The 144,179-nt window shown below is 39.7% G+C and overlaps 1 protein-coding gene across 2 annotated transcripts; it reads right to left on the minus strand.

The window, feature by feature from the left end:
• Nucleotides 1–971: 971 nt before the first annotated feature.
• Nucleotides 972–105,683, minus strand: SLC25A13 (solute carrier family 25 member 13). 2 transcript variants are annotated; one of them, XM_075049629.1, is made up of 19 exons: nucleotides 105,595–105,670; nucleotides 103,188–103,273; nucleotides 80,812–80,865; nucleotides 76,060–76,202; nucleotides 69,385–69,500; nucleotides 53,550–53,689; nucleotides 46,718–46,864; nucleotides 45,041–45,179; nucleotides 44,115–44,208; nucleotides 43,860–43,944; nucleotides 41,582–41,666; nucleotides 40,971–41,129; nucleotides 34,022–34,074; nucleotides 31,945–32,025; nucleotides 19,455–19,595; nucleotides 7,134–7,272; nucleotides 3,255–3,413; nucleotides 3,084–3,174; nucleotides 972–2,189 (listed from the first exon to the last, which is right to left on the minus strand). In XM_075049629.1, exons 4-19 carry the CDS (start codon nucleotides 76,167–76,169, stop codon nucleotides 2,000–2,002), a joined length of 1,929 nt encoding a protein of 642 aa, XP_074905730.1. In that variant the 5' UTR covers nucleotides 76,170–76,202; nucleotides 80,812–80,865; nucleotides 103,188–103,273; nucleotides 105,595–105,670; the 3' UTR covers nucleotides 972–1,999. The 2 variants fall into 2 exon arrangements, with proteins under 2 accessions (XP_074905730.1, XP_074905719.1); XM_075049618.1 differs by lacking the exon at nucleotides 103,188–103,273 and having other exon boundaries at nucleotides 105,595–105,683.
• Between the last annotated feature and the right edge of the window lie 38,496 nt (nucleotides 105,684–144,179).

The raw sequence follows: 144,179 nt of genomic DNA on the forward strand, positions 1-144,179 counted from the left end.
CCTTCACAAGGTACGTCAGGCAAAAGTGAGGGATGAAGTGTAAAACCAGCTCCTAAATAGCCTAAAATCTCAAGTGTCAAGCACAGGCAGCTCCCGGTGAGAAAGTTTAACTTTTATGACAAGCCTTAACCAAAAATCCTGACAGTTAATTTTGCAGTAATACAAGGGGCAGGGTTTTTTTCCCCCATTGCTGAAACGAAGGAGCTGTCATTTGGAGAGACTTGGATATACAGGGTTGAGAGGGAGCAGCCGGCGGCTGTCAGAGCACAGTGCAGAGCCTCTGCACACTGGTTTAGCCAGACTCCAAGATGCAGCTGCAGGTAGATGTCATCTTCTCCCCTCGCTTTCACGTGTGTGAGTACTGCAGATGCTACTCCTGCCATGACTCCATTTCACCAGTAAATTCAAAATGCAAATTAGTCCAAGAGAAAAATTTTCACAATGACCCAAACAAATACAACAGAGTGATTTCCATTTCAGTATTTCCATAAGTTATAGTACAACAATGTGATACTGCATGCCTAACCCCTTTGTCTGCAATGATAATGCATCTATGCGTTCCCTCAGTTTATAGTCAACATTGAAGGCACGCACCTCAAGAAGACAAGCAAGACCAAATTCTTCCTGGTCTTAAGAGGCATCACAGGAGACATCCAACAGTACCTTCAACTGACTAGGTAGTCAGACTGTTCATAACACATTAACCTCCCCGTAAAAGTAAAGGTCAAAATATCAAAGCTTACTCCAATCCTGGTTTTTGACTGAGGAAAAATTTCTTTTTTTCAGTGACATCTACACCAACAGATGTCTTTTCTACACAGGGGAATTCATATAATTTATTCTCAAGCTGCAGGTGTTTTTATAGCTTGCATGTCCAAATATTAACTTTATCTTAACCTAACTTTATAACTGAAGTTGAACAAGACATTTGATGTACTACACTATTTCCGTAACAGAATACCATGTGTGCATCTGTTTGAAAGGTTTATTTCTATCTTCATAAATACATAATTTTCTAAACACTGTGCAAGGCACCAAAAAATTAAGTAAAATCTTTTCTTTTAGAGTATTTTAATCTCTTTTGACTCAATGAAGTAAATAAGAATCTGAAACCACCTATTTGCCAATTACAAGCCAGCAGTTAAGGCAGGTACCATTGATACAGTGCATGAATTTTCTATTGCAGTTATTTAAACAAGCAGCGTTTTACTATAGAAGTGCATATACAAACTGAATTTCAAACACCAGCAACCCAAGATAGGCACCTAGTTATGAAATTTCCTTGTACGTGTAGTAGAATGCCAAAAGTTCTTCCATAAAGTGCAAAGACTATGGACAATAACACTTTCTTTTGAGCATTTTGATACCAGTAACATAATACAACGGCTAAACATTTATAAATGTGGTTTCCATTACAAAAACATGTTCCACATAAAAGCTTCATAATACAATCCAGAAACAGAACTTGTGCGTGTACATATTTAAAAAGTTGAAGCTGTACTGGCATACTTAGGTACCGGGTATATATTTGCTGACCTCTACAGACACGCACTAAGTTTATAACCAATTTACATGTACAGTCAAAATCATTCCGCTTTGAGCACCGTGATATCTACGGAGTTTTTCCATTTGAGTGACGATGTGCAACATCCGCCCTGGTGATCTGCAACTGAGCATTGCCTGTAAGATGATCTGGTTCACAGCTCTCACCCAGCCCTCCCCAATAAACAGAACCTAAAATTAGTGTCTTCCCAACACAAGCGCATGTCAGATGTGGACAAATACATTCATGGTCCCAAACTTAAAACAACTGGTAAGAATTTCACAGTGATCTGGTTAAGGAAGCACAAAGACAAATGATTACATTTAGGATGAAAATTGCCTTAAAACTCAAATGAAGCTAAACTGTTATATGATGAGAAGCTAAAGGAACAAAGTAATAACCAATTAGAAAAGTGGCTCTTTCCCAACTAATAACAAAAAACCTACAGCAATAAACTTAGGGTCCTACTGCTGCAGCAGCCTTTGAGGTAGGTGGCGATGGCTTAAACCGAGGTAGGTAAAGTCCAAACTTGTTTTCAATCCCTGCAAAAGTGGCAACTGCCAATTTATAACCACCTACATGGTCAGGGTTAGGAGCAGGGAGTGTGATCCTAGATTTAGGAACTGGCTCTGATCCAGCTGGTTTTCTGCAAAATAATAAAAATAATAAATTAATTTCCATAGAGTAAGACCAGTATTCACAAAAATCCCCTCCATAAAGTAAGCTGAATGAGACACCTGAGTGTACCTCCCAGCAAGTAACTAAATTAAATGCTACAATGTAATGAGAAATACCCTGTTTTAAAACCTTCCAGAACAGTTAGGAGCCTTCATACTGATTGAGTATGGTCAAATCCAGATAAAATTTGTAGTGTATGAATCAAAACTGAAGCGTCAGGGAGCCTGGGTTTGTAAGTCTCTGCTACAGTGCATAACCAATCCAGGAACCTAGCAGAGTTTAAGTAATTTTTGTGGTGGCTTTCAAACTACTGTCCCCAAAGCTTCGTAAATGGTCTGCAGCTGCTCCTGGGATCACATTAAACAGCAACATACACATGCATCTGTATCATCAACAAAGACAGAAGGCAGAGCTGAAGCTCCAACAAATAGGTTTTGGACTTGGTGACACCTATAGACTCTTTTGGATGTCAAATGCCCTGCCTGATCAGGGGCACAGCTCCTCCACCAAACTAATGAGGACTAATGTAGAGTGTATCCTGACCTGGCAGCCATCACATTTCCCCTGCAGTTATATCCCCAGCCCATTATTTAGCCTCTCACTGTCTCTGTTTACACTAACACAGGTCCCCAGCTTGAAACGGTGATATAAAATGTGGTAATGTCTTGCTGTGAAACAGGTACTGGAATATCATCCTAACCTCCACCAGTGTGGTGTGGCTTAAGTAATATTTACAAAGCCTTTGCAACGTGTCCTCCATAATAGCAAGACCCTGACTCTGACATATCGAGGAGCACCAAGACCCACAGAGAACCAAGTGCAGCTTCAGGGTCCCAGGCAGATTCCGATACCACATACTTACACTCCTCCGAAGTCCACGTAAAACCATCTCTGCAGCAGCTCATAAGTTACGAGAGTTACACCAAACTGAGGAGAAGATCGAAATACACGAGCTTGAAAGAAAAGAAAAGAGTTCCTAAGTGACAAAAACCACAATTAGAAATCACTCAGTAATCAAAGCTCTTTTACACACCTCCTGCTCCTTTCCACAGAGCCTTCGGACCTTCCTCTCGAAGGATCTTTGCAAAACAGTCTACAACGCCGCTGTAGGTGGTCTGTCCTGCCCGGGCTGCCACCTGTAGCCTTGTTTTGATGACATCCGCAGGGGTCACCAAAGAGGCTGCAGGCATACCTACACAACACAAAATGCATCTGGTGGGTATCACCGACTTGTCACATATGCTACATACCTCATCTACCCAGGGGTAACTGTGCCTTTTGTCCTTCTAACACGAGAATTCAGCCATGTTTGATTTAAGTAGAAGCTAGAAAGGAGAACAAGCAACAAGAGGCAGCCGTTGTGGATGTGGCTTCACCCAGAGAGAGCTTCTCCTAGAGGAACAACCATACCACGTGCTTCCCACCAAGCTGGGAGGCACGGGCTGGATTTTTCAGCACTAACCAGAAACTTGCATAGTTAACAAGCACAAAGTTTTTGGAGGTGAGGTCGATCTTTCCCTTTCCTTTTCATGCCTCTCTCTGGTTCCTGGCATTCTGGTTGCACACTGCGCTAGAATAATCTGTACACGGCACTCCCCCCCCCGCAGCAGTGGTACGGAGAACCAGATAATGCCATGCACGCTCAGCAAGGCATGAGAGCTAACGTTTAAAAAAAGGGTCATTCTTCTCATTAGGCATGGCAGACTGCTCAGCTGCAAAGCCACAGCTGACATTCTCAGCAGAACACTTGGAGGAAGATTTAAATTTACCCTAGCAGATAATCAACTGAAAGCAAAAAATACCAAATTACCAATGAGTGGTATTTCTAAAATCATTTCTATCCGAACTGGGGCTGCCCATGTTTAGAATTTAAAAAAAAAAAAAAAAGCCCCCAAAAAGCACCGAGACTGTACCCAGAAGACACTGTCTCTTATGGTTTTATTACTTTTCCATTCTGCATCTGTTCCAAACCAACTTGGTCAGATGTAGATGCATAAATCTCCTTTGCTTTTTTTTTTTAGGCTTAATAATTCTGTAACAACTTTTGTCCAAACCAGCATGGTCTGGCTTCAAGCACCACAGCACCCTTCCTGCAGACTGCTCTGAGAGATATAAGCGTGTGCGTATCACCAAAATAAGAACTCCTCCTCCTCTCTCGGACCCCCCAAAATAACACACATGCTGAACTTGCACAGTGGTCAGTCTGGCAGGCAAGTACTAAAACCCGGTAAAGATTTCTGAACTCCAGAAATGTTGAAATTCCTCTTTGCTTAGCCTTACCCACACCAGGATATTGGTTGAGTCTTCAATTTAAAGCCGGACATTTGTCCTTCAAAAGCCAACCAGTGTTTTCAAGGAAAACCAAAGGACAGACTTAGAAACAATTCTGCTTACTACCCATTGACTTCCATCTCCTTATTCCTCATTCCTTATTACTGAGGATATTTTGCAGTTAAAGATGTTTTAGTCCTGTTTTTAGGAGCTATGTGTACAGGACAAAAGACTTCACAGGCAAAAATTTACAGGTCGCTGCTGTGAGGAGCTTACAATCAAAATGAGACAAATGACACAGCAGGAGCTGACAATAAAAAAGAGGAGCGAGGGGAGGAGAAGGAAGCCAGTGGAGGCAAATAAGCAGATGGAGCAAATTAAGGAGAGATCCTGTAGCTGATATTGGAATCATCTCCTCAGAAAATGCTGTGGCACAACAGGTCGAGGCATCTGGTGAGCAGTGAAAACCAGAAGCAGATCAAGCTAGATGACATGCATGTTGCACGTGTCCCTAACAACAACAAAATGGAAGAAACTATACCCAGCACAAGCAACGCCCACTGGCAAAGGACGCCGGTGTGCAGCTGAGCACGGCCAGCTTGAACATCCCAGCACCACGGGCTATGGAAAGGCGGAGTCTCCCACATCCAGCTGGAGCTCATGCACATGTCTGAAGTCTGATGACCAGGTGAGATCCTCAGCCAGAGCAGAGACATCAGCCCAGAGACCAAGCCAGCGTTTCAGAGGTGGCGGGGGTTTTGTTTTGTCTTCTCCTTGACTTTCTCACTGCAAACCAGAGCGGATGCATATGCCCCCACCATGCTTTACTTATACCCAATAAAAGAAATGCCTTGTTTTTGTAAACAGTACGATGAGTGTTGTATCTTTAACACCGTGATTTGCTCATGAGAGTTAACCTAGGATGGGATTCACAGGAAGCACTGGATAAAATTCACATTATAGCTCGTTTGGTAAGCCATATCAGCAACAATAAAGACTGCTTCTGTGCCTGAACTTCAAAGGGACGGTTATCTCAGTCTGCAATCACCTGACAATGGCTAGAAAGAGAAAAATAGGAAAATCTAAGAAATGACTTGGCTTAAAAATGCCAGCTTATGTTTCAAGTCTGTAAATACGATCTAAAGTTCAAAAATTGTTTTGTTCCATTAAAATGGGTGAGAAATAAGCTGACTGTAAGCTCCTGTTGGGGGGCTTGGAGGCTGGCTCTGGTTTGGGGTGGGGGAGGGGAGAGGACAAGGGTGTTTTAAGCACCAGTCATTTGAACACAGCTGGTTTTCCTAGTGCCAGGTCAATTCCTTTGGACTAGAAGCTACTGAATACAGAGCTATATGCTTCAACAAGACAAACTACTTGATCTTAGCTATATCCTATGCCCAGACACTGGCTATAAAAGATCCCTGCTCCTCAAGAGACACAGCCCCATGTATAATCCTGACCAAGAACAGTTTCCCCAGGGAGAAGAAAGCTTAAAATGAGAAAACATAGCTAAAGCACCTATCTGTAATGGATTCATGCCACTCCATCATTTTTCTCACCTGACAGGTCACAGCAGCCTGTCAGGGGCCACGCTGGAGGAAGAACTTGGCTGCAGCTCAGAGAAACCAAGCAGCCTCCAATGAACACGATGGAAATACCTGCTGATGTGAGCCCTCCTGCTTGCTACACACTCCTCCAAAGGTCCTGTTGCACAAATTTCCAAGCCCATTTGCTTCCTGAAGGGAAGTGGATGTAGCAGGACTCTCAAGCTGCCCTCTCCAGGAGGCAGCTACCAAAAGGTGGTCCCCTTTGGGCAGAGAAGCTGGGTGCTGTGCCAGGGACCAGCTACGCAGCAGACGCAAGGGCAAGCTGAGGCTACAAAACGTGTCTCTGTCTTTTCCCTTAGGCTCTGGCGCACTCAAGTTAAACGCATCCGCGACAAGTTAAGCCTGATTTGGCTCTCCTTTCCGCCATGTTACAGACTGAAACAAGCAAGTGCTCAAGATCACAGTCAGCACCTCTGTTGTATTTGGGTATGCTAGGAATCAGCAACCTATGGCACGGCAGAAATGTTTTCAAATTTTTCTGTTTTGTTTAATATAAGAAAACCGATAAGGGTAAAATCCTCATGAAACCAAGTAACTGCATGGGATACTGTGGGTAGCAAGTAACTCTCGTCATTTTGTCACATTTTATGTCAATGTGTTTGGACAGCTGTACTGCTAGCATGGCTTTTGGACTCCATACCAAAACTCAAGATTCCTTTGATCGTAAAGAATTTCACGAATGCCATGATTTTATTTATAAATCATTTCAACAAAACTTTACCAGTCAGTCAGACACAGCCAAAACCAGCACAGTAGCTTCACAAGGAATGATGATATATGTTAACAAAACATCAGCACTTAAATCTTCCCCTTTCTTTTGCCTCCTGAAATTATCATTATACCAGGAACTTAGAGTATCTTTTTTTTTAACTTCAACTCACTCTACAGCATGGTAGCGTTCTGTTATTTGGGCATAAGATTGTAAAATACACTATAGTTGCATATAGTTCTTCTGAGCTTTTCAAAGTTCTCACTGCTGTAACTATTGTGCTGCAGGTGCAATATAGTGCCATGGAAAAAGAAATTTGGGCACTTACCAGCTATTGATCCAGCCAAGAGCAGATTTCCAGGGCTGACCCTCCCATCTTCATTTGCAAATGAAGCTTTCAAGTGAGCGTAACAGGGGAAGTAAATGGCAGAGAATGGGATGTCACGCAAAAAACATGCCTTAGCACCCTGTGTTGAAAAAGAGAACAAGTTTTGAGAATGAGCAAATTTAACATGATGAACTATGAACATCAGAGAGCAGAGCAACATTTTATTTTTTCGTTTTGTTGCAAAGGGCTTATAGAAAAAGCCATTTCTCCTCTCAGAAATTTGAGATACACATGTATTTCACCCTGCTGAGGAGTCTCTGTGTATTGTTTCTTGGTTCAGTAATTTCTGTCATTGTATTTATCTTGTCTACTTGTTGTTCCTCACTCCGTGGTACTGTAGTTATTTGCTGGTAATAGAGAAAATGTGATGTGTTGGAGTAAACTCTGATAACACCTTTGCAGAATTTTAAATAGTTGACATTGTAGCCATGCACCTGCAGTGGGAATTTAGGATGTGTCTGCAGAAGATTGAGCCACAGGACAGGTCTGTCCCCTCTCATTCCCACTTACAATAAATACTTCAGGGAAAATAGTGCCCAGTCCATACATCTATGCAGACATTGCAATTGATAATCCAACACAAATCGAGGGAAAGTGGGAAAGAAAGAGAGTAGGGCCATAACACTAACTCTTTTGCAGAACAGTAGCAGGATGATTTACTTGTGACTTTTCAAGTACAGGTGATCTGGGACACAGTTTGTTTCAAGTAAGTTTCAGCTCTTACTGTTAAATTTGCCTTGCTATCAATTTTGTAAGTGGTACAAACAGCCAACGAAGTTACCAGCAATATAGCCAGCTTCAAACCTAAGAGGATGGCAAACAGGCAAAGAAAGTTTTAGGGTAGCAGCAGGCAATCAACTGTTTTTCAAGCAGGGGGGAAAGCAAAAAAGCCACTAGGGGAGGCAACCAAAATAAAATATCAAATAATATCCATGTTCCAAAAGCAAAAGGGATTTGCAATCTGCCTTTCCTCAATATGGAGATCCAGAGGACACCAGAGCCTGAACACTCCAGGGCTGAGACCAGCAGGAAGGTACAAACCAGAGGTGGCTTTGGAAAATGGGCAAAACCTTCCAAGCTTGAGAAAGAAATGGTTTGCGGATGAGCGTAAGCCTCTTCTCTTTGAAGCGAGGGTGGAGTTGTGGTGAAACTGCTTGAGGTTCATCCACGAGCCCTCACGGGGTGCCCTTGTTACTGTACTTCTCTTGTGTACAGTGCTACCAGGGCATGGCTCAGTGCCAGACATTTCACAGGGGACATGCTAATATCCACAGAATTTAATTAAATCTAATGATACGCCTGGACATATCTGTAAGCTTAGCTTGTACTATAATAGCAGTTAAAATACAGTGCTTATCCAAGTTGGATGCTGGTTATCAAGCAAAGACACAAGAGCTGCAAGGTGTCAGAAAAACTGAAGTCACCTTTCAGCAAGGCAAGGCAGGGGTGGGCGAGCAGGATGTGTGACAGGAAAACTACGTCCTGGGAACCAGTTCACAGATGCTAATAAATGCAGTTTGCAGTCAGAGAATGCCTCTGAGAAAATAAAGATTTATCTAAAAACAGACATCAGATCTTCTAGTCAGACTTTCTGTGTGTCATAGACTCAGTTACCGAGCACGGTGAGCACAATCACGCTCTGCTCCAACCCCAGCTGCTTTCCACCACACTTTCTCAGCTTATTTCTTGACGTTTTCAGACTGAGAACTGACTGCTTCCCCTGACGGTCCGTTCGGAGGTTAATGACTCCTGCTGTTAAGACCCTTTGCCTTGCTGCTCAGCTGGATTTGTCTGATTTATGCTGCCAGTTGCTGGTTCTCGTTATGCCTTTCTAGATACACTAAGGAAAATGCCATAAAGGAACTTGAAGTACTGCTGTTGCAGCCACTCTGCTGTTCACCCACGCTGAACGGGGTTGTCAGCCACAGAAAAAAGCGATGCTGGGCTGGATTCTCCTCTCAAAATTACCTGCAAAGCACATACACTTTACTTTGAGGGCACGGAGAAGGTGAATCTTCTGTATTCACCAGAGACACAAGAATTCTGGTCTGTCATGCACAACAGAAGCCCGTTTTACAGTTCACCTTTAATCTTCACATAAAAAGAAAAGACTGTGGTTTTACCAAATTCTGTATGGAAAATCAACTTTTTAATGATCAAATGTCTGCACTGTATTTACCTCACAGAAAAATTATGAAACTCACTAACAGAACATTCACAGACAGACACAGTTTCTTCAAAGATTTATTTTTAGAGCATGCTTTTCCTCAGAGCAAATCTCCTTGCTGCTTTTGCCCTCAGGGCACATTACTTTTATTTTCTTTGCAATGCTGTCATTAAACACTGCACACATTTTTTCCTCCACATTTTTTTCATACTCTGAAATATCTTGACATAGTTAAAATAACTTACGGAAATCAATAAACTCTAAATGTGAGCAACTCTTAACTCAACCTGAGCTGCTAATATTCCTCTCCCTTCATTAAAAGGCTCTTTTTCATGCGGCAGAAATGGCATATTGTTAATATCATTAATAATACACATTCAGGCACACAGAGAGCGAGGGATGTCCGTCAACTTAGTTGGCTCAGTGTAAACAAAACCTGGATCAAAACTTGGATCCACTTTAATAATAACCCAGCTTGGCTCCAGTCCAGCATCGCTACAGTCTAAAGTTTCCCCCCATCGTTCCGTTTAAAGTCTGGGAAAGTATGTTTAAAAGCAGGCCTCATTTAACTTCAAGTTAATCATCCGCAACCAGCCTAGGCCAATTAGGAAGGCTTAGGGAGATTGGCCACAGTATCTTGAAAAGCAAAAGAAACATTTATTTTACTTCTCGCACCTTTTTGATGTGGACAACGTGCTGAAAGCCAAAAGGAGTTTTAATCAATCCCCAGAAAGCTGTAAGGATCATCCGCCCGAGTTTATTCTGGCAGCCAAGGTGCAGATCTGCCAGGCATGAAATTGTTGGGAGATCCTACACACCATGACATGCGCCTGCCTCACACAACAGCCAGCTGGCTCCCATCTTCAGTCTCTTTAATAACCTTAAAGCTCTTAATCTGGGATAGCATCTCACTGAATAAACCAATGGAGGCAAAAAAACCCTGATTGTCAAAGATTCGGATAAATAAGCCCAAGTCAGCGCTGGGGCAGGTTCTTTAGCATGCTAATTCCTGCTTATACCAGCTCTACCTGCAAATAAGGCTCTAAACAAACTATTTCTACTACAAGGGGAGGGTAATTATACTGACAAAGGCACCTCTGTGTCGGGTTGGGCAGAAGGAGCCGGCAGGTCTGGGAGACGCAGGCTTAACCTAGTCTCCTGCAGTGAATGCACATTGTCTAGTGCAGGGGGAAAAATGCCAGACTGGGGGGACCTAGCAGCATTCAAGACAACAGTGGTGCACCTTGTCTGAGAGGGTTATTTAATGCTTCTGGCACCTGTACTTACAGCCACCCCCTCTTTTTCTCCTTTACAGGTTTAGAATTTATTTGGCATGTATAATTGTTATTTTGATCCTATAGCTACAAACAATAGGCAGCATGTCATTTCTTGATCATTTTGCATTCTTCTTGGGTTTTACTACAGACTTAACCCTTTGGAATCGGAGGCCTAACAGCACCTAGCAGGTTTCATAACAGTCAGTCAAGTATTACTGGCATTTGCGTTCAAGGGCTGTAATTTTTTCTACTGTAAAATGACATTGCCTTAGAAGCTGCTATACGTTTTTACTCACATCTACTTATACCAACCAAAATATGAAACTGATTTAGCACATCGGGTTAGAGGAATAAAGTGCTGATTTCAAATGCTGTGCCAGCCATTCAGATTCAGTTTGCAGACAAAAATTATAGCACTTCTTAGTTGGAAGGGCTTTTTTTTGTTGTTGTTATTTTCAAAGAAAATTTCTGAAGAGCAGGTTCTCACGTATGAGAACACAGTCACAAACAGGCACGGTGGATGCAAATTAAGGTAACTCAAAACTTTTACTACTCTGTTTCGTATGTTTATCATCCTGCTGTAAACTCACAACTTCAAGCAGTGAAATACCTCAGCTGTTATCAAAGCAACCAGGTGGGAGCTTGGTACACATCCTGTCACCTGAGATTACACTTTCCAGGTCAACACACCAGAAGCCCATTTATAAAGTTGTCAAAAAAAAGTGAAGAGACTTTTGAAAGCTTTTCTGACTAGTTTTGGAAATGTAAACTGTGTTGGCGGTATCAGCCAAAGCACAAATCTGAGCTAAATACCTTTGAGTAATTGTAATCATAAACATCACCACAACCAAAGTACCCTTTCCTTGAAGAATCATTTATTACCGTATTATTTGCCATCTTCTTGGGATAACAGAATAACTTTGTTGTGCAAAATTATGGAGTGGCATTGTCTTTTATGCTGTAAAACACTATTCAGAATGTTTATTTATAAAAAGGGTAATATTTTATTAAACATTTTATGGCAGATATTACATCGATGTAAGTTTCTATAATGTACAAAATAAGTAGGTGTACTTACAATGTGTATTTACATGAGCACTTGAAGTATTTTGAAACCAAGAGAATATAAATTCAACTGACTTTAATGGGACTTTATGCTTATTACTGTATAAGACAGGCAGAAGATGGAAAATATATTAGCTAATCTTGTATGATAACTTCAATATTCAACTGTGACCAGAAATTAAATAAAATCTATTAAAAATATTGTAAACCAGAAATGTATCCTTTCCAATTTCTGCCAACACAAATGACATATTGTGTTAGGTTAAATGATATTTTTTCTGACTGGGATATGTTGTCTCTATATTTTTAAGAATAGCTGTCATCTACAGAACATCTGTAGATAAAGAAGAATTTACTAGTCGTAAGCTTCCATGCCCTGGTGCTTTCACAGCAACGATTACTGGCAGAAAGAAGACAAACAGAGGAAACAAATTCATAGAATGATAGAATTGTTTAGGTTGGAAAAGACCTTTAAGATCATCCAGTCCAACCACTAACCTAGCACTGCCAAGCCCACCACTAAACCATGTCCCCAAGCATCACATCTACAAGACTTTTAAATACCTCCAAGGATGGTGGCTCAACCACTTCCCTGGGCAGCCTGTTCCAATGCTTGACAACCCTTTTGGTGAAGAAATTTTTCCTAATATCCAATCTAAACCTCCCCTGGCGCAACTTGGGGCCATTTCTCCTCATCCTATCACTACTTACTTGACAGGAGAGACCAGCACCCACCTCACTACAACCTCCTTTCAGGTAGTTGTAGAGAGCGATAAGGTCTCCCCTCAGCCTCCTTTTCTCCAGACTAAACAGCCCCAGCTCCCTCAGCCGCTCCTCAGAGGACTTGTGCTCCAGGCCCCTCACCAACTTGGTTGCCCTTCTCTGGACACGCTCCAGCACCTCAATGTCTGTCTTGTAGTGAGGGGCCCAAAACTGAACACAGCACTCGAGGTGCGGCCTCACCAGTGCTGACTACAGGGTGACGATCCCTTCCCTAGTTCTGCTGGCCACACTATATCTGAAACAAGCCAGGATGCTATTGCAAAAATCCTTCTGCAAAAGTACTGTTATGTGCCTCCCCAAAGGAGCAGCTGGGTTTTGAGAAATACAATGTTTTAGAATACTTATTTACACAAGTAGTTCAGAATTTTAGACAAAGGCAGAAAAAAAAAAATTGCTTTCTATCTTTAAAGAACTATGGGGGTTCAAGCCAGCAGTTAGCCTAACAAACTGTATGAATCAAATCTTTTTATTGCTGGAATAACATGCATTTTATTTCTAAGCTGCATATCATTACAGATTTGCTAGTATCTGAACACCCAGTGAAGGCGCAGTGAGTCTGGGAGGAATATCTGACTTTAAATGGTTGTACTTACTATGATGGACAATTAGTTGAACTGAAAAACCCTGTCTGTTTTTCCAGATCTACTGGTCTTTAGTTCTTTGGTGGGGAATAAAGAGAAGGAGAGGAAACCTAAATTATCTGACCTGGACCTCTATGCACTGTGATAGCAATTTTCCCCCAAATAAAAACTTAGAGGTACAAAGGTACACCAAGATAATATTGATCTTCAAGGACAGTCTCCTCAAAGCACTAGGATGGTCCATTCTGCTGTGCAGAAGGTTGAGAAACCATGTCAGAAGGCCAGCATGGATGAACGGGGAGCTCCTGACTGAGCTCAAATGCAGAAAGTAAAAAGGAAGCAGAGGTGGGTATGGGCTATCCAGGAGAAATACAGAACCACTGCTTGGGCATGCAGCAATTGAGTCAGGAAAGCCAAGGGTCAGTTGGAGTTGGATCTAGTAAAGGATGTGAAGGGGGAGTAAAAAGGGCTTCTGTAAGCACAGCAACAGCAAAAGGACAACTAAATAAATTGTGAGGCTGTTGCTCAATGTGGGCTGGAAGTTTAGTGACAAAGTACACGGAAAAGGCAGAGAAATTACTTTAACTTTGCTTTTTACTAGTAAAATCTGCCCTCAGGCCTCTCAGCTCCATGAGCTTACCAGAAAAGTCTGCAGGAGGACAGCATTACCTACAGACAGAGCACTTAAGCCATCTGCACATATACAATCAGTGAGACCCAAAGACATACCTCTAACAGTGCCAAGATGGCTGGCTGATGTCGTTGTGAGGCTGTTACCACCTTCAAAAGGTCAAGTCAGTACAGCAGATTCTGATGACTGGAAAAAGACAAACATCACACCTATCTTGAAGAAGAGCAAGAAGGAAGATCTGGGAAACTACAAGCTGTTTGGGCACACCTCTGTCCCTGGGAGGTTTATGGAACAAATGTTCCTGGAAGCCATTTCCAAGCACATGAAGGGTAAGAGAAAGATTGGGAACAACCAATATGGATTTACCACATCACAGCTGACCAACCTGTTTGCCAGACCTGTGGATGAGGGGACAGCAATGGATGTTGTACACCTTGACAATGAGCAAGGCTTTTGAGATGGTCTGCCATAGTATGTTCATAGCTAAATCAGTGGAACATGAGCTGCACTCTCAGCAGATTAGTGGATGATACTAAATTGGGGGAGTAGCTAGTATGCTACAGGGCAAGGCTGCTATTAAGAGAGACCTTCACAGGATGGAGAAATAGGCTGACAAGAATATCATTAAGTTCAAATCAGCAAATGCAAAGTCCTGCACCTGGACTGGAATAGCCCTATGCAGCAGTACAGGCTGAGGCCAAGTGGCCAGAAAGCAGCTTTGGAGAAAAAATCTGGAGGGTACTGGTCACCAACTTGAGTATGGGTCAGCAATGTCTCCCTGCAGTGAAGACAGCCAGCCACACTTTGGGCTGTAGTAGCAAGGGTGCAAGGGACGTGATTATTCCCCTCCGTTCACCACTGGTGAGACCACATCTGGAGACCTGTGTCCAGTTCTGGTCTCTCCAGTACAAGACAGACATTGCCACACTGGAGTGAGTCCAGTGCAGGGCCATAATGCCAGCTGGGTAGCACATGGTAGATGAGGAGAGGCTGAGGGAACTCAGTGTGCTCAACTCAGAGAAGAGCAGTCTGAGCTCTAAGGGGGAAACCTTCCTGCTCTCTTCAACTACTTGGAGGGTGCAGGGAAGACAACTCTTCTCAGAGGTGCACAGTAGGATTAGAGGCAATAGACAAGCTGGAACATGGCCAATTCCAATTAGGCATTAGAAAAAGGGCAAGGGGTTTTTGGGTTTGTTTGTTTAAGTAGAGCACCATGTTAACAGGCCAATGAATGACCCAAAAGAACATTAATCTCACTAATATAGAGGGGCATCAAAACTACATAATGCAGCTTCTCGGTAATCCTCAAATGGCTATTCATTTGGACTAGAATGCTGGGATAATTATGATCATAATCAATACAAGATTCACTCAGCTGGATGCAAAAAGGGTTTACATAGCATTCCCTTTGTTGTTTTTTTGACACGAGACATAAGATTTATTTGTCTGTGCCTCTGTTTTCTCTGTTAATGCAAGACAGAAACACCGAAATTACCTGTATCAGGGGTGTGGAGGCATTTTATTTTAAAATCCACACAAAGTGCTTCATAGGTAGAAATTAATACAAAATACAAGAATTCAAACAACAAGCAGTAGATCTTGTTAAGACATGCAGGAATTTGCCTCATGAAGCTAAGACCGATATATGTAATTCTTTGCATCTTCTGGCTACAGTTATAATTAATGAAAGTACATTCTTCCTCGCTGACTACTGTATGGGACTCTTACAGATTTTGACCTGAATTCAGCATAAAAGATTCACAGGAACTAAGCAGAGCATGCCGGACTGATCTATGGTGGTAAGAACAGCTTTCAAGATGATTTATTTCTGAACTGGGAAAAGAGAATTTTCACTGCAGTCCTTGCAACACGGTAAACGAAACAGCACCAAAGCAGAGCGAGAGAACCAGAAAAGCCAGTGTGCAGCAGACTGGATGACCAGTCCTGATTTAAGAGGATTGCAACTTACCAACATAGAAGTAAACTCACATTGATGAGCAATGGAAACACTTCAGCTCTACTACGAGCTTGCAGACTGACTGGTAATGTTCTCATTCATGGCAAAAAAAACCCACTTAAAAATATCCATACTCCTATTTTGAAAAATTATCATTATGGTAATATTAATTTCAAGTTAACATCATGTCTTCTGCGCTCCATCTTCCTATTAAATATGTGATACCACTCCATTTATTCTATGTCTATACCAAGACTATTTTCTCCGCTGCTGGCAGTACAGACAAAGCATTAATCTTTGCTCTCCATGGATTTTACCAGCCAACTGTTAGGTTGAAGGAATCCCTTTTCTTCCCATCTCAAAGCAAGACTGTTAAGGAAATTCTGTAAGCAACAGAGGACCCTGTCCCTCTGTACAGCTTCTCATACTATCCCCCCCCTACCTGGCCTCATCTAGACAATGGCCATCTTCACCTTTTCCAGGGACACAGCTCTACAAGCACTTGACATCCATTAATCCAGACATCAGAAGTTAATTATTTGAGTGGTCAGTGGTGGAAACTGCTGTAGAAGACTGCAGTCAACCCTTCTTAGAGCAGTTTTACAAGAATTTCTAACAAGTCAAGTGGAAAAGGAGGAACATTATGGTCTTGAACCAAAATTGATGGAGTAGTTAATTTTTGTTCATTTTGCTTTCTTTTGGCCACAGAAGAAAAATAAAAAAACCCAGCAGAACATAAATTCAGGCTATACCAAACAGAAAAAAAAATAAAACCAAAATATTTTGTTATCAACTATGAAATGAAAAATTACATTTGAAGTTGGATTGTTATACAATTTTTTTAAAGAAAACTTAGGAATAATAATAAAAAAAAAAGACATCCATTTATTTCAAATGAAAATTCCTGAAATGGAAAGTCTAGAATTTTACTTTCAACACTTGCAAAAGAAATGACTAACTGATTAACTAAATCATGGCTAAGATAGACCAGTGTTTAAACAGCTGGAATACTTAGATGAAGGCCCATTAAGCCTACAAACAAACTCCAAGATTCACAAATAAAACTGTTTTCTAAAACAAGTATCTATTCTTGTTCTTCTGTAGCATTATGTATGGAGTCTTACTTAGATCTACTAAAATTAGTACATTCAGGGCTTGAGATACAAGCCTTGTGTCTTGAGACACAAAAGATAAAACAAAGCTAAAACAAAGAATTAAGATGCAAATGAAAGAGTTGTTCATGTTAGACTGAACAGCATGGAAAGTACTGAGATAGACATAAAATCCTCATTACTGTTTTATAGTTTTAAAGCTAATTTGACTCATTAAGAGTAAAGTATTCCAAATGTACCAAGACATTTCAATTTTGATTAGTAGAACATTTATTATTATTTGATGTTCGCTTGGTCATTACGCTCACCAAATTAATTTACTAGAAGCACCACCAAAGAAGGGAGCACCTACCAAATCTAGTCTCATCTGAAATTCATTTTAGACCATTGGTCTCTGGGTAGTATTTACTGAGGCTGCTGACTTTGATGCAATGAATTGTTAATCCCTGCCTGGCCTCACCAGCACTGCCAGCTTCAGCTCAAGCATTCAGGAGAGGACTACTTTTGCCCCTAACACTGCTGTTCTACAAGCACCTCAGGGCAGTATAAAACTCCTCTGATACAGACTGATGGGTTCGACGTGCCATGAAGCCATTCCTCCCTTCGCCCGGGTACAACCATCCTGAGGAGCTACAAAGTGAGCTGGTCTGGGTTCACGATAAACTAAGCCATAAGGAGGAGGAAGCTTCAGTTTTAATGAGTTTCCTGTTCCAGATCATTATGTGGCTGCACGAACACTCTTGCTGGCATATGGGAGAGGGGGCAGATAGGATTTCCTTTTGGTTTTTGGCTACAGTGCCAAAGTGTTTGGTGGACAACAGCACAAACCTGCCCAATGACAGAGCTAGCTGTGACTAAGGGTGCACTTGGACACAAGCCTTCTGACATGGCCTGCGTTCCGTTGGGTCAATGACTGTGATTGCCAGGTTAAATTCTCTAGTTTTGTCAAATCAGTCAAGTTTTTGTAGGCAATGAATCTAAATTGGACATACAAAAGGACATGAACACAAGGAATGTGGTGGAGGGGTGAAGAGCAACAGAAACAGAGACAACATAAGAGTTAAAACCCTTCTGTGGAGGTAAATGGACTTAATGAATGAACCAATGAAACTGTGTAGCTTGTGATTAAATAACTGCCTGTTTCAACACAACATAGTGCTGTAACCAGCTCCTGTTCAGGTGTATTCCTTACAAATATTCACCAAGTATCTACTCTAAAAACCAGAAATACTTCATAACACGACCCAAGACATTAATGCCATTTAATAATGGAAAAATGCAGCAAATTCTGCTCAGCCACCAAGAGCAGGTATTCAGGAAAAGAAAAAAATCTAAAAAATGCTAACTTCCGTAAACTAGTTCAATCACTCTTTCATTTTATTTTTACTAGTTCAAGTAAAAGTCAATAGCTGCCCTCCACTCCTGCACAGCCTCAGGGATGCAGACTGTTTACCATATCCGTGTTTTCAGTTGTAAATGTTGACCTGATCAACACCATAATGCCATTTACTAGGAGTTTACACAATAGCATCAGCTTCAGTAAAACACCTAAAAAATTAGCAAGTCAATTTAAAGGGAAAAACAACTCCCCATTAAATCCTATTCAGGTCTGCAACTTCTCTCCAGGCCAAAACATACATACATCTACTCCCGGGCAGGCTTCCTCTTTGTAATGTTAACAGAACAATTTAAAAGTATTGGATGCTTAAAAGTGGAGATGGAATTCAAGTATTGTGGAGGAGGGGGATGGGGCTCATTTGGTGGTTTTTGAAGCATCTTCAATTTACAGTTATGCTGCTGTAAATAAGAAACAGAGGAGTACTGCCTGCTGCACTGGAAATACTGGGACAAATGGGTAGTGTGAAAGTTTTCTCCCAAGAAGTAAGCTGCAGAATCTGAAGAAACACCGCACGGTGCTCTTAAGTGTATGGCACTCATTACAGCTTTTGTTTCAATACTGTGTGCAATGGCTATCTCGAGACCTTTCATACCCCCCCATATCTAGTCTCCTTCATCTAAAAGTAGAAGGCAGTATGTTAATCCTTTTAAATTATTTGCAGCATACATCCTATTAGATTCGACACAAGATGTTTCTAATCCTGCGACAGTCTCACATTAAACCTAACTTTATTTCTACATATTTACATATCCACGTGAAGACAGTAATGTAGAAAGCAGAACTGTAGTTTGTAGTATACACTCATAAAAGCAGCTTTTCCTGGTATTATTTGTGGCAACGTTCTTCTAAAGTAGCAAGGGGAAGCTTGCTTTAGGAGTTTATTTTTATGCTGGGCTCCCAGTGTCTGTATTTCTTCACTATTATTGTGCTGCAATTAATTCCCATCATGAAATTAACAATGACATCTGGGAAAGTTGCTGAATCAAACACAGAAGAGCAAAAGCACAACTCCAAAACTGTAAGCTCTAGATCATGAAGCAGATGATAATGTTTACTTTTACACCAGGCAGAACATCAGGAATCACAAACTAATCCTCGATGAACAATACTTACACCTGCTGAAGTGAGAAAAGAAATCTTAGTAAGATCTACATGATGTACAGGAAGAATTTTTCAAAAAGTACAATTATGTCCACCTATGAAAGTTTGTGAGAACAATGAAATGGTCTTTTGATTTGAAATATTAATAATTGGATTTTAATTCATGTATATATAAAAAAACCCCATACCTTGTAGAGACCAAAGAAGCCTAAGTCCCGTAATACAGTGAGGGCACTAACTCGTGGACCAGTAGTAATTTCTCCAGCCACCTGTAATCGAATCTTAACAATTTCCAGTGGATTGGTAAAGATCACTTGAGAACCTCCAGCCTGAAATTAAAAGTGGAAGACAATACATTAACCTGCTACATTATTTGCAGCACACGTCCTGCTACATTCAAGAGAAGACATTTTTAATCCTGCTGCAGTTGGTTAATCTATCAGCAGACAAGAGTTTTAGTATTAGTTAATAAACTGCAGCTCACAAGGTAGGAAATCTACACCCCCCCCCCACCTCCCAGATGAGTGGTCAGGAAAAACAGAGAGGAAACAGGTCAGCCACTGCTGGACACTGCATTACATCAGACAGACACCAGCTCAATTCTTGCTGCGAGAATACATTCACCAACATCAAGTTATACAATACTGACAAGCCAAGAACACTGTAAAGCAAGTAATAAAGTCAAAGGAAGAATTAGTAATTAAGTAAAGAAACTGAGATGTGCATGCCACTACACAGAAAGTGAAAACATACTGTTGAAGAGTAAAAGTCTGGCAGAAGCTTTTTCAATTTTGGCATGAGTTCATAAAACAAAGAACACATGGATTCCAAAGACCAGAACTACAGATATATTGTGCTTTTTTAAAACCCCACGGAACTACCAGTTTCACTGCCATTAAATGCTGTTTGATTCAAGAGTCTGAGCTCCACATCGTTATTTGTGCACCAGGTAATAAAGAAAAGAAGGTCTACAGACTGAAGGATTCTATTAATAAAGAACCGCTAAATGTTTTTAACATGTCAGTCTCCATTTGTTGGGAAGACATCACTCAACTGATTTTGAAAGTTAGATTTAAAACACAACAGTGGCAAGCATTTCAGATTCCCTGCTAGTTCTTGTAAAGTTCATCTCATTCGCAATATGTAACGTAGGGAGGGCATAACCCTTCTGCTACACTGACAGATCTCAAGTTAAAAATTTGAAACAAGAAAAAAAGGTAACATGAAGGTTACCTAAGTGTATTCAAAAAATACTCACTTAAACTCCATCTGGCCAAAATTCAACAGTGTCATTCTAACTTATGTTAATTTCTTAATTACATGGCCCAACAGCTATGCCATTCTCTAGGTTCTGAAATCACACAAACTATGCAAAGGGCAACCCTCACCCACCCCACAAAAAACAACTGTTTTTTTTCTGGAAGGCTATGACTAAAATGAAATAAGCTGCATTTAAATGTGCTTGCATCTAGCCATGTCTAGTATGTAAACACTATGTGCACATCTTTTTTAAATTATCTAAATGTTAAAAGAATTAATCATAGCTCAGATTAACTATCATTCAAAATAAAAAATATGCACAGTAATATGGTTTAAATAATGTGCTGAAGAAATGGCAAATCGCACGAACAACTATTCTTGTCTACCACTTAGACTGAGCATACACAGTGTGGTTACAAATTAAAGTCTTTACATAACCCCCAAAATATCCCAAATGTTTCCTATTTTGACCAGAAAAAGCATGCTCTTGTGTAACTCAACTGGTTTTGACTTTCAAATTGGCATAATTTAATTTAACTGCTTTTACCAAACCAGAATCCTGGTACATATAAAACTGCTATTCTTGTTGCCATCAGAAATTAACTGATAAATTATTTGGCACATATGCTGACTTCAGTTTTGCAGTTAAACTGAAACATATTAAGTAAGCAAGCATTCATAACAAAAAAAATTTTTCTTTTACTTGTCTACTCATCTTGCAAAGTCTCAAAATAAAAAAAAAAATCCTGGAAAAGTCCTTATGGTGAATTACAGATTCCTTCATAATAAACATTTGGGTCTACGTATTACAAATACTAAGCGTTCCCACATGCCATCACACATATTTTCTTCTTAAAATGATAAAATCCCAATTGCAGGTGATAAAGTTTATTTGCAAGTGATACTGTTCATTTGTAAGTTTTCTATACCACAGCCCTCCTCTAAAACACACTACTTAAAAACTCATACCAACTGATCTGTTAGCACAAATAAACTACTTTCCCTCAGTATGATATTCTCGCAGTTCATTGTGCCATGACTCCGTGGGAAGTGTTCCTTTAATTTTCACTACAGGAAAACCATATTAAAATTTAAAAGATGACAAAAATTAAGTTTATTATTATTAATGCACCAAAACACTGAGCAATTTAAAAAAATATATAAAAGTGTTTATAAGTGAATGCTGTATTTAAAGAAAGGGAAGAGAAACAGGTATCTGATTTTGAAGGAGAATAAAGGCAAATAATTTCTGAATTCAAATAAAAGTGAAATACTTTAGATTCTAGCACATATAAATGTTTATGTTTGCATGTCCAACCTGGCTGCGTCGACACTCGCAGCATTAGATGTTTGTGGCTGTGAGTAAATCACACAACATTTCCTCTGCTTCGGCTTGCTATTTGAAAAATGGGGATCCTATTATTTACCCACCTCATACAATCAAGCTCGCTGCATTCAAATTTTTAAAGCACCGAGACCTGCATGCACCAGGTGCTACTAAAAAGACTACCAGTTCTGCTGCCCACAAAGCAGGTCTGAAGAAAGACATCGGAAATTTCCAGTGAAGTCTTTCCACAAAACTGTCCAGGTACTAGCCCAGAACTCCCTGAACAACCTTTGTCATCCTCTGAATTTGATCAAAGATACACTCCAAAAATCAAATGGTGAATAACTGAAAGTGATGAGCCAGACAATACCTGACAGAGGGTGTCGGTAGGAGGGTTTCTACCACCTGCCTGCTTTGTGATGGAGAGGAAGGCTGGTTTATCAGCCTGTGCAGAGGCAGTTCTAGCAGTAACAAGTACAGTTGCCTGGTGGGGAGCTTTTATCACTGTTATTTAACCATCTGCGCTGGTAACTGCAGCTCCTTACTCTCCAAATGCGGGGGGGGGGGGGGGGGGGGGGGGGGCAAACTGGAGATGGCTACTATATTTTCTAATGAAATGATTTCTTGCTTGTCTAGTACTGGTAACTCCTATTGTGTTATTCATCATCATAGTATGCAAGTGTCTCATAAATATTAATGGTATTTCCTCCCAGTGCTCCTGTGAGGAAAGTACAATGACTCCAGTTTTACAAGAAGGGGATTTGAGGTAAAGAGGTTAATTGTATGCCCAGTGTGTGCGTCCCCCTAGCTCAAACATGTAAGAGTCTCCAGATATCCTGATCTCCAAATCAGTAGCTTGAATCACAATAGCATGGCTCCTGTCTTCTGAGTTTTTGCACAGTGAATGCAATGAAAGAAATCTCATCAACCTATTGTTTTCCAGTCTCTTCAAGGTGCTTGTATATACTGTTATAGAAAAAACAGACAAAACATCATCAGCAAATTGTATCACCCTGCTCATTCATTCTGTTTGGCCAAAAGTTGAAGAACATTGCCTTCTTGTTTGCTAACTTTTGCAGTTGAAAGTGTATCTCATTTTAAAATTTTGAAATATGCTCCCAGAGGTCAGAATTTGAAAACTACTTTTTTGGCCAGAATAAACACAGTTGAAGCTCAGGTCACTCAAGCTTAATGGTTTCTTCACCAAGTGTCACAAAAATCAACTTCTTCAACCATTTAATATAGATACTTCCCAGCAACACCAATTTTTCCATACTGAAGTTACAAACTTGAATACCCTTAACTCTGAATTCCTTATCAACTCTTCCAATCATTTTTTAAAGAAACAAATGATCTGACTGTAAAAGCAAATCTATTACTTTTTAGTTATTATCATGTGATTAAAATAAAAACTGCAATTTTGAGTTATTTATAGGAGTAGATTCCTAGAGGTACTGCATGGATAATTATCTGTAAGGGCCCACAAAGGGCCATATTATTCTGAAAGAATTTAACATTTGACCTAATCACAAGCATTTATGGTCTCGTTCGATGTAAAGCAAGAAAATAAAAGGGAAATACCTCTGTCATCCAAGAACTCCTCATACACACATAGCTAGAAATCTGCACCTCTGTAAAACATTCAATGTGCTTTAACACACGGAGAGCTAGCTAAGCATCCACACACAAGTGAATTTTTAAAAACAAGCTGGTTTTTTGTTTTTTTTTTTTTTCATTTTTGCAGTTCTTCAACTCTGCACTGGTATGATATCACCCAGCACCTCTCGATGGCAGTATAGCCTTGTACAGTAATACAGTACTGTCTATCACATGTGTCCTTCTACTTTCCTACTTTACTGAATGGAAGGGAGAAGTAGAAATAGTTGAGGTAATTTTTTTTTTGTCCATGAGGCAATAAAACCCACTCTGTAGCGAAAAAAAATTAGTTTAATAACAAACGCTTAACAACACTCCAGTTTAAGAAGGCAGAATGTTTTCTACTTCTTCACATGTTCAAATCTCTTTGTAATAAAATTTACTGGAAAATAAACAGATTTTCACCCCCCTCACTACACTAAGACAAGAAATTCCTGTTCTTTTTAATGTAACTGCATTTTGTGCCCTTATGAGATTAGATAAGAAATGAGCACACCAGACCCAAATCTCCTAGGGCTTTCACATCTCAATTTGAAAGCTTCAGTGTAGGTTCTGAAGAGAATACAGGTTGCAATTCAGGAAGAAAATTCTGTGGTTTCCATCTCAGAAGAAAGTACCAGATTCTTTTCCTTTCATCTCTACTGACCATGAACTGTTCTTGTGCCTCTAATTAACCTTATTACCTACTTTAAATCATAGCCTTTTTCCTGTTCTCAGCTAAGAGCATTTAGGGTCAGCCTAGATCTTTCTTCTGCATCCCATGCAACTTGTCACCTATCACCTTTCAAGGTTTCATAGATGAAGAAAGCACTACTACTGCTATTAGAGCATTAATATTTCCCAACAATATCTACCCAGGGATATCAATTATGGCAAGTAATGGCAACCATTAAAATATATAAGCAACATATTATATACTTATCCAAAATCAACCTGTGTAAAAGAAATCATCTACAATGTCTTGGTTACTCGTTCAGTTTACAAAAAGACAAGCAGGTGCAAGTTCCAAAATTTTTAGTCAACTGTTTATCACTTTCAGTCATACTGAATATTGTACACTGTCCCAGGCCCTTTCTCCTTGCCAGGTGCCAGATGCACCTTGTTATCTTGTGCATTTGCTATCATCCATTAATCCTAATGAAAGCCAAGGTTCCTGAAGTGCTGAGCGTTGTACAGACACAAAATAAAGACTGTTCCCCATCATAAAAAAATATCTAAATTAAAAATGCACTCAAGGGATGCAAGAATGGAAGAATTACCATCCTCATTGTATAATAAAGGGCAACTAAGGCATAGAACTATTCAATGATTTACCACAAAAATCACATACTAACTCTATGACAGAACAAGGCTTAGAAGCCAGATTTATGGAGTGCCACTGCAGTGCTTCAAACTACCTCTAAAAGCCTTGGTGTCTGTATGGCAAAAGATCCCAAGAGCATCAGATGAATTATGTTGGGCTGCTGCAACAGTGATTTCACTATGGACTTGCCTGTTACCAGAAGAGCTACCGAGTAACAGACATCTGTCCAAAGTGACTGTTTTTCTTATAGATTTCAAAGGTGACAACCTTAATTACGTGGCACTGTATGTCAAGGGCAAAGCATACTGGGTTCTCAAAAGCTTGGTTCTATGTTACCTTTTTTTCTGATAAAGCCAGGCTTCAAAAATCCAGACAAGCCATTTCATGCTATTTTGTGTCCTCTCATCTGTGGTCCTATCTATACAGGATTCTGATAATGCTCTTTAGCAACGGGAGTTCATATAGTAAATACCTTTTCTTCAGATCGTGAGGAGATTTCCTGAGCCCTCAATCATCTGCTTTTCACTACCCTGACCACAGAAACAGCTTTCATGCTGCTCAGGCAGAACTGTGTTTTTCTCCAGTTAATCCTTCTTGTCTTCCGAGGACAGCTTTCTCTTGGTCTGGGTAAGGTTTTACTTTGGGCAGCTCAAACAGTGAATATTGCTAGAATCACAGTCTTGTTAACGTCCAAGTGTACATAAAACGTAAAGCAAGCTCCTTCAAACGCTCACGTAAAAGTGCTCATAAATAGAATTGCAATTAGTCCGAACAGAAGTACATTCCTGCTACTGCTTCAGACAGACTTCCAAGACTTGGATACAAGTTGTGATGATTCTCCTACAGTTGTATATTAATGACCTGGCTAAACAGAAACAAACAGGAGTATGGTTTGTTTATAAGCACTGACCAAGTCTGCAGTGGGAAAAAAATTAAAATTGTGGATTTGATATTTTCCACGTTATAGGTAATTCAGTTCTCAGAAGCCTAGCCAAAAAAAAAAAATCAAAGTGGAGCCTACTTGATTGCCATTATAAAAGCAATTAAGTTACAGACCTGTCAAATATGTTAACATTTGGCTCTGTCTGCTCTAGTTGTCTATTTTGACTAGTTGTAGAATCATTTAATGATTTACAGACCTTTCAAGTCTTAAAGCATGGTAGCTGTATTAAAACTGTGACCCATTATTTCTTGGTCACATCATAAATTACCATGACATCATAAATATCTTCCTTTTTCTCATAGAAAGCTAGATTTTAATTCCTGAATTGAGTTTGAGGCTTTGTTTTGGGGGTTTTTTTGGAACCTGCACTTATAAACACTATAATACTTTACTGCCAGTAGAAAAAGGAGTAATAGGAGAAAGGGATGTGTAATAAAATATAATTGTCAAAACAAATACATGCTTTAAACTGTAATGTATGTTCATATAAAATTTTGCAGTCATTATTTTTAATATAATAGGAAAAAAGAATACATTTCAAATGGAAATAATATTAAGTATGCTTGTTGGAAAAAAACGGGCTTTTTAAGAGTTCAGAACTGTTCGGTTCTACAATCAGAAACATATCAACCTAAACCTATGCATCCCTTCTTGTTCTACAGTTTGAAAAATTCCCTCTCTCTCGCTCTTTTTTTTAGGGGAGAAGGGAAATGAAAAGGAAGAGGAGAGGGGAAGCAAAATAGAAAAACACCTCTAATTTATTATGGGAAAATACCTCTGGAAAAAAAATAAAATTACATTAGCCAATCCAAAAGGAAAATTCAAACCAGAGTGAAATCATGTTCTGCATAACTCCTTACTGCTTTCAGGAAAGGCCAGTTTAAACAGGTATGACTGTGTGAAAATTTGAGCAAACTACTTTTAAAACATCCAAACCTGCAAGGAAATGTGGGGTGAGGTCAAAGATAAGCAGGAACTGGACACCAGGCACTTCCCCACCCTTTGGTACAATCTCTTGGAAGGGTTATCATGTTACTGTATGTTGCCTTCCCAAACTTCATTACAAGGCTTAAATCTAAGATCAGATGAAAATTAATCGGAGACAATTAAAACAGAGCAGTGTTCAAATACAACAGGTTTGCAAATGTGAAGTTAAATTGAAGTCCAGATCTAGCTGCATTTTTTTGTACCAAAAGTTTACAATTAGTTTAAATTATTTTCAGTATGCTGAAAATAACTCCAATTACAGTGGTTCAGAAGAGAAAACTACACTTTAAAAATACCTAATTAATTATAGTATATTCTTTTACATTATATTAATTATATTAAATAGACTTTAACTGTAATTAATTTATTTAACAACATAAATTTTATGTAAAAATAAATTCGCTTTTAATTTAATCAAGGAAAAAAAAAATTATCAGGAGCTTCTGAACTTTTCCTTAAACAAGAAATGTGAATGTTGGGCTTTTACACATGCAGGTAGAACTCCCCTTGAAAGTAATGCCTGACTACAAGGAGAACAGACCTTCGAGAACAAATCTATTAAGAGTTCAAGAGATGTACGCCATTTGCTTTCAAAGCTAATATGAGCAATCATCAAGAAGACCATGATTGCTTAACTATCTCAATAAACTATACCAAAACTTTTCTATGTGATAGCAGTTGTTCTTTTTTCAGATATACATGCAGAGATTCCCCGCCCCCCCCCCCCCCCCGGAATACATAATGCTCAGTTTCACTCTACCCATAGCTCAGCCTTCTTTGTCAAACAGAATAGAATTTTATGAGATTTAGGTTTCTGAATAATGAAAGCAATAATGACACCTTCAGTCTCCTTTAGCCTACAACTTAGAAATGTCTAAATTTTTGCAAGTAAGAGATCTAAGAAGTGTGGGAATTGCAGTCCGTACACCCTCTACCTCCACTGCATTGCCACAGAGAAAATGCAGCTCAGATGTGGACTTATCTTTATTACTCTCTGAAACATAAAATACATGTTGTAAGTAGCTTTATAAAACTATTTGTACTGGATCACTTATTCAGCACAACTCAATTGGAATTTCACATCATATTCCTTTATAAGAATTAATTCTGGACAGGATTTTGCACTTTCTAGATGAACTCCATCTTAACCGTATCTAATTTTTACGTTCCATAGCAGAGTTGAGGTTGTCCAAGCAGGTCCAATATGTTTTAACTTTATTACGATTACTATAAAGTCTCCAGAAATATGCCTAAAATTGTACTGACAACTTAAATAAAAGCAGATCTGTATGGGGTCTGTAATTGTACTGTGCTACATGATTTAAACTGGCTAATAGTGAGCACACACTGAGCAGCTGCGAAGGAAAAGACTGTGTGTGGAAAAGGAAAGAGGAGGGAGAGCAGAAGCAAAGGTTAATAAAGCAAAATGCTTTTTTCTTGCTGAAAATTAAGCCTCCGATTTACCTATATAATTGTATTACTATATGCAGACAAGGCAACATATATTATACAACTATTTCTTTTTAGTCATGCTATACTTCTGTTTTTCTTAATATTTTTGTGTGTGTTTTATGATTACTCTTTATTTTGCATCTTTGCATCTCCTTCCTGGTTACTTCCAGACACACAACGTAAATTTTTCAGTTAAACGTGGAACTGCTTTATTTAAGGAACTAAACGAAATAACTGTCTCACCTAAAAGCTTAGTGTTAAAGAAACACCTCAAAACCACCAAAATAATATTTATGCCACTTTTACAAACAAAATTTTCAATTGGTTAATATAACTAAAAAAAATAACAACAGTGCTGTATCAAAAAATCAGGTTACTTTTAACAGAAGCTTTTAAGTGAATTAAGTTTAAAAGAAGCAAGCAGCTAAACTGGTATGACTAGTGATTATTTTTTATTTAAAATATAAAATAAATTGAAAGACCATAGAAAAAAAAAAAAACTTACAGAAACTTCAAGATTATTGCCACTGTAAAATAAAAAGATTTCAATTTGTACTTACAGCTTACCCAAGATCATCCCTTTATTAAAGAATCCCTGAAGGTAAGTTACAGCATTAGCAGAAATCAAACCTAGTATATTTGTACACTTTTTCCTTCAAGGAGGTTATGTCAGATTTGTGGTTTAGATGCTCAGCAGATCCTAGCTCTACGGTATCATTACAATATGTCTTGGAACCAAAGCTTTTTACTAGTCTAATAATGATAAAGGCTATATAGGATTCATATGAGAAATGAGAGTCCTAAATGAACAGCAGAGACCAGAGTTGATGGTGGGTGTCAGGCATTGTGCAAATCTGGAAGTTACATATATGTAATTTTTATGGGTAACAAACAACATAGTCAGTAGGAAAATTTCTTACAAACAAAGGAGATGGAAATTTTGAGTTAGTAATTTACATAACAACCTTCCTTAAGATTCCGTATAAAAATATAAAGGTTATACTTTTAATTATGTTCTTGGGGGTCTCAACAAAAAAAATAATCTCAACCAACCTATCACTTTCATCTTCACATAATAAAAAGCTATGAAACAGGCTGTTAACTGAACTAAGTGCCACGAGGTCATGAAGTAAAAGATCTTTCTATTTTCTCCTTTTCTTCTTTTTTTTTTTTTTCCAGGAGAGAAAACAGTTTACAAAACAGAAAAAGACTTGTTCAATGAAACAATCAGCTTTAGTTACAAGTGCAAAAGTCAGCCATGTGTACTAATTCTCAGTAATTATGATGCAAAGTGAACTCCTCGGGGGACTTAAAAGTCAACGCCTGGCAATGGTTGGGCAAACAGCGGAGTGGAGCTACTCAGGTGATACTGACCCCTTCAAAGCCCTTTGTGTTACTGAACAACCCAAACCATCCAAGTATCTGCTCGGTCCTCCAGTTCTAAGGTATTAATGCTATACTGTACTCACAAGGCTGGTATTTATAACATTAAAATGTAGTATGCATCCCAGCACACAGCCCTTCCATAAGCAATGAATACACTCCAAGGAAACAGAACCACTGAGGAAGGAAAATTTAACATCTGTGTTTGTAACACAATCACAGCTGAGAATTAGATACTCAGAGCAGAAAGGTGATAGGGCAGGTGTCTTTTATGAAATTCATCTTAGTTGGCTGCCCCTTTTTAGACTCTTAACACATCATGCGCTCCTGTCTTCTTGCCTCCCACATAAGCGATTACTACATTGTGAAATGAGGTAAAAATCCAAGACTGAAAATTTTCAAAAGCATTCAACAGTGTCCTTCCTCTTTCCACAGTGAAATCGCAGGTTTCACGTTTGCTTAAACAGGGACAGAAAGTTAGGCCAATACAACACTGAAATCTATAGGAAAAAGCCTGTCTTTGGCATCTCGTATTTTATGCATGTGTTTATACCATGAGAGAAAAATTCACCCCAAAAAACTAGGCACCACTTGTAACGATAGTCTCTGTTGCTAGTCTGAATTGGGTTTAAAATTACAAAAAAAAAAAAACCCCAAAGACCACCTGCAGAAAAGACAAGTTGCAACCCATCTACCTGGCACCAGACTATGCCCTTAAGTGGAGCACTCCAGTTAAAAGAAAACTCAAGGCATTCTGCCACCACACGTCTACTGCTACAACTTTATGCAGCATCTCATTGTTAATATATATTTCAAATACCAAATAGGACAAGCCAACATTTACAGCACATTTAAAATACGTCTCAAACCACCTATCTCTTAAAGCAGATCCTTAGTTTACAATGAACTACTGGCAAAAAGCTTGCTGCAGCATTCTCATGAATGACAGCTCTCTGTAAAGAGTGCTTTTTGTACTGCATTAAAAAATTCACAGCAGTCTGTAAAAATAAAAACCCTAGATCAAATGACATTTTAAATGAAAATTTTGCTGAATTCTCTATGGCTGCTATGTTCATAAGACGTTTTATTAGTGTAAGGGGCAAATACTTTTTACTCTGCAAGCACTTTATTGCATTTTTCCTTCATTTACAGCATGCTTTTTATTTAGAGCTTTAGAGACCCACATTCTTCTCTCCCTCCCCTTCTTTTTTTCTCCCCCGAATGCTCCTAAAGTTACAGAACAAGGGGATCCTACCTGGCAGTCTACAACAGGTCAGTGATCAAACAGAAGGAGCAGTCAGACACCAGCCAAATCCTGCCCCATCTCCTGAGAATTATAGAAAGCCAGAGCTTCTCAGTCTGCAATACAACCTAGCCATTGCACCCTGAGGCTCAGATAATCATAGTACGCTCTCTGCAAGCACATACAGCACAAATCTCTGCACCTACTGAGGTTAAGACACAAGCATTTGTTTTTAAGTTGCTGCTCACTGTAGTTTTTGACACAGGTAGAAGCTGCTTGAAAATGTGACCTCATCTGTCTTATGACAGCTGAAACAAAGATAGATTGAAAATATATCAACATTGCTCTGCCCCGGTGATCAAAGCCAGTTTAAATAAACAGTGTTCTTTATCTGTAAAGTGTGCTGGTCTTTGAACAACTATTCATTTTACCTAAAGTATTTACATTTGCTTGAACAAAATCAATACACCAGATAAAGTAAGCCATGATATGAACAGACAGAACTAGATCAAACCGTGAAGTATTATCATTTACCCAGTAATATGCCAGTTGTTCATTAAGATACTACTTTGTGCAAGCAAAACACTCTTAAAAACTTAGTGGGTTTTAAATACAGCCTACATTCAGGAATGCATTATGTACTGAGTTAACATTACACAGCCTACGTCTGCTATGAACTCAAAGAAGCATGAGTAGTTTTTGCCATTTCAAAAAGCCAGTATCACTGTAAAAAGTGAAAATTAGTGGGTGCAATAACACATCGGAAAGAAGTGACGTGGCAGAGTGGGTGCCACAAAGTAGTAACTCATTATTAAGTTCTGGAAAGGTTAGCATGAATCCTCTTTAGGCTATAAGCTACAGCCAACATGAATAAAGACAGATTCTTTATTAAGGAAACAAACTCTAAGCTGTGAGAATTATACAGCGCAGTTAAAAGACACGATGCACAGAAACATTTACCCTTTCATCAAGAACGGCTGGCCTATCTAGGAAAGAATTGAGATGCTCTAGTAGAGTCTGCTCTTGAACTGGATCTGTGGTTAAACAGAAGTCTTAGTCCACACAGTTAATCTTACACACCGCACTTTCATGAATCTCATATGAAGGAAATTAAAGATACTTACACAGCCACCAGCAAGAATTTCTGCAGCCAGTGGGACAGAGCCATCTTTAGTCATAAACTTATCTCTCACAAAATCATTAACCTTAAAAAACAAACATTTAGGAAAGCTGATAAATTAAAAAAGGTTGGAGAAAACATCAGCTGCAAATTCTGTGCAACTGAAAACGCAAATATATCCATGAAGCTACCAAACTAACAGATAACAAACAAATCTTAGATTTTTTATGAAATATTGTAAAGCTATGTTCTTCTTTCTAACAAAGATTTGCAGCACAATTCAAATATTTATTACTGAAAAAAGATAACAATCACTAACTAAATAATAAAGTCATTCTCTGAAAATTAATGATAAATTCACTTAAGATTTTAGAAATGCTCACTACATTTAAAAATTTAAATATAATTTCAAATTAATATCAGAATGTTCAATAATAAGTTTTAACACAATAGTAACGCAATTAATAGCATTAAGTACTTCCTTTTTAAAAAATGCATACTACAAGCTTTGGTGAATACTAGCTTACCATTGAATAACCAATACATTATGATTGGGTTATAATAAGAAATTCTTCAGTGCCTTAAAATCATTCAAGAAATAACAAAATTACAGAAGCAAAACATTTAAGAAAAAAAAATTCATGCAAACAAGTTCCTTTCTTACCAACACTACACTGCATGCTCATATTATCTCCTGTTGCACTGGAATTAAACATATAGGAACCACAAAAGCCCTCCAAATCCAATAAATAATTACCCATTTTTGCTAAGAAGTGAAACCAAAGGCCTGTGCTACTTACAAACAAGCAGATGAGCTGAACAAGTTGAATAAGCTTGTTACATTTTGGAGCGAGTCCAAAAACAAGTTTTCAGTAAGATTCTTAAAATGTACATATATATATCTGCAAGTGACTTGTGAACATTACAAATGGCATCCAAGTCAGATATAAACAGTTGCTTTGTGCTGTTTGTAATTAAGTTTGTATCAAGCAAAAATCAGAGAATGATAGAATTGTTTAGGTTGGAAAAGACCTTTAAGATCATCCAGTCCAACCACTAACCTAGCACTGCCAAGCCCACCACTAAACCATGTCCCCAAGCATCACATCTACAAGACTTTTAAATACCTCCAAGGATGGTGGCTCAACCACTTCCCTGGGCAGCCTGTTCCAATGCTTGACAACCCCTTCGGTGAAGAAATTTTTCCTAATATCCAATCTAAACCTCCCCTGGCGCAACTTGGGGCCATTTCTCCTCATCCTATCACTACTTACTTGACAGGAGAGACCAGCACCCACCTCACTACAACCCCCCTTCAGGTAGTTGTAGAGAGTGATAAGGTCTCCCCTCAGCCTCTTCTCCAGGCTAGACAACCCCAGCTCCCTCAGCCGCTCCTCAGAGGACTTGTGCTCCAGGCCCCTCACCAACCTGGTTGCCCTTCTCTGGACACGCTCCAGCACCTCCATGTCTTTCCTGTAGTGAGGGGCCCAAAACTGAACACAGCACTCGAGGTGCAGCCTCACCAGTGCCCAGTACAGGGGAACACTCACCTCCCTGCTCCTGCTGGCCACACTATTTCTGATACAGGCCAGGATGCCGTTGGCCTTCTTGGCCACCTGGGCACACTGCTGGCTCATATTCAGCCAGCTGTCAACCAACACCCCCAGGTCCTTTTCCACCAGGCAGCTTTCCAGCCGCTCTTCCCCAAGCCTGTAGCACTGTATGGGGTTGCTGTGACCCAAGTGCAGGACCCGGCACTTGGCCTTGTTGAACTTCATACAATTGGCCTTGTCCCATCAATCCAGCCTGTCCAGATCCCTCTGCAGAGACTTCCTACCCTTGAGCAGATCAACACTCCCACCCAACTTGGTGTCATCCGCAAACTTACTGAGGGTGCACTTGATTCCCTCGTCCAGATCGTTGATAAAGATACTAAACAGAACTGACCCCAATACTGAGCCCTGGGGAACACTCTGCATTGCTGCTGACACATTAAGGATAAAAATCCTTAATGTGCTAATTGTAATTAGATGGACTTTACAATGTGGAGAAATGTGAAAACAATCCATTTGCAAACTTACAGTAAGTTTTATGGCCTTCTCTGGTGCTACTCCTAATAGCTGTGGTAACAGACCTGTAACATGGAAATAGAGAATTCATTGCACCAAGTAACTTGGTATTAACTAAACAAATCAACCAATATATATAGAGATCACCATCTAGAAATGGGCAATTTTTACAGCAATTCTGTGTTCTTATATTTAATGAGAATACTTAAACATTTCATTTTGAGGACAAACTTTGTGCTACCACTTCAAGTGCTATGACTGTCTATACCTGTTTGTTTCTTTAGCTTTTTTCAACGTGATATTAGCTCACTTTAACACTAATCCAGATTTGCCAACTACGTTTCAGTACTCTGTCCTAAACTAACATTTTCTGCATCTTCACACAAAAATTAAGACTATCTAATTAATTGTGTGAGATACATGACGCATCCACTTAAAAAATCATGAGAGCAGTACCTTTTTCTGGCAAAACCAATGACATTAGATAGCAGGACCCAAGAGGATAGGAATCAAAATAATGCAAAATATTCAAACATGCATGATTACATTCCTGACCTCTTTGCACAGCCAACGCACCAGTTCTTAAAACAAAGGAAGTTATGCTGCTTTCTTCCCAGGTATGGAATTTCCTAATTTATTTTGCTAGATGTGATACACTAGAGAACTGGAAGTGGGAATCTCTGACTGCTGGCTTCACTTGCCTGAAGTGAACGGTCGATATTTTGTAAACTTTTGGATGACACAACCTAAAAATATGCCAAGCTTACCAACTAAGCCTGGGGCTAGAACGGTGTTGCCAGCATTCATCAGCATAACAAAATTAGGACACTATTCAGAAATGTGAGAAAAATCACCCTGGCTACAGTTTCTGGTGCAGACCCCCTTTGTTTCAGTAGCTCAGGCAGCAACTTTGGATACTTTCTACAAAGCCTGACATTTTCACCTCTCCATGGTTTTATTTTCTGGGGAAAAAGACAACAATTAAGGTTCCGCATCTAAGAGCTAACTTGCCAAAAAGCATTTCCCAAAGAGCTAAACATCAGAATAACAAAGAGAAAGATGTATGTGCACTGGATTAGTGTATTTTTCCATCCTGCTACCATCCATCGGCTTTACTGGTTACTACTGATGCTCTTAATAAGGAAATGACATTGGAGAATAGCACCATTTGGGGTAGCAGGAGGGCCAGCCATATTTATATACTAATGCCTTTAAAATTTTGCACCTGTATTAGCATTTTTGTTTTTCAAGTGTCAAAAAAAGTAATTGCATATATATTTGACGTACATACACACCTAACATTTACCCAAAACAATTATGTTGAATTATGATCATATGGCTGAATATTCAAACAAAGAATACGATAACGCTAAGTTCATATGCAGTTGCTCAAAAGAAGAGATTCTGCAGAGTAAGATAAATTTCAAAATTTGAATTTCTTAAACAGTTTTAGTTGCACGGGTGACTTGAATCCAGACTTCAATGAAAAACCATTGAGACAGTCAGAATTGTGTAATTAAATACTACATTTTCTACAGCACTATGAAGAAAACACAAGGATATACAATGAATAGGATTTTTTTCAGTTTTAGCCTTATACAGACAAAATTATCTTTATAACTGCTATGATATTCACATCTTGCTATAGGACGTGTGGCTTTGCATAGACATTATGGCTAATGAACTTTCTATCTTCGGAGATTAAAAAACATTCCATTTACTTTACAAGCACAGTACCTGATCCTAAATCTAATCCAGTAGAATTAGAGCAGGTCTGTAAGCAGATATGTAATTCCAAAAGAACCTGGAGATCACTAATTTTAAAATCACATATACATATATTACTACACCTAAGCTAAATATAACATGACTTTGAAGTTATATCATATCATATGAACTACAGAAAAAGACATTCTAAAATATCAAGGTATAAAATTATAAAAATAGTCCAGTTGGGAGATGTGTATGAACCTCCAGTTTTAGAAGCAACATAAGCAGGACAAATCAAATTCATTTTCACTAGACTGATCTGAAGATGGCCTTTTTACCATTTTTCAGCTCCTAAGACTTTGCATTTGTAAAGGCACTTGTAAAAATGGAGAAAAACATGTTTATCTTGGCACAAGTGGGTTTTTTTTCCATCTGGTCCATTCCTTTTGCACTCAAATCTGAATGGGACTGTTACAACTCAAAACTTTCCATAAAACTTCAATATAAAAGAGAAAGATTAAAAAGAACAGGTAGAAGTTATCAAAAAAAAAAAAAAATCCCACCAACAAAAAAAACCCAAAGACCTAACTGAACAGCCAAAAACCCAGGGCATTATTTTCTTTTTGTCTCTCTACTTCACACACAATTTTAGAGTATAAAAGTGCTTTTTAAGTTTAATTACAGATAATGCCATGCATGTTTACTGCAAGATAGCATACAGTATTCTAAAAAAGGCAGCATTAATTTTAATACTATATTTTATAGCCTTGCCAGATACCACCTCGGCCTTAGGAAGGTAGAGGGACTCTTCATTTCCTCTCATACCTATGTAATAAAGCTATCTGTAAGTAGTACCTATGCATTCTATATGTTATGACCATCAAAACTAAATTCTCTTTTCTTTACTGTTTTGATGAGAGCCCTGAAACACTGTTGAAAGATTTCTGAACGTGATAAAGATGGTAAGTTTTGGAAGAAAGCAAGCACATCAAGGGACACATATGAAGATGTCATTTTTCTGTTGGGGTTATCCTGACCCGCTGGGAATTTTTCAGTGTTACTATGCATTAGCAGATCAGCAACATGACACATACACAGATGTAGGACAGTCTTAGAAATGTCTGACAGCGTCTTAAAAATGTATGCCTCTTATAACATCAGAGAATAACTTTTTGCACATAGGCAGCCTACTAGTATAGTATGTAGCAAACATTACTCAACACATTTTTATATATCCAAGGCTTTTTAGTAGCAATTACCATGTACCACTTCATATCTGACACACTGTCGTAGTAGGACTCTATGGGCAGGTGAAGGTATATGCGAGAGAAAGCACCAAGAGCTACAGTCAGTTTGCGACATCATACAGGTTACTTTTTGAAAGCTGTCTTAAATACATTGTGAATATACATGCAATAGCTCGTCCAGCCCAGCTGTAGTGATGGCATCCAGTAAAAGAAAAAAAAAAAATCTTACTTGGCCAAAGTATTTTTTCAGACATCTAAAAGTGAAACTTCAGTTTCCCACTGTGTAATGGATGTGACTTTCCCTTCATAGTAGAAAAAAACACTGGCTGAAGGAGTTGTTGCTCCGTCTAGGTAAAATATTTGAAATCATTTGGACATCTGACAGAAAGGCAGTACAGAATACTGCCAATTTTTTCTATTACAGGATTCACACAAGAAATCGGACAATTAATCACCAGTTGCCATTCAAGCAGAGCTCCCTCAGACTAGAAATGGGGCGTTTCTTGAAGATTTTGTGCTTCGACAGAACTTTGGGTAGGAGTAGGCTTGTACTTGCATTCTAAAAAAATTGTACTTCAATGCATACTTCTGGAGGAAAGCTTCTGCCATGGTCTTGTATCATTAGCATGGGAGTCCAACAGTAATAATGAAGCTGGATGATGAATGAATGATTAAAATCTAAGATTAGAGGGCATCTGGAGTCACTACAGTGCTAGAAGCACCATCAGAAGAAATAAAACTAACAAGTTCCTTAACAGTTAATGATCACTGATGACAGAGTCTTCTGCAGCATTTCCTGTCTTTTTCATCCTCTAGGAGAAGCAGCATTAACAGCATGGCTACTGAACATTTTCATGAGCTACATATTATCTCTGGTACTTAAATTTCCCATAAAATTTCTATCAAGTATAGGTGAAATAACCTCTACTAAATGCACTCCTTAAGACTGTGAAACATTCTGTGACTCATCAGGTGGACTTCTAATTAAAATAATCTTAAGAAATATAGGTGACCTTATCTGTTGGAAAAGATGTTGACAAATTGCAGCTTCCAAAATTTTCTTATATTTGCAAATACATAAATACCTGTGAGTTTCTAAATATGTATTTCAGGGATAAATGTAGTCACAACAGTAAATTATAGGTACATGAGATGAGTATTCTTTTCAGCCATGCTGAGAAAGCAACAGATGAAAAATGTATCTCAGATGTACAGTCTTAAAAAGCCCGAATCTAACAACACAGCATTCAAATAATGCATATTATTAAGATTCTACAGAGGTTTGTATCATGTTTGGAGGGTTTTTTTGAATCAAAGTATCTTCTCAGTGAAAATACTGATTATCCTTAGAATCAAATTGACATTAAACAAAATTTAGTGCTCTCTTTATATCCACAAGATGGTGTAATTTATCCTTATCTGAGATGGTGGTTTAGAATATGGTGGTTTTGCCCTTTTCAAGTTTGGAATAAAATAATGATACAAAAAAGAAAAATCAGTTCACTTTATTGGATGGAAATATGTGCCTTGTATTAAAAATACCATCTGAAATGGCTGAGTTCAGAGTAAGGTTTATAATTCCTGTTTGCTTTCTTGCAGTGCGTCATGACAAAGAGACCACTGCTCCAAATGCTTCCATTATAATTTTTTTAAAAGGTTTTGCATCACTATTCAGCTAAGCAGGAGAAGTCTACCAATGACTACTCCCTCCTCCTCTGGGGAAAACACCCCGCATTTACTGAACTCTGAATGCACCACAGTGTAAGAAAGAATTCCACTTACTGATGAACAGCAAAAAGTAATGTACTCTAGTTTGTCTTACCCAGTGTAGTATTTAAGACCAGAACAAGTTGATTCTTGTTATAAGTTTACTGCATTAAATTGGGTCAATATACTAAACTATAAAACGTTAATTTCAAATTTTCTTGTCCTCTCAAGCTTACCCAGAAACCTTCATTCTGCACTCAGTTGCTCAACTTTCTCCATCATCATCTCCTTAGACAGCAAGCAACAGTCCAAATTTACAGAACTGCACAGAGGAAGCTCCACATTTTCAAGGAGTTTTCTCTATTTGACTCTTTAAAAAAAGAAGTTAAATCAGGGTGCCCTTTAAGTAGAGGATCTGTAGAAATGCAGGTCTCAATTTGCCTCTGAAATGATGGTGTTCTTTGCCATCACATGATTTCTACTATATAATCCAGAATCAAGATTATTGCCCTGGGTTTAGAAGTTCAGCTCCACCAAATTGTCTGAGATTTCACTATTCAGTACTCCTTGGAAGACTGGAAAGTAGTGAAGGGGATGGAGAACAGAAGGACAAGCTATACTGATGAAGGTTCCTGAAGTTCCCCAATTTGGCAATGAAAAAATCACTCCAAAACCACGACAAGCAAATAGAGTTAATATGCATTTATGACATTACTGAGGGGTTTTTTTCCCCAGATGAAAAAATCACTGTGCTTCAGAGTTTCATTAAGACAGAAGCAGATAATACTGGAATTCTGCATATTTATTCTTTCAGGATCCTGGAAGGAAGAGACATATATTTGCAGGGAATACATTTTGTTCTTTAGCCAATAACTGGGACTTCTTATGATTCTGATTACTATAAATACTTACGAAATAGAAACCATGTCAATACTCTTTATTAAATTATTAGGCCTACTCAAAAAAATTGCCTCAAACAGTCAATAATAACAGTCTCTTCCCATCTCCAATTGTGCTGAAATAATTACAAAGTCTGTATATTGCAGAGGAGCTACTTAGCCAACATCCAGTAACTCAGGTCGTATGTTAAAGAGTGCACATTATCACACCACTTAGTTTTAATGTAGTTTCACACATCTTCTTATAAACTGTTACTTTTTTTTCAGGTGCATATAGCTTTCCCAGATCATAACAGTAATTTACTGAAATCCTCCATTCTTCATTCCTGACTCAACTGCTTTTAGCGATTAGTTTCTGTCATTACAATATTCTTATTTTCAAAAGTTAACAAAAGTTTCTAAGCAAGTCAGCTAAAGATGAAATAAGTAATGCAAGTTTCAAATCCTCCCCAATGACTACGGCAGAGGGGGATAACAGATCTCAATAATTGGGATACCAGAAATATAATTTGCTTTATCTTTATGACAGAGAACTGCAGTCTCATGCAGTAGTTTATGATTCTTTGACTACTTCTGCGTTACCTGAACTTACACCATTGATGCCAGAACTGGGACAAGGACAAAATAAAAAAGTGCCACCATCTAACTCCAGGCACTTACCTAAAATACCCAAAGTGAGGATGATTTACATCCTAAACAGAGCAAATGAGCTTTTGGAGCTTTCTCCATTGACTACAAAGGGAGCTTGGAACAGCTAACTTCATAACTTGCATGTGTTGATTACATATATAAAGCTAAGCGGCTTGAAACCCAGCTAACCTCTCTGGCTGACTCAACAATCACAAACTAAGGAGAGGCATACATAAAACCTGATAAAGATGACTATTCCCAATGATTAGTGAAGCACATGCAACTGGTTCAGAGAGACCTTTTTGTCACAAAAGATATCACAAGAAGAGATCTGGTTAATAACAAGGTACCACATTTACTCTATGTTTTTATGTTTTTAAACAGAAAGAAAACAGATAAGAAAGAACACAAACAAAAAACCAAAACCAGATGATCTAACTTCTTATCAAACAGGACAAAACATTCTTGGTATTAAGGACTGCTAAGGAAATAAAAACTTGACTAACAGTATACTTTTGCTGTAGGAAATTGCTATTGTTGCCCTATTGCAGGTGAGGAAGGAAGGGACAGAGAGTTCCTAGAATGTTCTCATTACAGTGAGGTTTTAATTATCAAGAAGTTTGCAAACACTTCATCTATAACAGAGTAGAAGCAAAAGCACAAACCAGGCAAAAATTGAAGTCTCAACAAAAAAGGCTTAAAAATCCAGAGGTCTACTGAACTTTTATTAGTATCTTATCATTAGTATATACCACCTTTTAAACTTACCTCTATAAAGCCCAAAGAAACCTTCGTAACGTAGCACTTTCTTGAAGCAATCAAAGCTGTTTTTATACATAAGTTCTCCCACAAAAGAGCCTGTAGAGCGCTGGTTTTGCATTCGAGTTTTTACCAAATCAATTGGGTAGACTGCAGTGGCTCCAACAGCTGCAAATAAAAATCAAGCTATAAGAAAACATGATTTTGCATTTGCCGTGTTTGACTGCCACGGTCATCTTCCACATTTACATCTCAAGTATCACTTGTATCTTTTTTCCTCCACTATATATTCTGGATACATTAAACTACCTCCTAGTTTTAACCAAAAGCACTTCCTGGCCCTACATCACTATTATCTGATTCTTCTGAAACTGGTTTGGTCACAAATGAAATAGCAACACCATCTGCAAACTCCAATGGCTCGTAAATTCCAAAACTCTTGTAGACCAGATGACCCTCTCCCCTTCAAACTTATAGACATCCCATCCCTTAGACACGGCTCCAAGGGAAAGACTGAGAAGCCTTCCACACTTAAATGAAAGGCAGAAAGGGAAGAAGGGCAGGAGAAGAAAAAACCCAAACAGTGAAGATGAATATTCTTTTGCTCAGCCATGACTAACCTCCAGCAACCGAACCAAGGGCAAATCTGTATGCCGATTCTGCAATCTGGATGAGAATAGGTCGAGACACATCACCTGAAGCTTTCTGTTGAGACAGGATTTAAAAGGAACGACAAGAAAAATAATCAGAACATCGTATTTCATGAGAGAACATCTCATGATCAGACAGAGATAAATATACAGATACCTGGAAAAAATCCCACAATAAACTGGAGATTTTGTTTTCAATTATTATTTCTTTTCCACTGATTTCTAAGTGCCGTATAATGTAGCCTCTTCAGATTGGAATAGCAAAGAAAGACTGATACTACAACAAAATTATACAACTCCAAAATCAATGGTCTAAACGTGCATATGAGAGCACACATATTGCATCGCAAGTCATTAATTTTCTACAGCTAAAAGCAACTCCAGTTTGGAATTTCATTCTACTGTTGCCAAAACCAGGTATACCTGTTACTTCTCAGGCCATCAACTATGCAAGCATTGTTCATACATATTAGCCAAAGGAAAATAAGGTTTCATAAAGCAAAACTTAATTTTGCTCACAGTCTATGAGTGCTAGATTCAACCCAATGAAAAGTAAATTGCAGAAGTGCTCCAGATTTAAAATTTTTATCTAATGAAAGAAAAGAATTAGGAAAACAGAAGTTCTGCAGGGGCATTAAGCCTTCCATACTTACTATCACTTTTTGTAATACTTTTTTTTTTAGGATACTACAAGTAAAAGTACAAAATAAAAATATGGATATATTTTTTCCTGAAAACGTGTTCAAGTTTTAGCTAATGTTCCAGTGTGCATGGAGTTGGCCAGAAAATAAATTGAAGTTATCAATATAGCTGAAAATCTTTTCAGTCTTAGCATCAAGCAGCTGACATTAAAGAGGAATTGAATGGAAAAATGAAAAGGTAGGACACATGCAGAAGAAATTGTAAGATTTAAGCAGGTTCATATATCCTAGCCTCTTAAAACAGCATAAATCATGCTAGCAAAGACAGTGGCCCCAAAGCAAAAATTGAAGAAGCTGCTACTTTCAGCACCTCATTTTTGGCTACATTTTACTGCCACCTATTGTAACTTACGTTACTTGATATTCAGTCCAATGCAAATGCTTTTAACTCCTTTAGAAGTCTTCTAGGAATAGATGGTGAGCTTTTGGGAGCCAACTCATTTGAATTCATCCCAGCATAGTCAACATTTAGTCACTGCTCAAACAAACATAAAACCGCCACCCTAGATACTGTCTTGGAGTGGTGGTGGGGGTGTTCACATGTAGGGGAGGGAGGAGAAGAAGAAAGAGAAGCGAGAGATGCATGTGTACACACACACACACACACAGACACACACACAGAGGCCTGGCTTATGGCCTGGTAGTCCTAAAAATGTAGCCTGCATCAACTCATTGTGGTCAAACTGGCGTCTCCGCACAGACCCAGAGCAGGAAAAAAAAAACCAGCAAAAAAACCCTTAGTCTCACAAGACACAAAGTTAAGACTGCCTCAAAATAGAGACAGAGAAAGAGAGAAACAGAAACAGAGGGTTAGTTTTAAATCTATTTGTACAGAAACTCGTGTCAATGAAAATATAAGATATGCTAAAATAATATGAAAACTAAAAGGTCAACAGGTTTGACATTTGAACAACATTCCTTTTTTTTTTTTTTTTTTTTGCCTCAAAGACAACAGAAGTTCATTTGCTGTTATACCATCGAAAGCCTTTAGTTTTTGGAAATGCAGAGAATATTAATGCTTTTACTGAAACTGTAATGGTAGACTACACAATCTCTCCTATTTTGATATTCAGCAGAGCTTAAGGCAAAGTAGAGAACACTCTGAAGCCAGGAACTTGCGTGTGTGTTCAGAACAAGGGCTGCCATTTAATAGGCTAGATGCTGAATTTGCTATCCATATTCGAAGCAGGAAGTCTTCTTTCCTCATTAAAAAGAACAGAGAGCAACAGAATCACAAAACATAAACACCTTAATTAGGTATACACCTAATATTTACTGAATGGCTGGGTGACACTCATATACATTTTATCTTTCCAAAGTAAATTGCATTTAACCTGTCCAAATGCAGCCCAAGAGAAAGGGGCGCAGAGAAGAGATGGAGAGTACGTGACACAGGTTAAAAATAAATTCTAACAAGAAGGTATTCCTCACAGATATTACAGAACACAAGAAAAAAGCAACGTAGCCGACAACACAGAAGGAGGTTGGCTATCTATTCACCTGGCACTGGAAACAGATAATAGCATCATACTGGCTTCTGTTCTTACCTGCCTCTGAGCCTCAGCCAGGTTGTAAGGCAACGTCCCTTCCTCCAGAGGAGCAATTCTTTCAATATCAGCTAACGTCATGCGTCTGAGGAAATTAATTCAGCTTAGCATTTGCTTAGAGATGGTTTTCAAATCACAAGAAGTTACTTGCATGTGACCACTACTACACAATCCTGTTCCCCAACACCACCTCCCACTCCTTCCAAGGAGAGAGGAGGAAAGGAAAGAGAGGAGGACAGATAATTCTCCACTTACCCCCGTGGCTCATATAGATCTGCTAACTGAAACAAGATGTCAACTTCCATGGGTGTAACCTGACCAAATTTCTGAGCTGCCAGAACAAACTCCTCTGCAGCAGAATAAAAATACAGAAAAGAAAAACTAATCAAACTAGAACAAATAATCCAGAGCACCCCAGAGCTGCTTTACATTTTAGTATTAAGTAGAAGATGCTGGTGGGGGAGGGAGCAGGGGAACAAAAGTGACCCACCACAAAAGTGTTTCTGCCACTATGTAAATGTATGTTTTAAATAGTCTATCCTTCATGCAAGTAAGTACAACTCTCTGGTCTTAAAGCTTAGCACTATCAGCAGGATTTAGGATATCTGACATACGGTATCAATCAGTTGCCAGTCAGAGGGAAAAAAAATAAAATAAAAAGCAAACAGAAAAAAAACTCAGGAGTCAAGAGATGTGGAACTTTTCATGCATAGTCCCAGTAGGCCACATTAATGAAACTTTGGCATTGCACAGGGAATTCTCTATAAAAGTGGTTAGATATAGCAGATAACATCTTGTTCCAAGCTTGTAGATCAGCTTACTGTGTCGCCAATACAAGTTTATGGAATTCTTCAACTACCCTTGAAGGTCACTTTAATAGGCTGCCAATTTGGCAGGAGTCCTAGGAAGTTTTTTAAACTTTTAAATATCTTTACATACTTTCCTCACCCTGCCCCCACCACCAGTTTACTAGGACCTTTTTCTGATTGAAACAAAATGAAAAACCTGGAGGGTGGACTCCAACAGGAGTGTACAAAACTGAGTGGCGTACCAAGGAATGCTAACGAGGCAGGCTTTCTCCCCCTCCCATTGATTTAAAAGCATACAGATGAGGTCTTTCCCTCCACCCGCCCCAACCAAACACCCAAGGAAACTTCCAGACTGCAAACATTTCTACCAACCCTTAGTGACTTCCACATCTTTTCTATTTCCAGCCAGAGTACTGTAGATCTTTCTAATGAGCTCCATGTTGTTAAGGAGAGAATTAAATCCATTAAAATAGGAAAAGCTGACCTGATGGGAAGTGGTACCTCCAGCAGCCTAGAGTAGAGACAGTAAAAGAAGAAAAGAGTAAGGACACTGTTACAAGACTAAGAAAAATCTTGAAATGAAGGTTTTCAAACAATGTTATTTTACAAGAGCGACAGTAGCACAGGCTTGCTTTTTAAAAAAACATGCAAAATAAAGAAAACTATGAAAGATTCTTATGTTACTGAAACTAATCACGACCAGAATGTAAAACTCTCCCCACCCTACAAACCTAAACAAATACATATGCAGGATTATAGCAACATAACCAGTAGTAATTTACAAAGTTCAAGTTTCAGTACTGCTTCACTTGGAAATGTTTCATAAGTTGGCTTATTTCTAGTAATGAGGAAATCTCCTTCTACATGTAAAGTATATTACTATACAGAAAATTTCAACAAAATCAAAACATATTCTGAAAAAGGTCAACTGAAACATTTAAATTCACAGGCATTTCAAGTCATGGAAAACCAGCAGTAAGCTCTCAGGCTTGTATCAGGCAAACAAAATGGGAACAATAAGGTTCAAACAGTTATTCATTCTCAAATGAGAACCGAGCCTAAAACTTTATTTTAAAGTGGTGTTGGGTCTGCACACAGAAAAATTATTGAATCAATTCCCTATTTAAAGGATAAGATTGGTGATCAAGCAAATTTCTGAAAACAATGCATATGCTTGCCAAAATTTAATTGATCTTGAGGAAGAATCAAAAATCTTATGTTTTATGAAAGAGTATATGCCCCAAGAAAGCTGGTAACAAGACTGGGGAGAGAATCAAGGGAGAAAGTATCAGATCTCATTGTCAGTCCCTAAGTCTTCTGGCTATGCTTTTTGCTGTATGCTTCTTCCAATATTCTGTCCAGAGTTTGCAGTTCTCATCACTTCACACACACCCTGGAATTCTCCCTTGCAAGTCAAAGCAGAACAGATTTCTTTAAACATGGATATGGCCAGACTTTGGATTACTTGGAAGGTGCTGTTACAAGTTCCCAAGATTAGAAACTGGTCAAAACCAAATGTAATTTTTTTTTTCTTCAGTGAAATTGCAGAATTGTAATATTTAATTTGGTTTATGCACTTCACACTGAAAAAAGTGTATACTCAAGTGTAACAACTATCAGTTAATATATATTGAACATCCTTGGGTGATTCCAGTTCATTCACTGTCCCAGGTACTTGGAAATTACACTCAGGAGCTTAGACCTGACATTACAAAACAAGTCCTTTGAGGATGACTTCCTAAGTGGGATGCTTTGACACAGTCTACTGTGATGGAATGACTGGAAATAGTCAGGCAAACTCTACATTTGTAGGCCATTACTAAGGTCCATATACCTGCTTTGCCTTTTGTCTCAGGAGACCAGGAACATTGAGGATACATATTCTGCAATGAGGGTTAACTTTCATATGTGTAGATAACAACTGCTAGACTTAAAAACATGCATCCATAAGCTGGACTACATGCCACATATAGTGGTTGAGGTACATAAAAAAGGAATCCCACATCTGTATCCCAGGTCTTTGCCAGTTGGGATACCAGAACTACTCACAGCTACTAGACACTCTTCTACAAATGGTGTCAGCATGTGTGGCCGGATAGTGACCATAATGTCCCTGAAGTCCATAGCTGTGACTCTTCCGGCCTGAGCATTGTCTCTCTGCACAAAAGCTTGTTTTGCATGTTCTAACTGTATCTCCTGAAAACACATTAAAAAAAAAAAAGTTAGGTTCAAAATCATCACCTTAATAGTTAGATTTTATATAATGCAATCCTACAAGATATCTTGTATTTAACAAAACACGACAACGTGCAATCTAATTTTCCTTGGATATTGGATGTGTAACTTTCAGGCTTTTCTATCAGTGACATATACGGTCTCTATCATTGAGCTCAATATCTAGGACAACCATCATGACTTCTCTGCTGTCTGGACATTAGGTCATGCAATTCATTTAACTGAGAAATGGAGGACACGTATCAACACACCAGTGCAGGTAATCTCCCACTCATGGAGATTAAAGTGTTCCATGATGTGCATTATCCAGTTTATTGCATGTGTCACAGCAGGTCAAAATACTTTCTGTAAAAGCGTTTGCTACTCATTGAACAAGGATAATGCAATCATCAGAGATCTCCACGTAGACATCCACTAATCTTGAAAGCATTCCCTCAAAAAGCATCCTCATTTAAAACAAAGTTATTTGTCTACAAAAGACACCAGCAGTTTAGTTAGAACTCTTTGTATCACAACTGATTAAAGATCAATTCTCAGTATTTCAGCAGTAGTAACAGGCAGAGATCAATCACAAGCATTATCTGATGCAACTACCTGATAATCTCATTTTGTGATTCAAATGTACCCCTGAGAGAAGAGGGGAGAAAAAAGGCATTTTATTTCTCAAAACTGTATCTTTTCTTACTGTGACCTTCACCCTTTCTTCATGAATTACTGTTAGACTACTTTTTTTTTTTTTCATTTAAAAGGAATGATCTTGCACAGATAGTAACTTGATAACACATATGAACTTTTTGTCCAGTTCTACAGGTTTGCCAAAACCAGAAAGACCTTTTGGTGATGTAGTTAAGGCTTCCCAATCTGTATTTCTTTGCTGAATGGAGGAAAAAAATTATCAATGCCATGTCCTCCCTTTAAATAAGGCTTATAAAAACTTATTCCCTAAAAATACAGTGCTTAGTCTGAATACATATTCATAATCACTTATTCAGAAAATGGAATCAGAGCAAAAGTATGTCAGCAATACTAAGCAAGTCTTGCAGTGGATCTCGGCACTATCTTATTATTTTCATTATATTTGCAAATATATGCCTTAAAAGTCATACTAAGCCAAGACTCAGGCTAGTCAAGAATCACCAGCACGATGTATTCACAGTGAATATGATCTCCTGTAAGTTGATATTTATCTCACAGCAGTATTCAAGGGAATAGAGAATGAAGGGCGAAAGGCAAATTCAGTCGGTGTAGCATCAGACCTGCCAGAGTCCTGCAGCTGCCACCCCTACTTCAGCTCATTCAGCTCACACCACAACCACCGACGCACGCTGCCACCCAAACCATGCTTGTCCTTTCATTTCAGCCTCCAGACATCTCCAATTTCAGTCCTAATTTCTAATTAAAACACTGCACCCTGACCTGAAAGGTATGATGAAAATCTCCTAATATATTAGGCAGAAAGAGGAAAGGCATGGGGACGAAAGGACTGATCAATGTTTCAACACTGTTTCACTCTCAGAATTATTCGGAAATTTCTGCTTTTGATGAGAAACACTTGTGGGGGTTATAATTTGAAGTGTTACAATTTCAGTTCTGTCACGTTTCCTTTACATTATAGCCCCCTATGTGGAGGTGTTACAATTCAGCAATAATATTCACTCTGGCTGGATGCAGCCATGTAAGCTCTTGCTTCACTACAATTGTGACTATAATTTCAACAGGAATTTGGAAGCAAGCAATTTCGGGAGATTTACGGTGGGAGGAGCACAAGAACACAAAAAAATTTCGTCAGCTTGAGGCAGGCAGCTACTCGGGAAGCAGAGAGCTCTGAGGAGAAGTTGGGTATAATAACTCTTCTATCCCTAAATACACCTGGCAGGTAGAAACATATGAACAAATGAACAAAAATGTTTGTCATTAAGTGGCAGCATCACCAAAGAAAAAATAAATTGAATTTTGCAGCAGGATTACATGGGAAACTGTGAATGTTGCTTTCTTCTCCTCCTCTTGTTCAATTTGTTTTAACCACTGAAATTGCTGGCAGTGTTGTGCTGGCAGAATCCAGCACTATAACGCAGTAAAAAACCTGGACACCACTTAGAGAAGTCCAATCTCTTACCACCTGTGTACACCTATCAGCAAATTTGGAGGTACGTATACCACTGGTTGGACCTTGGCTGACAGTGACATCTCAGCCACAGAAGCAAAGCAGGGCTCATGTTCCAGAGAGGTACGTTAAGTGCATGTTTCTTGTCATCACCCAGCTAATTGCAAAAGGGCTGTTAGTACTACAGTTGAGTACAAGCCAAATCACCCCATCCTATCCTTGCTAACACGATTCCTTGCAATCTTCTTGGTACCTGTGGAACCCACTAGACAGAAGAATTATCCCACCTGGTTAAACACATGGTCAAGGACTCAGTTCTGACATTTGCCCATGTTCTTGTCAGCTACAAAAGAGCCACTTAGCTGTAGACAGACAGCAAGACAAAACTCTGAATAGGATGATGTCAGTCTCCTGGAGCTCCCTATTTGCACCTCCTCCTTAGTTCACAAATGAAATGGTTTAAGCATACTGCAAATAGATAGAGAAGATTCATCCCACCTTCTCAGAAAGGTAGGATCTTTTTAGGCTACGGTTATTTTGAGCTGTGCTATGCATTTTCCAGTTGCACTGAGCAGAAAAAAAGAACGGGGACCTTCAGCCATATGACATACCCAAACCATGACCATGGCAGTGACACAGCATACAAGAACATGCAGACCATTACATGATAACACACTTAGTCTCAAAACTAAATTTCACCTATAAAGTCTGGCACAAAAAAACCCCAGACAGATATCACTTCTTTAATCACTGTACATTGCATAACAACGTAATAAACTCCTTAAAGTGTTTAATGCAAAAGAAAGGCTACCTACTCCCTCGGTCTCCAAGCCTGAAAGTTGAGACATCTCACAGCATGACTAACTACATTTCAAAATGAGGCTCAGTAGCTACCAGCAATTTATCAGGGCAATCTTTATGAGACGTTTATAACATTGCTTATGCTGTGTATATGCAGCTAAGATAAAAAATACCACCTTAAAAATAAACTGAAAAACAATAAAACAAAGTTGTAGTGTTTAGAGATGCTATCTGACTTGCAATATTTTTTATTGTTTCACCTATTTCAGTCCAACATTGTTTACCTAGACAAATGAAGGTTGGAAGAAATACAATCCTCATTGCTTTGCAATACAAATCATACATTCTAAAGAATCTTCTCTGACTAGACTTTCTGTAATCTTAGATATACTTAGAAAACAAGCTTCTCCCTTGATGCTGGAAGTCCAGAATTCCCCCAGGTACTATAGGACTTTGTGAAAAATTAATTTGCACATCATGGCAGGCATGCTGGCACCAGAATTTTCATGAAATTATTTCCTATCTAGAGATTTTTACCTCAGCTTTCACTTACAGCTCATTAAAGGCTTCTTTACTTTCCACTTAGAGATTTATGTTTGGGTTCCATCCCAATGGATCTACAAGTCATCAGATACAGCACAATCCTTTCCACTGGAGTAGATCCCAGGGTTCAATTATAAAGAGTACTACTTCATCAGCTAATATGCTGGGCACAAATAAATTCCCAGACAATGTGGAAATGGATTTACCAGGCCCACATGTAAGCCTATGTTAAAATTCATCCTGCGGAATAGATTTTACGTGCTGAGAAAGGGGCCAGTGTTGCTCTTCGTGAAGCAGACTTGCCACTTAGGTGATGATGGAACATGACCATATCCAAACATATAGATGTGATGGATATATAGTGGAGATATACAAGCTAATTTTAAGCTAGCAAAATGAGAAGCAGGGTAAAACAACACACCTTGAGCTCTGGGTTGATGCAAATAGATTGTTAACTGTATTAGAGTCAAACAGTTTGGAGGCTATACTTTTGGGAATCTCTGTTACTGTAGACAAAAAAAGTGCTGGCAGGATGTAAATATTCAGAATCCCATATAAACTCTTCTTACGTAACGTCAGAGCGATCCACCTTGTGCGCGGATCAAATATAATAATGTTATTTTCCACATATCTTCAGCTTTGCCAGAAGTGATGATTACCCCAAATGCTGCGACAGATAATGAATATGTAAAAATTTTATGTGGCATAATAGGACCCAGCGTGAATGAATTTGAATCTAGCTGGATTATTTCATTAAAAGTTGCAAATTGCATTGTACTTACAAAGCAGTACCTGAAGCGCCTTACAGAACCATCTGGTCCATGTTAAGTGCAATGTAAAGAGCATTCACACATCAGGAATGCAGAAAGGTAATTTGGTATCCACTGTGGTCTCCTGCTGTCTTAGGTCCAAGGTCTAGACATCAGACCAAGGAGATTGACTCATGCACAGGCAGAATGTCAGAAGGAAAGGCTGACTACCACAGGTTACAGAGCTTAAAGGAAGATTTCTATGCCTGTGAACATTAACTCTCCAATTTGTGCTGAGAGTTGTGTGTCCAAACTTCAGTATCTGTAATACAATGCTGCAAAGCAAGAATCACCTGGGAAACCTAGGCATTTCAAAGATTTACAGTTCTAGAAAGTGGGTAGGCAGATGTAGCCAATTACTGTGACTGACTGAGCATCCTAACAAACTGTACTGATAGCAGACAGCTTCGGCAGAATCTTAGGACAATTAATTTATTTGAAAGTCCTTGCAAATATGCTGAGAGCATCTTTATTAGCAGCCTTAGAACTCTTCCTGAATGCATCTCAACTCTCTAGAGGACACCCAGAATCATCATCCTTTGTCTCCAGGTTTATGCTTTTCCTCCCTCTTTTTGTCCTATATGGTTCATCACCAAAAGGGCTGCCTGGCTCATGAGGACCACTGATGCGTTCCAACACAACCTTTTACTCTGCACTGCAACTAGTTAGGATCCACTTTTGCAGTGGCACTGGTTAAAAAAAAAAAAAAAAAAAAAAAAAAAAAAGGCAGGGGCAAGACATACCAAAACCAAATACAATTCTCCCCAGAATATGATCACATCCAAGGAAAGTCCTTTCAGACAAGGAAAGAGGAACACCCCTTCACAGGATGAGAAAGCCTAGTAGTTAGGACTCATCTCCAAAGTTAGAAAACTGCTGCCTCAGCTCTTGCTTTTCCTAATTCAAAGAAAAAACATGAAAGAACCCAAAGACACAAAGAAAGAACTCAACTCTTCCAAATACCCAGCCATGAGGTTACAGGCTCTTTTAGGTCTGTGGCTCTAACCTCTCTCACCGCTACTCCCCTTTTTTGGGGGAAAAAAGTATCCTTTTTCTCATTCTGGGTTTTTCTTCAGGTTGTACTCAGATCTCTAAACAAACAGACGCATCAGGCAAACAGGACTGGTACTCTGTTAAGACTGTGATTTTAATACACCAAAATCAGGATACATATCCAGGTCTTACTCTGTACTTGGAAGGAGGTAATAGAACACCAGAACATGTAGCCAGGGGTGTTTTTTCCTAATAAAGTAACACATTTGCTTTTTTATCTAAAAGAGGTTCTAGTTCACTATTCCATCACAAAACTGGTCTATGCCTTAGCTACTTAGGAGTTACAATAGTCAATACAAAACCTAAGGGAATACAATTTAATCATGTCATACCTGACGTCCTCTTCATACAAAGTTAATTAGGCTCTGTTCTACAAAGTCAATTTGAAACATTTGTCTCAATAGCATTATCTTAATTATTCCTCATCAAAATGATACCACCTCCTACTGTGAACTAACATACTTGTGTAAACAAGAAAAAAAGAAACCTTGCAGTCTTGAAGCAGGTTCCCATTTTAAAACTCTCTAGTGTAAATACTAATACAGGCATTAAGTATTCAGAAGGAATACAAATAAGAAACTCACGTGTTTCACCACTTCAAGGATCACTTTTCCTACTGAAGACTATTTTTAACAGTACTGCTGAAATACAGATAATCTGTTTACATTTTATTAGCACAATATTTTACTTTCTGTAACAAAGTACCCCGAAGTATGAATAGCCAAGAATTCCTTGCAAAAGAAAGGTAGTATTTTATTCTCCATCTACCACAAGCAAAGCTAAATAGCCTTTCCCTATCTGAGATACTCTTAATTCAAAAAAGGTCAAAAGTAAAGAAGTGTGTGGAAAGGGCTTGCAGCAAAACATCTTTATTGGATATCAGCACTGGATTAAATACACGTTTGGTAAACATGCTGTTTACAGACAGAAGTACTTCTCAATACCAGTCTGGCAACTAGGTCCAAAATGTTCAATACTGTTATTTAATGTTCTTTGACTCATGGATTTAAATATACAGGAGATTTTCAGACTTAGAGGTCTAGGTTTTTAATTTCATGTCTCTGTCTACACAACAGTGTAGAAAAAAAAAATCAGCTTCTGCACACAAGTGCCAAAAACAAAAGAAAAAAAAAAAAGCTAGCCTGAATCAGCAATTTTACCATAAGCATATACTATATATCAACACACTATTAAAGTCCAGCACTCTGACTGTAAAAGCCTATACTTGGTCTATCTTTCAACTTTCCTACCAGCATGGGATTTGGCAAGTTTTCAAATACTTTGATTTTTGTATCCTTCTTATTAGTCTTGACAAACTGTATTGTATTAGACCCACCAGTAAAAACTGGGTGAACTCCGCGTATGTTAGGTGTCTTTTTCTATCCTTTCCAAAATGCAGCTGTACAAACTCTGAATTCCAGTTAAAAGGAATGTGCTGATGAATCGTGGTCTGGCCAAAAACTTGCTTAGCATCCTCTGGGAAGAAAAGAAAAATGTTCATTTAATAATAAAATAAAATAACAATAGAGACAAGCATGTAAACAAATATGATATTTTCTAACAGGAAAGCAATACTGTTCATATAAATTAGTAACATATTGTAAAGCAAACCTAATTTTTCCATTTACCAAAATTATCATAAAGTTTTGAATACCCTCACAAACAGTTTCTGAACAATCTTGCTATTTGTGAAGTTTTATACTCACCGCAATTGATTAGAAGAGACCCAACTAGATATTCAAGTTTCAAAGTCAAGCAAGAAAAGATTAAAATTAAAAGACAATTTATAAAAAGATGACTAGAACTAACCAATTTTCAGCATAATCTTTTCAAGCTGCTAACAATGAAAGTTTTGTGTCACTATAATTCAGGCTTCTGTATTATTCCCAGAGTTCTCCACATTCAAACAAATCAACTACAAAAATACCAGTACTTCAAGATCCACTTTTCTGTAGTTACCTTACAGAAGCAGTGACATCCAGGACAGGGGATGGGGGGTACATGGCAGGCAGGTACACAAACTTCTCCCCACCTCCAGCACTAAGCAGACTTTAACCCTAGACCTCTGCTACCAGGATGGGGGCAGCACGACAAATTTGTTTGATCACACTGAAATGCAAGCTTTGTAGTTTAGTTCAGTTTAGGAGTCATAACCAGGCAACAGTTTATCCAGGCTTGGCGGACTTTTTGGTAATACATGGCATTTCTGGTGAAGAAACAACTATTTGAAATACAGCAAGTTGTACAATCAGTAAGATGGACCATACACTGCTGGAACTGGGCTGTACATATTTGAACTAATGGCAAGAGCAACAAGATCTGAGGAAGTACCTGTCTCACACGACGGTGCCCACTTCAGTGTGACAGTCTGTCTCAGCCAAAAATATAGGGCAAAGATATCTTCCGACAAACAAGCTCAAGACCAGAGGTTCCCAACTGCTACACACCTTTCTAATTGCCGTACAACTCCTCCAGCAACGTCAGCAAAGAGCCAGCTCCTGTCTCCTGCTAGCTCCTGCAGGCACAGAGAGCTGGTTCCCAGGAGACACTCCCTACCCACAGGCAGGGCCAGGAGCTGGCCTCCTGCTCCCTTCACGCTTTGTAGAAGAAAGAGCAAAGCGCAGGAGCCCAAACCCTGAGCTCCTGTCTGTCTCTGCGAGCAGCAGAGCTGGGAGCCAGTTCCCAAGCGTGGCTGGTGCCTGGGGTCAAGGAAATCAGCACAGCTTTGTGCCTGCTTGTGTGCAGAACAAGCTGGGAGCCACCCCGCCTGGGAGCCGCCTTCCAGCTCATCCCAGCACCACAAGCAAAGGTGGGAGCCGGCTCCCTGCGGCCACGAGGTCCTGCCTCCTGCGCAGTTGAGTTCTGGCTTCTGGTTCAGCCCATGCCAGCCAGGCACAGTGGCTCTGCTGACCCAGGGAAACCCAGCCAGGGTGGAATTCCCACTTTTAGGCAAGGAGGCAGGAGAAAGTGAGAGCAGGGTGGCATGGCTGAGAGCCAGGAACATGTCAGGAAGCAACCAAGTGAATGAAGGATAAAGACATAGGAAAAAATGGTCCCAAGGATGTAAAAGGGGCAGGCGTCCTGCTGCAAGGACCCGAAAGCACTGCAGTTGGCGTTACCCAGAAGGCAGCTTGTTCTAAAGCAAGGGGGTTTCACAGCGAGCAGAGATGATACTGCAGACCTCTTCCCATCCCTCAACACAGTCAGTAGTTTCATCTTTAAAAACACACCACCCACTGATCCCAGGGAATCCGTGGTGAAAGAGCAAGTTGGGTTTAACTTACAAACAGGAAGACTGACCTCAGCTAACCTCAAATTCTTAAAATTCAGAACTTCAAGTCCTAATGTCCTATGAGAATTTTCTGCAAGCAATGTCAGTGCCCCCAGGACATCATTGTTCATTCATGTCTTCAAGCTCCACCACAGCCAGCTTGGATCTTGTCTGCCAGCATTCTCCAGGAGCAAAATTCTGCTCTCAAGGCAACGGGAGGGAAAGCCAATTGGTTCAGGGTGAGGTCCTGTCCCTCTATTGAAAGTCTTTTATTTAGGATGCTTCCTACTGACACAACTTGAGGCACCTTGTTGCCACATGTTATTGGAGATCACCTTTCTAAAGTTCCCCACTTTCTGCCAGACTTCCTTCGAAGAAGGCAACCAGCATGAAGAAGACGGCCTGTATTGTCTGCAAACAAGAGGAAATGAAGGCTGTCTCTTCCTGGTAGCGACCACTGTGCTTTTCCAGAGGAATGAAGATATTCACAGAACAGCTCCAGTATGTGTCTCTCACACAGAAATCAGGTGCTCATCTGCTTCCTCCTTCCCTCTCACCCCACCTCCTGAATTTCCCCAGAGCAAAACACTGATACTGTTTGGAAGAGATTAGGAACAAGTCACCATTTACCAAAAACTATGCTTGGTTGCACTCCAGATTTGTCTTTGTCAGAGAAAAAAGGTGCTTTCTTACTTGATTTGAGGTAAGAAATAGGAAAAACTTAGCTAGTATAAAAGCAGTCTCAAATTCCTTTTGATGGGGCCAGGCTCCTCACAATCTTTACTTCAGCTTGTTAACATATGAAAGTTACAGAGTGTCCTCTGATTATGCCACCAATTTTATTTTAATTCATTATCATACATTAGCCATCTTGAAGTAACAATGCACTTTGCTTCCCCAACTCTGTGCCCTGTAAACCCTCCTTAGTTGGGGCCCAAAAGAAAAATTCCAGCTGAAGAAAATCAAACATCGAGAAGTGAAAAGAAAAGTAATTTCAGACTAAATACAATGTTTAATTATTGGCATTATAAGGAACCCACAGCAATGGAACTTAAAACCTTATCAAGCCACCTAGGAATATAGCAAGGTCTATATCCAGGGCATTTGCATTCCCTTGTCTATTTTAGAGATTAAAGGCTACACGCATGCCTCAGAAGTTCATCTAAGTACAAATATCCCTCTGCACAGTCCAAGCAGGAGATGCACACTTAATTTTTGCTATGACTTGGAAAACACAGACTGCTGCATTAGTGTAGGTACTTAGTACAATAGTAAGAGAACTCCCTACACTCCTTGATCTTTTCAAAGTCATACTGTATATTGACTGGGCAACTAATACAAAATGCTTTTTTGACAGAGTGCATGTTGGATTATATAGTGCAGGCAGCTGACTGCAAGATTGCCTACTGTGCTTCTACTGATTCTTTGATCAGTATCCTGTTTAACACTGCCTTTTTACACATACCCTGTATTTCCTTTTTGCAACTATTTATGGTTCACGAACTCCTATATATGCTCAGTGGACAGTGTTTTTCCTCTTTCCTCACTAGCTCTCATCACCCCATTCATCTACAATGTCACTGACTCAAGTCTCATCTGTAGTCAGATTGCCTGATTCAGACATTAAAGACCGTTCATACTCCATGAACAAATCTTACATGTTTTAGCCTGTGATTTAACCATCAAAATGTATCCAATTATGTGCTAGAACTCACTCCAAGTTATTGTTCAGTTCTAACAGTATCATCTCCTAATCATCTAAGTCCAGTATTAAAATAAAAAATGGACAATTTTAAAATGTAGTTTTGCCTTAAACCTGCAGCTGAAGTTCCACGGCTACCCACAAGCTGCTGAACTAAACACAGTAAAACATAGAGGAGCAGCAATGTCCTTCAGTAGCCAGGAGTTATTTTGGTTGTTTAGACCTTTTTTTAAAGGAACCTGTTTCACAGAGTTGCAGAATAATTTGTGATGGAAAGGACATCTGGATGTCATCTGGTCCAACCTCCTGCCAAAGAAAGTCCAACGAGGTCAGGTTGCCCTGGGCCATGGCCAGCTGAGGTTTGAGTATCTCCAACGATGGAGATTCCACAACCTCTCTGGGCAACTGTGGTTTGATCCTAAACCAATATTTAATCAAAATATCTGATAAACAGAAGCTTTAAATCCATACTAAAACACTATTTAATTGTTTTAGTTTTAAAAAAAGCGAAATGTTCATTCTCCAGTGTCTGGAGCCGTAAGAGCACAAGATCTAAAGCTAACAAAAGATACAACCATTTCTGTGTTTGCATTGTTTGAACCAGGAGCTGTTGGAAAGAAAAACGAACAACAGGTTGAAGATTTTAAACATTCACTTTTAGAAATCCATGCTGTTGTGTCAATCTTTAAAAAAATTAAACTTCAAAACTCAATTTTAAAATAAATTGCAAAATTCTAAAACAAATAATTGTTTGTCCCTAAGCTTCCTCTAATTAAAAAATAGGTACCTTGTCATTGGTTTCTGATCACTGTTCAAAAAAGTTGTTCTATTCTCCCTCCAGGTGAACTGCCTGCTGGTTTACAGTAGGGTCTTTGGTCCTTTGAGTCCTGGGGACTTTCTTCTCTCCAGTGTACTGATGTCTATGCTTAAATGTTACTGTACAAACAAGTATACTGCATTCACATTTCCATGCTGTGATTAAGAATTATAATAGAAATAAAGCATGCTTTGGAATAACTACAGGCACTCTTGACACAACAAAGACTACCAATATTCCCCAAGTGAAAACTGTGTATTTGGAAATTTGAAATTTTAAAAGGAAAAAACCTGAAAGTCATTCTCCCACTATATTTTACATTTAAGAAAAGTCACTTGACAGAACAAGCTACTAAAATCTTTACAGGGTACAGGCCATAAATATCTGATGTACTAAATCTGAAATTATTTTAAACTATTTATTTGTGCAAGTACATAAGTTTTTCATGCAGTGTCATCAAGTCCAATAAAGTTAATACTATCTCAATGTATAGCTAGAAAAAGATTTTATGATCATCTACAAAAAAACCACTGTCCTTACAAAATAGCTGCAACATTTTTGCAGAAAAGCTATCATCATTGGCTCTATTTTATACAAGTTATATGTTCTATAGATTTTATATATGTTATACCTTTACATAATTAAGCAATTTGTGCATGGTATAGAAAAACTGTACCAAAACCCTAGGCCTTGAGAAAAAATGAGATTACCCTCATGATATTGGTAATAGCAACCTCTGTAAAGAACACAGGCTACCTTCTGCGAAGAGGAAAACAAAAGACAAACTTGAAAAGACATAAATTATCATAAGTTAACAAGAGTTCCACATGCACCAATAACCTTTTCAAACCCTTCTGGCAGTAACTGCTTCTATATTCATCACACTTAAGGCCCTGAAGAGGAACATATGAGCATTATAGCTATGACTTGGATTAAACGAAGTAAAATTAATGCAAAGAGTGTGGAATAGATATTTTAGTATAAAGAGATAAGTTTTTTTAAACCTGAATATGCAAATCCCCATCATTCTGCTCAGACAAAAGGTGATACCTTTATAAAATCATGTTTTGTTAATGGTTAAGCACTACTGTTCATGCATTTGGAAACAGTTTCCTTTAAATGGCTGTAATAAAAAAGTGCTTTTTTTCTCCCAAGGTAATTTAAAATAAATCCTACACAGAAGAAAAAGCAAAGAAGGAAGTCCAGCTGGTCAAATTAAACTTTTGATGAGAGTAGCTGTTTCAACATCGTGACTAGGAAACCCCAGCACATTGCCAACTGCCAAGCAAGACCTGACCTAAAGCTCAGTGGAGATGAGAACAGAACGATTTCCACAGGCTTTAGTCCTCACTGATCATTTGAAACAACTCCACATCTTCCATAAGCTTCATGACCCTGAGTGTACCACCAGGTTCTGCAACCTCTTCCCCATGACCCACCCACAAGCATGAGGAATCAGGGTCCAGGCAAAGTGCTGCAGGAGGAGGAGCTTGGAGAAGCCTCATCTGACATCCTTGATCCTCCCTGGTAAGCCATACTGTAGGGACACCTGCACCTTGGTAACCCCAACCCCCTGACCTGACTTCCCAGGCTTCCCTTGGACCTGCCTCATCCCTGTGGACTTGTCTGGCTGACCCTGGTCACTGTCACCAGACCTGCTCTTCTGTCCTTGCTCAGGTAGCGTGGGACTGCACCCCTCGTCAGTGAGATCTGTGCCCATGCCCTGGCCCCTTGGCACGCTTGCTCGGCTGTAGACTCACCTGTCTGGTGGAGCAGCTGGCCCTTGCTGCTCCTGGCCACAGAAGTAGTACAATAAACTTGTGCAAAAGCATACGTGTACAGAGACATGTGCATACATACATGTCAAAAATACTCAAGTAATAATATTCTGTATTATCTTGTTTTACTGGAATTGTTGGGGTTTATCCAAGGTTTGGGTTGGCTTTTTTTCTTTGGGTTTTTTGTTTGTTGTTTTTTTTATTTACTGTTGTGAGCTTCAAACACACAGCTAGTTAAAAGTTTATTTCCATCCTTCTACGGTCTGGCACTAAGTGTCCTGTAATGATGACTTTTTAGTTTGGAAAACATATGCCAACATCACATCTACTCAGCTAAGATGTGGAATGATGGGCAGTCCAAGCACTTGGCTGGGTTGTCCATTCATCCCCATTCACCCAGAAGAGGTACAACGCTCTGGAAGTACAAGCACTACAATCATCATCTTCATCTCGCTGCTGCTTTGTCAAGGAAACGAGCTGAAACAGTTTTATAGTGGCCATGCTGTAAATTAAGTAACACATCAGAATAACTTGATTACTAAGGACTGCAAAGAAAAGGTACTCATCCCTCCAACTTCCCTCAACAAAGCAGTAAGAACAGGAAGGGCTGTTACAGCCACCTTCTTCCTCAGGTTAGAAGCCCTGAAATAATACACTAATGCTGTACTTTCACTGCCTCTTAATTCCTCGCAAAACGTGGACCACAATCTATTCTGCAATTCTGAATGAATAAAAAAATTAAATTAGGTTCTTTCCTTCTTAAAATATTACAATATTACAAGGAAGGTATCTGGTAGAACACTCAAACTGAAGCTGGCACAATAGAAACAGAGCACATAAGCTGAAGATAATGGGATTGCATTACATGACTCAAGAAGGGGGGCAGGGGGGTGATTTGAAAAAAGATAGTAGCTCAGGTCAGTGCAATTTATCTGTGCTCTATCATGTGGTACTGCTACTGTTTTAAAACAGATTCATTCAAAAGAGTGCAAAACTCTCCATTAGTGCACCCAATCTATTTAGACTAAGATGAGTTTCATCCGCACCTGAAAAATAAGGCTGCACATATACACTTGCATATAAACACCTAAAAAGCAAAGAATTTACTTCTTTTGATAATCTTCTGTGTGTGCATGCATGTGTAAGTGGTAGCTTATTTTTTTTCAGGCCTAGTTACTCCAAATTCAGAGAAAATCCCCAAAGACAAAATTAAACTCAAATAATAAAAATGGTCATTTTAACCAATTTAACTATGTTGAGCTAGTCCAGCTGTGGACTAGTGCTGAATTGTAATGCACAAGCAGGGGTTTCTGCTACTTAACATAAGCCAGTGTTGGTTGCGTGTAACCAAAGCTGTCATATCAAATTCAATGCCCTCGTTTCCATGTGGGTAAGTGAAATCATCATCTGGACTCATTTCTGTTACCCCTATCATGGAGATGTTAAAAACACAGGACTTTCAGAATCCAGACTGACTCAACACCCTTTTTTATAACTAGCAGGGGCTGATTTCACTGTAATTGTCCAGGAATACAAATTTACTTCAGAATTCACATGATTGTTTCCCACAGCAGTTTAATATACCAACAAAAGTGATAAAAGCAAACTCCTGGCTCGAAGAAATTATCCTAAACTTTACACTTTACTCTCCAGCACAGACTTGAGAGCTCTATTTCTTTAACAGCTATTTTGCTTAGATAGATGGTATTAAAAAAAAAATAAAAAAATCACTTTCTTGCAAAGCATTAACATACATTTTCCCCCACTTAAATACTTCAATTTCAAATGCACCACAAAATGTACTCCCACAACAGTACTGTATTAGTATAAAACTATTTTAGTTCAATTAAAATGTCTAACTATCTACCCCCAAACCTACCTAAACTGTAATTTTCACTTTGAGCACTTCCAACATGTTCTCAGTTTTGTTTTCTTTTATCAGCTTATCAAATCAGGTCCTGCATTCCAAATGTTGGAAAAAAATAGTCATTAACTGCTAGGTAACAGCAGATTTTCCAATTTAGAAAACTAAATTACACACACTGCAAAAGTATGTGTATTTTGCTATCTGAAATTTCATATTAAAATTTGTAACAGCAAAATCTTTCCTAGCTCTTAGGGCCTGCTGAAGTTTTTACCTTCTAATCTGTAATTCCAGGACAATTTGAAAAAGGAATGGGGGAAAAAAAATAAAAATCAAGCTTAAAGTGGTACACTGCTGCTGCCACAGTTTAAATATATTCTGGTGTGGAAGCTTCTGGTTCCTCCCCAAATGCTGCCTAGTAATCATGTTGGGCTTTTTTTTCGCAACAGGATATACAGCTGTATGAAAGATGGCTAACCCTCAGCTTACTGTTAACCAAAGAGTGACCTCATATAGTTGAAATTTACTCTCAAATTGGCTTTTTCCCCACCTTTTCCACAACTATTTCTTTCTTTTTAACTAGCATGAAGTAGCAGCAGAAAGCACAGTATTTTAGCCATCTGAGCATGTAGTATCCTTGAATTATGCCACCAACTGGAAGTGCTTTCTGTTACCTCTATCTTTTAAAATTGGAGCCATTATAGTCAATCATGCAAATCTACAGTTAGCCTTCAATAAAAAGTGGATTTTTGACCCACTGAACTGGGACTTCTAAGCAGTTCTTCCGATCTCTGACAAGATACCATACAACACATACATGCCAATCTGATACTGGTGTGCATCTACGTTCAGTTGTTCAGAAAACACTGCTCATAAGTCATTAAAACAGGTCCAAAAATCAGGGTGGGTCTTTTTGTAGTGCAAATTGATCATTTAAAGAAGTGCAATAAAGCTCCACATATAGCAAAAAATGGATGCATTCACAACGTTTTTTCACCTCCAGGTAACATACTAACATCTGGAGCACATCAACGGAAAGCAAAAGCTTATAATATTTGTTGGGCTGCCCTCATAAAATGAATTGGTTGACTCGGCACATCTCCAGGCAGAAAAGAGACTGTACTGCGACAGCCCCAGCGGAGTGCCAGCACCCTCAGAAGCAGTCACAGCAGGGCAAAGAAGCAGGAGGCTGGAGTCTCTCACTAAAAGTGTCTGCTTCCATTCAGATGTGAACCACATCCATTTTGTGGTTGGAAGAAGCAACAAAGATCATATAGCACCTGTTGTACCCAGAGGTGAGATTAAGACCAGCATTGCTAACAAAATGTCTTTCAGATGTTGTAAGTAGGCTTTTAAAGATGACAATGACCAAAAAATCCCCCAAAAGCCCCCAGCAAACCATAAAGTCCAGTATGAACCCTAACAAAAAAGTTCAGCATGCATTCCCTTTTAGGAGAGAGGCACTAGCTACTGAACAAAATTCATTTGGTTGTAACTTAATTGCCCTATCCAAACTTTTCAACAGGGAAAGAGCAGTCTTACAGGTTAATTTTACGTTAATGAAAACATTATCACAGCAAACATGCTTGTGCCTTTATGATTTTTCCCAGTCAAAAGATCCATGATAAGCTTCAAGTTTCACCCCTCTGCTGAAAATGTTCTCGCTTTTTATCCTCTTACCTTCCCCTGCTCTGGCTGTTCATGCTCTTGTCACGTCTAAAAACTATGAATTCACTTCCTCATGACATATCCATACACTGTCCAATTCAGCTTGGCCCTGATTTTTGACTGAGATACCTAAGCACTTCTATTACCTCTGCTAAACATTGCAAATACCCAAATAAAAGCAAGCTCTTTCCAAGAGTACCATCAGTCTCAGCAGTTAAGACTCTGGATCCAAGCTTGTCTGCTTCTTCTGTCCTCCTTGGATGTAAGGGAAAATAACATGAATTTATACACGAAATATTACATAATTGACTTACAGAAAAGGTGTTCAACATTTTTCCAAGATGCAATCCCTTAAAAATATTTCTACTTGAGCTGTGAATATCCATAATTTCAGCTTACTGGCAAGAGCCTTACATTTCTTTATTACCTTTCCTGGCCTCATTAGAAGTGAGCAACAAACTGCCAGAGCCCAAAGACCACAGGTTTGGAAAGCACTAGGCCCCATGAGAGCATAAAGACTAAATTTACCCCTTTTGCCCTGAAGAAGAAGAATAAAAAAACCAGATCAATTCCACCAAGGTAAACAGCACAACCTGGCTAACTAAAATAAAATGCCACTTCTATTTTCTCCATAGAAGATAGTCGGGGGGTGATGCACATGACATGCGTGGAAAGGCTGATGCAATGGGGTTTTGTCAGCCTGGAGAAAGGTGGGCTAAAGGACGACCTCACCGATGTCTGCAGCTACCCAATGGGAGGGTGAAGGGAAGACAGAGACACAGTGGAAGGACAAGAGGCAAGCTGGAACATGGGCAATCCCAACTAGGCATCAGGAAGTTATTTTTTACTGTAACAGTGGTCAAACACTGGAAGATGCTTGCTCACAGAGGGTGCAGAGTCTCCATCCTCAGAGATATTTAAAACCCTGACAGATGTTGCCCCCAGAGCAACCCAGTCTTGATGGCCCTGCAAGGGTTTGAACCAGATGGCTGCCACAGTCCCTTCCAACCTAAACCGTTCGATAATTCTGTGATCATTCCTTGGGTTTTGGTAATGAGCAAGAGAGATGCTCGGCTATCAGCCTGATGTTTGTCAATAGGCAACTTTGATTTAAAAAAAAAAAAAAAAAAAAAAAAAGACAAAACAAAACCAACAACACAGAACAAACTGAAACACCAAATTTCAGTTCTGGATGATTTAGAAAACTCAATTGTATTTTCCAGACCAAATGAAACACAACTGTGTAAAAGAATGGAGTTTCTCCTAATATTTAAAATGACAGATTCACTTTGTGACTAAATAGCCTTTGTTTTACTTAAGATGCCTTCATGTAAGTCTGCCTGGTTACATGACATTTTAGTTAAAAGAAAAAACAAAACAAGAAAATCCTGTAAAGTCAACATATGTCTAGAAACAAAATTCTCCAAAAACAGTATCAAGAAGATTTCAAAAATTGTTTTGAAGAAAATATCCTCTTTTTACATCCTCTTTTAATTAAAACTGGCCATTATTTGTGCAAAATCCAGTCCAAACAACAAAAAAAATCAGAGACTAAACAAATTTTGCATTTGTAAAGTTGCCGTTGGGATCATCATATCTAGGCAACTGTCATTTATAAACCAACAAATGTTTCACTGTGTAGGTGTAAACTAACACATCACTAGCTACAAATGGCTTCTAACCAGTTTGAACCAGCAATGGAAATTTCACTGAGAAATACTGAATATTGCAATTTATCAAGTGATCAAAGCTTATAGCCCCAGCAATTTATTTTAGTAGTTCAGATTTAGCTTTTCCTTACTTTACATGGTATTGAGTGTACCAGGCTTGGCATCACTAAGCTAGGTGTTGTGCAAGAAAAATAAAAGAATTACACATCCCGTAAGAAGAGCCAAGTCATACCAAGCAATTACAGGGCAAAGAATAAAATAAATAAGCCTCTGTAACAAAAGCAAGAGCTAGCTCACACAGTCTGAACCTAATCCTTCAGTCAGGAAAGCAATTGTGAGACTCCTGTAATAATTCTTTGCATATTGAAAAAGTATCAGAACGTTATCATAGAGGAAAAATTCTGAAGCTTATCACAATAGCTGTATAGCTATTTAAACCTCTGTTAAGAGCTATGTGTTTTTAGAAAGTTTACAAGCAAGTATTCAGGCAATTCAAGTATCAGATAAGCAAATAGGAGTGCTTAGTAAGATGTATCCTTAATTAATGTGTTTACCTAAGAACTGTACTGATATAATGTACTGAATTAATAACAGAAGCAGACACCCACAATAGCTGCTGTCTACATGTAAATAAAGTTTTGTCTTGAGACAAAAGCAGATTACATTCCTCAATTCTGCAGCTGTTATGCTAAACAAACAACAATTTGGGGTTTAGGATCCCCATTCCCTTTGCGTTTTTGCTGGGTTTTGGGGGGGTTGGTTTGCTTTTTATTTTTTTTTTTTAATTAAAGGACTGACTTGTTTTACAGCATACTCGTATTTCTCAAAGCAGCATAACACAGCATCCATTTTGAAACAGCTTCAGGTTGAATTAGAAGACCTTTAAAAAATACCCCCAAAACCAGAAAAACACACACTATACCACAGCGACATTTCATTAAGTACAAGAGCCAGAATTTCTGTCTGGTGGGAAATTCTACTTTAAAACAAATCAGAATGAAAATCTTCAAAGCCAGGTTCAACATCGGTTGGCAGCACAGACTTGGGCAATCACATGTCTTTTTGTGCCTTTCCTTTCTCTGTCAGCAAAACCAACATGGATAACACTTATTTTGCCCTTCGCTAGGGCTGTGAGAACCAGTATAAGAAAAGGAAAATTCTAGACCCTGGATATCACCACTGTTATTTATTCACAGCTCAGAACTGTTAGCTCCCATCATTTCATTTATCCATCTGAAATTAGAGATGAAGGTTAAGATGACTTAGTTTTTAAACACTGACATTTTTACTCAACCATCTTGCCTTTTTTTAAATGCCATCTAGTAAAGAATTTCAAAGGGCTCTGCTTCTTTAATGAGGCATTAAAATACAGTCATACGACAAAAAAGCAACTCTACTAAGTCTCTTAAACCCCTGGACTTACATTATCAGCTTTTATGTGCCTGTCAACACTCAACAGTAAGAAGCAATGGTTTGCTCTTTGCCTCGAATTTAAAAGCCAGCTAAACTTCCTCCCACTTTCCTGCTGAGAGCTTTAACTCCTTGCAAACTGTCAAAGCTTTGACACTTCAGCAGCAGATAAATCTACGACATGATGCAACAGCCAGGTGTAGTCTCAATCAGCCACTGGCCACTAATTTACTAGTGGCCATTTCATTCACCTCACAAAGCAATAAACTAGAAATACTTCCCACCCACCCCCACGTACCCACACCACTTGCGGATCAGCCCTTTTAAAGACATGCTAGCTCTGTCAAAGAACCAGGTACAGTTAACTTGTAACTTGGAAGAAACATTTTAAATTGTGGAGATGTCAATACATGGCTAAAATGCAAAGGCATTTCCAACCCAGAAGCTGAAGTAAGAGTGCAGCATTTTTCAAGAAAAGTAAGTGTGAAGTATTAAATACTGGAAATCCTTTACCCAGAACATTTCTCTAAATATCCACAGCCTGGATGTAGCATTCAGTGTAAAAGCTCATTGACACAAAGACCATTATTAATTTGTTTTACAAAGGTGCCAAGCTAAGTGCACCTGCGGAAGAATAAGATTTGGATGAATTGCTTAGTAGAAAATGTGAAGCTCACAGCTGGGAAGCCCTATATTCTGTTTGGTATAAGCTAAAATATTTATACCATTATCTCAGTATACAGAAAAACAATGACTGCACAGATAAGCCATGCTGTTTCTTTGCAACAATAAATTGAGATACAGACTTATAATGGCATCCTTGAGATAGTACACTTAACAGCAGTATAGTGAAAAACGATCCTTTCCCTTTTCTTCTGTTCCTTTCACACTGCAATTCCACAGTATACAAAACCCCTATTTAAGTCTCCTAACCTTGATAAGGACTTGATCCCACTCTCATTCAAGTCAATGGAAAAAGATCTCATAATTAACCTCAAAGACTCATGACTGAGGCACTGAGTGGCAAAGTTACAGGATAGTACTGTAATAATTTATTCGTGAAAATATTAGGGGGGGGTTCTTAGTGGGAGGGGAGCTTTTTTTCTTATGATAGAAAATAGAAACTAGCTTTGTCTAAAGGTAACCGTTTCTGCTGAGAATGCACAACACAGCTCTTACATCCTCCCCACTCCCAGGCATTTGCTGGGGTGGTAGCCACAAGGTACTATACAAAAGTTACAAATGCATTTATACTTTCAAAGGGGGAGAGGAAGGAATTAAAAAAACAAACTATCTGAGGTTCTGCCAATGTTGACATGTCTCCTCTTTCAAATACCTTAAATACAACCTGGCATCGGAGTTTCTCTCATCACTAGAAGGACTTCAGTGGCCTTCAAATGCCAAACAAATCCCTTAACTCACTGTGTCAAACCCCAAGGGAAGCATTTGCCAGTAGGAAAAATACGAACAAGAATGCCAAGAGTTAAAAAGTTAAGTCGGACTGATTCAGCATTCAGATCAAACGACTACAGTTCTTCCTAGATTATTAACGAGCGCTCCAAGCAACCAGAGGCTGTGATGCAGACAAGAACCTGCACATCACAGGCATTCCAAGAACCCTGGTTTGTCTGCGCTGGAACAAAACCTCTGCAAAATATGCGTGCCCTCCTGATTTAAAAGCATGCCATCTCTCATTACCTCTCTATCCATACACATGCACAAGACTGTTAGGCACAAAATACTTCCTTCATCAAGGTTACGATCAGCAGAACTTTTTCCTGAAATTCTTTCAAATCTTTTAGCATCTGTAGTAATTTTTAAAAAGCTGTTCTAACAAGTAATATAGCACACAAAAAGCACATCTTTTACAACCTCAACAGACAACCAAAATAATGAAAAACCAAAATAGACAAAAGAAGAGACAGCAAGTCTTCTCACCAGCCGCAACTTCAAATACAGATTTTTGGAGATGGTAGAAGGAATACTATGATGCTTCAAGCAATGGTAACAGGATCTTGTCAGTTCAAATGGAAAGGGAAGGGATTTTTTAACTGAGCATAAAACATGGGTGGGGAACACTAGCAAAGGACAAAGGATATGTGAACCATACATTTCAGAAAGACAAAAAAGCCAATGTCATCCAACTTTCCTTTTACTTAAAACTGTTTAACAACCAACTAATAAAACTTGAGACATATGGATAACCATGTCCAAATGTAGCAGATTAGAAATAGCAATTTTATCCAGTGTAAGTATTTAGGGCAAAAAAAATCGCCCATACTTTTTGAAGTGCAACCTCAATGTCCGAAGCTATTAAAACCTGCTAATTTCTGAATCCTTCTTCCAGACAGAATGGCCCTTATCATTAGGCAGGTGGCAGATAATCCTGCAGATATCAAAAGCTGTCTCTATAGTATCTAGAAATAAACAGTCCCCATAATCAAGTTTTAAACTGGCCTGAGTATTTCTCACGTTGTCAGTGCAAACACCACACCTCCAATGCACAGCTGAATTTTTTTGGGGGGGTGGGGGGCGGTTGAGGGGGTAGGGTAATAATGGATTTATTGCTGTAAAATCTCACAGAAGAAAGTTAAAAGGAAGCCAGCTTGAAATATAGCCAATTTAAACAAAAAATAATTCAGGGTAATTTCAGACTCAACATTCACCCAAGTCTTCTGGCAACTTTCTTGCAGTTTTACAATCATTTCCTATAGTCACCTTTCACTGCTGTTCTGAAGACCTGCACAAGCATGTTGGGGAAGAGGAAAAAGAGAAGTGACAGGTTCTCCAGAGAAAACCATGAAGATGACCATGACCTCAACTTCATATTGTGCACATGTAAATGATTAAAAAAAACTCAGCCAGGAAGTTGCTTGGCACTAGTGTAGTTCCACTACCAATGACTGTGTTTCCTACAGCAACAGATGGTGAAATAGTTTGGCATAAGTAGGACTTTTCAAATTAAGAGTGTACATTTAATAACAGTCTTACCAAAAGTAACTTCTCCTTTGCCAGTCTTGTCAAACAGCTGAAAGGCTACTATGAACAATGCATCTGGAGCACACAGGACTGATTCAAATGCCACAAACTCTTGAAAGGATATCAACCTAAGGGATGAAGGAAAAAGCAAGAGCTATGAAACCACTTGCTCACCGGAAACTGAAATACAATATAACATAGATTATACAGAAGAAGTAAGATCACAACCAAAATGTGTACAAAATGTTACCAATAGGGATTAAAATTTACCCTAAAATGCCCTATCACCAATACCATCATGAGGCCTTTATTTCGCTAGATGGAAATGACTTCGTTGAACGAGGAACTATTCCTCTCAGCAAGTCACAACAGAACATAAAATAAGCAAAGCGCTCAGCGTGGCTACTCAGCTCAGCTTTAATGTCTAACTGAACTGCCCTCTGGGGGAGCCTACCTCCCTCCACTGGCAAGAGAGAGCCAATAATGATAGGAGTAACTTCCCTCAAGACTCAGTACTTAAGGCTTTTGGAGACCTACATGCTGCCACTCACTTCAGAAGGAACCGATTGGAATGTATTATCTGTTTGCTAGCAACTTTTTAGTCATCCATTGCAGCCCTCCAGTCCTGCGTGTTGAGTCACAAATTTCAAGCAGTAGTCTGCACATCACTCCTCAGCCCAAGAGCAGTTTATTCAAATTCATCATTACAGACAGGTTCGCAATACATGAGTGCAGTAGCAGAGCACAGATAAAAGCAGAAGTGCCCTTCCTTAAGTTACTTAATAAGCAGAAATACATAATTAGACAACTTGGCATTGTTTCCAACAGTAGATTGGCTACAGCAAAGACCTTGAGCAGTTCTAATTTCTCTGGGTCACACCCAAGAGTTCAAATGGAGATCAAACTCCTATTCTTAAAGAGGCAAAGGCCAACCATTCTTCTGTTCTCCTACTTCTTTAATGTCTAGGTTGTACAGTTTAAAATGATCTTCAAATATGTGGCTGCAGGGCCTGCTGGCAGTCTGGGAGGTTTAAGATTGCCCTCTCTTGAGGCTGCTTTACGTCAGTGTAGCAAGCGCATAGCTTTAATGGGTTCACATGGCAGTAGCTGGGGAACAAAGACTTATTTCTGAGAAGCACAAAATTCAGTGTAACAAATGTCAAGAAACACATACAATTATTTTTTTTTTTAATTAGAAACTAACTATATCCTTAGGACTTTGACTCAAAATGACACTGCAGACAGTTCAATGAAAACTTCCACTCAGTATGCAATAACAGTGAAGAACAAAGTGTTTGAATAGGTTGGAAAAGACATTCTATCAAGTTATAACGACCCATGACTGTACAGCAATTTCCAGCCACCCTGTCTTAAGGGAATTAATTTCAAGTCACACAGAAGCGTGCTTGCTGCATGTCAGCAGCCAAACATCCATAGGGTAACAGAAGTTGATTTCCGTGAAGAACATGAAACAAGAAGATGAACAAAAGAGGACATTAAAAAAAAAAAAGCATGGCACAGAGAAGGCCAAAAAGCTGTTTTACTTTACCTCCCTCAATGTATATGCACTAAATAAAAGAAAGCATATGTAGAGTCAGAAATAGTCTAACAAATAACTAGTTCAAGGAACTTGCCACCATAGGTTATTATGTAGTGTGAGAAATAAATAAAGAGAAACCTCCTCAGGTATTCTTAATATTAAACTCACAATTGCTGATGCCAATAAACATATAAGCATGCCTTAAGCTTTGCTGGCAAAGAAGCCAATGACTCGCTACATATGCACACGTTAGCACATGGGCAGGCCATCAAGTTGTTTATTTTAAATTCCTTGGGAGCCCTCAGTACTCCCAACTGTTAGACACAGAATACACAGATACCTAGTCTTTAAATGGAAGAAAACTTCCATCTCTCCTAAGCCAAAAGAAATTTTAAAAAATGCAACATTTCCTGCAATTTTAAACCAATATATCACAACCTACTTCGTTTTGCATTTATGCATATTTATTGTTATTATGTGACTTACAGGTTATAAAAGCTCATTATTATCCATTACTATTGGCTACATACCTGACAACTTCCACAACAGCAGATAGAAAGCACTGAACTCTTCTGTCCCAAAGATTATAAAGCCCACACAGAGAAAACAAAATAGACAGCAGGCAACAAGACTCTAGAATAGGATTGTTTAGAATTAAAAATCTAAAATATCTGCCAACAGCATTTTGATAAAGATGCTTTTTGTGTGAAACAACAACCAGCATATGTCCTTACCAACAGATCCTAGCACAGTGATGACAGCACAGATAAGAAATACAGCACCTATCCTCACAGAATCCCAGCACCACGCTAAGAACATACTGCATGTTATCAGGCCTGGATTTGATTAAAACTTCATGTATTAACACTGCTACAAGATGTTATACTGGTAGAAGCATTCTTTGTCAGTACTTGCAAGTAATAAACCCCCCCTAATAAGTCAGAGAGAGATGCTTAAAATAACTCCATATCCATTTTTAAAAACAATTATTCATAGTACTAGGAAGATTAAAAGTGTACAAATTGTGTGGTTCTAGCCAGACTGTTAAAGAAGAGACATTAATATCTGCTGTGCCAGCTGAATTCAAATTAACCCAATTTTTACATGTTAATTAAACCAGCTATTTTCTTCTTATTGTATTTTTGCTCCCTAAGTAGACTAGCCTGCTAGTGATTCCCAACAGATCTATTCTAGCAACAATGACGTATTCATTTACTTCTATTATGACCATACAATACAGTAACTGAGCAGTAATTTTTCACAGTCAATTACACGTGTGATTCTTAATGCTTAAAGATGCTGAAATAATGTGTACTGCATAGCCATATGCTCACTTCTCTGTACTGCACAAGGGTAGTTGCCTGGGTAACACATTTTCTCTCCGGTTTAGCATCACCCTTTTGGGTTTAGCACAACCCTTCACTGAATATCATTAGGTGTCATTAAACAGCACATATTAACATGGACTTCAATATACTACTTAAGAGTTATTTTATCTACCTAAACAAGTGCTCATTTATGTTACAAAAGCAGAGAAAAGCCTAGTGATTTTAACAGCACAAAGAGAGGAAGCTGAAATGTTTACAAAATTTTACTTCAGTCCTGAAGATATCCTGCCCAAGTGGTCAAAGTCTTCCTTCACCTTCACATCCTCGTCATCAGTCCCAATATTGGCATGATTTATTGAGGAAGGCTGAAATCTTGATATTTTAAAAACATCCATACACAAGAGCTACAGTCCAAACATAACAACTGGGTATGATGCAGCAACCCCACTATTTACTACTCTCTCCTTTCTTCCATGCTTCTTCTTTTGGTGCTCACACCCATGGAATCTGGGCACCACATAGACATGATGCATTCCCACCAAAGAAAGTCCATATGTAGCCATGCAAAATAAAAAAGCCATCACCCACTGTAATAATACATACAAATGCAATGATGAAGAGGTTGCTTCAGAAATCAATGCATACATTTTTACTGTATCAGCAATTTAAACTTGATAGCATAATGGGACACAAATTGAAGCTACATCTATTATTTTATGCTGCAACCTAGGCAAACTAAGTATAGTATAAATTGATGCATTAGAGTATAAATTTATATCCAATAGTAAATGCTGGCATTTCCAGGTGTTATTTTTGAATAGCTTGTCCTTTCTAAAAATAAAGCATACAGTATTTCTCAGTAAAGTGTTGGTTACTACAGTCCAAACAGAGATGTGCAGTTAATACTTATTTTGTTAGACAGATGTTTAAAAGTACAACAAAAGACGGAAAAACAGTATGTTATAGTAGGCAGGATGGAAAATGCCTGGCCTGTTGCTGATAGGTCTTAAGACAGCCAGAGTATTTTGGTGAAGTTTCTGATCCAGCTGAAGCCAAATGAAGCATTGTTTTGGTACTAAAATTAGGAATGAGAAGCTTAAGGCCAGAAACCCATCAAAGCCCTTAAGTCCGTTTCATACAAACTACAGCCATGCAATGTAAGACTTAAAAAAATCTGTATTATTACTGATCTACTAATTTGAAAGGCTTCTCTGGCCATCGGCAAGAAAAGCATTTCCTTTTCTTAAAGGAAATCTTAAAAAGATGCTTCCGTAAGAGGTCAGAAGGAAAGTCTACCTCCAAATAACCCTAGGCCCTGACTTAAGATGGAGGTAAAACTTGCTTCCAAGGCAATAGATATTCACTGAATGACAAAGTCTGCCTTAAGAGGTCTCGTACCTTTGTCACACTAACGGCAGCTCCTGTAGATAGCCTCAAATCCTTAATCTCTGGCAATGCAGGAATTGTGCTAGAGCTACATGAGAGATTTTGTCCACAGCAACCACAGTCAGATTGTACATAAGAGCTACTGTTCTTTACACTCCACACTCAGGAATTCTTCAGCTCTGGGGTAAGCAACTCTTTGCCTATTTATTTGCTCTGCTCATGAGTCAGAAGCTCTTGTGCTGTCTGCCGTTCACCCAAGTGACTTACCCATTTTAGTATTACTCACTGATTACACTCGGTACCTAACTTCTCATCAAAATCAGAAGGAATTAAAAAGCATTTTTAAAAGTGCTAGGAGCAACCCTGTTAGTTCTGGGCTGAGAGTGGTCATGCTCACCAATCATGAAGAAGAGATGCTTCTTCAGAGCAAAACAGGGATCCAAGACAGTGGATAAATGCTTCTAGAAATATCCTAGCAGTATTTTCAGAACCGCACTACTTTAAGCCACTAACACTATAACAAAATTAACTTTGTCATAGCTCTTGCAAGCTACCTTCTACTTTATACTAGAAATAAAGCTAAATTATTGAACAGACTCTCATGACCTTAAACACGTGTAAGTCCCTAAACACTGACCAGCCTATTAAAAACGAACACTAACAAAAGCAGTTTTGTACTTCACTTTAAAACCTGGAGCTCTGGACTGCCAAGCTGGAAAGAATTCGATAGGAGAAGACCAGCAGGTGCTGTTGCCGTCCCTAGATTTCATTCCAGGAACCAAAAAGCAATTGACCCTTGCTTCAGACGATCACTCTGCAAATTACTTTATACACCACTAGAACAAGGTAGAAATGCCTGGCCACATGGCAAAAAAATGCTACAATGCCAGGTTAGAGAGAGATGGATGCTAATCACTTTCTTAACTTTCTCCACTCTTTCACATATTAGTACAGCAGCTAAACAAGAAGACAGCCTGAATACCAGAAAAGACTCTCCAAAGACATGTTAGGAACATGCAGTCCCTTGCCACTGCACAGTCTGGACTGCAGAAACAGTCCTTACCCATGGCAGAAAGCAGCAATTAGAAGCCTCAATACTACACCGCAAAACTCCTACAAGTTCAAGCCAAGTTATGAAATCCCAACTTGTCAACAACTTCACATAGGCTACAGTTTTACATTTTGCTCTTCCTAACACCAGCTTCTGCTTGTGAGGGAGTTCCAAATCACAAGGTATGGATTATACTTTCAATCTTCTTATTACAAAACGGATTTGAAGCCATGTAATTTGGCAAATCCCGTTTTTGCAGGCATCAAACCAAGGGAAGAAATCTGAGAAATGTTTAATGTTTTCAGTCAAACGCTACCTGAAGCCACCACTTTCTTGCTGCCATCATGCTAATGTTACCAATATAACTTTTTACAGAATTCTTTCACCAAGGGTAACAATCATCACATTAACTCGTCTGCAAGGTTTAAGGTACCCAGCTGCCAAATACATGAGGCTAGCTGAGCAGAAGAGAGCACAGAAATTGTTGCAAAAGTTCTCAGTTATACATGCATCTGTTCCCTAGGAAGCCTGCATTCTCTAGTCATGCTTTATTTATCTCACATTTTATTCTCTGCAACCACTGATATGAGTCATGCCTGAAGTTTTCTGGTTTCTAAAAATGCCACAACTACAGACTTTAAGTCCATAGCTAATTATTCTGAAGTTTCTCTAAAGATACTTTAAAGGCAGGGTTAAAAAAATGCATTCATATGGGTGAAGAGACACCTTGCCCGGGCAAGTACCAAAAGCAAAAGCTAGGATTTCATTAAAGAAGGGGGAAGATGGAGCGGTAGCTAATCTTGCCTATTGGCAAAGCCAGCCTTTCAAATGCAAACCATGTGCAACCAACTTCACTGCTGTCTTCCCAAGACTGCAAAGTGGCTCTCTAAATACCTCAGTTGCTCCTCCTCCCTCTTAGGGGAAAAAAACAGTGGCAAAAACCTTTAACAGTGCTATGGCAAAACAAAGCCGGGGCACTTTTTTATACGATCTCTTCCTACACCATCTAAACTTATTTTGGACTGCTATTTGAATGTGTTTGTGACAGATACATACAGTAAACAGAGACAGAAAGACTCATGGAAGGAAAGGAAAAGCAGGAGTTAGGGGAGCCAGTCAACAAACATGAAAGGTGCAATGAGTTAAAAATACATAATAGATAGAAAATGGTTTGCTCAGCTAAATGGTACATGCAGCCCAAAACATAGTTCCTACTCTTTCCACTTAAAAGATACTGTATTCCTTTATGTATCTGCAGGCAGAAAAAAGCAAAAAAAAAAACCCAAACCAAACCCAAACGCCACCACCCTTCAGGCATCAAGAGTGTTTTGGAAGAATGGTTTTGTATTTTTTAAATTAACAACAGAAAAAAACCCACTTACCCATCTTTTGTCTGATCCACCACACCTGCAAGGAGCTGTACAGTGCTTGCATTAGGCAAACCATCTCCAATTATCTTCAGGTACCGTGTGACAAAGTCATTAGGAGACATGAAGAATTCACCATTCTTCTCCACACTTGCATACTGTTAAATGAATACAATATTTAGTGCCTCAAACACATCCTTCTCCAGGCATTTATTACCACCACCCATAGTTTCCAATCAGGCGGAGGCTTACGTTACAGCAGATGACAGTTCTGCTCTGAAGAACCTACAGCCTACACCCAAACAAGAAAGAGTAAGTGGGGAGTACTCAAGCAGCTGAAGGCTTAGCTTCCCAGCCAGAAGAGTGGCAGATATATGATTTTTTATCATGTCAACAGTTTCTCCACAGTAGTCTAGAAATGCTCCAGCACCGAATGTTTGTCTGAAGTAGAACACCAAGCACACACACATTTGCTAACATGTATGTGGCATCTCAGGCCCACTGAACTCTGCCAGCAACGGGATACTCCAGCATATCTTATTTATCTGAAATGACTCCTTTGTGTAGCCGTTCCACTTCGGGATGAGAAGGCAGGTTTACACCCACGAAATGACACTGCAGCGCTAGTGGAGTAAACAATCCCACACCTGGGGTGTCCACCTGGGGGTGCTGTTTTGGAGGAACGCCACCGCGGAGAACCTACAGACACTCCTCCTTGATTGAACTGCTGAAAGGAGGCCAGAGAATAGCACTTGCAGGAAAACGTAACAGAAAACAAGAACTTCCAACAGTTCAGCACACTGCAGAAACAAGAAGAGAGGTCCAACAACTTACCAAACACCGCCGGCATATGTTATCCCACTTTATACCATAGTTACTGGCATACTAGTCCAGAAAACAGCTATCGACAGAACTAGGCATATTTGCTCCCAAGGGAAGCCTCCAGTAACATGTCACATACCAAGGAAAAGGAATATTAAAATATTCTGAAGATAATACATAAATAAATAAAATTGCCTTTGCTACCATCTTTACCCTGATTCCTCAGTCACCCCTCAAAGTTTAAAGCCCTCATTTTCTGTAGAAGGGTAAATTTGAAATCAACCCTAAAAATGTTTTCTAAGGAAAGAAAAAGGATAAGGACAATAATTAAGAGGAAAAGAAAACCCAGGCAACATTTGCAGAACCATGTATTAGCTTTAAGGGAAAAAGTTCTGTCTTGGGATAACAAATGTGCACTGAGAACAGGAAAACAACTGTTAATTTCTTTTTTTTTTTTTTAAGGCAAGGTAGGATGATAAACCATTGTTGCAGCTCCCCACAGAGCATTATCCACACTGAAGTAATAAATAAATTAGATGCCTATTGCTATGTGGTAGCGTACTACAAAAACACATTTTGTTTTACATTGCTATGGCTCTGCTAAGGAAAGGAAACTGCCAGTTTTCATTTCATAGAGTCACACTGGTGCCTGCAGAGTACCGTTATACCTGCTGCAGGCATATAACTCTCAGAGGGATGCCAAAGTGTAACAGTAAGTAGATTATTTTCTTCTAGTGTTATATAAATACAGTCTTCAGGTACAGCAATATCTTCAAGAAACAAGGCTTCAGAGAACCAAGCCCAAACAAAACATAACTTGCTTTGGCATCTATATATTGGTTAGCATTTAAGGATTCCTGTTTCAATAGACACTGTTTGTAACACAAGCTTTCTATTTGATACACTGCAAGGAATTTTGAATTGTATACTTTTATAAGGAGTAGCAGATCAATTGATTTCAATGTAATCATTTGCAGGGAGACAGAATCTTTCAGAATCCCAGCCTCAGAAACTTTTAACACAGCTGCTATTGAGAAACGAATCAAATAAGTCAGACAGCCTATGCTTCTATATTTCATTTTTTTCATCCAGGCTAACCCCCTGCTAGGGCACTCAATAACAGAAAACAGCATAAGGTTTCAGTGTCCCCCTGTTTCTTGTCATTGTGATTTACTCAAGTGTATTTGAAATCCACTCACGTACTCCACACTACATATAGAAAATGACCTTGGAAAATGTCAGCTTGATCACTTTGACTAAAATCTAATCTCTTAGGGGTTATGGTAGAAGACTTAGAAAAAGTAAAGTTACTCTTAGAAATTATCATAACAAAAAGAGAAAAACATCAATTCTATTGGTTTTGGAGGAGAGACATTAAAAAAATGGTTCTTTACAATTGTGTTTTTCCCCACTTTGGCAATTATACCCACTGAGAATTTGATATTATACAATAGTACTTAATGGCTTTTTGGTAACTTATTTACATACATTTTAGATAGTCAAGTATTAACCAGTTCAACCCCATTTTAAATAAGATTTGCAAACATTTTATTGAGGGTTTGATGTATTAAATACACTAAAAGTTGACTGTAATCAACTGTATTTAAACTTCTAGCTTCGTATTTATTTCTAGTATTCCTACTTGGCAATCATATTTTTTAATACTTAATTGAAGTAGAAAGAATGGCTGTCAAGTTATTTTATAAGTGAAGATTCCACAATCTGCAGAAGCAATTGTATTGGCCTCACCACTTAGAAGCAGCTTAATTAACACTCTGGCCATCGCTTATCTGTAGAGCACAAAACAACATACCACATTCACTCGTCCTTCTTCCCTCTTAGTAGTAACCAGCAGGACAATTTCTGTATTACACTGAACAAAATGTTTACCTCATATTTCATTACTTTACTTTACTAAGACCCCTTCTTTTCAGTGGAAGGAGAAGCAGAAAAGGACGAAAAAGGAGCTGGAGGTGGTATTTAGTGTGCTCAACCACAACCCATTCAATCCACCAAAACCGAAAGCTGAGGGAGCTACAATCTTTAGAAACACCAGAGAAGTGAATACCTACAGGCAGGTAGGAAACAATTTTCACACTATTCTCAGGAAACCAACCAACCAACCAACCCACCCCACCACAACTGAGTGCTGCCTTGTATTGCAGAAGGGACCAGGATTCTCTCTACTGTGTTTACTCTCTTCCTCAATGCTGCCACCTTCTCAGGTCAGCAGTCTACTCCCTGTCTGCCTTTTCTGCTGCCTTGCTCCTACTCTTCAAGCATTTACCTCTAAAATCACATTATCCCATCCTTTTTCAAGTCTTTTTGCTCTCTTGACAGACACAAGTTCCGGGACTTCATAAGTTAAATCCTGCCTTCCTCAACTGAAAATCTGATTTCAGAGCTATAAATACTGACAGTATATGATAAAACTATAAATACTGGCAGTATACATAGTGACACCCACACGTATTGATAATAATAGCTCACAAGGGATAATGGAAAACATGCCAAGAAGTGCATGGAGAGTGGGGTATGATGCTGGAAAAAGGGAAGGTGGAGGGAGGAACTTGGAAAGATATGAGCTCTCTGAGGCACTCATCACCTTCATAATAATAATTCAGATACAAAAGCTCCCTGTAGCACTGTGGCACCTACCTCAAATATATTCTCCAGGCCCACCAATTCCTGTTCTCTTTTTTTCATACCAGACTACCAAACTAATACAGACACTGTACTAATAAATCTTCGGAAGGTTAGGAATAGTTATTTAGATTTAGGAAATGGGTCAAAGAAAGCCAATTTCCAGCAAAACATTAAAGCACACTTCTCCCAAGTATACAAGCAAGTACACAAGTCATTTATTTACTTGCACACTTCTACAGCAGGCCAACACAGAAGGAATTCATTGTGGTTTAACCCCAGCCAGTAACTAAGCACCACACAGCTGCTCACTCACCCCTCCACACCCGGTGGGATGAGGAGAGAATCAGGAAAAAAAAAAGGTAAAACTTGGGTTGAGGTAAGAACAGTTTAACAGGACAGAAAGGAAGAGAATAATGATGATGATGATAATAATAATAAAATTACAATAATCATAAAAGGATTGGAATATACAAAACAAGTGATGCACAATGCAATTGCTCACCACTCACCAACCGATGCCCAGTTAGTTCCCGAGCAGCAGTTCCCCCCAGGCCAACTCCCCCCAGTTTATATACTGGGTATGACGTCCCATGGTATGGAATATTCCTTTGGACACTTTGGGTCAGCTGTCCTGGCTGTGTCCCCTCCCAACTTCTTGCGCCCCTCCAGCCTTCTTGCTGGTTGGGCACGAGAAGCTGAAAAATCCTTGACTTAGTCTAAATGCTACTTAGCAACAACTGAAAACATCAGTGTGTATCAGCATTTTTCTCATACTGAATCCAAAACGTAACACTATACCAGCTACTAGAAAGAAAATTAACTCTATCCCAGCTGAAACCAGGAGAGAATTTTATTTAAATAATAAATATGGCCACTACTTCACAAGGTGATCTTCCCAACACTTCTATAAATCACAAAAGCAGAGATAACCCTGAAGGAAGGAAGGAAGCAAGGATGCGAGAAGAAAGTTTACCAAGTGGTCTAACAGCAAGGTGTCTACACGAACATTTTACTATGTGTAGGAACAATACAGAAACTCCCACCACATTCTCCTAACAAAGCGTTTTTTTTCTAAGATAGTAATACTTCTTCTGAGTCAATACAATAATCACTCAGGAATATATCTGACTTCTTGGTGAGCATTGTTCAATTCTGATAATGGTATTTAAATCTAACATGGTAATAATACAGTGAATGATTAACGGTTGGAAAAACTATCAAGAGTTGTATGCTGCAATAAAGTAGCAAAAGATATAAAAAATTTAAGCAAAAAGAGTAAAATATTTACTTTATACATACCTTCAAAAATATTGTTTTCAACTCAGCTGGATCAGCTCTCTTGGTTAGAGCCACCTACAAGTAAATACGATTACATTAATATGCATAATCTATAAAAAAGATGTTAAAGTGCCATTTAAAAGGAAGAATTCGAACAACAGAATGCGTGATGAAAATAAATGTTCACCTTAGACAAATTAGGTACTACTTTAGCTGGCCATGCTTATTTTACTCATTTCACATTTACACTAAGTTATTCAACATTTTTGTTGTAACTGCTTCCCTTATGCAACCCTGCAATTCTTAAACAAGCGCACATTAACAAGTCATAAAGATATTCAAGTAGCAAATCTTTTCAACATACCTCTCTGCTGGGATTCGGCATTATACCATCTGTACCATATAGATTTTTATACTTCCAGCATCTTTCACCTAAGGATTTCAGAGTACCATACGCAGCCCCCAGCTGATAGATGGCAAGAATAAAATACTCAGACTTACAAACTTGTCCAAGAAAACAACTCCCTAAAAGACTGAATTCCAATGTAATTATTTGGTTTATTGGTACTTCTACTTCCTACTTCTAACATTTTAAACTATTTAAATTTACAGTGTAGACCTTTTTGATGACATGAATTCAGGAAGCAGAGTATCTACACTTTTCTGCAGATCAGACAACTAGCCAGTTTCCAACTAAAATCTAAGTTATACATATACATCTAAGATACATATATATATCTCTAAGATATATATAGATCACCACAAACCCAAAGAAATAGGAATTTTTTTCCCCAAAACACTCAATTAAAAAACTTTCTATATCGACTATGGAGAGTAAGCCCATCACTATTTTCCTTGTTGACATACCATGCCATCCATTTGCTGCTTTTGGCAGTAAGTGGATTCATCCCCTCAGTCTGTGCCTGCTATAGAGTTTCCCTTTCTTCCTTCAGGATACTTTGATAAAATCTTGCTTGCCAACATAATAACCATCATCTGGTAAGTCAATTCAGCACATAAATCTATTTCTAATTAAAAAAAAAATTACTTTGCAAGCAAACCTGGATTTTCAAAAAACTTGTGAAAACATCTCTGTAATGGGGAATAAACAGCCAAAGGGCAAGATGCAAAAATCTTACCCTCACCTAAGAATTAAACATCAGAAATGTTATCAATGAAACGTGACCAACTACTTCCTTGACTCTCCAGAGTAATGGTAGACTGTAAAAGCGAATGTGACTGCAAGTGCATTTCTAGTAGCACACTAGACTACTGCAGAAAATGGTAGGAATCTGTATAAGTCTGTACAACAGCATTATATCCTCACATGTATATTTAATGAAGAATCTTTCATAAGTTTTTCCTTACCCTAAATGGGTCATTTAAAAATTTAAAAAAAAAAAAAAAAGACAACAAAAAAATATCCCCCCCAAAAAAACCCCAGAGTATTTTAAGAAAAGTGTATGAATAAGGTTTCTTATAAAATTCTAGAAGGTTTTTTTAAAAGGGAAAAACCACACCTGAAGTTATGCTAGGACTCAAATGACCAAGTCCACAGCTGGAGTCCCAATTCTGTGTTTGCACAGAAATCCGTGTGGAGGCAGTTGCAAAAAATCAAAGTGTAATTGTGAAGCTGGGAATCTAAAAATGTGTATTTTCTAAAGTACCAGCTGTCCTAAATGTAATCACTGTGTAGTAAGCAAAGATTTAATTTAAGCCCATTTGTAAAAATCTGGTACTCTAGAGTAATTGGGAACTGTGGAAAGAAAAAAACCCACCATTTCTATACTGCTGCAATCCAGAATCTTGCCACTATACAGGCAAACAAAAGACACTTCAAACACCTACCGGCATTAAAAATAAATCAGTATCACACTTCATCTGCCTTAAAGTTTAAATTTTATACTGTCCCAGAAATCTAAGCCTAAATAAACCAGGGATGAAAAGAACAAAGGAAAGGGGTACATGCCGATAGCTGAACTTACGCTCATTTTCCTTTGGTTTCACTGACATTAATATTTTGAGAAACTCAGGAGACAAAATATGCTCACAGCCCAGCTGCCATTTTTCAGCCCCCTTTTGATTATGGGTTGGTGGGTTTTTTACAGCAAGTTTCTTTCAAACCATATACTGAAAGGCAGGCTGCAGCTGGTCAGGTCAATGAATGCATAGAGGCACTGCAGAACAGCAGCCCAAGCAGTGGCTGTGGATCACAGCTTCCCTCCATTTCCCACACTCTACTTCCACATTCTTCCATTTCCTGGGAAATAGGATAGGAAAGGGATGGTTAGCACCACATTAATTGGTTTGTCCATGTGTCATCCACCAATGTCCATTCTGAAAGGTCTATTTGACCCTAATTAAGAGCCTCTGTTACATTATGTTACAGCTTCAGGAGGGCTGATGCTAATGCAGCCATACCAGTCCTAAAAGGAGAAGTATTTAATTTAGCCTTTCATCCATCCCCAGCTGTGGGCAAAGCTGAAGCTGCACACACGGACACAAGAACTGATCCCGATGACAGGCGTTGCTAGCAGATTCCGCTTCTGGAAAAGGTCAAAATATCACTTTCAAAACCATACCGAAAATTGTTCCCAGTTATGTTAGCAGTTGAAGGTGGGCTAAGTAACCTGATGCCAACAAGACTGCAAGCCAACAGGTAGTGTGCCTGATGAAAAGTGACCCACAGACACAGGCTGCTTCTCCTTCAGTCCACTCAGATGATATTTACTGACTTTCATATAACTGGGCTTAGGTGATGTGTTTTGTTACTGGAAAGCCTTCTCCATTTTACTTTATCTTCTCTCCATAAGAAGCCTGAGAGAAAACCAGCTATGAGCTGGTAGGCATGACATCTGTCTAGTTGCCCGAGAAGGCATTTGATAAAACAGATCTGAGGGAAATGCTTATTACTGCTCTTCACAAAGAGATGCTTTGTAACAGACACTAACACCTAAAAAAACCCAGTAACTTTTAATAAGTAAGGTTCAGTGAAGAAATCTCTCCAACAAACATTTATTTTTAAAAAAACAGGAGACAACAGGGAGTATAGAAACTAAAGTGCAGGATTATAACAAAGTCAGGAAACGCTACAGAAGAGACTGGGATAACGTACAGAAAATGTCAGCAGGGATTTTCATTCCTAAGGTAGATACTTGGAAGTTTTAGCCAACATACTATGTGTACATGTGCATTATAATGTATACGAAGAACAAGCCAGCACAGGCAATATAAGAACCAAATTTAAAGACACCGAAACCCTCCCATTAGCAATGACGTTCAGCAAAGGGAGACAGAGGGTGCACAGAGAAAGGGAAAGCTCTTTAAGTGAGGGACAGTAACACACGGGTTGATTTGCATGCTGGAGCTGTTCATATCCTTAGACTCCCTTGCACCTTCATCTTAATTTCAGCCCATTTTCTCCAGCAGAGCTCTTTTCTCCTTGCTGACTTATGCTCAATTTAGAGTGACATGCATTTTCAGTCTCACTTCCACCCTCAATAACAAATGCAAACTGTCTCTTCCCAGAAAAATATAACTGTACAACACAAGAAAATAGAATCCATTGGGAATCAAAGAAAATTATATTACATTTCCAATCAACTCTATTAATATATTTGTCATACATATGACAGAAGGAACAGGTTGTCAGATGGTATATGGTATCAAGAGATACAAAAGGACTAATAAAGTAGTAAGTGTACTCCACCCAGTAAAGAACAACAACATAGGTGGGCAAGAGGGAAAAAGGGCAGCAGGAACATCAAAGTTAATGCCAATATAGCATTAACCTAATGGCAAACATAAGATGTCTGACCTTCTCACCTTTATGGTAAAGATCACTTTAGTAGCCATCATTTGGATAGAGCAGAAAGGTGATGGGGATCCAGGAATACTTGGGAATTGCTACAACATTCCAGAAAGTTTATTGGGACAACAGCAAGTCCTAACCAAAGATAAAGAGATAAACATCTCTCATGTTGTTTCTTCCTCACAGTTTGACCTTCAAGCATGAAGGAGAAAGTTGATGGAGGTAAAGATGTCCCCCTCTACCCTGATGATCTTTAAAAACTCCTGACACCAAGCAGGTAAGATGCTGGAGAGCAGCCATTCTCCAAGCAGAGAATGAGAGCTGTGGCAGGGCTGCCTCGCTGCTGGGCACTAGTGAGCTCAATCTATTTAATTCTAGAGAACACCATCTACAGGCACATACAGAGAGAAGATGTTTGATGAAAGGCCTAACAAGTGATCACAAGCTCTAGTAGCTTCATGTTGAAATGTAGACTATTTTTTAAAAGTTCTTCCATTCTTAAACACGACTAAAGAATGCAATGTATTTGGCACCACTAAAAGACCTCAAATCAAGATTGAAACCTCATGTATTCTAGAGGTATTCTTTAGTTTCATCACAAGTTATTGAGTCCACCTGTAAGACTCAAACACATGTGGCCCAGTTTATTTAAGAGGTCAGATTAGATCACCGTAATGTTTCCTTCTGGCTAACAGTATACATACACACTCAAAATGTGCCACTCCAGAGGAGATCAAACCAGGGTTTGACCTTACATTCCTGTTTAAATGAGTGACTGGAATATTGGAAACCAGTTAAAGCGCAGTTACTGGCCAAGATTGAATTCAGACCAGAAATCTATTAATACTGTGTAAGTATTATGCTAAAACAATGCTCCAGTTTGTATATTAATAAAACTAACTTGCTTACTTAAATGAGAATCACCCTTCTTCCATATTTACACTAGTACTACCACAAACATACATGATCATTGTTCTAACCCAGCAACTCCCCTTGGTCACCTTCCATCATCACATACAGCATCATACGTTACAGCAGTGTTCTGCATCAACATCTGTCCAAGGCACTGTCTCCTGTTTCAGCTGCCCCAATAACTGTTTTTTACTAGCCCAACAAGCTTCAGCATATTCTCACCTCACCAAAAGCACTGCCATTCCTTCTGCTCAACAGAATCCAAGTAAAAAAATTTGACTGTAATCTGCAATGGAAAGTGAACTACACAGAACTCAGGATCACGGGAAAGTTTGCAAGCAAGATGTGGACCAGCTCACCAAGCAGGGAAGCAGACAACTGCAAGGAGAGCTGGCACAGAATGCAGATCAAATAGACATTCTTGCCAGACCTCCCTAACAGTAAGCTGAGTATTTCTCCTAGGAAAATATAATCAGATGGCATTTGGCATACCTACCCAAAGGCTTAGGGTAAGAAGCACTGTAAGAGAAGCTGGTAACTACTAAGCAGGTACATTCAGCCTGATCAGTTTGAGCACAGTCACCTTGAGACAAAACCATTTATTTTCTAAAAACAGTTCTCATCCTCATTGTCGAACATTACAATTACGTTTTGCAAAAGTGTAACCCTACACTAAGTAGCAATTACTGCATTCTTTTATCCAATAACACCTAGCTAAGCTAAGAAAAAGAAATGTTACTAACACTAATCAACGAAGTCTTTTTAGATCCTACAGGCTGATAGAGTATGCAGAGCTACCAAATAAACATTAATGAAACTAGTCAGTTGCACAGAGACTACTCCATCAATGGTGAAGCAGAACAAAATTTGCTAGCTAACAGACAGCAAATCTCAGGCAAAACTATTCGCATCTATCTTCACTCTGTCACAATTATAAATCCTGGGCAATTCCCAGTTCAGCTTCCGTACCATGGTAGTGGAAGTCTCACTTCCCCCAAATGCATCAAAGCTAACAGACTACTTTATTGGGCAGTCAGCTGCTAGCTTTGATTCTACTTTCAAAGTCCCAAAGCAAATGCAGCTGGCTTGTTCATAAGATGGTTCTTGCAGAAGGAGATTCCCAATAAACCATAGTATTTTTGCACACAACCTGACTCAGGACCAACACACAGTTATCAATTACATATACACAGGAAAATGCTTGTCCAGTTTGTCCAATGCTTCCAAGTAGGTACAGAAACCAATGTGGGAGTAGTGTATATCTTAAGGAAAACTGCTACAAGAATTTCCAAGAATAGCTACTTAATGCTACGTAAAAAGACATTTAGGCTGTGTACTTCTACAATTTTCCTACTGAAAGACCTGGAAAACAGAAGGACCATAAAATTAGCCCGGTACTAAGGTAAAAATAGCTAGGCATTGTCATTGCTCAGCCAAATTGTTTAATAAAAGCAAAAAGCATCATACTGTGACCAATACTATCGACTCCAAACTCTAAGCATGCATCAGAAGATGCGGTTAGGAACAAACCGGACTATTAGTTTGTAGTCAGCCTCTGGACTAGGACAAGGATGCAATTGCTGTAATTCCTACAACAAAACATGATGCACTACACTACAGTGAGAAACTGAACCTGAAACCAACTCTTTGTGAAAAACAGAAATTTCTCTTTCACTTGTCATGTTGGTATCAGAAAAAGCTCAGCTCTCCAATCACTTTCCCTACCTACCTATCATAAACTGCTACAGTACTCTGACTGCATCAGCCCATCTTCTTCCTCAAAGTAATATTTCCTATTGTCTCATATCTCCTCTGTAACGTGTTTTCACTCAGATGATCTTCAGGACTGTGATGCAAAGACACACAAGCAAGCTACTTCGCTATGGCCTTTATGTAATATTTACATAAACCAATGTATCTCAGCAAACTAGAGCTCACCACTCACTTGAAAAAATGCAATAATTATACATGTCCTGGTTTCAGCTGGGATAGAGTTAGTTTTCTTTCTAGTTGCTGGCATAGTGTTATGTTTTGGATTCAGTATAAGAATGTTGATAACACACTGATGTTTTCAGTTGTTGCTAAGTAGTGTTTATATTAAGTCAAGGATTTTTCAGCTTCTCATGCCCAGCGAGCAAGAAGGCTGGAGGAGCACAAGAAGTTGGGAGGGGACACAGCCAGGACAGCTGACCCAAACTAGCCAAAGGGATATTCCATACCATGGGATGTCTTGTCCAGTATGTAAACTGGGGGACTTGGCCCCGGGGTGCGGATTGTTGCTCGGGAACTAACTTGGCATCAGTCAGTGAGCAGTGAGCAACTGCATTGTGCATCACTTGTTTTGTTCCAATTCTTTTATTAGTATTATTATTGTAATTTTATCATCATCATCATTATTCTCTTCCTTTCTGTCCTGTTAAACTGTTCTTACCTCAACCCATGAGTTTTACTCTTTTTTTTCTGATTCTCTCCCCCATCCCACTGAGTGGGGGGGAAGCGAGTGAGCAACTGCATGGTGCTTAGTTGCTGGCTGGGGTTAAACCAGAACAATACATATTAAGGGTTCTTCAGTAAAAAAGTTTATTTCAAATGAGCTATTAATGAGAATGGTCAAATGATGTTTCCATCAACTCATGGATATTTTTCAAAAATACCTCCCTCCTGCTCACCATAGATGGATGGGATGATAGAAGCTAACATTGTTACTTTGCTCTCCCTTTTGCTTCCTTACACCTTTCAGAAATGGAGGCATATCTAAGCATAATGAATGTCAACCTGCTAAAACATATTTGGTGGCTATCTGAGCCCAGTTTAAACTTTCCCTTTTGATTCTCCCAGGGCTTGTTCTGTGACAATGCACCATACAACCAGTGCATTGACCATAAGCTCAAGACATCAACTGCCTCACGTTCATCTTCCAAAAGCAGTCCTCCCAGTGCCAGCAATTCATCTTCTAGAGCTAAACTTCAGGCTTACATCTGGCAGGAAAATAGTCATCTCGTCCAAAGAAGCAAAGGATAGAAAAATTCTCCAGTGTAACAGCAAGATCAAAAGTAGTTCCTGGAGGAAGCAGATTAGATAGCTGTTATCACTCAAAAATTGTCAGGGAGAAGTAGCAGACTATTAGGGCAGCATAAAGTTTATCTGGCACCCAATGTTATTAGCATAAAATATGTATTTGGACCAGGATTAAGCAACAGGTAAGCGACAATGAAGACACAAGGCCATTTAACGCTATGGTTCTCACAAGGTGACACCTTCAGGAAGCATCGTCTCACAGCTATGCAGAGCACCAGTGACCTCTGGGAAAGCCATCACTGAATGCAACATATAAGCTACTAACGAGCCTCTCCAAGGTCCTGGTGCTCATGGCACTCAAGGATCCCAGCAGCTCACAGCTCAACAGAGACAATCACTCCTGGCTTCACCTGGCTTTTAGCTCCAGCCCCCAACACCCAAATGCTTACTCCGCCCCTGGCACAGTACAAAGCAGCTTTTACAGCCTAAATGATCAGGTTCTTCTACCAAGACAAGTCACAAATCAAAAGATTCAAAACAATAGATATAATGCTTCACCACCAGGGAACTTCTTGAGAGTGCTGCACCGCACCTGACGCCATGGAGTGCTGACAGCGACCTAAAAAGATGCGTCCCATATTTTATCTGACACCTTCATAAATTACAGAACCAAGACAGCAAACAATGGCAGAAACAGACACCCTGAACAGTGTTACAGAAGGCTTCTCTGTGATTTTCTCTACCAGATGTCAATGCAATGGAAGTTATACTATGACACAAGGTCCCAGTGAGTGAGCAGGATCATTTGCAGCAATAAACAAAAAAACTGCTGCCCTTTGAAGAAAGCAAGCCTGGAGCAGTGCCATACAGGGGTATCGTAACAGAATGATCTGCTCTCAGGTAAGAGATACTACTACTTCTGTAATAAGGAAAAAAAAATATTATATGGATGTGCAATCAGTGTCTAAAAACTTATGGAAAGGTCTGTCTCAAGTTGTTGCTAGAGTAACTGTAGTTATTTGTGACTTCATGCTTGTGAATGAGCAAGTAAAAGAAATGTGCTGGAGAAAAGTTCCTATACATTACACATCTTGACTAATAATTGCATGACAGGAATTATGTAGGAATAACTGACAGGTAAATGTATTTTGTTTCAGTGTTGTGTTTTCTTCTTTGAACACAGAAGTTCACTTTTCAAGATCCTATTTATAATCAAATCCATCTATTCAACTCTATTGAAAATGCTACACCTCAGCAGCTCAGAGAACTGGGGAGGGTGTGGGAGTGGGCATGAATCCCTATGTGTGCATGGATCCAATTCTACAACCTTAAAAAGAACAAAAGACAACTGCACAATGGAAACAGCACCACACACACAAAGCGAACTTATTAAAGGCTATAAATGATGAGACTCAAAGAAAATCTTAAGTCCTGTGGTCAGGAACCCTTCCTCATAGCTAACAAAAATAACAGCAGCATTCCACCACATACTTAGGCAAATAATAACACTGTGCTACTTGAAACTATAAGAAAAAAAAAATTACGTTCTTTTTTCTTTTCTTTTCTGTCTGTTCAGCACTCAGCACAGTGGAGTATTGGGTCATGGGGAGCAGGCCCATGCTCTGTGAAAGCTGAAAGAGTCACAATAGCTATCCACCTTCCAGATAAACATGCGAGTCAACCTCTGACTGTGGAAAACCTAGACTTTCAAATAACAAAGTCTCTCTCTCTCCCTTAAAGATTTTTGCCTGTCATCTCAAAATACATGCCAAAATACGAGTTTGCAAACACGCTCTCTTTTCCCTGCAAGCAACGGTATCACCGTTTGTCCAACTCCCATCAGACGGGTTTCAGTTTAAAATTATGAAATCCACTCCCTGAAGACAGGGCAATTATGAAGTAAAGGCAGTTTAACATTTTCTTTTACAATTCTTATCTTCAGTATTAACAATAAACAAATGCTTGGTGCTTAAATATTAGCAGATTACACAGTTACCACAGGCCACTGTGGCCATGTAACCTTCATTCTTGTTAAGAGCTTGAACAGAAAGTTGAAGCTATCAAAGAAGGTATTTGGAAATAATTTGCAGTTTCATGTGGGAATATTAAATAATCCAATGAAGACCTAAATCATTTATGTAAGGCAGTAACTCTAATACTAAAGGTTTATCTGCCAGTGTCTTGCTGCAACTCAGTCAAAATTGTTAAAAGAGTTCACAATAACTCTCTGTAATTTGCAAAAGTTGTAAGATACCTGACAACAATAATTAAAAACTTCTCATCTCCTTAAGAAACTGCGGAAACATTTCCAGCATTTTAATACATTTTAATTAGAAACTATTCTGATTTTAGCTTGAATCATTTTGGCTTCTCATCTGTGAGTCTATTTTATTACATATATTTGCATAAAGCAATAACTGTTTCATTAAAGCATTAAATTTACTTCTGCTGCACTGCCCTCAGAATATTTTTGTGAGATCATTTGGTTGCAGTGGAAATTATGATGATGTCAAACTGAGTATTTTGATTTAAAGATAGGAATTTTAAAAAAAAAATCCTAGAATTACTTTCAGGCAGGCATCTTTAGCAGCGTGGAAAACAGAATTAACACCACCCCCCCCCCCCCCAAGAAAGAGATTTCCATTTTCTTAGGGGGCACTGCAGTTAAACTAAAATCTAAAAATACCAGATTAACCAAACACGGAGCAGAGTTTAAGATATTAGAGAAATTCTAGCACTGTTCATTCAATTTCTCATTAACCAGGAGTTCTTCCATTTCATTCCTTGGACACTTGGGTTGATGTCAGCACCCTGACATCACCAAATGAATTCAGAGCAGTACGTCAGCCATCCCGCAGTATGCTACTGGCATCAGCTGACAATGTAGTTCACTTTTTGTCATCAACTGTCAAAAACATAGTAAAATTCCTAAAACTTCTTTCTGACCAGTTGATCCAGCCCTTTGAAATGCAAAAAATTAATGCTTTGCCTCATAAAAACACTGGATGATCGATCAAGCAGTGATTACTCCTGACAGCTTTTGCAATCTGTGCCAGCCCAGGAAGTCTTCAAACAGTGAACAGAAAAGCCAGGAGACCTCACACTAGTTTTCATTATATATCCCTTTGTTTAATCAAACTGTAGGTCACACACAACACAAAGTACCTCCAGGTTTTCAAAGCCACAAAAGAATTGTAGACACATATTCTGTATAAAACTTTCTAAAAACACGAAAGGAAAATAAGTGTTTGACAGTCTGTTTGTGCATACTTTGCTAAGCTCCTTACAACATTTTCAAAAGTTCAGTTCCCTCTTTCCCTCCTTCTCTCCCCACTCACCCACAAGAAAAAAGGGAAAAAGCTGGTTCACTATCCTTAACTTGTCAATAGCCCACAGAACAAGGAACTATTAAGTGCTATTTTAATTATACAGTATTTGGGTTGAATGTTTACACACTTAAGAATTAAGTATTCTGGTTTGGGCTATTCTCATAACTGAGATACTGAATCTATAAGTTCCGTGTAATGGAACACGAAAAGCAAATTGCAGTAAGTTTACAGTCACTATCATTTTCTACTGTGAGAAGAAAAGAGAAACCCAAAACTTTCGTAGTACAATGTTCACAATGCAGAAGAGACTGAACCCACAGCTTCACACCAGTCTTCAAAGTAAAGATGCAGACCAAGTAACTGATTTGGGTGTGTGAACAGAGTAAAAGCAATTGTAGAAAGTTTGTTGTTGCCATGTTTTCCTTTTGAACAGCATCAACACGGGACTAATTCATGATCTTTACAAAGTAGTTTCCAGTTAGACTGACACACAATGGCAAGCAGCATTAGACAGGTGAAGTGACAGGAAGGAGGAAGGCTGACTTGATGTCAGTGACAAAAACTATTTTAATGGAAATGTGAAATTATTCAAAAATTTCTTCCCCTAAACACGTGAAGATTTCTCTAGTCAGATTCAGACTGCACAATGGGCTGAGAGCAGGAATCAGCCAGACACAGTATTTTTACATACCACGTTTTTTCTAATGGCTTTTCATACTTGGTGCCTCACTTAAAGGTTTCTTCTGCCAAAGATCTGTTAAATCAGTGATGTTCCATCAAACAGTAGTTGTCAAACATGATAAAGACCTACAATAATAAAATACGTGACCAAGAGGTTTTAGTAGCCAAGGATCCAGGAAGAGTGGAAACAGGCCGTATTTCCAAGGCACAGAAAGATGACAATAATAACGAACAGCCTGCTGTTTGTTCAGTAATACTAATTTTCAGACCTCTTTTCTTCTATCCTAAAATCAGACCTATGTATCAGGTCACGCAATGGATGGATGTGACAGGAAAGTCACGTAACAAAGGACAGATGATAATGCTTGACTGCTACTGCAGAACATACCTTTCAATTTAAGTCCTTTAAGCAGGGAGCCTCCCACCCTGCTACTGATACAGGACAACATCCTAGTCTATCTCCCTCACTGTAACATCACACACCAGACCAGGGACTCAACTAAGAAGCTGTAGTGTGCACCTGGCATAAAAGAACTGCAGAAAAAACGCAAAACACCAACACAAACACGCAGAAGTACGAAGAAGCATTAAGGCAGGAGATGAGATCTCATTTCTCAGCGTAGGAAACCATGTGTGCACACCTCCAAACCAGAGTTGTGTGCACAGACATAGAATCTTTGTGTCATGATCCTGCTGATGGCCTTTTATGCTTTGGAGATAGATGTTACCTGCATTTTGAGTAACACCTATCAGTCTTTGATGAAGGATGTAGCCAGATGCCGCTCAAGCTACTCAAACACTGAATAATTCACTCTAATTTACTCCTTAAAAACTATTATAATTTACTGCTTTACTTAGATGAAGGGGGCACATTTGCTAACTCCCCAGAATTAAATATCTATTAACTGAGGCAAAAACCCCAAACCCCAAATAAGTGATGGTTCTATTGGCTGAGAGAGTTCAGGGAAGCTGGGATAAGAAACAGCAACTTAAGTATGAAGACAATTAGAATTTATTCTTCCTACTGGCTCGATGATTGGCATTTGGCTCAGGATCATCCTTGTGAAAGCATTCTCCCCTGTTGACTAAGTGCACTTTTAGACAGCATGCAAACATTATCAGGAAGAAAGTAGAAAAAAATGAGTGCCCTTCTATGACTCCATATTCTGAAATCTACAGACATTTTTCCCAGTACACAACGTCAGAAAGAAAAACAAAGAACAGAGAGTGCTAGTTGTTGTTCTCTCCTCATCTTGTAAAGCCAGCCCTAAGAAAAGACTCCAACCTGCCAAGGAACCTTCTTTGAACCTTCCATTTCCTGCTAAGTTTAAACTTATCTTCTCAGATAGAAACGAAGCTTGGTCCAGGTAAGAACATTTTTAAATATTCAATGAATAAACACCAGGTAGTACTCACCTACAGAAACTGAAATACACGAAAAGATAAATACAAAATTGTGCATGAAGCTGGAAAAATCTGTGGTCAATAGCATTTTACACAACAATCTGAATTCCAGTAAATCAATTTCAATTACGAAGGAAGTACCAAGAAGATTACAGTGTCACAAATGGAGAGAGAGAAAGAATAAACACTATTGGGGAAATAACAAATGAAATTCACATACATCAGATCACTGTTCTCGTCCTTTTCCTAAAGTTTTCAGTTTAAGAAAAATTTGTTCAACTATACCAGAAATATACAGACTTTGATCTCCTATGCTTCCCCCTCTGTGCCGTTCCACAACTACTCAGAAATATTATTTTTCATTTGCTCAACACCTGTTTAGCCCAAAAGCCAAGGTTCTAATACTCCAGAACACTAATTATGTAAAGACATCTGAAGGAGGAGGGGAAAAAAATCTGCTTCTACCTATTTATAAGGTTGGCTAATAACTATGGTCATCTAGCTACACAACACCTTCTTCCGTATTCCAGCTTTGGAATTAAGGTTGCTCTTTGCAATTCTTCAATTGCCGTAATCATCAAGGACATAAAAATCATGGTTGTAAAAAGCACATGTATTACCCTTCTGATAGGTCCCCGTAATTGCAAAAACAGCCTTTAAAAGCCTTGAAATTTTTATACTGATGAGAAGTTTTTTAAAAACTAGACTTTAAGAGTTTGAGGGTATATTACCTTCACATGGGATTGATTTATGGTGGGACCTGAAGATTGGAAAAAAATTAAAGACTACATGCTAATACCCTTCAAGCAAAACTATCTTCTTAGTATTTCTCTTCTGAACAGAAGACATAATCAAGTTCCAGCTATATAATTTGTGGCTAATCTCAATATAACCTCATGATAGTTCTACAGATAACTACAACTCTAGGATTGTCATTGTGGGCTTACCAAAACTCGGACCTTAGCAGGTGAATTTAATTCTGTATTCTGGCAGCTTTTAGAAAATAAGACATGCTGGTCAAAAAGCATTTGATGTGCTTTAAAAAGGTCAGTTTCTGAAAGACCTTTCTTCAATTTACAACTTATAATTAACCATTTGCCTCCCTGATCAGTCTGTTTTGCTGTCAGACAGACATTCCTGTCCCAGATACCTGAGAGAGGTGCTGGAGCAGTACATTCTTTATCTGCTTTCTGTGAAGCACTGCACTTCACAAAAAAGGTGATCCTACACGCCTGAATAAAGACACATGTCTGTGTGTTTCTCTCCACATTACATCAAATTTAATTAACCTAGCAGTATGCAAGAAGATGCAGTGTTAACATCTTTTTTTTTTTTTCACTATTTGCACCTGCATTTAATTAAAGAGAAGTAGTAATAATTCAAACAGCACTATATGGCTGGGAAGTCTTCACTTGTCTTAAGGACAGTTTGTGGAGCAAGAATTAACAGTTTCAAGAGCAGTTATCTGTCCTATTCATTGCAATCACAGCCACCTAAAATATTAACAGTAAGAATGCCAAAAATGTGGAAAGACTAGGAGACAAGACAGACTCATATGAAAATCTGCAACATCTACTTAAAACAAGAGGCTATTCAGACACTAGTTGACCGAGAGCTTGGTGAAAACCAAAACTGTCACTTCTCAGCTTCCACAGCAAACACTGTGGTGTTACTATGTCCTACCTAAAACCAAATGAAGCTCTAACTGATGGCAAGCCTCAGGTCTTCCAAAAACCCTACATCTAAATTCAGTAAACTCCAGCAATGGTGCTTGAGAAGGAACACAAACTGTCAGGCATAAGAAAGGCTGCTACAGGGACAAAAACACTCCCTATCCCACAAACAGATGTGGATAGTAAAGAAAATGTGTCACTTTAGAATAACTAAAGCAATCACAAGTTGCAGTAGTACTATTTATTACAATAAACTCAGATTGGATAAGTTTTCCAAATACGATATATGGGTTAAGAAAAACAACACAATGACGAGTCCCATAAAAGGTCCCAGGTGCCTGTTCCCAGAAGGTTATAAGCCTCCCTCCAGCTCTGGCCCAAAGCCTTTTAGAGTGGGTCTCCTGCTGAAGGGATGAACAAAGCACCAACATTATTTATGCTAACATGAACTGGCTGGTAGGAAGCAAGACTGAGATGATGTGGAGGTCACAGTCGTAAAGGCAACAGTAACCTAAAACAAATGCATGAAACCTCTTTGTAGCTAGGTTTTTCATTTTGACCTCTATACATTTAAATATGGTTATTTTATAAAATGCCATAGTGCTTAAAAATTCACATATGTATCAATAATTCAAAAACTACCAATCTAAGAAACAAAACATAAAGTTTATTGCATCACATGCAAGCTTCCATCATCTTCACCACTAAAGTCACTCCCCTCTACTCTCCCACATTTCTAAAGAGAGAAGAAAGCCTCAGAGAGTTAGGATTTCACCAGCTGCCTGACTCCTATGGGCTAAGGACATCTTCTGTGCCTGGTGTTGAGCTAGAACTGATCAGCACTGTTAGAAAAACCTGTAGGGACCAGCTAGCCTAATCCAGCCAAATACCACCATAAACTTGCCTAAAACAAGTTACTCCTCCTACAGCAAAGTCAGTTCACATTTGAATACATAAATAAGCCAATCAGAGACACACCTTTTAAAAAACAACACAACACTAAACCATTTGCAAGGGCAGTCTGATTTTTTTATTTCTGCTTTCATGGAAAATTCACATCAAAGTTTTCCTTTTAAAAATGCTCCTATCAGTCCAGTTACCGGGCTATATAGAGAAAATGGGAAAAAAGACTTTTGAAGAGTTTAGTATAAATATTTAAGAGGAAAATGGTGACTGAGTTTTATTGGTGTTTCAGTTCCATTTTTTACTTTCCCCCTTCTGAACATTTAAACTGACTGTCACCCACTGGCATTTAAATAACTAGTGGGTACATCGGTTGACCAATTAGTTCTATGACAACCTCACAATTTTGCCTATGCAAAACTTACAGTTACATCCCCATGGCTACGTTCTTGCACCCTGCCTCTTATGTTTAGGGAAAAAGCCCTAGCACCTCTATGGTTATCCTGTCATGAGCCAAGCATGAAGGGTTGTCAACGAACAAACTGCCTGATCCACAGAAAACAGTATAGACCTAATTTTGGTAAAAAACAATTCCTTCTCATTTCTCTGCTGAGCAGTGGAAAATACAAAAAATATCTGTAAATACCAGACAGTTAATAGTCCACATAACTCTTCATGCTGCTTTGCTGTGAACCATATTAAGGAACTGATCTGATTTAAAGCAAACAAAAGCAAGCTACATATATATATAAAAAAGAAGCTGTGCTACTTTTTGCCAAGTCAGTTACCCACTCTAATTCACCCTGGCACCATTACATTAGTATTGCTACTGCATGTTTAGTATTATCCAAGTTGAATCACAGCTTCATGGCTACCACTGGCTTTCAAAAAATGCAGTGACCTCGCAGTTCAGAAAGCAAACATGTACCTCTCCATTCTAACCCAACTAACAGAATAGCTACAGTGAGTTCAGCCCTAGCACCAGTGCAGAGAGACTATCAGCTCAGTCTCAGGAAGGGAAAACAGGCAAAGAACCAGTCCCAGAGGCCTGATCCAGTCTAGCCTACAACTCCAAAAAAGAACCAGTAACCTCCCAAAACTATGGAAGTAGTGATGACACTAAGAAGATTTAAAAATCATTGTTAAAAGGTTTGGCTGTCTGGGCACAAGTCTGCCAATCTCAGTGCACTCTCTACAAACAAAACGTGTGTTTATGTATTTGCAAGCTCCACTTTGCTTGGCCTCTGAGGGTCAGATCCATTAGCACGCTCCACTACCTCAGTCACAGCCTGATGCAAGAACCAATCCACCTACGAGCAGAAAGGCACACGCGACTTACGATTTTCAGGATTCCAGTTCCACCAAGGTGCACATCCAGAAGCACCACAGTCCTGGCTGAGCACGTACAGACATTTCAAACAAGCTGAATAGGCGTCTCCACTCCAGCCCAGCAACCACGCATGCAACACATTTAAGGTGCATTGGCAGAACTGTAGTAAGCATCAAGCACAGCAACCCTCCAAAACTAGCAGGTGGAGTTATCATTCATGCAAAATGCGTAAACACCGCTGGCAACAGAGAATCCAAATCTCCCCCCTCCCAGCTGGCTGCCTTAATTGCTCGCAACTGAAGCCGGTTCTGGCCCACTCCTCTGCCCCTCAGTCCTTGTGCTGCTAACTACGCAGTGTCCCTGACTGAAACAAGAGATGCAAGCCTTGCCATTTGAAAATCCTCCTGGGACATCCCTATCTTTTCATTTCCCACTGGCTGATTTAGATGCTGCCTAGTCAGCATACTGGCTGTTGTGGTTCCTGTTCCTGGACACCTCAGATGGGTTTCCTAATTCTACTTCCAAAGCCAAGTGGATAAAATTTAGGCATGGAGATGTTGATCTAGAGAACACCAAAGAGTCTTCTTAGCCTACACTCCAGGCTCTGGTTTTCACATGGCCAGGAGTAAGCCAGGGAGTAAGGCAGACCTTCAAGGAGACCCAAAGAGTGGCCTTACTGGTCAGCATAGAAACAGTTCTTGCAGGCTGCCTAGGCATGCAAGACACCAGAAGCATACAAATCCAGCAGCTGAGGTTAGGGACCTCACAAGTATCCAACAAGAGGAATTTGATCAGGCTTGTGACAAGCTCTATTTCTTCTGTTTCTTCTCCAAATGTACATAGTTTGGTATACGTGCATTCAATTCTCCACTCTCTCTCAAATGTTAGGTTTTTTCCCCTCTTCAGAGAAAATGAAAAATGCCAACAACCCACTCCTTATGAGCAATTTCATCCTTTAACACACTGGATTTTGTGCAGGCCAAGTAACATTTTTGGTAAAGAATATAATTGCAATTGCACGTTTCTAAGGTATTGTAAATAGCATGAAATTATTTTAAAATGTTATGAAAATGCATTTGCAGTGTTCCTTTAAGTGTTTTAACAAAGCTTGAGTTGAAATTGCTTTATTCCAAAGCAATCGAAGACAAGAGTATTTTTACAAGGACCTCTTTATCTCCCTTCAAATGACTGAGATACAGATACTTTCCAGAAAGAGAATGCACCAGAAAATATGCAACCTTATGTTTTACTATCCATAGTTATCTAGCACCATAAAACATCAGCTACTCTGCTTCTGAAGATTGTGTTGTAGCTGGAGCAAAACAGCATGATTAGCATTCACAGTAGCGCCCAGAGGCCTTATGCAAGTTTAGGTTTGGCGCCATACAAACATACAGGCTCTATTCAGTACAGCGAAGCCATTCTATAGCCAAAGCAGCAGCGTTTCCACAGATCAAAAGCAAAAACGAAGCTAAAATTAAGCAGCACAATCATGCCATCTTCCAGGAAATACAGTATCACATACCTCCTTGTCATACTCCTTGGACAACATAGATAAATAAAATAGATATTGGCCTAAACAAGCTGGTCAGAAGACACATTGTTATCATTCAGGGCTGTAAGCTTGTCTACATTACAGGAACAGGAGAAGTGCCTTTAACATATTGTTTGATGCACACTCGGAACAGCTTCTCTAACCTCCTGGGACACAAAGCTGCACAGAACGAGGAATTAATTTCCTGATGTGGTAAGATCCAGATAACTTTACATACTTTTCAGCTGACATCACAACAGACAAGGTGCATGTAAGGATGTACACATAACTGTTGGGTCCAGTAAGACTCTCCTAGAGCTATACATGAAGCAAGGTCACCCTGCAACTCCTCTTACAGTGATACCAGAATGGAGAAGAGCAAGTTTCAAAAACTTGTTAAAACCCCTGGCAGTTGCAACATGCGATCCCATCAGTACCTCTCTAACATATTAAAGACATAAATTGACCTCTTTCACCACCTCCTCTTGCTCCCACCTTGCTCTGATAAGGAAAAGGGGTGTAGGGGGTGGGAACAGTAGTACAAAGAAACACATAAACTCAATTCAGACAAAAGCCCCAGTGTAATAAAACTCCTTTTCAGGGTAACTCGGCATTCACTGCAGAAGAGAGCTGTATGGACTTTTTCCACGAGATAGTCGCTCCACGAGTGCCTTCCCTGGAATTATTCTTGCCAGTGGGCCCCGTAAATCGCCGTGCACCTTGTGGGATTAGGACTCAAGCAGTCCTCCTAAGGGTAAATGGCATAAGCAAAGACTTGTGCAGTAGAAGAAACCAAATGAAACTAAACACATAAACAATGGCAGGGATGACAGGGAAGGGAAGGGAAGTAAATGATTTGCTTTCTCCTCTGTTTCAGTCATAGTCATCGTGCATGCTACTTTGTACTTAGAAAAGCTTTGAAGTTATCAGCACTCACACAAATTCAGTGTCCCTTTATCAGGCAAATTCTGGTCTCTTAAGAAGTCAAGATGCAGTAATAAGTCATAAGCAGCATAAATACACATGTTTTTTCTGAGGGGGAAGTGGAAAGAAGAGTCTCGTGATACATAAGGTGTTTTAAGAATTTACGTACTTATGCGCAGTTCCAAAATGTAACTACACATCAGCGAGCACCACTGGACCTGTACAGACTAGCAATAGGATTTTCCATGTGGATCTTACATGGTGCTATCACATCCAAAAAAATTACCATGGTGCCATTAAGCATCATGACATTATTACCTCTACAGTACACAAACTCAGTGATGCTTCAGGGACACACAGCTCGCTCTCTCCTTACTCACCAACCACTTTCACCCCACAGTTTTCATCTCACTGAGTGGCTGGAGCCTGTCCATAAGGGACTCCACTCCTTTCATGGACACAGTAGCCCATCATGATGCTAGGGTCCCTCACCTGTTCCTTTCTGAGGGCCCAACGAATCCACATGTAATGGAATGCAATTCTTCTCTTCCATTTTGCTGGAGGAAGGGAAGAAAGGCATCATCGAGGGCAAGAAGAGTGAATTCAGTCTGTTCCCAGGCACACCCCACCCTACTGCTAGCACAGGGGAGAGGAGCACAGGAGAAGGAGCTGAACAAAGAGGCATGATGGAGCACAAAGGGACACGCTGGGTGTGCATGACAGCAAAATAATCAACGTGGCATGGTTGCACCAGCATCTAATAGTTTCAGCATTGTTTGGAATCACGTTCATTTAGAATTGCATTGCCATGGTGTTTGTATTTCAACCATTGCTTATCCAGACCTCATTAATTCCCATCACCCAGTGCCAGCATTGGATTACTGCTACACACAAAAAGACCCATAGAGGCAGGGCCAGCGGCATCAACCCTTCACAGAACTCCAATTAATTCAGTCACGGTGATGCATCTTGCAGGACTGGGGTGTTCAGTGGGAAATGTCTGACTACATCAACACCAAGACATACAAAGAGACTGTGATGGAGACTAACTATTTTTGACATGACAATGTTTTAGAATTTTAAAGGTAAATACAGCAGTAACCAGAAAGAATATGTAACTCCACTGATACAGCTTCCAGAGTACACAGTTCCAGAAAAACACAAGTGGAAAGAGAATTAAGAAATTGTTAAATATTCAAAAACTGCATAACAAATTTTCTTTACCTTGCATTAGAAACATCCCAAATATTGTCACGTAAGTAAAGTCAACAACAAAATCTCTTTGTGTTATATTTTTATTTCTGACAGTCAGGCACTTGTTCTTCAAAAGACTTACACATGCACTTAAAATTAAGCATGCAAGTAGGCCCACCAGGTACTGATGTAAAGTTCATGCCTTCACTTGAACAGTCATTTTACAACTAGCTTTTAAGCATGTGATATTTGTGTTCACTTTGTTCATAAGACAGTAATTTTAAAATACTTTATATATTCTGGGTAATAGAGGCAACCAGTATGTGCGCAACAGAAGTTCACACATGCACCAAAAAAAAATTACATTAGAAACAAGAGAGATATTCCACAGTATTTAAAAATCAACTCCTGTATCAGTACTATGCAGTTCAGTACAAGTATCGAAAATCATTCACACGCTATCCATTGCAGAGATGAAATTTAATGGTGTACAAGTGTTTCCATGCTAAGCCCACTGTTTTTACAGTTTCTAATCTTTATTTTATCTACCAAAATTATTCAAGTTTGGAGTTTTCATTAATAACATTTTTAACTGTTCTGATTGTAGCTTAGTGGTTATGAAATACAAAGTTTAAAAATATTATATATACTAGCTCCCATTATAAGTGACAGTTTCTGACCTTAAGTTGAACAGACAAATTAGGACAGTGGCAAAGGCAAAATCGGATATGGAAAGAGGTCTCATTGAGAAGTATCTTAGAACTTCCCACTGAAAATAAGTTTATATTTCACCAAGCAGTAGGACTTTAAAAAGATAGCAAGTCACACTTTGCACATGCATGAGACAACAGCTATGCCCAGAACTGTGTAGCAGGATATGGACCAAGGGTAGTTTACATTCACTCAACAGGCAGAGTTAATTCTGCTGTAAAATACACACCAGGTGAATGACAAGGGGCATTAGCTAGACTATGTAACTTCTCTTTAGAAGTATCTGTCTAAAGGGGTGAAAAAACATTGTGATTGCATTGTTAAACACTCAAAATGAAGAAATAAAGCATGACACACTATATAAAATGTCATTATTGCTCTGTACATGCATTACCATAAAGACTTTCCACATAGCCTGTTTTCTGTGCAATTCAGAAAAAGAAGCCAGTACCTATGATGGTAATTTAGTTATCAACGGGGTAAAAATCTACTGGAACATCTCACTTGCAATTTTTACTGGCAATTTGTGCATATAAAATTTGCAGAGCAGTTTTCACAAAACACTTTCAGAAAATGTTTTCAAAGATTAAGAAAGACACTGATGTGCAATATACATTGTTTAAAATGTATAAATTGTAAGACACTGAGTAACATACAACAAAGATAATTAAATGGCACTGTAATGGACATGAAAGATTCCACGCATAAAAGATTTGCCCATTTCTTGACACCTGAGTGTTTAACTATGCAGCCTTAACAGTATCCCGTTTGGGTTTTCCTTTTGACAGACTGAATTCCTAGAGTCTGCTTAAAATGTCAACATTTGAAATCTTGCAAGCAAAGAACAATTACATTCAATCCTAAAGACTCATATGCCTAAAAGGGTATAATTAAAAAATTAAAGGAAGCAGTCATGCAGGATATTGGCAAGGAAAAGGTACCAAAGGGATTTTAGAAAAATCATTCGACTCACCAGTCCATTGTTTGGCTGAGGTGAAAAAGGCAAACATTACTGAGATGCATCAGTGAGGAAGTTAGAACACAAATCAAGGCCCATGCCTGCAAGCACATGTGAGTAACTTCAGGCCCAGAAGCTCTTAACGTGGCAAAGTTATTCATATGTATGCTTGCAGAACCTGAGCTCAGACATTACCGTTAGAGTATGAAATGCTACTTACATTTTGCCACTGACTTCAATAAAAATAGAAATTCACTTGTGCTTAACAGCAACTGTTCTACCTCAAGAAGATAAAAAAAACCCTTGAAGCCTCACAAGGTAACTTAATAATTAATCCATTCTAGCTGCTCCCAGTTCTACTTTTTTTTCTAAAAACATAAGTCTCTCAAAACACATTCAAGCTGCAACCAGAAGCCTTCCTCAGAAGCTACATGAGGGCTGTAAACCCTGCAGTACAAAGTGCTGTATCTCTGTCTTGCAATGCACCAAGGATGCTTATGACACTAGTGACAAGTCATTATTCTTTTTATCAGGTATCTCTCTGCTGAGCCTGACATAATCAGAAACATACAATATTCAATTCAGTTTCTCCTTAAGTGTTGAGTCTTTCCAACATATGCCTGTATAGATTTTGGTGATCTGAACTGTATAATAAATCAGGCTAAAATAAAAAGGACACCATGCAAATGTGTAGCATGGAGCGCACGTCTACCTGATTTAGACAAACACTAACTGCACACGTCTACCTGATTTAGACAAACACTAACTGCACATACAACATTTTTTAAGTGTATGTGTCTAGTATGGATTCAAACAGATTGCAAATTAAGAACTGCTGCTTGGAGAGGAAAAGATAAGTAAATGGTTCATAAATTCAGTGAATGGAAGACTTTTAACTCTTTTAACAGCAATAGTTTAGCAAGATGTAACTGATAAGCTGTGTGTATGGAATGGGGGGGGGGGGGAGGGGGGGAGAAGCTAGACTGGACAGCTAAGATTTATAAATAATAAACACAAGCTTTGGGGACAACTGTTTCGTATAACCTAGCAAAGAGGAATCACATACTGCCCAAGCCATAAAAACAGCATGCATTTCAGATAACCTGAGTTCTCAGCGAGGAAGGTACTGACAGGAGCAGCACTGTCATGGACTCAGCGAAACAAACAAGTGTACAACTCCAGCCAGAGTGAGCACATGTGCTGCTTTTCGTTGTTTGGGGAAGTTTTGTTTTCCGATGTTTTCTTGATTTAAGTTTCATCACTGACTTCAACAAAAGCAGGATGTGGGCCAATTTATTTTTTTTAAAGTCTCAGTATTCAAAAAAGAAACCTAATGAAAGCCTAGTAGTAAGTTTTGAAATACCAACACTACTTATAATGCTATCTGCCATTAGAAGCGGAATATCCACATTTTATACAGTCTTGATCCAGCTAATGGCTAATTCTTATTTTTTTCTGGGATGGAAGTGTGTTATTAAACAACTGATAAAAAGCATTTCAATTAATTTATCCCTCTAAAACAGCAGAAAAGACTAACTAACAGGTATCAATCTGACAGGAGAGCACTGAGAAATGAAACCGGCTGGCAACTACAACGAAATGGGAAAACAGAAGGCAAAGACAAGTATATGGAGAAAATGGGAGGAAAAGCAAAAAGGGACTATCACGCTACGGCCTGCAAGCGGGGCAGGGCCAACACCAGTGCCCGCTCTGGGCACGGCGAGCCCCGCAAGGTCCTGCCCTGCCAGTCGCGGCCCCAAGGACCCGCTGCCTTCCCTCGTCCAAAAATAAGCGTGCATACAAAGGCGTACATCTACGCGTTCTTATGCACCCGCGTTTCGTGTGAGGACGTGTACGCTGGGGTGCTTACTGAGGCACGGCTGGGCCTAACAGCGCTCGCCGGAGCCCGGGCGCGGGTGCCGTGCCCGCGGGTGAGGGCCGCACCGGGCCGCGGCGGCGCCGGCGCGGCGGGACCAGCCGCCCCTCAGCTCCCCGGCGGCGGGAGGCGACCGCGCGGTGTCACGCGGGTGGTGCGTTACCGGCGGAGAGCAAGGCCCGCTCCCCGGGGCTGGCAGGCGGGGATCCCCGCCGCGCCGTCTCCCTACCCGCCGGCACCCAACGCCGCCGGCCGGGGGAGGGCCGCCCCCGCCGCTCGGCGGCCCCGCAACCCACCCCCCTCCTCCCCCGGGGCCGGCGGCGAGGGGCCGCGGAGCCGCGAGGAGGAGGAGGAGGCGGCGCCACCCGCCGAGTTTCGCCAAGGACAGGCCCGAGGTCAAACGCGGCAGCCGCCCGCCGCCCGCCTCCCGCCGCGGCCCCTTCCCCGCCGCCAACGGCCGCGCTGGCGCGCGTCGACAGCCCGCCGCCCGCGCCGCCGCCGCCGCCGCCCGCGCCGCCTCCCCGCCCGCCGCCGGCGGTGACTTACCTTGGCAGCCATGCTGTGCCCGGCGCGGCCACCCCCTTCCCGTCCCTTCCCTTCCTCCCCTCCCCTCCCTTCCGACCGCGGCAGGCAGCTTCCCCGCCTGCGCACCAGCCCGCCAGCGCCGGCCGTCACCGCTCTCCTAGGCATGGACGGGGCCGCTCGGCGCCGCCAGCCCATTGGCTGCACCCCGCCGCGCCCGGCCCGGCCCGGCCCGGCCCGGCCCCGCGGGGGGCTGCCGGGTCCGCGCTGAGCGCGGCCGGGCCAGGCCAGGCCAGGTGGCGGGAGATGCGGCCTCAGGCGCCGGCGGGCCGCGGGCCTTTCGGGGCGGGCGCCACCTCACCCCTGCGAGGGGGACCCGGTTTACCTCAGGTTTTCTCCTCAGTTTACGGCTGGTGGCCTTGCAGCCTCCGAGTCGCCTCAGAGGGACTCTGAGGGGCCCTGAGGCCCCTACGGCCGCTGGAGAGAGCCCTGAGTGACCACCATGTCGCCAATGAGTGACTCGTGCTGTTAACCCGAGGAAATGCCTCCGGGGTGTTCAGAGCACGCCGGTCGGGGCAAGCAGCGGAAGGATGCCGAACACCTTCGCAGCAGCCATGCGGGTGTTGCGCCTCTCGGCAAACCCTGCGCTCCTGCCCAGAGCTGTTTCTTCCCCGCGAGCCGGACTGCTGCTTGAGGGATGTTTCATCCAGTTGCTGTATCCTGAGGCTTCGTTCTGGGGTGTCCCGAGAACTAGCCGTGCTTTCAATCAAATTTTGTTAATGCCATTTTAGTTCCTAAGTCAGCGTGAACGTGACACGTAAGCAGCCCCACTAGAGTCCACGGCTGTACCCAGGATGACCACAAGTATGGCACGCTCAGCCTCACAGACAGTTTGCAGACTGTCTACAGACAGCCTGTCTGGGCATGTTTGGCAGCATACCATTTGGCATGCAGGCCCACGGCTGTGACCAGGGCGATCGCCAGCCCTGCCGATGCCCGCTCTGGCTGGCCTCAGGGCTTCTAGCTCCTGGGGGGACTTCAGGCTGGCCTGAGGCTGGTAGTGCAGACAGGGAACTTGTCACATGTGTGTAACTGCTCACTTGTACGAGCAGCTCTGGGGTGAGGTTTTGTGTTTATAATGGGATATCAAGTTAGTCATAGCTTTGAGGTGGATCTTCCAGCACTTCCCTTAAAATGAGTTTCGTAACGATACTAAAAAGGCAAAGGATCTCAAAGACAGGTATTACAATATAAACCAGAACAATTAACTCTTTAATTGTTTTTAATTGTCTTAGAGGGAGACAGCAGGGAAGTGATAAGGATTCATAAACACATCTGCACCTGTCCACTAGAAATCTTTGCAAGACGGCTCTTTTTATGTTTGTTTTCAGCCCAATGAATTAATGACTTTCTGTTTTTCAGCAAATTATACAGTCTCCTCTGTGTCCCTCGGAAGTTTCTTCCATTGCCTGTGAGGCCTGGGAACGTAATTACCTCCTTCGCTTCTCAGCAGTCTTCCAGTCTCTGCTTCTTGTAAGACCCTCCCACTTGCTGGATTCTCTTCCTTTTCTACCTGCCCCGCATCAGTGTGCCTGCTGCATGTGCTCAGCTGTTCTGTGAGACAGCACAGCCTTTGTCTTATTGCTGCATCTCCCTGACCTAGAAAAAACAGTTAGAGCAAAGCAGACTTGAAACCTTCCTCCAACCACACCTTTTCAAATGAACACAAAAAACATCATGTAGTGCCTCTCTGCAAACTAGATAACTGTCACCTTGTCATAAATGAATAGATAATAGCAGTCCATTTATAAAAAACAAAAAACATTCTCAGATTATTTTAATAATACCACTAAGAAGAGAAAAATTACAGAGAGAAAATGGCATAACAATTGTCTTAGAATACAAATACAACATTCTGCAAATATACAGAAGCCAGGATGTATAGATGTGAATCTGAAAGTCTGTCCTATTGAGCTTTATTTTTGTGAAAACAGGCTTCAATGGGATTTTTTTTTTTCCATATTAAGACTGCTAAGAAAATTACTACAGTTCTTACATTATACTGCCACATGGTCTTGAGTCAATTGCCAAGGAAAAAAACAAGCATGAAACCTGCCTATGTTTCAGGTAGGCTGGTGGTGAAATTCAGAAAGGCAAACAAAAAAGGATGACCCTGGGAAGCCTCATTCAACTGTTCCCTAAATGCAACAGCATCTGAGCTCTTCTAACACTTAGAGTCATAGAATTATAGAATAGTTTGGGTTGGAAGGGACCTTTAAAGGTCATCTAGTCCGACCCCCCTGCAATAAGCAGGGACATCTTCAACTAGATCAGGTTGCTCAGAGCCCTGTGCAACCTGACCTTGAATGTTTCCAGGGATCTACCACCTCTCTGGGCAACTTGTGCCAGTGTTTCACCACCCTCATTGTATCTAGTGTGAATGTACCCATCAGATTGGATGGGGGTCTGAGCAACCTTACCTAGCTGAAGATGTCCCTGCTTACTGCAGGGGGGGTAGACTAGATGACCTTTAGAGGTCCCTTCCTATATCTAATCTGGATCTACTTCATTTCCCAGCCTTCAAGAGCTCCAGGTGCCTCAAGTCCTGGGCATGCCTCCAGCAGTGCCTTGGTCCTGACAAGGCTGGAAGGTCATCACCTAGCTTACATGAAAACCTGAGCATAAAGGGTTTGGTCTGGCAGGTCCCTGACAATGTCCAATGTGCACGTGCAGGCCCAAGTTCCTTATCTTCATAGAAAAAGCAGTGAAGGCTAATGTTCACTTTTAAAATGGCATGCAATATGACTGTAGTAGATTACAGCACTGTCTTTGGCTACATAAGCAACTTATTTTCAAAGTCCACTGTTGACTGAGGTTAGATTCAGCCCCATGTGTCATACTCCTTTCAGTATATTTTAACCACAAAGCCATAGACTACTCTGGGGAATAGAGGAGGAACATTTTTCATTCTTTCTAGTGAAGCTGTGTCATTGTGCAGAGGAGAATCCAAGATCAGCTGGACTGGAGAGAATTGTGACTCTTTTGTCTAGTAAAATCCAATGGGATGAGGGTAAAATTGTGAGTCAGTTTTCATTACAAAACATATAAGCATTTCTTGGAGAAGTTAGGAGATTCTGTCTCCTCAGCTGACAGCTTTTTCTGTGTCTTTCATGTAACACTCAAAAAACAGAGCACACAATCATTTCAGGGCTCCCGTCTGCAATGTGAAACCGCCTACAGTTAGCTCCTTCTTGTGCCCTCTTCTGATACAGGGCATCTTGAGCTTGTTTGTACATATGGGGACGGGTTTTGCAGGAAGAGCTGTAGCTTGTTTCCAAAATAAGCCACAACCTAGTATCTGGACACTGTCCTTGAGGTGAAAAATTAGGCTTTAACTTTTCATGTAGAAGAGAGAATTGAGAGCTGATTCACTACTTGGCGTTTTAACTGTGAGGGTATTGTATAGCAGGACAACCATAATTCAGTAGGCACATATGATTTTTTCTGAGCTTATTGAAGATTACCTTGGGGTAACTGACAGCCTGGGCCTCGTGATTGTTTAGACTTGATAAAGGACTGATAAAATGATCATCATTTTCCTATTGACTAGTGTAAGGCAGAGCTCAGTGTGCTAGCTATTTTGGATCTTATTCTGACATTCATTACTCTTTCTATGACTTTCTATTTCTCTTACAATGTTCTAGATTTTGCACGGGCAGACAGCTGCCTAAAATGTAGGCATTGTATTATGTAGCTTAAAGGCAAGAAAATATCTTCCTGGATCTGGAAAGATCTGAGTGCATCTGGAGAGATCTGGAAAGGACTGGATCTGGAAAGATCTGGATGCACTGAGTACCTTGGTGAAAGGCTGAGGTAAAGCAAAGACTGACCCAAGGCCCTCAAGGCTTACGATACTATCCAAATTATTGAGCTGTTTTCCTCAGTATACCTTCTGTCTGCCCCACAACATAGCAATTGTCTTCCAGGAGGCTTCTTTTGTGTTATACATACAGCAGCATGGGTAGTGTGCTGTATTTTAACTTACCACAAAACTTGCACCAAGTATGTCTTCCTGTAAGTATAGCTTATAGTAGAAATAAACAAGTGGCCTCATTCCTAATGGGAAAGAGCTGAATGTTCAAAAGAAATGAGCACACGGTTTTCCTGAGCAGATTTTGTTTAAATAGTTCAAACTCTTTATTGACTCCTCTCCCTCAGTGAAGCCTCAAGGAAAGGCATGAAGCAGTATCCCCTCCCTTAGGTCAAGGGCTTGGTTGTTTTTTGTTGTTGTTTCTGTGGGTTTGTGTTTTGGGTTTTTTTTTAATAAAGGATGTCTGGCTGATGTGAGTTAGCACATCAGTTTTAGTGAATCTTAGCCAAGAATTTGTGCTCATACAGTGGGCCTAACCCTGAGAATTTCTCTAATAAAATAAAGTATGACTCAGTCTGAATGAATCATTCACAATTCTTCTTTCTCTGAATAATATTTCACAGCAGATCATGATTTCCTCAAATATATTTGCTGTTTTTCTGGTTATTTTATAATGTCATCTGATGATTGTCAATGTTTACTTTTTTGCTGTTGTTTTTTTTACCATATCACACATATTTGTAATTTAAACCCTGTTGTTCACCTGTGATTGCTGAGGAGGTCAGCCAAACATGATCTTGTTTCCTGTTCCTTAGAACATAAGATTTTAAAATACTTTCACATGTGTGTCTAAAATTCATTGTCTATCAGTGTTTCTGCCAGTGAAAAACCAAACTAGTCATTTAAATAGTTTAAAGAAAAGTGAGCATAAAAGCAGCATGCAGAAGTATGAATTCGTTTAAAAAATCTATACAAATGGTAGTATATTTTCATGGCTTTCCCATCTCAAAATACGACACTATCCCCCACTGTGTGTATTGCATCTACCAGGAGAGAATGGAATTCACAAAGTTGGAAGGAGACAGCTATGATTCTGTCTTAAGGCTGATGATGGCATTTACACAGACATTATTGTTAAAATGGAACAGTTGAAAATGCTTTACCAGGGCTATGTTTTAGAAATGCATCTGAAATAACTCAGGAAACATTGATGTTGATTATGAATAGAGGGTTAATTCTTCTGTTGGTGTAAATCAGCATAGCTGGTAGATTTGTGCTGATTTATGTTGTTAAAGCCCAGAAAATAGAGGGGATATATGACAAACAAAGGATGCTATATTTATTTCATAAGTGAAAAATACTTCATAACTCAGGCACACCATTGGCATGAATAAGTTATGAAAAATCTTCACAGCCAAAAGAACATAATCATCCTTCATGTATAACAGATTTGTTTATTCTGTAAAGATTCATTTCAGTTGATTAATTATCAGTATCTGCTGATGGTGGAGGTAACAAGCCATCTCTGATGAGAGAATCATTTTAGGACATGCTCAGAATATTTTATCACCTAGCAGAAGTTGTGTATGCTTAGAATATTTATCACACTGTGTACTAATAGTATCACATTTTTTAAGCTACGTACTGAATGTAAATTTTACAGATAAAGGAGTTATCTATATTTTTCTTGGTTTTTTTTAATAAGGGGATATAAAAAAATAAATTAAAACAGAATAACAGTTGTGTTTGCATGTCAAGTGCTAAACTGTGCTTCTGGATTAAATCATTGTTATTCTGAATCAGTAAAAAATTTGCATAAGTGCAAATGCCAGCTTCTAACAATACCATCAGAATTGTTTTTGCTTACACCAAATCCTTTCTGTACCAGCCACATTGCACGCTCACTGGCCATTATTCAGAGATGGAAGTTAACAAGATAGAGGTTTATGAAGGGGTAAATTACCTTCTTTTTCTTGCAGTTTTTTTTATTAAGTAAACAAAATTGCAACACCAAGTTAAAATGGCAAAAGAGGGATTAGATCGTCTCAATTCTGAAGCATTTATGAAGAGGAAAAAATTATAATAAATCTGTCAATCACTGCAAAATAAAGAGCAAAAGTAGATCAGATTTTCAACGCAGTATATTAATTTGCTATTAATAAAGTTAACCTAGTCACCAAAATACCTAGAATGTAAAGCATTATCCATAACAACAGACTGAAATCTGTTAATAAATACATTTGCCGAAATGTTGGTCATATTTGGATAGACACATTACTTTAACCAGAGTTTATTCACGGAAAAGACTAGGCATCATTTAATAGAACATGTGTATGTCTATAAAATGAATGCATGAATGTCTGCACACGCTGAACATACATTGTGTGCAAGAGGACAGCTGGATTTTAGTCAAGACTTTGCAGAAAGTCATAGAACCTCTGCAAAGTTTTGTACAAAGCGCTAAGTTTCTCTTAACTTCAACAAACTTATGTGTTTGAAAATATAAACATTTGGTCATCTTGAAACTCAGTGTTTTCTTTCATTCTCCAGCCAAAACCCATCATTTTTTATTTTCCATGGAGATACAACATTTATTAATTATTAGTACACATTTCCAGAGGACCCACTATGAGCTAGTCTTCCAGCTGAAGAAAGATGTTCACGCTCAAAGTCCATTAAAGCCCGCTGGAGCTTCTCCATTAGTTTCAGTGCTTTGCTTAGACTCTAAGAATATCACCCACCTAGGTATTTACAGCTCTCCATTATCAGTGTATGCCAGCTTTTGGTATTTGTTTTGTAAAAACAAACTGAATAAAGACAAAAGTTCAAAAGTTTTTTAATGACTTAGAAGACTGGAAGCATTGATAGCAAGTGTGTTTACGTAGGGAAGATGATAACTTCTAATTATTTGGAGCACTTGTTTTTAATTCCATTACCAAGAAAAGCAGGTCACATTGCTTCTGTATGTATCTGGTGAAAAGTCAGCTGTTAGCAAGTTTCAACCAGGCCTGAGAGAAAACTGGCAGTCTCAGAGGTGTGACATTGCTCCAGGTTTTGTAAAAAACAGCAGCCTGATAAGGAATAAAGACTTCTTATTGCTCCCACTGAAGAATAGATTACACTGTAAGTTCATCTCTTAATAGACTCCAAAGAATCCATATCCAAAGAGAGAGGAAAGCCTAACCACAGGGGAAGATGTCAGCCCAGCTACTGATCTCTTTAAACTCCAGAAGAATCCACAGGAAATTTGACTTTCTGGGTTGCTCTGCTCACATAGCTGCTTGTTTGGTGGATTGTTTCTCTCCTCTTTTCTCTTTTTGTTTTGTTTGTTGTTGTTTTCAGTGTGGTTGGAACAAGCCTTGGGGAGGTGGGAAGAAACGATCTGGATCTATGGTTTCATGCTTCAGAAGCAGGCATGATACTTCAGGATGAGTTGTATGACCGGCAGTGACTCAGTAAAAATGTGTCATGCGCTTTTGTGTTCAGTGTTTCAGAGCTTTCACAGCCAGATGTCCACACTCTACATATCAAAAGGAGGGTTTAGGGGCTTTAAGTTCCTGAAAGCTGAACTGCAACAGATGTTTTGATTTTTTAGCCACTATTTCTGCGGCTAACAAAATTTAAAAAACAAATACAGAAAATCCATTGCTATGCTTACTGAAATCAATAGGAAAATTCCCATCTGAGAATATGATTTATCCTCTATTAGATTTTGTGGGTGGATAGTGATGTATGAGGCAGAAAAGAATCCAGTTCTTTTCTCCTTCTCCACTGCTTCTACTACAGTAACAGGGTGTCGTGGTTTAATCCCAGCTGGCAATTAAGCACCACACAGCCGCTCACTCACTCCCCCCACCAGCAGTGGGATGGGGGAGAGAATCAGGTTGAAAAAAATAAAACTCGTGGGTTGAGATAAAGACAGTTTAATAGGACAGAAAAGGAAGGGAAAATAATACTAATACTACTAACAATAAGAGAATATACAAAGGAAGTTATGCACAATGCAACTGCTCACCACCCGCTGAGGGTGCCCAGCCAATCCCTGAGCCATGGTGCCCCCCGGCCAACTCCCCCCAGTTTATATACTGGGCATGATGTCATAGGGTATGGAATACCCCTTTGGCTTATTTGGGTCAGCTGTCCTGGCTGTGTCCCCTCCCAGTTTCTTGTGCACCCCCAGCCTCTGCTGGGGCAGTATGAAAAGCTGAAAAGTCCTTGACTTAGTATAAACACTGCGTAGCAACAACTAAGACATCAGTGTGTTATCAACATTCTTCTCATACTGAACCCAAAACACAGCGCTATACCATCTACTAAGAAGAAAATTAACTTTATTCCAGCCAAAACCAGGACACAGGGCTAATCAGATGTGAGTCAGCGAAGTGTCCTTTTCCAGGGAGAGAGAGGAAAACTTGCAAAGGGGAAAAAAATTTTCATCTCTGCCGGGGTGAAGAGAACAACTTTGTCATGTAGTGCTTTGCTTGTTTATATTAATACAGAGTGACTTAAAGTGGATATCATTGAAATGTTGACCTCCTGGTGAGGGAATCCATTAACTTAGACTTCTGTAGGAGCATCAGAGAAGTAGTCATAAAATGCACTCGAGTCCTGTGTACTTTCCTCTTCTTCTGGTATTTCCTTGTCAGTGCAGAGTATGTACAATCACCATGAGGCTCATTACTAGATTCAGCCAGATAACGCAAATAGGTAGGCTATATTGATTGAGAGAATACGTGCAACATTTGCTACTGAGATTTGAAAGCAATACCCTTCTTGAATCCTCAGCCACAACTCAGGTGCTAAGATGATAACCAGCACTGAAGAGCTACAGGTTGGTTGTTCTTCCATAAGGGACTGGCATTTTCTCTGAGAGTGGATCTGCTCACTTTCATTTTACCTCTGAGACTACGCTTGATGAGGTCCACAGAGAAGCTGAAGCTGAAGAACATTTGGAACTTCAGAACAGTGTCACTGTCTACTTAATAGTATGGCTTGTTGGGGGAATTGTATCTTTACAAGCCTCCTGAAACAGCCTGCTAGGATTGTTATATTGTTCAGAAACTCATATAGAATAGCATTTAGCAGCTGGAACTCTTATCGGGAATGAGACACGTCTGTCAGACTTCTTGGCTCTGGGCAGTTGCAAGACGCAACACTTTTCTCCCACCCTGCCAGGCTTGTGTTGGTTCCCAAAGAGTTCCTAGGTACCTCATGGAGGTTCTGGTCTTGGTTTATTTGCCCTTAAAAACTAAGCAAAGTAACAGCCTTTTCTCTATGCCCTTGTTGTACTTGATATCAAGTAGGAGACCCATATCCTGCAAAGGTCGGGCATAAGCAGAAACAACCTTCAGCTCCAGAACATGCTCTCCTTTTTCTTCTGAAAGGCCTGAGTTTGCTGACTGGCAGTGCCTGTTGCAGAGCCTGTTGTTCAGTGCTTTTTGGACAAGAACCAAGGAGATGAGTTGTGGGATTGTCTATCTCACTTTGCTTTGGCACATTTTAAGTGAAGCTTAACTAATCAGATCTTTTGAGAGTCTTATTAGTCCAAGTGAGAGCATTATCTCTGGAGGAAAGAAAATATTCCATGAGCGATTATGTAGAAACAAGCTGAGCCCAGGCATTTAACATACCACTCTGTATTTAACGGAGGAACTTCAGATACTTAGGTGAAGTATCACAATAACTGAGCTTTCAGTTTCCCTTCAGGCAGATCTTCTATATTCTTGCTGCTAAATGAAAGATACTTACTTCCGTGCCACTGAGTTTGAAATGTTTATGTAAATCATTAACACGAACCATTTATTCTGACCACAGCTACATGGTCTAAAGTTGCTATTTGGAATCTGTTAATCATTACTCGTCAGCTACTTGCTGCATATCAGAAAGTGATTCCAAGCGCTCCTGCCAGCTTTTCAGAGGTCAGTACCTCTGGCCCTCTTTGCATAACTAACCTGCATCCAGCTTTTCTTAGAAGGTCTGAAATGCCTGGTCGGATTTTCTTCATAACCCATCTAGTGCTATGTGAAGAGATGTACTAAATTCTCTGGGTCAGATCTGTGAAAGGATGCTGAAATGATTGGGAATCTCAGAGCTGTGATTTTTCTTGAATAGAGTCTGTCGTCACTGGAGCCCCACAGAAGCCTCCCTGTACGGCTCTGTAGGCGCCCAAGGCGATGTCTCCACTCGGGTCCTTACCTGGCCCATTCCTGTTAGAGCTGAGCAGCTTAGTTCATAGCTCAGCCAAGGTTTTAAGGGCCAGAAACTGGCATTCCTTTGCCTCAGAGGGCTTGATCCAGCAGGGACTTCAGACACTGAACAGATTCTCACACAGCCTGGCTTGCAGTGGGTACATGACAGCCAGTGAAAGCTTCAGAAATACCTGAAGAAATGCAGTGCCCCCAGTTGCTTTGGTGGCTACTGTTTTTAATTATTCCTATCACATTTTTCTCTGGTGCAGAAGATAATTCAGGATCATTGGACACATTAAAATATTCCAGTTCTTGAAGGACTGTAGTCCAGTGCTTGTATTTTTAGATTTTTTTTTCCCCCAGTCATACACAGGTCAGTATTGGCCTTTCATCTACTACCCTCCTGATAATATATTGTCCCTGTCTCCCTCCTTTTCATATCTTGGTTTCTTCCCCACAGCTGTTGTATGTCCTTGGCTACTCCTCATGAAACTCCTTATCTGACTAATCACCTTTACCTCCTTGGGCCTCATTTCATTCTTTCTGTCACTGAGCAGCCTTCCCCACTCTGACTAATTTCTAATCCTGGTACTTGCAACCTCATCCCTCTTCAGCTGATCTGGTTTCCTTCGTAGCTCAGTGCTTGAAGCCCTTTGCCAACTCCTTTTACATTTTTTCAGTGGCTGCTCTTCCTCAGCCTCTGCTGCTGTTTTCCAACGTACCAGCTCTGACTTGTTTCTCTTGTGCCCTAATTGAGCCATTTTCCCCTCTTTTGTGCACTGGAAGCGGAAAAGAAATTCCCTAATTTTAGTTTGGCTCTTCAGTGCTGCATTAGCCAACAATAGCAAAAAGTAGTCATGGAAATGCAGAGAACCTACATCCTTCAGCTGCTGGCTCAATGTAGAACAAATATTTGAAGAATTTAGGTACCAGCCTTGAGCAAACCATTACTGAGAATCTGCAGATTTCAAATTTTCCAAACTTTTCATCTTGTCCAAATTAAATCATTTTACTGGCATGAGGTAATAAAAAGCACATCCCTAATACAAGCATTAGCTGTCTATTAGTTTTCATCCATCTGTTCCAAAGTATGGTGGATGCCACAGCTCACTTTCTGAAAACTTTTCTAGTATTGAAAAAACACTCTTTTCATCTTGTTCTTCAGAATGACTGCACCAGTTTTGCTAAAACTTGAAAAAAAAGGTCACTGTGAGCCAGCCAGCTACCATGGAATATTCTGGCCCGAAGTGATGGGTTAATATGTAAACAAATGAAAATAAGATCTTATAATGGAAAAAAATGAAAAAACTTTATATTTTATTTCCAAGTGTATGATGAATAAATTATTTGTATAATCCAGGTTTTTTTCTTTGTTGCATTCTTTTCTTTTTTGAGACATAGAATGTAAGTAGGTACAATTAGAAACAATACAACAGCAGAAAAGTTAAGTGTGATTGCTTGTTGTATCGAAATGCTAGATGAGAGATTCCACTTGCTTTGAAGAAAAGGACAGGTTACAAAAAATAGCTCAGAGAAAAAGCAATATTTTTTTTGTCAGAATTAAAACACTTTGTATGTTCAGTCTTCTAGAAAGGTAAATGACTGCACAAAATGGGCTGTATAGAGAGTCTTGACATCCCTTGAAACAATCATTGATCGGGCACTGTAAAGCCTCAAACAGAGGTACATTGGTCCTTAGAGAATGACAGAAAATTAGAACAGATTAAGAATATTTACTTTAGCAAGACAGAACTGAAGTTTCTGAGGCAAAATGTTTTTTGACACAGTTGTAGAAGTAATAGTCTAACAGTAGAAAGCATTCAAACTAGAAATGGGATTTGTACAAATCACTGATTTCTTTGTTGCCTTTTGCTTCAGCTGGTATCCAATTTTATTGCTGTAACTATTCTTTAATTTAGAACTAATTATAGATGTAGAGTGCAAACGGATTACAAATTTATATTTGCACATGCAAAAGAAATATCAATTCTACACTACAGGGAAAAATAAAAATATTTACTTGAATACAACTTTTGATGTAAAAGTTCTGATCCCGGATTTAGAAACAAAATCTTGTAGATTACAGATAGTTATTTCAACACCTGTGGTTTAGCAGTGTTCTGTAGAGATACGCTGTTTCTTAACAGTTTTTGCAGAGAATTCATTCCTCATGATGAGCAGTACCTTAAAGCATAATTAGTGGTGCCACTCCTGAATTTATAAGTTAGGGTTAGTGAGGATCAAGACCCCACCTTTAGGTTTGCACAGTCCTTTTGCTGGAGAAGTCAAGGAAAACAGATTGCATTGACAATATGCACCTCTCATTTTTAGTGGGAACTGAAGTTTCGACACGTTGCAGTGTATTCTTACAGCTCTCCAGTGTGGAAGTCACATATGTATATATGACACTTTTCATCTGATGCCTGGAGGACATTCTGAGTTCAGGCTGCAGTAGTCATGCTGGATTAGCTGGAAGTTGGGGGAAAAGATTTTTAAGAGATGCACAGAAAAAACCTGGTTGAAGGCTCCTGCTGCTGAAGAACATATTTAGCCAAGAATAAACCAAAGGCTGAACTGAAAGATGTAATTGGTTAATTATAGATTAATTAATTATAAATTGTATGATGTTCTCTACTCCTCAAGAAACAAAACAAAACAATGCTCTAATTTTAACTTGAAGTCTTTGCCATTAACAGTGAATCCTAGTCCTCATTAATGCAAAGCAAATACAAATAGTATTCTTCCATTACAGGGATGTATTGGTAGTTCTGAGAAATTCAGTTTATCTTCAGTGTATCCCTTTTTGTAAAGGACCACTTTTTAAGCTGAAGGACATTCCTAAAAACTTGTCTTTTTCTTCTGAATGTTTTTCTGCAATCCTTTCTGCACCGCTGTGACATTTTTAAGCTGCAGATCTCCAGCGTTGTTTTGCAAGGGAAGCTATTTCCATGGCCTGAGCAAGTGAACTGTGCAAAACAGGCCACAGAGCAGGAAAAGGAGAACGAGCATCCGAAGGAAAACAACCACAACTATGAACAACAATTGCAGTGAATGAACCGGGGGAGTCTGAGGTTTTGCGACTCTCTCAAACTAGCCTTTAGAAAGCAAAAGTAGATTCAGGTCACAAACATGTTTACTTGCTGGGACAGTTTTATGATGTGTATTTTCCCTAAGGTCCCAGGCGGGCAATTTCTGCCAAGGGGTGTATGACAGCATAAGCAATGGCTTAGAATTCAGATTACAATTAAGGATACCCACAGGAAGATTTTGTTAAGGAAACTAATCACATTCTCCAGGAGCAGATCTAGTGGCCTTGATTCATGCGAGTTAAAATCCTTCTGAAGTCAACAGGATTATTTGCTGGAGTGGAGAAGTCTAAAGGAAAATGAGCCATTGATTCAAACTCTATATACAGTCTACAGCTTTAGGTAAAGCTGGTTATTTGCCCACACTGTATGTTCTGGCATTTATAGTAGTTGACCACTGGCAATGAGAATGAAGTCACAGGAGTATCCTCTTCTTCTTCACTCATGTCTCTCCTTCTTCATTCATGTCATACCATAGTCATAACTGATTCAGGGGCCAACTTACAGTAGTGTGTCTCTTTAGCTGAATAACCATGAGCTCCAGCATCTCTCTGATGATTTGCTCTGAGCTTTGCGGAGACAGCTCCACATTCATATATAGGATCATGTCTGCTTGTCTGAAAACTGACTGTTGTAAATGCTAGAGAGCGGAGATAAGAAGAGTATTTAAACCATTTTTATCCCAAGAATAAGACCATCCTATTCAATTTCTTAATGGTTTGTCTAGTCCAGCTGGACTGGATTCAGGTGATACAGATGTCAACATTTTCCCTGGAGACTGGTAAGAAATTCTGCTATTAGGAGAATACTCAAAATATTACACCTAAATTTTCTTTTGTTTATGTGTGCATTTCTTTTACCTGTTTCCAACTAGGGCTAGCTGAAACTTGGCATCTGTAGGGATTCCTTTCTGAGGTAGGACAAGGGGGAAGAGGAAATATGCATGGAGGGAATGGTGAGGAAATCCCTTCAGAAATTTATGAACTTGACTCCTTAGGGTCTACAGGAAAAAGGAGTGATGGTGAGCTGAAGGAATATATTTTAAGTGCTGGTCTGTCTACTTCCTCTCCCTCCATACAGGCTGGTATATAACATGTTGTGAGATTAAAAGAAAAGCAGAAAATTGTTGTGAAAGGGTACCTGCTCCTTTTAGCCCATTCCATCTCACATAGAGTCAGACTGTTTTCAGCATCCTACTGTAAACATCAAAGTCTACCAGAAAGTTGGAGCAAACTACATGGTAGGTTATTAAGAATGAAAGCAGCTTATAATATAACTGGAATTATAGCAGTAAACAATTATGACATTTCTGATACAGTTGCATTTGTGGATATCTGACTGTGGATATCATATTTGATTTCCATCATGTTAATCTTAAAACACTGATCAAGCAAAAGCAAGCAAAAGTCAAGGTGTTAGAGGACAGAAAAGAGTCTGAGGGGACGCTGAAAACAACTGAAGGTGTTTGCTTCACAAAGGAGATGGTAGTTATATTGTAAGAAAAGGATCGTTCCAGAAAAAAAATGAGCTTGGTAGTCTCTGCTCTCTGAAAAATGCAAGAGCAGACTGACATTCAAAGAAATAAGGCAATAAATCTAAAACTACAAGAAGAGATGCCCTTTTCGACTGTGCATAATTACATTTTAGAACACACCACTACAAAATGCTGCTGCATTAAGGTACTCAGCAAAAGTCCAAAAGGATTATTATTTTTTGTTATGAATACTAAGGATCCCATCCTGTTACATTTACTAGAATAAAACTGTGTTGAGCCCACAATTTGTGTCTGCATTTTAGAAAATGCTGCTGAAGCTAAGAGAAGATAACTTCTCTCCAGTGATTTTTTCTGTCTGGGCTGCTTTTTTTTTTTACCTAAAACAGTGTTCTGTGGGTAATTTTTATTATGACTTGAAAGAATGACTACTTTTGAGTAATAAGAATGCTGTATTGCCTGAAATGGAAAGACTCTATTGCTGTGCATACATTCTGAAATAAGAAGTTCTCTTTTTATATTGCTTCATAATTTTTTCCCCTCTTCTGGACGCTTTGTTCATGAGATAGTTACCTCTTTAGATTTGGGTTTGATTACAAACATTTGCATTACTTCAGAAGAGCTTTTAACTTTTTGATCTCTTTAGTTCCGCCTTTTCCTAAAGCCCATGGGTTTCTAGCATTTAAATACTCCAATCTAGGTCTTCAGCTGCTCTTTGTTATTGGTGTTATCATTCGTTCATTTTATAGTAGTAGCAGTGACTCCAGCAGAGATCGGGCCTTCACTGTGTTAAGTGTGGTATAATCAATTGGTAGGATTTAAAAAACGTATGCATTTATTTATATAGAAGGCAAAACTATAAATTTAATTTATAAATTACAAATTTTGCCGTCCCTAAAAAATATTAGAGATCCGCTTGTGGTTTTCTCTGTCTTTGAAAATCACTCTGAAATAATTTCTGTGGAGTGTTTGGCCCTTTGGTCACAGTTTTTGTTCCATGCAGGTTGGGTTTGAGCCATGCTGATGAGACAGGCGTCTTGTACCGCTAGCATCAGCATTGGAAAATATGGTTGTATCGCTTCTGACGCCTGAGTTGGCTTTTTTGGAACAAGCAGGGATCTCTCTGCCTGGTAGTACATTACGCTGTGCAAGAGTAACCTTTATACTGATATAAAAGGGATTTCATTCTATGGAATTATCGATAGGGAATTATTAGCCATGCTCAGTAATGAGGAACTGTTGTGATATGCCCATTTTAGGCACACATTAGCCCTTCTGTCATCCCATCGCGTGGGATGCTTGTAGCCATGTGGCTGTGCAGCCCTGGTTTGGCTCGTTGCCTCGCTGGCCTCAAGAAGCCTCAGCTTCTGCTATTCTCTATTTATGAGGTGCACTCAGTTTTCAAAGGTGCCCGGCTCCATGAAATGTCAGACTGGTTTCACAGCAGAGTCCAGCTAGCCTTTCCCACATAAGATCTTGAAGGCAACGACAAAACGGTCTCCAGCGTGGCCAGAAGAACCCACATATGTAGTCCACTGAGGTCGGCAGAGGTCATTCAGGATTGGATCTCTATATAGGAGTGACAGGGCTTTTTATAAACTTCAGAAGAAAGAATGAAAGTTTCCGCAAAAGCCCAGAAGCCACTTTCACTGTAAACTAACAAAAAGTATATTATATAGCTGACATTTTAATGGACTTACTATTTTGGACACGAGGATGAAAATGATGCAGTTCTTCCATTTTCCCTTTTTCTAGACTTGCATCGGTTACAGTGTGGTAACCAGTATACCAGAGACTTTTCTGTGTAAAGTGGTGAACATTCAAAGACCTACCGCATGAAGTCCCAGTCCTGCAATCAGACACATGGGGAGAGCTTCCCATGTGTCCAGAGGCCCACTACAGCCAACAGAAACATCAAAGATCACTTCTGAAGGTATAAGCTCAGAAACTGAGACAGATTTGCTTTGATATTTTCTTTCCATCAGAATGCAGACATATTTCATATTTCTTTTTTCATTCATCTCTTTAATTGTTAGTATTGTTAATTATCTAAAATACAAAAGCTTCTAAAATATGACATAAGAGAAGTGATATAAAAATATATTTTAATTCCTAATATAGAGGATTATAATTATGTGATTCTATGATTTTTTCTTCCTTCCCTGATGTTTTCCAGAATGTGCTATAAAAATAAAAACTTACCACTGTCTCCTGGCATGTGGTAACATGGTACTGGCTTTCTTTATTTTTCTTTTCCGGCCAATTCAAAGTCACTCTTTTGAAAAATCAAAGTCTTTTTATTTATCTTCCTCTAGATCCCTTTGTCCGCAATAAGTGTCCAATATCAACAAAGAAGAGATGTAGTAACTTAGCGTGTCCCTTTGTTCCCTCTGTGAAAAATGGCAGCACTATACATCTTTGCTCCCACTGGCTGCATGACTGTCAGACATCAGCATACCAGCGTTTTTGGAGTAACTTTCTCAAACGCAGTTCATATTTATACAGACTAATTTATGTGTAACAGAGGACTCATAGTAAAGGAAGTAGAGCTCCTGAATAAACCAGCGTCTCCTCTCCTACAGAAAGCTGGAAACAGGAGTTAGTGGAGGCCTTTTTTATCAGTGGCAGCTTATAGAAAGCAACATAAAATTAATCTAACTGCTTTTTTTGATTGATATCTTCCTGTTGGCAAGGTGTGAAAAATCATGTCATTTCAGAACTAGGCCATTTCATGCGCTTAAGAAATGTACATCCATTGTGATAAATAACTTCAAAAAAAGGAAGGAAAAACAATGCTATGACCAGTCAGTGAAAAATGAGATGGTGTAAATATTATACCTTGCAATATACGTTACAGTAAGCTGTTACATACCATGTGACCCCTTAGAAGATGAGACCATCTTCTTCATCTCGAGTGCCTGAGAGGTCTAATCTTAATGACTGTTCCCATTTCTGAGATACCCTAGGCACAGAGATTTGGGTGGGACAGTGCAACGCAGTGCACACGCCCATTTCAAAAATAGGTGCCTGCCCCAAAGAACTTACAGTTTCAAAAGATCTTAATTTGCTGTCATGGAGAGGGCTTGAAATTCAAACACTTGATTAAGTCATTAGCAATTATACATTAAGAGGTTTTGTAGTAATCGTAACAAACAAATAAGCATTTAGGCTTTAAGTATATGTTGTTTTTATTATACTGTAACTAATTTACCATTATGTTTCCTTGAGACAGATTGTTTTCTTCCCTGAGGGACACAGCCATCACTAATATTTCCGTTATGCTAGTATTCTAAGGGCCAATTATTGATATTGACATCACAACCTTTTTGAAAAAAGTACCGTTCATGAATCCATGCCATTCATTTTCCTAGAATGAGTTAAATTTTTTTACCATTAGCATGTCAATTACTTGAGTCTCCATTGATTACCCTGTTCCTGTGGATACTGCTGTCTGTCATTGCTGCTGAACACTGATTGCTATTCAACAGCCTGTCATGCCGTAGAATATTTTTGTGAAACCAAACTGGTTTGCTTCAGACACACAAGACCTAGGAATTCAAATGGCCAACCCCAGTCTCCAAGAACTAAACAAACCACACAGCTGAGCTCAGATATGGAAAACCCTGCAAACCAAATAACCAACTCAGTATACACAGGAAGACAAAAAGTCTCCCAGATACAGAGCCAGGACAGCCAGCTAAGGGTGCCCATTGCTAAACAGGAGAGCGCGCAGGCAGGAGCTGCTTAAGCTAGCGAAAAGTAGACAAGAATATTTAAAACAGGGCTTAGCCCAGCTGTGATGTAGTCTGAATGACTTGCTCTGCAACATATTGTGCATTGTCAGGATGCTGCTTCTTTTGCCCTCAGCGCTTGTGGAGCAGGAATTGTGCAGAGAGCGTGCAAAGAAGTTGGTGTGAGGATAGCCAGAAGTCTCAGGTGGAGGTGTCCCCCAGGCATACGCCAGCGCAGCCAGGAAAAGCCCTGCTTCTCTCGGTTGTAGCACCAGCAACTCACAGCAGCAGCTAAGTTTACCAGCTTCCTCACCTGCCTGGCCTGAAGCTCAGCTCCAGGATCATCTCACAGTATTTTCTGGGGTTGGTGGTCACCTGGGGCTGGAAAGCCTGGCGAGCAAATGAAGAATGAGGCGGCTAGCGTGTGTGAGTGACTGCAGAGGAGGCCAAAGGAGGCGGGTAGAGAGCCGGATTAAGCGCTGCCTGTTACCTTGAAAAGCCTCGGAAGGGAATGGTTGCAAGGATTAAAAATTAATGTGATTATTTTAACAAATTACGTTTTTGAGAAGAAAAAACAGGAGTAAGTTCGAAGCAGAAATGTCTATGAGACTGTGAAACAACTTCCAGAGAAAAACTGTTCCCAAAGATCCCGTGTTAAGAGTTATTTTAAACTAATTTGGACAAGACACATATAAACAGGGAGGAAATAATGCATAAAATAATGAAAATAGTTTCTTACCTAGTAAAACAACTGCCTAGAAAACAAAACAGAAACAACTTCAAGTGTGTCAGATTGAAAAGAAATATTCCAGTTTCAAGATCTTGTCATGCCAGAGTTCAATATCTCTTTACATCAGGAGGATATTTGCAACATTTAGGTTCCTGTTCTTTGAGCAGATTCTGCAGACCAGCAGTGAGACATTTTGCAAAATATAATAAATTCCTAAAAACTACAGTGTACATTTCTTGTGACCAGCACATAACTTTGCACAAATACCTGTCACATTAGCACAACAAATACACTCCTCTGTCAGACGTCAAAAGACTCCTAAGGAGCCATTCTTTTTTGATATGTGGCACTTGTTTGCTCTACTTTTTTGACAAATTTAATTTAATAGCTTAAGGAAAAAGGCAATAGTAATCTCCAAATTCCTTTAGAACTTCAGAGAAGGAACAGAATATTAAGGTGGCTGTTTCGTGGCAATTCCAGCACTTATCATTGTGTAATTTTAATTCCTAACACTCCCCAGGGCTGTTCTGCAATTAAAATTATTTTTAATGTAACATGAATTTTAACTGGGTAGAATTCGACCAAAAGTAATCTGGTGTAGATTTCCTTTAGTGCCTAGGATCTATGTGCTTTTTAATATATTTACATAGCATAACATCTTGGTTAGCAGGGAAGCACCTTCAAGCCCCTTTCACAGATGAATAACTGAGGTTCAGAGATACTGCAAGTGACATTGCCAAAAATAAGTAAGTCACATCTTCAAAAACAGATTATGCATTCAAAGAACAAATCTCAGAATTGTATGGGCTGTCAGCTCCTACTAAAATGATTGGGAATTAGGCCTGGGAATATCTGAATATCCTAACCTTGTTAACTGAAAGTCACTAATTTTATCACTTACAAGCCCAGAATGAAAAGAAAGCAGGCGCCCGGCTCCTGTAGTCAAACCACTGGACGTGTCATTACATATTTCTTTTCCATATATGCTGCTGTTGTGGTTTAACCCTAGCCAGCAACTAGGCACCATGCAGCCACTCGGTCGCTTCCCCCCCACCAAGTGGGATGGGGGAGAGAATCAGAAAAAAAAGAGTAAAACTCGTGGGTTGAGGTAAGAACAGTTTAATAGGACAGAAAGGAAGAAAAGAATAATGATAATAACAATAATAATAACATGACAATAATAATAATAATAATAATAATAATAATAATTGGAATATACAAAACAAGTGATGCACAATGCAATTGCTCACCACTCGCCGACTGATGCCCAGTTAGTTCCTAAGCAGCAATCCCCCCCAGGCCAAGTCCCCCCAGTTTATATACTGGACAAGACATCCCATGGTATGGAATATCCCTTTGGCCAGTTTGGGTCAGCTGTCCTGGCTGTGTCCCCTCCCAACTTCTTGTGCCCCTCCAGCCTTCTTGCTGGCTGGGTATGAGAAGCTGAAAAATCCTTGACTATAGTCTAAGTGCTACTTAGCAACAACTGAAAACATCAGTGTGTTATCAGCATTATTCTCATACTAAATCCAAAACATAACACTATACCAGCTGCTAGAAAGAAAACTAACTCTATCCCAGCCCAAACCAGGACAGCTGCTAAAGGACATTTGTGTGCTTCAGAATGGGTATCTTCATGTCTTTTGCAGTACCTTATGCCTCTAAAGCATTTTAAGAAAAAAAATAAAGTTCAGGCCCGTATGTTCCTTAGGTGCATCCGAGGTTAAGCCGTAGTTGAGCAGGAATTGGCAGGATTGCAGTCTCGGTCACAGGTACTTAAAACCTCCCTAAGTTCCATTTTAATCACGTAAGCCCTTTTCTAGATCTGGGCTTAATGTCCAAATCCCTCTTAGAAATTTTATCCTAAGAGAATGTCCTGAGGTCATGCAGAAAACCTATGAGAGAAGGAATTGAAATTCGGTAATGTCCTCAGATAATGCTTTGCCTCTCTGAATATCCTCCAAAAAAAGTTGCTTTGTGTTGTAATATGCTAATGGTCATTTTTGGTGCTCTAAAATATATCGGAAAATATTGGGAAGCTACCTATTTTCAAACCAGATGCAAGATGCCTTTCCAAAAGGTATAGATATTTATATTCAAAGGGTTTTTTTCTGTAGGGAAGGCAAGAAAGTGCACAATTCCTTAGCATTTAGGGCATATTTGCTTTGCATGAAAATCACGATTAGAAGGTCAGATGGCATCAGGAGTGGATTTAGGATGTCTCAGCATGAGATATTCACTGTGGCTGTCATGGAGCACAGTGGCAACCGTGAATGAAAGGGAAGGTGAGAGGACTATCTGGAGCTGGACAGCAATATTAAAATGGATGATGATTTCCGTGGTGCACATAGCAAAGGGAGTATAGAGCAACATTGTTCCCGTTGCCCTGAATAGGAGGCATGGCTGAACACAGAGAATGAGCAGTCACTTGCCATAATTACAAAATATATTAGATGTGGTTTATGTCTCCTTTCAACTAAACTAGTATAGCATTCTTAATACTATATGGTAAGAATACATAAATGATACAGTCCTTCACTGAGGACAATATAGACATGGCACTTTATAGTTTTATGGGTAAGCAAGTTGCAAAGAAAACCCTGGGACTCTGCTGATGTAAATTTTTTCCTGCCTTAGTGAGGTCAATGAATGGTGATAGTTACAATGCTTGAAGATTTTCCTTCTCTTTCTACATAATCTGTGTTTATGAAAACAGAGAGAACCATAAATTTGACAGTAGAAACAGCTATCCCACTTAAAATTAAGAAATTAGAATCAATTGATTGCAATGCTATATCTGCATAAATTTGGTAGTCTTCTACTTAAATGCGAAATTGTTTCTAAGACTTATCATTTGATGTTGTATGTTCAGTTAATGCAGAAAATGCCATTACCATATTTAGGTTTCGCCAAACCTTCATTAGGTTTATGTAAAAGCTGATGCCAAGTAATAAAATTACATAAATGAAAAAAAAGAAAAAAAGAAGTTGCAGTAGTTTGCTTTAAACAAAAAGGGGAATCAATTTATTTTCATATTCTTTATTGAATAAGGCTTCTTAAAGTTACTTTTAAATATAGCCTGTGGATTTTATACCTTTAATCTTTCTTACTCACATCCTTTTCTTTCTAGTCCTGCGTATGAAGCCGTAAACACTTTTTTATTAGAGAGGGGGAAAAAAAGCAAAAAATTGTGCAGTTAAAGAAGCCTTTGCATACTTATTTACTCTCAGATCTCTGAAAAGTAGCTTTTAAAATAAAGCAGAAAAGATGGCAGTCTGACATGCAGGGAAGATTTATCATTCTTCAAATACCTTCTAATGAATGTGAAGGGTTTTAAACTTTCTCTCTCTGACTGTATGGCTTGCTATTCCCTTTGAAAGTAGTTTAATTTCTATAAGCATGCAGAGGCTGCTGAGACTCTGAGACTGCTAAAACAATTACAAACATACCCTAACTTGTGATACTAGAGGGGGAAAAATGTCTAATTTTATAAGGAAATCTGTTCCAGTATCTAAATTTTGCTTTTATTAGTTGCTTATTGCATGAGATCACAGGTCAATAGACTCAGGGACCAAAGTAAAGGCTCTCTGCTCCACGCTTCACCTGCTATACCATTTGAAACTTCAAAAAGTCTCATGCTGAACACATCAAAGATTTTTTTTTTTTAATACAGTAAAGGTATATAATAGAGCTTTTGTGTTTTCTCCCAAAAGTTAATAAGCATCCTGAACTTCTAACATAAACAAAATGCTGACATTAATTCAGTTGGGCAAACTGAGCAAATCCAATGTTGTGATATGAAACAATCTCTTGTTCTCAGCAGATGGAAATTAATATCCCGGTATTTTAGGTGCAGGAGTCTGAAAATGTTGGAGTGTTTATGCCCATGGAAAGTATCATGAGGAGAAAATACCATCAATGAAGAAAACCGATGGATTGATTTCTTCATACACTCGGTTTTATCATTTCACCTTGCTTTCAGATACATGGCAGCTCATACATTGTGCAAGCCAGCATCCCAAACAGTGCACGCTTCTACCTGCAAAGTCGGACAGGGCATTTAGGAATGGTGGAGAGTATCTTATTGCACTGCCTCAGGTTCTGTGGTGGCACTTTATTATCCGGCTGACACGACATGTCATCATGACATAGCGTGTACACGGCTTGATCGAGCACACGTGAAGAGACTTCCCTGAGAGCCCGAGGAACTGCCACAGCCCCGCATCTGCCGCTCCTCCTCCCGGCCACTACAGGCTGGGAAAGTTTTCAGGTTGAAAGCTCGAAGGCTGGTGAAAGACGGGGTTCGTGTGGACAGCTTGCAGCGGAAAAGGGGCTGTGTGAAATTATTAGAACTACCGACATAAGACAGCAGAAGTGCCTCTGCTTCAGCCTTGGCTAGCCTTTTAGTTTGAGGGGGAAAATTTAACAAATGCTTCATGCCAAAGTTCACAGACACTCTGAGCCTGACCTTCCTGTACTACTCTGGCAATGCTAGAGGGCCTTAAAATTATTTATTCACTATACAGTGCATTAGTGCAAAATAAAACTGCCTCAGTGCCAGACTTAGCACCCAACAGTCCAAATTACACACCAGATAACTCAACGCGTCGGGTCTTTCCAGATGACAGTAACTATAGCAGCAATCAAAGTGAGGGAATCTACCATTCAACCTAAATAGAAATAATCCTTACACATTTTGAGTCAAGGACTGTACAAGCTATTGGCGAGAATAATTGAAAAATTGGCCAAAGTAAGGAAGTAAATAAAAAATTAAAATAAAATTTTAAAAAAGCAGGGAAGGAATGAGTCACCTATTCACTGATGTTCCATAAATATTTCTCTGCGTCTCTCTCTTCTTCCTGCAAGGTGATGCAAAGGATACTCTTTAAAATTAAATACCTCTTTCTTCTGACCCTGGCTGCTTCTTTTTGTCCCTTATGAGTTTACAAGAGTGCTTGTGAAACAATGAACTGGGTGGTGGAACTGGTGTGGTTAGAGGTTGCCATCTCTTCTGAATAGTTGGGTTTAACCTAAGTAACTTCCAGACCTTCCTGCAAAGGCAAGAGCTGGAAAGAGAATTTCCATCTCCAGGCAGACAAAAAGGCAGAACTTATCCTTTTGCCTGAAAGTGCTAGGGAAACTAGGAGCCTGTCACTAAAGTTGATGCCAAAAAATTAACGAGATTAAAACCACAAAGAAACAAGGATTGGACATTTACATGAACAATATATTTTTGTAAAACTTTAATAGCATGAAAATGTTTTGTAATTAAGTAGCGAGAACTTCAGAACTGCTGACCGCTTACATGCCACCGCATGAGCCATCCTTAACAAGCAAAAATGAGAGACAAACTACCTTAGGGACAAACTATCCTGTAAAACCTTATTGCAAGGATTTGTGCATCTTCCTTTGAAGCAGCTGGTACTGGTCACTACTGCAGAGCAAATCAGTTGATCCCATATGGCCATTCTGCAATTTCCAGCTACAAAGCCCAGCTGCCATAACTGTTGGGATTGCAAATGTTATATGGCATGTGCCCACGTACTAGAAATTTTCCAAGTGTGTGTTCACATGTTCACACCTCCAGTGCACTCAGGATTAAGTATGTCTAAAACTGAGCATCTAGGAGAAATCTGGCAAGAAAAGCAGTGACCACACTGTCAAAAGGAGGTTGTGCACCTCCTTTCTGTCCCTGTAAATGGAAATGTGGTCCCCCCACAAATGCCTTGTCAACTCACCTGCCAGTTACAGCCCAAAAGCTCAGTTGTGCTTCTCCACCAGTTTTGAGCTTTAACAAAGCAGGTTTCCCTTGAAGTGTGTAGAATACTATTTTTATGACCCCAGGAAGAACTCTGTGACACACACAGATGTTCAGAGAGAATTTGACTGACATTGTTGGCAGATTTTACAGAAATTTGGGGTTCCTGGCCCTGCTGCCACAAATATTCACTGCTTTCTGATGGCCTCCATGTGTGGGTTTCCTCTGAATTGTTTCATTTAAAAAATTCCCAACTATCAAAAGAAGGGGGAAAAAGAAGCAAAGAAAAAAGAAAATGCAGTATAGTGATAAAAGACAAATGAAGCACAGGCTTGGGCAGTGAAACAGTTAATTAGGAAACAGTTACAAAAAAAGATCTCTCAAGTTATAGTGAGCTCAAGAAAGACTTCTTTCTGAAGGATGAAATTAAGTTGTGTTAGACCATCACTTTGATTTTACCGATCTAACTAAGGAAGAGGTATTATTATTTTCATAGTAGGGGTTGATCTACTGAATTACACATTGCTGATCTGTCACTCAAAATGACAACACAGACAAGGGATCTTCTTTGATCTCGAGACAGTTGAGGTTTCAGACAGGAGTCCGCAGGGAAGACAAAGTTAATTTTTCAGACCCTGAACCTCAGAACATCCATGGCAAAGGGAAGAGGATATTACAGAGTGTATTTGTAAGTCATCAGTGAAGGCCATTGATTTGCCTCCTAATAGCTATTATGATAAGAATCTGGTAAAGCTTAGAAGCCAGTTACCAATTGCCTTGCTACCATTACATCACAGTTTAACTTCATTTACCAACAGTTTAAAAATAAAACAGTTAATCCTTCACATAGGTTAGGCTGGCCAGATCTTCAGCTCATTTATACCAAGGTCTCTCTTTTAAGTTGCTATAGTTACTCTGATTTACAACATTTGAGGAGGCAGCCCTCAAACTATATAACATTGCAGATGATACTTGAAAATATAGGGGCTTATTCAAAATTAGAAGTAAACGCTTTTTCCACAAATATTTGGATGATAAAGAGTAAATGAGATTGTTTGGAAATGAGGCAGCAGATTTACCAAAGCAGTCCATTTAAAACAGTTGGCCAATTTAGCCTTGGATCCTGATTCAAAGCATCAGGAGACACTATGTAGTTTTCCATTCCGCTGGCATTTGCAAGCAAATATTTATACGAGAGCCTCTTGAAGTGTGAATATATTACTGACAGTACATAAAATAAAATAGAAACTACCTGAACTCTTAACAGTTGGTTTTTTTCAGCTAAGTTTGCAGAATATTTTTAACCTCTGGCATCTTAACTGTCAATTTGATTTTCATAATGTAAATAGCAAACAATGGAAGAAGCGCACAGCCCCGGATTTCCACAAAGGATGTGTAAACCTGTTTATTCCCTGACCACTGACATTTATGTTTGCCTACTAGCACAAATTAGTAATTGTAAGCATGTGCAATCACTCACATTTACATGTAAGCTTTTACAATCGCAATATCCAAACAGGTTTTCCTTAGCCCAGTGCTTACTCACAGAGACTGTAGCCACAGCCACAAAGGTGAGCAGCTGGGGCTAAGTCAATGCCAAGTCAGTGTTTCTATTCACCTCTTGTTAAATGATAGGACATCAGTGCTTGGAGGAAAGGGATATGTCCAAAACAAAGCGGAGCAGCTGTGGCTGGTGCAGCGGAGGTGTGGGAGAGGAAGGGGCAGTGGAGGTGCCTGTGCTGTGCATGGGGCTCTCACTCCAGCCCAGGCTCTCAGCAGCATCCCTGCCCAGCCCACCTTTTCTCCGTGATGTGCGCTGACAGTCGCTGTGGAGCAAAGGGGATTCCACTGAAAGGCCGCTTTTCAGCAACAAATTGGAGAGGAAATCTATGCAGAAAATCCATGCAAGAAAAAGGGTGAAAAATATTAAAATGGGATAAAAAGGCAAAATAGTAGAGTAGTGATGCATGTTTCTGTGCCCTTATTATTTCCTGTCACTTTTCTACCGCAAGACTGGAAGGGTATAATATTTTGAACCGGTGTTACCAGCCTGTGTTTGAGTAAATGAAAAAACATGTTCTCTTAATTCCAACATGCAAATCACTAAGCCTTTGCTGCACAAATTCAGCGTGAGAAAGCAAAAACTCTGCTAGAGCACGGAAGTAGTCTTTTCATGCAAACCATGCCCTGGATATCTCAAAGGGTGGAGAACTTTCAAAAGGACAAATGCTGAGTTCCCTAAGCTCCCATTCATTTTCTGTTCTATTTTTTTATTTTTTTTTTTATAACTCTTTGCTTGAAATGAGCATTGGGCTGAGGTCTTCACTTTGCAGTCCTGGCCTCACACCTGATCAGCACCAACTTCTCCCAGCCAGCCCCCTGGTCCCTCAATGGATATAATCCTCTGCTCTATTTTCTCCTGGTCTCTTGTGCCATCAATAGCTGAACTCAAATCCTTTACCTGGCTTTTCAGTCACCCCATTAAAAGTGATTTAAATATACTGTAGATGCAGAAATTTCCATTCTTGGGGAGGTTAACAAACATCCGTCCTGCTGCTCTGAGCCAGCCAGAGGGTATGAGCACCCCACGTCAGTAGGCCTATGGGCCACGGACCTTTTCCACTTCATATTTCTGCAAAATAAAGAGCCCTTCACACATGCTGGAGAAAACTCTTAATAACTGGATGCGAAATGTGTTTTGTTTTTCTCTCAAAGGAGTTCAGTCTCAAATGTACTGAGACAACATTCACATTTCTTCTGAGTTTTAAGAGGGATAGAAGGCGGTATTTACAGCTTTTGCCGTGGAGCCAGTAAAAGACATGAAGAAAATAAACAGTCTCCGGTGGGTGATGATGCCTGGATGGATCCAGTCTGTGGATAGGGTCAAGCAACCAAAGGGCTTCTTTACCACTGCCCTGTTTTGCTGGAAGCCAAAAGCCACCATCCAGGTGGGAGGCTGTGGCCCGCGGTGAGCAAGGGCACACAGGCAGCGCGTGAGGACAAGGTGCCGTGTCCCTGGGAGGGTGTCCTGGCTGCACGCCTCCCACAGCATCCCCTGCCAGCTCATCCGCAGAGTGGCCTTGGCAGCGGGCTCGCGGGGGTTATTTAGGTGCGCTGCTGTCCAGGGTAAAGGTATTACGGCGACAAAAAACAAACTTTGCTTTGGTAATGATATAAAGAGGAAATAGGAAAAAGCAGGTCGAAATAGTAAATGTTGCTTTAGCGGAGGGAAGAAATAGAGCACAGAGCACTCCACCTTGCATGGCAAATGTCCTTCAGCATCCCAAAAAGCAAATCATCTCCCCTTTTCAGTTTCTTGTCCCATACTCTGAGCAAAAAAGATATTTGTGCCTATTACGTTATATGATAGTGCGCAACTCACCAATAAAGCTGGGTCTGATTTGAAAATACTGTTGATGGGATTTTCAAAAGCACTCAGTTTTTGCTAATGCTGTTCCCTCTGATGTCAATAAGGTTTGTCATTGTAACAAGAAGGACTCCCCTTTACTTCTGCAGGAAAACTGTTAAAACAGGAGTGAATACATGGGCAAATGCCAGCTGCTAATACTCCATGCCTGTTATTTTTTTATTTAGCAATGAAAAGACATAAATACCTTTGCTGAAACTGCCTAATCATTTTTCTCTGTTTATCTGGCTGATTTCTTTGGCAAGGCTATCCAGATTTATGGTGGTGGTTAAAGCGGGACATCTGCGTTCTTTGCATTCAAGTAAAGAGGTAAGGCTTAGAGCTCATGAAATGACTTCCATTGCTACATTAAATAAGAAAAAACATTGCAATAAATGGGATCTAAAACTCTACATCTTGATTCATCTCCAGAATGGAGGCTGATGTTTGACCTCTGTAGTTGCACCCAATGTCTTTCGTAATAAAAGTAGCTATATACCCAGATAGGTATATGCTTGCTATATCCTGGTTTAACCCACTACAGCCGAGAGTAAATGAATGAGCAAGTTAAATCCTCAAACAATATGAGATTTTTATTTGCTGTGATGTTTAGAATCATCTTTAAAAAATGAAACTTGAAGACCTGTGTTATCATTTGACTTTTTAAAGTACTTAAAAATCCATGATAGAATTGCAAGAAGTAGCAACATTATTAGCCCTCTTCTAACGTGAAGACTTCTGTGCTAACATATTGAAAATTTCAGCTGCTACAAAGAAGGTAAGCTTTTAGTTCTCCCACTGTCCAATTCCGCATTTCTGAACATTTTTAAGTTTGAGCTTAAATTTACTATTTTTTACAGCTCTTCTTTTTGTGATAGATTACACCAAGCTTGAGTTAAATTACTTTTGGTCTTTATATGCGTTTTGGATATATGCTGGGATACTTTGCTGACATTTGAGAAAAGAGACATTTAACAAATGTGTTTCATTGGTGTGACCCAGCAGTTCCATGTGCTTGCTTCACCTGCCGCGCCTTCTCAGGACTTGCAATGAGATCTGATGAGATGCTTCCTTTGGTCCAATGCTGTAGTGCAGTAGGGGAGTTCTTTCTGAGTGCTTTTTGTTGACTGTCCTATGATATTTCCGCTTGGAAGACGAGATGGCACCTTTTCCAGGGAGATATCACAGCCCTGTGGTTCTCCTGTTGCTCTTCCACCTCCTTCTGAGTGCTCCTGAACTTCAGAGCACATTACAAGCACATGGTTTTGGTTCAACACTTGTTGGAATTTGTAGTTCATTGATTAATAAGATTTTTCTATCAGTGGTAACAGTGCAAAAAGATCTTGTACAGCCACAGAGACTGATTTCTCTTTGCTTCCTTTCGAAACCTGCAGGCAATCATTACATGAGCTAGGTCAGACAGAAATCCTAATTTCATGTGCTGGAAATACTCGGCAGTACGAGCCTGCTAGCACCGCAATGGCCTGCTGCTCAGGGAAAGCCAGAACAAGAAGTGCCAGGGAAGAGAAAAAGCAATAATATTACACAACGCAGAGCTGGTGGAGAGGTTGAGAAGAACAGATGAAAGAAAGAGGGCAGAAAAGGTCCCCTGTTGTGGTGGGAAACGCAGGCCTTCAGCAAGGACCCTGCTCAGGGACACAGGGAGCTATGGTAGTCCTCGAGCGAGAAGCTCCTGAAGGGAAGAGGTACAAGGACAGTGGCAGAGCTGAGTGACCTCTCTGTATGCACCAAAAGGTTACCACAGCTGGTTCAGGCAGGGAATTGGCAGAACAGGAGGAGGTTGTGCTTTTCAAGGGCTTGGAGGCAGGTCAAATGTAATCACACTAAGTTTGTAAAACTTTTCAGCCCTTGGGAAGTGGTGCGATGATGGGGCACTTGTCTACGGGAATGTTCCTTCTAAGGGATGCCAGCATGTGGCCTCAGACATGACATAGGGTGCATTCCCAATCCAAGCACCATTTCCCCTATGAAGGGCTGCCCTTCGGTGCATAACCTCTGCTCTTCCATGCGCGGAGCCGTCGTCTTCTGAGGGCCCCTTGGGAGGCTGCTTAGTGACCCCAGAAATTTTGAGCGGGGTTTGAGCCAGTGCTATTTACTTATTCTAGGAAGAGCCTTGAGACTTTTGAATACCACATTTGTTGCATCCTACAATGGCTGGCAGTAGGGTACAACTGAATAAATGAATAGAATTATATTTGATGAAATACAATATGACTTCTCACCTCTGAATTGATCTACTGTCCTTCTGAGTGGCTCTCTATGAATTTTTATGATCCCTGTACAGTGTTTAGATATTACAGTGACAGACACTTTCAAAACATTTCTAGCTAAATCACAGCTGGGAATCATGGCATGATGGTTCTACTTAATGAAGTGCCTATTCTTATTCCTGAGAGCCTATTGTTGAGATTAGCAGATTTTAAAAAACTTTGCTGCCACAATATCTACTGACCAGAAATTTTCTTCTGAAAAATCTCGTGACCCTCAGACATCACCTTAAAAGGATCCTACTTACTTTAGAAAATCTCATTATCTTCTATTTGTATGTCCAGTTGGTGGGAACTAGGAAGTGGCAATAGGACTTGAAAAAGTCCTTTCTTAAACATACCTTCTAAGGCCCTACAAAGCAGTGTCATGGCCCTGGGCAGAGGGGTGTCTGTTGGAGAATCAAGGCTGCTCTGGAAGTTAATCTGTTCTAGGATGCTGCAGCTGGACTTCATACTCCAGTAGCAGGCTGAAGAAGACAAGTGGCACCAAGATCCTTGGGATGTCATCCCCAGCAACTTGCTTAGGGAGCAACATCTGCATCCACTTTGAAATAAAGTTTTTCTGTTGCATTTCTGGCTAATACCAACAGGAATTAACACCACGTCTTTCAACTGGAACAATCCTGAAAAGGCTTGTTCAAATATCAGTGAAATATAGACACAGATACCATTTAAATATAGCAGATGATAGATAGTTTTTCTCCAGCAACACTATATGAGAGTCCTTAGGAAAGGAAAAGAGAAATGACTTCCCATTTTGGAAGCAAAGGGTGAATCATCTGAGGTAGGAAGGGTATCATTAACCAGTTTGGGATATGTCCAGGGCTGTGTGTATGCAGTAAGTCACTGCAGAGAGGCAAACAGTGGCAAACTATGAGCAGGAGGAAAAAAGAGGAAGAAAAAAAGAAACTGCTGGCCAAAATATGGACTCAAATTATTGTTTTCAAAATAATAAACCAGTGATCAATTTGGTACGCAGGAGCAGGAAGGATTTGGCACAGAGAAGAGAACAAATACTGACTTGTGGACATAAAGCCAACTCCCAGCTTGCCTTCTGAGAAAAATCTTATGTAAGCTGAGCTCAGCACCTACAAGACTTCCAGCTGTTCCAGGGAAAACCAATCTCTCCCTGCACATACAAACCCTTTCTTTACTCAAACATCTAAAAATGCAATCATGCTGTTGTCAGGAAAATGCTGTGCTGCTACTGTAGTAGCTAGCAAAACCTTTATCCCCTGTGCCACATCAGCTGCATATACACTGTCTTTATATTATCATACATATGAGTCTAATTCATTAAATCGTACAGTCATTTAGACTGTGTGTCGGCTATGCCTGTTTAACGAATCCCACAGTCAGACAGTTGTGCGCATGGGTGGTGGCAGAATGCCACTGTATTCCCACAAAGGGAAAAGCAGCTATTTTTAAAATGTGTGAGATTAAATACTCTGCATTGTAATTTTTGGTACCATTGTATTCATAAACTTTTTAAGTACAATGAATGCAATCTGTAAGAAAAGAATCTATATTGAAATAAAACTGATGAATACATTAAAAACCATTCTAAAATAAGTATCTTCATAGATGTATACACAAGCATACCCACATATATATAATATAAATGTATAAATAAAAGCATAGCTATTTCTCAGATTAAAGGCATCTGTGACAAAGACTCTGGCTTCCTTCAAAGTTCTTAGTCACTTGAATTTTTTTTCATGGCAAAATATTTTTCAGGTACCTAGAGTCTAATGAAGGTGTTTCCTAAACAAAAGGAATAGCTTTTCAAAGCCTGTAAGGGCACAGCAAATAGGCAACTCATCCAAGTATTTTAAATACCTGAAGAGAATTGCAGTATCTCTGACATTAAAGCAGTTCAGTTCGCAATTTGTAAATCCCTTCACTGAGTTAGAGAGGTGGAGTTTCTTTAAGGCCACCATTTCTCTTTCAGAGTCAATATAGCTGTGGTGAAGCATATAACTCAAATGCGTTCCTGAAATATCCAGGAATGCAAATACAGGAGGGTGGATGAGTGGCTGCAGTGTTACTCAGGGCAGTGCTGAACGAGCACTAACCCAAGTCACTAGCGTACGTACCAGCAAGTCCTGTTTGCAGCCGAGTGTGCAGGCAGTTTAAGCCTTCTGTAGTAAGCCCAGAGTGGGGCAGCATCAGACGTTGAAGTCTATCCATTAATGAGGAACTCATATAATTATGTTCCATAGATGATAACAGGCAAGAGAAATCTTAATATGCATTGAGAAATGGACTCTGGCTGACTATGAGTAGAAATACTGAGTTTTTTCATCTTGGCGTGCCTACAAGCTACAGCTGGCAGTGCAACCTAAAGGAGTTTTTTTTCACGTACCTTGTTAAATACAGGCTTAAGCAATGCTGCAGTGTCATTTCCAAGGTAGGGCACCCACTGAAGAAAAAAGCTCCGCATCTCTCGTTGTCCTACTACTGCCATCTAGGGCAGGATTCAGGTGCCTAAACCTAGTGCCAGGGAGATGCCTCAAGGTAGTCAAGACATCTGCCCACGACAAGGAAAATCATGTAGCAAATCTGCAGCAGGTTCCTACTAGTAATGTTTGTTTCTACTGGGCCAGAATGGCTCTTTGCAACAGGGGGAAGGGGGAACTTGGGGCAGAAGCCTGGTTTTGGAGAGAGCTTACAGCTAGTTTGCTCCTATATCTTGCAGTACCACGATCTGACTCCCTTCTGCTCTGCAGGACTCTGCAGCTGGTACCTGCTGGTGCGTCCCTCAGCGTCCCCCATCCCCTCTGTGGCCCACAGCCCAAGGCCTCGATTGCTCCTTTCTGGTGGAGCCAAGGGGCCTGGCCAGAAAGGAGCAGAGTCCAATGTTGCCCAAGAACATGTCGTCAGCCATTTGGGAAGAGGAGGGAGGACATTCTTGGGATTTATGGAGGTGAGCCCTTCTTCAGGTGAGGCATATGTCATCTTGCAACAGATAATCATCAGCAAGAGCCAAAAAGTAAATAGCTTGTTTCAGACACAAAAACTGCAGGTGCACTGGGAATCCAGCATGGGATTCATGCCCTGTGGTGGCAGAAAGCCATCTTTCCTGGTGGAGGCAGGGGTGGTGGGGCATCTGCACTGTCAATCCAGCAGATGGGAAGGCTGGGTTTCCTGCCTGCACCACAGAAACTGAAGAAATACGCCGTGTCTGGGAGCAAAGACTTAGCACAAGGGCATGGAGCCGTAGGCTCAGACGTGCGGTCCCAGGAGGTGCGTGGTGGCGGGTGGAGGTGGCTCCAGGCAGGGATGCTCACAGCTGTAGGGTCAGGGAGGCTCCGGAGGCACTGCAGGCTCCGTGCACATACAAGGATGCAAAGGAGCATTACTCGGTGTGGGAAATCTGTACCTCTGTCTGCGTGGGGCTGCTTTTATGATCTCTGCTAAGGCTGAGGTGATACGTAGCTGGGGAATATGTCCTTAACTGTGCTCTGGGGGGTCAGAACAGTAAGGCTGCAGACGCCAGCCTCCTCCCCTCATAATCAGTGGTGCAACCAGCTCTCAGCTGCACGGAGGTCAGAGACTAGGCTTCTGGGTAAGCTTAGTCTAACAAGGTGCTGATTAGCCCATGCTAGCTGGGAAAGCCTGTAAATTTGGATGGAAGTAGTGAATTCCCTGATAATAACCTCTAAGAGAAGAAAAAACAAAGTAAAGTGCAGCTCAGTTCCCAGAGCAATGAGAACAGAGATGCTAGCAGGTATCTGTCAAGGACAAATTCAGAATTATAATTAGTGAGTAGAGAGAATGCTCACTAGAGAAATAACTTAGAGATGCAGATGAAATATGGACTTAATGTAACATTGCCACAGAAGCACAATTTTTAAAAAAATGCAAAATTTATCATTCGTGGAATACCAGAACACTCTTGCAAATTATGGGAATAAAATTATTCTCTTGGCATAGTAATGGATATATATGTCTATAGGAGTATATCTTATTTTGAAATAGCAACCCCCAAGTCCACTGTCTACAACAGTGCTGTGGTCTATATGTGGTGCACTTGATGACAAAAAAGATTTTTTCTCTCTATGGGAAATACTGGGAATAATACTCCATTATCTATTCCCCCACAGCCATGCCTGAGATAGATATCCATTGATGGCAGGCATATTGACATGCAGAAACTACTTCCCCAGGCATGTGTGCTCCCATGTGCTTTCTATCAGCAGCTGTAAAATGGGGCACCGAGATGCCATCACATTATACAGCATGAAGTTCAGTAAGCATTCCCGATAAGCATGGTGTGAGTCAGTACACCTGCGAAATGTGATTGTCTCTGATACCGCCTGATCTCTAACCCAGAATCCCCTTGTTCCCTAAAACTGCAACTCGAGAAACTCACGGACGGTTAACAAAAGCATTGCTGTGGGCCAAAAATAGAAAAATATCCCACAGGGTTGATTGATAGTCTGTGCTGCCTATCAGCTTCAACAGCTGGTGATGCTGGAGGGAAGTATGGGACTTGAGGTATCAGAAGGTACCAGTGTTGCAGGGAACTGTACCTTTGGGAGGGTGTCCTTTGGGGAGAGGTCAGCATGAGTTAGCTTGGTCAGATAAGAGTCTTGCTGCTGAAGGAAGCCTTTGACAGCCTCCTTGGCCAGGAGTAAGAGCAAAGAAAATCCAGAAAAGTTTTTTCACTAGAAGTGAAATCTCATCTCATTCAAAGCCAAGGATCCACAAGAAGAAAGATGTGACCCAGAAGATGGTATAAGCCGCTACCGTGCAAGATCATAGCAGTGTTCTGAATTATTTAACGCTGAAGCTGCCACTTGGTTTAAGCACTCTATGAAAGTGCAGTAAATAACGGATCCAGTCTCACAGACATTTGTATTGTGTCTTAATGCGTGCACAGTGGTTACCAGACAAATAAAACTGATACTGTTTCAGCCTGAAGGATTTTTTTTATTAGACATAGTGCACGGCATTAAACCACAGGTCAGTAGAGGGGTGGGACAGATAAGGGTTTCAACAGACTCTGTGAGTAGCAGTAGCGTTATTCCCCCTATCTAGTACAATCAGCCGTGCGCTCCAAAATAATAATCTGGGAAATTTGTCAGGCTATAGGACATCTAAGGCTGTTCTCATAACGTCCATTTCAGAGAATGCCTTCTGAAGAGATGGGAACTCAGGAAATTCTTTATCTCAACAGGAGGAAAAAGTAAAATTAGCAATTGCTGACCTACCAGCCAATAAAATAGCCAGGCGTCTTTATGGCTGCAAAGCTGACAGGTCAAACTGCTATGGTATAACGAACGGAGAATTTTATAATGAAGAAGAGGAGCTAACACTTTGGGAAAAAAAGATCCAAAAAGTAAGGAATTTATTTTCTTTTATTCCCATTAAGTAAAATCCCATTGAAACACAATTTTCCGATACATAAAACAGTCTCCCATACATTTTCCTAAAAAACACATCCCTTAATGTTCTTTATTGCCTAAATCTCATTTACCGGTATTAAGGGTATGTTATTGTCTAGGTTGGAGAATAAGATGTATTTTATTTTAAAAGAAAAGCAAAAATTCATAAGTGAATTTAACATTCTGGGCATGAAAGAGTATCAGAAGAGACTGGGCTTTTGTGTGAAGCAGAAATCTGCAAATAAAACCAAAACAGAGGAAGGTTTTCTAAGAAAGTGACGAGCTGAAAGTATGTGTCAAGCAAGTATTTTTAAAAACATACTTAGATGCTTTCTATTTCTCCTAAGAATTTGATTCTAGTACCATGCTTTTTCCTGTGGGTTCACATACTGGTTTCATCTATGCATATTGCTAGCTATACCAAAATACAAATATATTAAAATGGCTGTAAGGTTAAGAATATATACCAATAACCTAAGGGTAAATAAAGAAATTGCAGCTATACCAACATTACCTGAAGCCCAAGTATTGTGCCCACAGAAATTTACTAAAGAAAATCACACTTAAAAATAAATTTGAGCAACTCGAGGTTAAAAAAAAATGCTCAGGTAAACATCTGAAGAACCTGCATTGTCCTTACAGGCACCGCATGCAATCAGCATACCATTAAAACATTTTAGTAGTGATCGCTCCTGCTTCAATGACTTTGATTTTTAAAGATACTGTCCTTCAAAAAAAAATGAGTCACCTTCCTGATGCACTTACTCTGCCATAAGTGTTACTTTCCCTTCATCTTTAGAAATACAGATTTGTAAACAAGTAACAAATCCCATCTTTCCTTATTCCTCAAATATAATCACCACATGAAGTTGGCTCATGAAGCCCTTCACTACAAAAATGATAATTAGCTTTTACTACAAAAGAACCTCTTTGAAATCTAATAATGTCTTAATAGTTTTGGGAGGGAAGTAACAGAAGCTCAATTGTTTTAGGAGAAAAACCCACCCACAATGTCTTATTTTAGTGAACCTATTTTTAGCATTCTAAAATTAGCATTAGAATAACAAAGCAGTAAACCAAGGTCCTAGACCACTTCATTATCTTAGTTATTAGCCTGACAGCCTAAGTGACTCGATTAAACATCAATGACAGAAGAGCTGAAGGGTTTAAAGGTCAGTAAATACAGTGATAGGAATCCTTCAATGTAGCCTTTTGCTACAGACTTCTGGGGTTTAAATGGTGACAAGCTAATTACTCTTCTTCCATAATTAAACAAGTCATTCTTGATCAGCTGGTTAGTGAACAGCTGATCATAATTGCTCATTTTGAAGTTCGGAGAGGTCTAACCCAACCTAAATTAAACTTGTAAACAGCAGAAATGAAAGCCAGATCCCAACTAGCTGACATTCTTAATTGAACTATTGTTGGGGAAAATTCTATTCCCAAGTTTTAAAACCAATTATGTCATTGAGCCAAATTGTGGTTCACAGTCACATTGGAACGAGCCACCTCACCCATCTCCATCCAGGTGGATGAGTCTTGAGAGTAGGAAGACTTAATATGGAAAGTGTCAAAGGAAACAGACTGTAACTTTCTCTGTTGCCTTCTTCCATCTTTGATAACCTCTCTGTTTTCCCCATTGAGTGAGGATCTCTATAATTACCCTGAAAGATATAATCTAAATCGTCTACGAATTCAGAGGGCTGCAGGTAGAAGAGGGCAGATAAAGGTGGCTCCACCACCTCCACGGTCAATGTATAACATATTCATTGGCCAGGTTAGGAAACACTGATCCTTACGGCATCCTGCTGTGGCTATGGTGTACCAAAGAAGGTGGAAGAAATCTCCCAGTCCACTTGTCCCTTTCCTGTCAGGGAAGGATTTGAATAAAATCCTAAAAGCTTTCGTGGGAAGCGTGAAGTCCCTTCAGTTCCCCACTAGCCTATTATTAACACTGTTTGTCTCTTATTCCTGCCATTAATGACCTTGCAACTACCAGTATCAAAAAGCAGTGTATTCTTTCATATAGATGTATGTCCTGTGGTGGCTTTTCAATAGCTCTGCTGGCCATTTGTGCTAGCTGCCCCTCTTTTATATAAAGGGAATTTGAAATCATATTTACATACAAATACAGATAAGAAGTAGAAAATGCAGCAGTCATAGAAAGAAAATGAGCCACATGTAATGGAAAAAGAATTTTACATCCATTTCTTTAAGCTATAAGGCTACATGAGGATTGGTAAGCACAGGGGAAACAGAAAAACAAAGAATATACCATGCAGAGTGGGACAGGACATTCAGACATTGACAGAAAAAAAGGGATCCTGGGGATGCAAGGACAAAGCAGTGCAGGGGATAAGATAAAAAGTAGAGTAAACACCAGACAAGAAGAACCTGGAAGGAAAGAGATAGCAAAACTTTCCCCCCAGTCTCAGCCAGAATTATTGTTCATCTTTGCGGTTTCTCTTCAAATGCTTCCTATGCTTTGTGTGACCCTAGCTCCTTTGTGGCCCACTTTCACCATGCCTGTAGGTGGTGGCTTGCAAGGAAGAGCTTCCAGCTGAGTACCACAAGGGAGAATCAGGCTAGAAAATGGCATATGTGCATGACAAGAAGAGTCCAAGGAACAGTCTGCCGCGTCTGAATTAAGCGCTCAAACTCTCTGTGCA

This window comes from Buteo buteo, chromosome 2 (genome assembly GCF_964188355.1).
Source record: "Buteo buteo chromosome 2, bButBut1.hap1.1, whole genome shotgun sequence".
In the NCBI taxonomy this organism is placed as follows: Eukaryota; Metazoa; Chordata; class Aves; order Accipitriformes; family Accipitridae; genus Buteo; species Buteo buteo.

Excerpts from the sequence above, each read along its gene's own strand:
- SLC25A13 (XM_075049618.1), bottom strand. Across the intron at positions 41,130-41,581 it reads CCTTGGTTCGGTTGCTGGAG|CTGTTGGAGCCACTGCAGTC; the intron begins GTTAGTCATGGC and ends TTTTATTTGCAG. Across the intron at positions 2,190-3,083 it reads TACGTGGACTTCGGAGGAGT|AAAACCAGCTGGATCAGAGC; the intron begins GTAAGTATGTGG and ends ATTATTTTGCAG.